Here is a 144179-nt window from a genome sequence, read left to right on the forward strand (position 1 = left end):
GGATGTGCCAAGTCTCTGAAAATAGGTTTAATTGCTGTAATAACAGCAGCAGGAAGAGAATGCTGGTGAGAATAAGATTCTACAGTTGCCTGAGCCCTATTGTATTTGCACCACGAATTTTCTCGTGATGTACACAATCCATGACATGGCCTATCATCAGTAGAGGACTTATGGAAGAATATGGCCCAAACATATCTCTTCATTGCCTGCAGATTTTCTTTATTTCTCCTAATTGCCTGCCCATAGTATATCTGCAAGTTTTCTATAACAACTACTCGCAATCATACTTGAAAAAAACTAACCGTGTTGTTTACAAACAGCAGAAACAAAAGAACACCGACTGTTGCATTCCAAGGATAGCCAACACACTCGGAAGTAAAAAAAAATCCTAACGTTCAATGTAGGGGATATAAAGATCTAAAATATATGCAGAAAAGCGGGTGACAGAGAAGTGGGCGTGGCACATGAACACACGTGGTAGGAAAATGCTCGAAAAAAATTTTTTTCAGCACAATCCTTTTCAGATTACTTAAATAAAACCTTAAGCCGTCGAAATATGATGAAAACCTAAAATCGATTTTTTTCGACCTGAACCACGGTATGGTCCCTTTAAGTGTCGTTAAATAAGGTGGGAATGCTTTATCGCCTTTGTGCTAGTGCAGTTCGCATCCTTAATAACAGTTTAGTGCTGCCACATTTCCTTGGCTTCTCGTCTCCTTTGTAATGAAATGGTAGCGTTCGCTCAAATTCCAGCTGCTGATAGGTGATTCATCTCGCATTCCGGTCGTACTGTGCACCATGTGCCAAACGCCATAGCCGCCATTGCTTGTAAAAAAACGAGAGCTGAAATCTGTTAAACCTTTCTTTAAAGTCAGTAGCGATATTAGACTGTTGTTTATCTGGTGTTACATTTACACTTACAAGATAAATTTCGCTTCAAAGTGACATTATCAAATGTTTTAAGTGTTATACAGTGCCTAAGATGGCATACTCTCGTATTTAAAATACACTATTAGACACATTGTCTAAGGGTCGATATTTCTGGTAAAGCCTACTGCTTTGTTTCATCACTGAGTATACCATTTTGCCAATATACGACTGTCTAATGGCGGTACTGACTTTAAGGAAATATATACTGACTGGTCCCGCATTATGAAAAATAAATCGGTTAAACATGCTTTGGAATGTCTCCGGTTGGAAACCGTAAAATATCAACTATGATGGTATTCAAATTTAAGTTATTTACTCTCCTTTCTCCTGGCCTGTGTCCTATATCTTCACAGGGTCAGTATATTAATCTGTTAGTGGTATAAGGTGGCAGGATTAATTACCTCTGCCAACTTATATGTCTTACAACGAATTTTATGCTGTGCTGCGATGATTGTCATTAGTTAATTTTCCTCAAAACTGCCGGAACGAAGTGCTCACGAGAAATCAAACCTCTTCATGCAAAACACGTGTTTCTGCTAACTCATGCCCCGATCCCCAGAACTCCTGAAGACAGACGTTGACTGTGGATGTTGTATCACAGACACAGTCCTTTTGACTAAACCCGCCCAAAGGTGTAAACAACCATGCCTATTAGACGTCGGGGGGCCGACAGCCGATCAGTTCCAGACATTCCATCAAGAAGGAGGTACACGGCTCGTGTTGTCTGTAGTTCAACCATGCATAGACGGTCAATACCGCGGTTCGATCGCGTCCGCATTGTTACTTTGTGCCAGGAAGCGCTCCCAACAAGAGAAGTGTCCAGGCGTCTCGGAATGAACGAAAGCGATGTTGTTCGGACATGGAGGAGATACAGAGAGACAGGAACTGTCGATGACATGCCTCGCTCAGGCCGCCCGAGGGCTACTACTGTAGTGGGTGACCGCTGCCTACGGATTATGGCTCAGAGGAACCCTGACAGCAACGCCACCATGTTGAACAATGCTTTTCCTGCAGCCATAGACGTCGTGTTACCACTCAAACTGTGCGCAATAGGCTGCTTGATGCGCAACTTGACTCGCGATGTCCATGGCGAGATCCATCTTTGCAACCACGACACCGTGCAGTGCGGTAGGGATGGGCCCAACAACATGCCGAATGGACCGCTCAGGTTTGGTATCACGTTCTCTGCACTGATGAGTGTCGCATATGCCTTCAACCACACTATTGTCGGAGACGTGTTTTGAGGCAACCCGGTCAGGCTGAACGAATTAGACACACTGTTCAGCGAGTGCAGCAAGGTGGAGGTTCCCTGATGTTTTGGGGGGGGGGGGGGGGCATTATATGGGGCCGACGTACGCCACTGGTGGTCACGGAAGGCGCCGTAACGGCTGTACGATACGTGAATGCCATCCTCCGACCGATAGTGGAACCATATCGGCAGCATATTGGCGAGGCATTCGTCTACACGTGCGACAATTCGCGTCCCCGTCGTGCACATCTTGTGAATAACTCCCTTCAGGATGACTACATTTGGCTAGAGTGGCCAGCATGTTCTCCACATACGAACTCTGTCGAACATGCCTGCGGTACATTGAAAAGGGCTGTTTATGGACGCCGAATCACCGTTGAGGAGTGGGACAATCTGGACCGGCAGTGGCTTGATTAACATGTGGATAGTTCGCCACAACGAATACAGGCATGCATCAGTGCAAGAGCATGTGCTATTGGGTACCGGTGCGTACAGCAATCTGGACCACCACCTCTGAAGGTCTCGCTGTATGGTGGTACAACATGCAATGTGTGGTTTTCATGAGCAATAAAACGGGCGGAAATGGTGTTTATGTTGACCTCTATTCCAGTTTTCTATACAGGTTTCGGAACTCTCGGAACCGAGGTGATGCAAAACTTTTTTCCATGTGTATAAATTGCGTCATATCAATGGCTGGAAAAATTTGGAGGATTATTTCTGTAAACATACGGGTTGACAGAGGGCTAGTGCTATTTTAAAAACTATACATTACTTCAGTGAATATATTTTATTTTTAGCTCATGTCAAAATTCTGTACGACTGATGCGCATCTTTCAGTCATATTGGCTGCGAGATTGTTTTTCCCGCCACGTGTTATTTACTCTCTGAGCGTTTTCCCGCGACGAAAAATTGCTCTCTGAATGGCGTATTTATGCGAGCAGCTGTCGGTTTGCGACGCTTGTCTTGTTGCGCTGCCCTTGAGAGTTACATACGACGCGAATTCGAAGCTTGCAGAATTTGAAACGTCCCCTTAGAACAATTTATACAAGACTGTGCTTAACCTGGCACACAATAATTTTAGCGCAACGCAATCTGACTATCAAAAATCCCTGTAAAAGAATGGCCCTGAGTAACATTAAACTATACCTTTCAGAAATCACTTACCTCACAAAAATCTTCGTTGCTCGAACTACTGCAATACAGCGAGTGCCACTACTGCCAGCTAAATAAAAGATACAAACTACGGAAGGCACTAACTACTGATAGTCTTAGCAAATGAAAGATTCTAATAGAGAACAAACAATGTATTTACCTCAAGATTCATAATATATACAGCAGTTTATGACATTTTTCAAAACTCCGCCATCTCTCTCCCCACATCCACCACTGCTGGCGGCTCACCTCCAACTGCGCATCGCTACGCGCTGTTCACATCCAGCTATAGCAGTTCATGACAACAATTTTTACAAATTTCAAACTCCGCCATCTCTCTCCTCACATCCACCACTGCTGGCGGCTCACCTCCAACTGCGCAACACTATGCGCTGTTAACATCCAGCTGCCCCTCTACAATGGCAGACAACAATGCAAACTAGCCACAGACTGCACACAGCACAGCCAGTGATTTTCATATAGAGCGCTACGTAACTTTGCCAATAAGAAAATATAAACAGCCTACTTACATAGCCCCCATGCTCCCCGCAAGAAAAATTTTACAAATTTTTTTGGCCAGTGGCCAATACAGATTTGAAAATTTATTTTCATAATTACAGTAAGAAAGATATCAAATGCACACACTTATTGATACAATGTTGGTCAAAAGCTAAAATTTTCTCACAGTCCATAAAGACAGTCCAGATTGTTCATCATAATAGTAATTACAGTTTTTGTTTTTTCACAAAGTCTCATTAGTAAAAAAATTGCACACAGAAGTAGTGGATTACCATGCAGTCTTGAAGAAGTAGTGTTGTCCTTCCAACGGAAAGACAGTGCTGACTCATGACATGCTGACAGGTAATGGGCCACAACAGAGCAAACCCACAGCAGAGTCAGTCGACGTTTCGAAGAATATTGGTAGGTAGGTCATCACAGAGTAGACCCACTGTAGTCCTGGTAGAGATTGTGGTATTGGTGGGCCACCAGAGGTGCAGACCCACTGCAGTCCTTGTAGAAATAATGGTACTGGTGGGCCATCAAAGATGCAGACCCACTGTAGTCCTTGTGTAGACGGCCAGCAGCCATCTGTTGCGACTGTGCAGGTGCACATTCACCATCGAAGAGTCTTGCGGAGAATATAGCAAGTCCATAAACCACCACTTGTCCTCTCACAAAGTTTTTTTTTTTTTTTTTCTAATTGTCCTTAGAACCAGCAATACTGTCATCCAGTCCCTTGCTGAATTATTAACACACGTGCAAACACTATCAGTCCCTACCTCTCACATATTGTCCATATACTATGACCAACAGAAATGTGTGCAGTGAAATGGAACTTTCAAGTTACTTGATTAGATGAACTGGTGTCAATTACAATTTTATGACGTAAGAATACAATTACAGAGGTACAAAATACATCATTAAAAACATAACAATACAGATAACGTTTGTAGTAATAGGGGCTTTACAAAAGAATACAAATAAACATATACATCAGTGTTACAGGAATTATGACATAAGTACATACATAAAAGATCAGAATAACTTTCGAAACATCAACTTCACACATGAGCAACAAAACAGAATAAATAATGTCTAACATCTTTACAAAGTAAATAACATATTATTAATGCCAATTATATTTGAGGATAACAGTATTCCTCATCATAGTGAATGTAGCTTAGTATTAGAAGAAGAAAAAATTCGACAACATAAATCTTGTCAGATACACATATAAATACAGGAAGAACATAAATACACAAGGGTACACAAGCATATAGCGGAATAATACAAGGAAAGGACAGGGTTTGTTTTACTGCAGTATTTTGCATGGAGATCTCCCTTCGTTCATCATTATTCCCAAAAGTCCTATCTAAGCCTGCTTTCTGTATCCTGTTCACATCCTCTGTCAAAATAATTTTTCTCCACTGTACAGTATCCTTTTTTTTTTTGTTTTGCCCAAACCATTTTCATATAGCTTCTCAATACATTTCTTCCAAGTCATCACAGTTAGTTTCTTATATAGTCTACCCCTCTTAAGCTAACTTAAATCTACTGAGCTCAGAGATATATATACCAAGGGACGAGGCAATGCAGCATCACATAACAAATTATCACAAACAGCAATGACAAAAAATGCAAATTGGCAAAGCTAGCAGCATAAATTAGCAAAAGTCAAATTCAATAACACTATGCCTGGCAAACAGCAGCAACTTATACCTAAACATGACATAGCGCAAGCAGAAAAAATATTACACTAAAGATGATAATGCAGACAAGGGAAATGTATATTCACATCTTAATGTCTATGTAATTAAAGTGGTGCACCATAACAACTTATTGTAAAAAAATATTACCATGTACTTGAAAAGAAAATTATCTGTTACTGTTACTAGTTCCTTCTTATTGTTCTTTCCTTTCCAAGTGCTCCTTTTTTAAAGAATGTGGATCATAAAATAATTATTTAATAGATCTGTTGACAGAAAGTGTTCACATTAGCAAATGCATTTCATTTTATAAAAGCAATGCTGCAACACAGCTGGAAACCAGACATCAAATTAAATAAGCAACTATGAAAAGCAAAGCATAAAAATATCATTCAATAGTCATGTGGCATTTCGTAAGTCAGTAGCACTCAACTCTCGTACAAAGACACTTGTCATAATCAGGTGTGCAGATGTAAAAATATTTCTTGTCATTTTATTAGGCATTTCAGTAAATATCATAAATTACGAGCTCCACAGTATGCTTTCAACAAGGAGATGTCAGTAGCGCGGACAATGGCCTTCCCTTTCTTTTTTTTCTACCTGTGCTTCTGATGAGGCACTCACACTAATGGCTTGTTCTCCAGGCGTCTGACACACCTGGGTGCCCACGACGCATTATGTGCAGGTGGTCACTTAACTTTCTTACGGAAATATCTACGACAGCAGTTTCCGCTACAGTGACAGTCTCATATAAAAATTTCACAGGTCGAGAATTTGCGTTGCAAATGTGTAGAAACAAAATCCTATGAATATAACAGTGTCCAAAAAATTCTTCGCCGGCATTGTGATACGTTCACGCATTTACACACACATTTCATAACTCTTAAAGTACGATTCTTGGTTTCCAACATCCTTTTTCACAAGTTCGCGTCCCTAACCATTATTCATTACTCCTTACCTTATTCGTCGACACTTCTTCAATATTGCATCATAACAGATAAGTAGCATAATCAAATAACTCATATAGCATCAGCCTATTAATCATAAACATACCTCAGCAGCATAATACACATCGTCATCGTAATAATAACATCATAACACCTCAGTCAAATCTCAAAATCGTCGTAGCTTCCTCCAATAATTTCAAAACCTAACAAAATTCTCTGCTCATGTCAAAAGTGTCATCTGCCTCAAACGTACTTTAAAATCATGCTCCCTTACCAAATACATCATTCAAAGGTCTCATTGTATCACAATGGTTCCGAAAAAATATGAAGAGTTCACACAGTACAGACAAAATACAATTTCTTAAGTGTGAAGTAATCCAACTCTGTAATTGCGTAAACATGTGTCACTGATGTAGTAAAAAGATGTTTGTTTCTCTGTTAAATGATCAGATAGCTGTGTTATTTATGTGTTAGAGAAATATGGTACCGATGTGTAAAGTTGTATAAGCAAATACCATATTAGCTAGGGCTCCTTGTGCTTGCCAAACACATGGTACACAAAGCAGGCGTGTACCCCCCTGAGGTTTATTGTAATTATACCCTCAGGTGTTACAGATTACAGCAATGGAATGAAATGTATCACGAAAAACTTTCTTTGTAATTCAAAAATCTTTAAAAATAAATGTTTTAAGTACAAAATTAATCACTCAAATACGTGTCCTGTAGCGCTAAATGTGCGTCTTGCTGTAAGATAATCTCTGGGAAGTGTCATAGTTATTGTCCTTCGAAAGCTAAGTTCTGCAGAAATCAATGTACTTACTTCATGATACACAAAAGTGAAATGCTTTGCGTATAGATAACTTAGTTATTACGCTTATTGCCGTGATGAGGAAAGTACTGTGCTGTAACGTATTGTTGTCCTACGGAAAAGGCTGTCTCCTTGTAGCAATAGCACAAAAGTTACTACTAAAACATGTTTTACTTTACAGAAGAATTCAGAAAAGCTGTGCAGATATCAAACAGATACACCGCAAAAGCAACATTGTAAATTGTCGCTCATTAGTAGCGTCGTGATAAAATCATGTAGCTGTCACATAAACTAACCACTGTCTCATCTGGTATCTCACTGAAAGTTCTTTAAATCCAGAATGTATTTTCAAGTGAACCAAAATGTTGCATTAAAATCTTCTTAGCAGTACCAGATATAATGTTATTTCTCTCGGAGCCAGCCGGCGCACATGTATGCCTGCGGTGCGAGTCATTGTCTGTCTCTTTGTTGCTGTGCGTCGTTACTGGGATTAGGAGGCCTAACTTCCACAAATTCGCCTTGCCGAGAGGGCCCAGCTCTATTTAAAGCACGCCAGTTCTGATAGAATTCAGGTCTGTCGTTTTGTCGGTAGTTTACACAGTTTCTTTCGTGTTGGTCACGTGGTGGAGAATTTCTCCCTGAATCGTAACTGCGCGCTGAACTGTTACGTCTGAAATTATTCTGTCCCCCTTGATAATAATAGTTCTGATTACCATATTGTCTGTTTCTATGGTTATCTCTGTCATATTCATTACTACGAAAATGCGATCTTTCTCTGTAACTATTATTACTCTGCCAGTGGTTGTCATATGGGTGGTGTCTGTTTTGATCACGATTTGCGTTGTAAGAATAGCCTTGTCGTGTCCAGTTATTATTTCTGTCGTCACGGAATTGTGACGGATGTGCCCTGTAGTGATTGTTTTCCCGTTTTCGCATCCCGCGACTGTCTGTGTCAATTTCTAATTCTTGTAAGAGTCCCTGAAAAGCTTCAATGTCGTCTTTGCAACGTCCTGCTAAAATAATATGCCATAAATGTTCAGGTAATTTGATTAAGCAAATGCGGATGAGTTCTGAGGGGCTGTATGGGTTTGACAGGTACTGATTCTTGTGCAACATGTCTTCAAAATATTTCACAAGACTGGAAAATTCAGATTGTTCGAAATGTTTCATCATTATGATGCTATGTTTTACGCGGTCTTGTGTGGCTTGAGACCAATATGCTGAGAGGAAGGCATGATAAAATTCTCCTTCACTGTGACAATCGTGAATGACCGATCGCATTCTTACACCTGGTTCATTCTCTAAGTAGCCACACATAAATTCTAACCTGTGCTCCAATGACCAGTTGGGAGGAAAACAATGAGAGAATTGATGGAGCCACGCTTGTGGATGAATGTCGTTGGCAGAATTCTTAAACGTTTTGAATTTACGTGTAGTAATGAACAGCTTATAGTCAAAATCATCGTGTCGGCGAGTAGCATATCGGTCATTGTTACGTCGTGTCGGCGGTTCCATCTCAGAATTCGGTGTACCTTGCCAATTTCTTTCATAATTACCGAAATGCCCTGTGTTATTATTTTGTGGCTTTTGCGTATTTCTAAGTTCCTCTTCCCATGTTGGAGCGCGAGTGTCCTCTGAAATACGTAATTCTTGTATTACCTGTGTCAACTGATCTTGTACTTCCCGGATTTCTCTTTTGTACTGTGTATTGATTTGATTTTGATTTTGTTTGAATTTTCTAATTTGTTCATACTCTTCTGTGTCAGTGAAGGCTACGGGTCTTGTGTCATTCAGATCATCATCTACCTTTGTAGATAAGTTAGTGACCTGATCCGAAAGTTCGGCTACTTTCTCTGATAATGAACTAATTTCCACCATGTGTCTTTCTACTGTGTCCTTTAAGTTTTCCTGAGTTTTTGCAAGTTGCGTAACCGAATCGGTAGATGCAACTGAGTCCATTTTAGCTTGCAAGGTCTCATGATTTTCATGAACAGTAGTCTGCAGTTCTTTTATGGCTGCTTCGTGATTCTGTAATGCATTTTCATGCCGCGAAAAAATAGGTTGAAAATGTTCACAAATTTGTGTTTTTACGTCATTACAGACCTTTTGACATTTCGATTCGATGTTATGTAACTCAGTAGTTAAATCTTCACGTGTTTGTTCAAGTGTGGTGTCTAACTTTTGAAGATTTTGTTCCATTGTGTCTAACTTCTGAAGCTTTTGCTGTGTTTGTCTCTGATTTTGTTCCATTGTGTCTAACTTTTGCAGCTTTTGCTGTGTTTGTCTCTGATTTTGTTCCATTGTGTCTAACTTTTGAAGATTTTGTCCGATTGTGTCTAACTGTTGCTGTGTTTGTCTCTGATTTTGTTCCATTTGTTGCATTACACAAACAGTCACAGCCCCCTCTTCACGGAGTAACATTAGATGCAACTTCAACGGCATTTAAATGAAAAATTCGTATTCCTCTGTTACAAGTTTCAGGTCACAAATATAACGCGGGTTTCTATCAGTTACGTAGTCTCTAGTCATAATATAATAAATGGTAGATGTCTAACGTTTCGTGATCATTTCTGACAAGGTATTTGTTAATTAATATGTGGCTGCAATTGAGGTTTTTCTGTCGAGTTGTAAATTACATCATGAGAACTATTGGGGAAAAAAATTCTGCTTTATCTCCATCCAGACTGCCTACACTAATCATTCTGATTTAGTGACCGTTTTTTCTCAGCAGTTGTCCGCTGAAGCGTATAACCATTCTGAACGGATATTCAAATACACCCGATCTGTGTTGGTCAGGCGGAATCTTTCAATACAGATACAGCAGAGTTCGTATCTCGGCAAGAAGTGCAGAGCGCGCCTATACTCTCATTGTTAACTGCACAACGCAAAGCGTCCCTCTACAGTAATTGCTGATCGCAGTCGTAGCGAAATCTTCTTTACGTGACCTGACGAACGTAGAAGAGTTTCTTCTTCATAATTCTAAAGTACAGGTTATCAGAAACCTTAGGAGCTCCCGTATTTACAGCAAACGCAGCAGGGGCCTATGGAAACCAGGAAAGAAAATCGAGATCACAGTAAAGAATTAGGCGGCGAAAGAAGCAGCGATCTTTCACGTAGGAGTACGACGTCCTCTTGGAAGTACAGTCAAAGAACTTACGCCATTGTGTAAACATCTAAAATTGTAAAATCCAGTTTGCTGTGCGACGGATAATTGTTTGAAACAGGGTTGTGGCAGCTGTTCCAGATAGGGAGGACCCGATGCTCGATGGCCTCCAACCACATTTGAGGAGGCGGGTGTACGACGCATTCGGTGAGTGAACTTCGTTTGATAATCGAACGTCTGTCTCGTGTAGGTCATCACGGAATACCCGCCCTATTTTGTCTTTGTGCTACAAGTACCCATGGGGCGAAACGTCTCCACACCATTTACACTATGTGATCAAAAGTATCCGGGTACCTGGCTGAAAATGACCTACAAGTACGTGGCACCCTCCATCGGTAATGCTGGAATTCAGTGTGGTGTTGGCCCACCCTTAGCCCTGATGACAGCTTCCACTCTCGCAGGCACACATTCAATCAGGTGCTGGAAGGTTTCTTGGGGAATGGCAGCCCATTCTTCACGGAGTGCTGTACTGAGGAGAGGTATCGATGTCACTTGGAAAGACCTGACACGAAGTCGGCGTTCCAAAACATGCCAAAGGTGTTCTGTAGGATTCAGGTCAGGACTCTACGCAGGCCAGTCCATCACAGGGATGTTATTGTCGTGGAACCACTCCGCCACATGGCGTGCATTATGAACAGATGTTCGATCCTGTTGAAAAATACAGTCACCATCCCCAAATTTCTCTTCAACAGTGGGAAGCAAGAAGGTGCTTAAAACATCAATGTAGGCCTGTGCTGTGATAGTGCCACGCGTAACGACAAAGGGTGCCAACCCCATCCGTGAAAAACACGACACACCACAACACCACTGGCTCCGAATTCTACTGTTGGCACTAAACACGCTGGCAGATGTCATTCACTGGGCATTCTCCATACCCACACCCTGCCATTCAGATCGCCACATTGTGTACCGACACTCCACACAAAGTTTTCCACTGTTTGATCCATCAATGTTTACACTCCTTACACCAAGCGAGGCTTTGTTTAGTATTTACCGGCCTGCTGTGTGGCTTACAAGCAGCTGGTCGACCATGAAATCCAAGTTTTCTCACCTCCCGCCTAACTGTCATAGCGCTTGCAGTGGATCCTGATGGAGTTTGGAATTTCTGTGTGATGGTCTGAATAGATCTCTGCCTATTACACATTATGACACGGTTCGACTGTTGGCAGCGTCTGTCAGTCAACAGACGAGGTCGGCCTGTACGCTTTTATGCTTTTTTCGCATTTCCACCTCACTATCACATCGGAAACAGTGGACCTAGGGATGTTTCGGAGTGTGGTGATCTCGCGTACAGACTTAGGACACAAATGACACCCAATCACCTGACCACGTTCGAAGTCAGTGAGTTCTGCGGAGCACCCCTTTCTGGTCTCTCACGATGTCTATTGACTACTGAGGTCGCTGATATGAAGTACCTGGAAGTAGGTGGCAGTACAATGCACCTAATATGAAAAACGTATGTTTTGGGTATGTCCGTATATTTTTGATGACATAGCGTATGTGCGTGCATTCTAAGTCACAAAATTGCTGAATTCGTGCACAAACATCATATACTTGTTTTCTCCTCGACTAACGCAACCCAGAGGTCTGAGTGCCAGAATTCACGCAGATTTTGGGCAGTCTGTCAGGATCATTTAATACGAGTAACGTCAGCATCACCAACTATGATCATCGTTCTACTGAGAAAGGGAAAATTTATGATAGGGACTGATGAACCTTAAACGACAGCATTTCAGACGAAAGTGAGACGTATTTATCAATTTAATCCACTAATATAATTCAGTAATAATATTGCAACAGAGTTTCTGTGTTGATCAGACCTACATCAGATAAGGTCGTAGACCATCTTTTTCTTTTCTGTGCAGCAACTGCGCTTTACTTAATATCTGCGTAATCAATGAATACGTGATCGAAATTACAGAGTTACGATATCAAAAATTTCAACTCGCTAAATACACTGACGGAAAAAAATCGCACTACATCTGAAAAAAGGTTGTTGTTGTTGTAGTCTACCAACAGATCTCTTGTTCTAGTCAAGTTGTGCCACAAACTCCTCTTCTCCCCAATTCTATTCAATGCCTCGTCATTAGTTATGTGATATCCCACCTAATCTTCAGCATTCTTCTGTACCACCACATCTGTAAAGCTTCTATTCTCTTCTTTTCTAAACTATTTATCGTCCACGTTTCACCTCCATACCTGGCTACACTCCATACAAATACTTTCAGAAACGACTTCCTGACACTTAAATCTATACTCGATGTTAACAAATTTCTCTTCTTCAGAAACGCTTTTCTTGCCATTGCCAGTCTACATTTTATTTCCTCTCTACTTCGACAATACTCAGTTTTTTTGTTCCCCAAATACCAAAACTCCTTTACTTCTTTAAGCGTCTCATTTCCGAGCCTAATACCCTCAGCATCCCCCGATTTAATTCTACTACATTGCATTATTCTCGTTTTGCTTTTGTTGATGTTCATCTTATATCCTCTTTTCAATACACTGTCCATTCTGTTCAACTGCTCATCCAGGTCCTTTGCTGTCTCTGACAGAATTACAATGTCATTGGCGAACCTCAAAGTTTTTATTTCTTGTCCATGGATTTTAATTCCTACTCCAAATTTTTCTTTTGTTTCCTTTATTGCTTGCTCAATATACAGATTAAATAACATTGGGGACAGGCTTCAACCCTGTCTCACTCCCTTCCCAACCACTGCTTCCCTTTCATGTCCCTCCACTCTTATAACTGCCATCTGGTTTCTGTACAAATTGTAAATAACTTCCTGGCAGATTAAAACTGTGTGCCCGACCGAGACTCGAACTCGGGACCTTTGCCTTTCGCGGGCAAGTGCTCTACCAACTGAGCTACCGAAGCACGACTCACGGCCGCTACTCACAGCTTTACTTCTGTCAGTATCTCGTCTCCTACCTTCCAAACTTTACAGAAGCTCTCCTGCGAACCTTGCAGAACTAGCACTCCTGAAAGAAAGGATATAGCGGAGACATGGCTTAGCCACAGCCTGGGGGATGTTTCCAGAATCAGATTTTCACTCTGCAGCGGAGTGTGCGCTGATATGAAACTTCCTGGCAGATTAAAACTGTGTGCCCGACCGAGACTCGAACTCGGGACCTTTGCCTTTCGCGGGCAAGTGCTCTACCATCTGAGCAAGGTTCGCAGGAGAGCTTCTGTAAAGTTTGGAAGGTAGGAGACGAGATACTGGCAGAAGTAAAGCTGTGAGACCGGGCGTGAGTCGTGCTTCGGTAGCTCAGTTGGTAGAGCACTTGCCCGCGAAAGGCAAAGGTCCCGAGTTCGAGTCTCGGTCGGGCACACAGTTTTAATCTGCCAGGAAGTTTCATATCAGCGCACACTCCGCTGCAGAGTGAAAATCTCATTCTGGAAATTGTAAATAGCCTTTCGCCCCCTGTATTTTACCCCTGCCACCTTTAGAATTTGAAAGAGAGTATTCCAGGCAACATTGTCAAAAGCTTTCTCTAAGTCTACAAGTGCTAGGAACGTAGGTTTGCCTTTCCTTAATCTATTCTCTAACATAAGTAGTAGGGTCAGTATTGCCTCACGTGTTCCAACATATCTACGGAATCCAAACTGATCTTCTCCGAGGTCGGCTTCTTGCAGCTTTTCCATTCGTCTGTAAAGAATTCGTGTTAGTATTTTGCAGCCGTGGCTTATTAAACTGATAGTTCGGTAATTTTCACATCTGTCAACACCTGCTCTCTTTGGGATTGGAATTATCATATTCTTCTTGAAGGCTGAGGGTATTTCGCCTGTCTCATGCATCTGAAAAATGATGTATGTTTCAAATTCTTGCCAGTCGCATAGGAGTGGCGACAGCTGCGCCGCTACGAGACAGCAAATCAGGTTTGCTCTAAATACGAGCTGTAACGGTTGTGAGCGTTGGTTACCTTTGAGACTGGACGTGACGAGGTGATGTTAGTCGAGAGTGCCTTTATGGCGAGAACGTCGCCATTATCAGCTGGTGACGGCTATCCAGGAAGCCCTCCATACTCTTGTCCATTGCTGCCACTGTGTGGTCTCAGCGTGGACCCCGGGTCGTGTCGGCATCCCTTGAAACGGACGTGTCGACGCGCTGGACAAACGGGCTGTCGGTGCACCGGCCTCGGAGGTCGGCCTTTCGGAGAGTGACCTCGGGTCAGTTTTGCGGCAGAAGGTACTTCGCAGCTGGGGTGAAGAATGGCGCGCCCTTCCTTCACCCGACAAACTTCAGGCCACCGAGGAGGCTACCGGTGCGTGGCGAGAGACCCGCCAGGAATCTGTCGTGCTCTGCCGGCTGTGCATGGGCCACACCAGGAGGACGCACAGCTGTTTACTGAGCCGCGAGGACCCACCTTTATGCCTCTGCGGGTCTGCTTCGGCGGTGGTCCACATCTTGTCGGACTGCCCGCTTTTAACTCCGCTCGGGCTGACGTTTGCGCTGCCGGGTGCGCTTCCTGCACTTTTATCGGACGATGTTGCAATGGCAGATTTAGTTTTGAGTTTTATTCGTGCAGGGTTTTTTTATCGCTCGATCTAAGCGTTTTCCCCTTTTTTTCTGTGGAGTCTGGCCTTTGGCCTACGGTTTTAGACTGGGTTTTTTAGTGCGTTACTTGGTGGTTGGCTTTTTCTTTCCGTCCAATGTTACACTCGGTGTGATTTTACACTACTGGCTATTAGAATTGCTACACCGAGAAGAAATGCAGATGATAAACGGCTATTCATTGGGCAAATATATTATAGTACAACTGACATGTGATTACATTTTCACGCAATTTGGTTGCATAGATCCTGTGAAACCAGTACCCAGAACAACCACCTCCTCCCGTAATAAGCGGCCCTGGTATGCCTGGGCATTGAGTCAAACAGTGTTTGGATGGCGTGTACAGGTACAGCTGCCCATGCAGCTTCAACACGATACCACAGTTCATCGAGAGTAGTGACTGGAATATTTTGACGAGCCAGTTGCTCGGCCACCATTGACCAGATGTTTTCAATTGGTGAGAGATCAGGAGAATTTACTGGCCAGGGCAGCAGTCGAACATTTTCTGTATCCAGAAAGGCCTGTACAGGACCTGCAACATGCGGTCGTGCATCATCCTGCTGAAAAGTAGGGTTTCGCAGGGATCGAATGGAGGGTAGAGCCACGGGTTGTAACACGTCTGAAATGTAACGTCCACTGTTCAAAGTGCCGTCAATGCGAAAAAGAGGTGACTGAGACGTGTAACCAATGGCACCCCATACCATTACGCCAGGTGATACGCCAGTATGGCGATGACGAATACACGCTTCCAATGTGCGTTCACCGCGATGTCGCCAAACACGATGTGACCATGCTGTAAACAGAACCTGCATTCATCCGAAAAAATGACGTTTTGCCATTCGTGCACCTAAGTTCGTCGTCGAGAACACCAGCACTGTGATGCAGCGTCAAGGGTAACCGCAGCCACGGTCTCCGAGCTGGTAGTCCGGGCTGCTGCAAACGTCGTCGAACTGTTCGTGCAGATGATTGTCGTCTTGCAAACGTCCCCATCTGTTGACTTAGGGATCGAGGCGTGGCTGCACGATCCGTTACAGCCATGCGGATACTGGAATTCCACCAAAATTCCAAAAGAATCGGCAATCTATTTTTGTGTTAATTGTTAACCTTTTCTCATTCGAAGAAGCATTACCGTTTGTGAGTTACGGCCACATTTCTCTTGGTGACCGGTTTAATTGTACGTCCTTTGTCACAGTGTAATTTGCCAAACTCATCTCACAGCAGCTATTGGGACAGAATTCCGAAACGGAATGCCTCATTAAACAAGTAATTGGCAATCACAGAGCAACAATAGCTTACGAAGAACCTCATAGTGTCTGTTTGCAGTAACATACAAGAAGAAATTTCATGTTTATTTTCATACTAGGAAGCTCTTGTTTCGCTAGCTGTCAATGACTCTTAAAAAATTACAGTCGCTGGAGTGAAATAAAAAGAAAGGGAAGTATAAGTACTGATATATCGCCATAGAAGAGAAAGTTCCGTGTGCTTAAGAGTTGGCAAAACACTCTCCTCCTTGTGTGCTATCATTCGCCAAACTTTCGTTTCGATGTCTCGAGCGGTTTAGGAGATACGAGAGATGTTGCGATTATTTCATTCTGGCGGGCGTGAGATCGGAAGTGAGCGAGCTACATGGTATCCGTTTTCTCGAGATCGGAGGCAGATAGAGACCCCCTCCCAAGTCTAAAACAAAAATTCAGCATGTTAGCTAAATTTCATACGCAGCAACATATGGTGTGATACGTACCAAACGGAAAACCACAGCGACCCCTAATTTTCGTTGCAAACTTTTTGAGTTTTGCGCAGTGTCTTACTAAAACGTGTACATCACAAATGGTTCAAATGGCTCTGAGCACTATGGGACTTAACATCTGTGGTCATCAGTCTCCTAGAACTTAGAACTACTTAAACCTAACTAACCTAAGGACATCATACACATCCATGCCCGAGGCGGGATTCGAACCTGCGACCGTAGCGGTCACGCGGTTCCAAACTGAAGCGGCTAGAACCGCACGGCCACACCGGCCGGCCGTGTACATCACAATAAGAATGGTCATTAGCGAGATGATGGGCACTTCGACGCGAAGCTGATACATAACGATACAAGTAAGGCAAAAATCAAATATTTTCAGTCAATAGTTTCTATAAAATCGTTTGAGGAAGATAACAGGTTGCGCGCGCTTCGGTTCTGTCAGCGCAGAGCGTCGCCAGCCGGCGCGTGCGAGGTGTGGTGTACGCGTCGAAGTGTGCGCTGCATCCGCGCGACTCGTGCGTGTCGCGCTGTAGTGTCGGGTCACGTGACACGCGCTGTACGCGTCTCACTTTGCCTAACGCTGCCACTCACGGCGCATTTATTGCTGCGCCGTCACGTATGCGACTTAAGTAGTCGACTCGCATCGGCCATGTATAGCTGTACTACAACAATACATTCTGTGCAACCGCTATCTACATGTCTGAGGAGACTGTGCAACCCTAATCCGTGTGCAAGTAATGATGAATTGACGTAGAGTACAGCACAGAACACGAAAAACAAAAAGATACAGGAAACAGGGCGACAGCCTTCAAAAATTCCTCAACTATGGAATCGGACGTGAATGTGTGTGTTTAGAAGCCACATCTGATTGTAACTACTGTGTTCAAAATGTGTAAGGGAACATGACTGAAAGGGTTAGTGTACTCATGACAAATTACTGTGGCTGTTCTTATAGCGTTCTGCTCATGTTTTCCAACATCACGTTTTTGTTTCTTTCTTTATTTCTTTCTTGGTACTGTCACTACTCTCCAACACAATACTTGGAGTCATTTTACGTTTCACAACACTTCTTCAGAAATAGCAACGGTTCAACTACGGAAAGAGAAACGTCAAGATATACTGCATTAAGTATTCGGTAGATGGCATGCTAATACAATCACCATTGAAAGGGCACTATTCCAGGAGTAAAGCCGTTTCATAAATGATGCCGCTGTAACGAGTCGCAGTAACACATTTGAGGTATCGGCAATAAAGCCATTTTCATACAAAAATGTCTATCTGTGTGTATAGGATCTGTGACCGTGCTTAACTCATTTTGTCAAAATTTGGACTAAGGCCCTTTCAAAAATGATTGTTCAATCAACTGTACCCCATTACAGGAAACAAGACAAATGAAGACGTGACGCAGTTGTCAACAATACACGGCTCTCCTCATCGGCCCACGCCGTATCCCCGCAACGGTTTGAGTCGAAAGGCGAACAAGGCGGCTGTTGCTGTCCCCGTTGCCAGCAGAGTCTGCAGAAACAGAGAAATGCGGCAACAGCGCGGAGCAGCGGCAGCGGTCTGTGAGGAGTCACCGAGCAGAGTGTGGTCTCTGTCTGCCAAAGCACGGCCACCGAAATGACTGCACCTTACTGCGCATGCGTGACAGTAATTCTCGACTCCTCCATGTTTAATAAATATGGAGATCTTAGACACAGCACTTATATTAAGAATAATATAATTTTACAAATCAGTCGAGCGGATTATTCATACGAATCTGTCTAAGGCAGTCTGTGTAGGAGAAAGATTAATTTTATGTATCTTTTAATTACAGGAAGATCGGGCGTCTGCAGATTATAAATATTCCTACAAAGCTACCATGCCAAGTGCTTTCTTCGTTCGATCTTTTGGATAATGTTCGACAACGATAGCACATCGCCATGGTTTCTTGAAACACGCGTCCTCCATGGACCTATCGTAAGGCATAATTTATTTTTACAAGATTTTCCACCGGCCTAGATATGAATTTCGAGCATTAAGTACTATTCCACCAGTCAACTTTGACTAGCGACGTCGTGACAGCAGCGGTCTACGATGCGAAAGATGAAAGTGTCCCGTCATTAAATGTTATCTCCGGTTGTCTCAGTGCCTGAAGTAAGCTGTGCCGTTTATTGTAAATATGTCGCGATTTCCGAGAGTACGGTTAGGCAGCACCGCGACCCCAGTGCGCAGCTTAAACTGATGCCAGTGAATCAAGCAGCAATCGTATTTTTCATACTTGGTTCTCATAAAATATTTAGCTATTTATTTCCCAATAAGATATGATTTCCGAATGTGAGGTCGGGCAGGAATCGAAAGAACACCGATGTGTGGCGCTCCTCCCTGCGGTCTTCTCGCAGGGACTCTGTCATCCTGTGTCGGCTCCGCATCGGCCATACATACCTGACGCACGGCCGTCTTTTGCGTCAGGAGGATCCCCCCCTGTGCCGGTGTGGGTCCCGGCTGACGGTCGCCCACGTTTTATTGGAGTGTCCCCGACTGCGCACCCTTCGGCAGTCTTATAATCTCCCGGGCACCTTGCCTTTGATTTTATGCGACGATGCCTCCATGGCTGACAGTGTTTTACATTTTATCCGTGCTAGACCTTTTTATGGTTCCATTTAGAGTGGTCCTGCACCTTTCCCTTTGTGTGTCTCTTGTCCTCGAGTCTCTCATATTTGGTTGCAGCTTTTAGTGTGTAGTCGGTTGGTTGACTCTTTCCCTTTTTTGTTGTCGTGGTCAGTCAACCAGTCTCCTGCCATCTTCTTTTCTTCTGTTTCTTTCTGTCTGGTGTTCATCTGTCCTCTTCGTGTCTGTCGTATTCGTTACCGCATTTGTGTATCCTTCCCCTTGGGGTTTTATCTGCTCCGCGCCTTAATGTCTCGCCTGTTTTTGGAATGGGGGACTGATGACCTTAGCTGTTTAGTCCCCCTTAAACATCCTAACAACCACCACCACCGAAAGAACAGCATAATTGGTGCGAATGGAACGGTTAGCTCGCATATTTACAATCTTGATTCCCACGAATATTTGGCTGTATTTTTCCGCAAACTGCACGATTTATGAGGGTGAGGTTAGGCAGGAGACTATAAGAGGACAGCCAGGCCTATACAGGTAAACTGTAGGTCTCTGCTGCACGGTTCGTTATTTTCCCTGACATTTCATTAAGTATCTACTGTTATTACATTTTAGAATTTTCTTTATTTTTTTTGTTTTTGTCTTTGTACTTGAGTTGTCTAGATCAAGTTTAGTTATGGATTCCAGAATTTCTTATTTGTCAGAGTACTACAGAATGCGACGGTAGCAACAGAAATACAGTGACACAGAACAGCACTAACCAGTTGCAGAAACGCTGAAAATAATGAAACTTGGACTCGATATGTTGAACTGAAATATGTAGCTCAATTCTCGTGACCGGTTCGAACATTTGTCACTTTTTGTGAATTTTCCTTACCTCTGCAGTGCTTCTTTTTGGAATTCTGTGTTTATTTCTCCTTATTTCCTGCTTATGACCTCTTTTTATAATTGAATTTGAGCAACTATAGATAGCTTAGAACCGAAGACAATGGTACGTCGTTTCTCTTCTTCCCAGAATCTCTTTATGCATTGGCTGGCGGCCTGGCTCTGTTCATTTGACATCAGCCTCCTAGGTTGTGAGTTTTGTTGTCGGACAAGAAATTTTGCACTACTGACCTGCAGCCTGAAATTTTCCCCGTCTTGTCTGGTGTCTTCTGTGACGTTCGGTTTTGTCATATCCTTTCTTGGCTGTTCCAGCCACCTCGTGATGTTTTTTAATTTGGAAATACGAGATTAAAATTTTCATCCAATAGCCAGTAGTCATTCGTACAATGACCGTAAAACTTTCATCTCCTCTTTCTTATTGAGTCTGCGATTGTTCCTATATTTCTCTATAGCTCTTCATTTATCCTCTTCGTCAAGCTATTTATTAGTTTAGTTCTTTTGTGGCCCTGAAGTCTTTCTGCATTTCCAGTTCTTCTCCCTCACCTCTTGTACTCGGTGTTAGGCATTTAGATCTGCATGGTGCATCCGGTGTAGTTACTGTTGCGTGGTGTTAAATTTTTACCTGGAATGATACTGATTTTTTATTAAATTTGTTTTGGGTGAGTTTGTTTGCTAATTCAATTTTCCTCGATCTTTCTTTGCTTGTAGTGTTATCTAACCCATTTGATTGTATCCATTCTCTTCGATACTTAAACTTATCAACTCTTTGGACGTTTCCATCTTGTGTTTGTATATCTTTTTCTCTATTGTGTTTATGTTCAATGCATTCTGTTTTCGTTTTCGGTATTTGTAGTCAGGTTGGAGATGCAATTTTGTCCAGTGTTCCTATCATTATCTTTGCATCTGTTTTATCCTTAGAAATCATAGCAATATAGTCAGAAAAAAAAACAAAAAAAAACAAGACATTCCACGTCAGTTCTTGCCCTTTCTACTAGATGGATTCGGTCGAGCCGGCCGGTGTGGCCGTGCGGTTAAAGGCGCTTCAGTCTGGAACCGCGTGACCGCTACGGTCGCAGGTTCGAATCCTGCCTCGGGCATGGATGTGTGTGATGTCCTTAGGTTAGTTAGGTTTAATTAGTTCTAAGTTCTAGGCGACTGCTCGTGATGACTGGGTGTTGTGTGATGTCCTTAGGTTAGTTAGGTTTAAGTAGTTCTAAGTTCTAGGGGACTGATGACCATAGCTGTTAAGTCCCATAGTGCTCAGAGCCATTTTTTTTTTCTAGGCGACTGGTGACCTCAGAAGTTGAGTCGCATAGTGCTCAGAGCCATTTGAACCATTTGATTCGGTCGATGTTTTTCTCTTGTAGTTATTTATTCCTCTCTCTCGTGACCTTGTCTGAGATCATACTGAAGAGGATCTGTGAGACGCCGTCGCCATGCCGAACTCCTGTGCTAATTCTGAAGGCTTGAGAAATTTCCTTAGGAATTTAACTTATGAAGTTGTGTCTGTAAGTGTCTGTTTGCCTGACTGTCTGCTGATTTTGTCAGCACCTGCTTCTTCCAGTGTTAAGGATACTCTGTCTATTTACAGAACTGTAAGATTTTTTGAAATCAGTGAATGTAACGACTGTGTTGAGGTTCTTCGTTGTTCTGATCCTGATAATTGTTTTCAAGTTAAGAATTTGCGCTGGGGAAAAACTATTTTTCCTCAACCCCGCTTGGTACTCGCCAGTTGTGCGTTCTGCTTGGTCTTCTGTCTTACTCAGTAGGGAGCTCGGTAGATGCGGGTGCCGCGCGGGATTAGCCGAGCGGTCTGAGGCGCTACAGTCATGGACTGTGCGGCTGGTTGCGGCGGAGGTTCGACTCCTCCCGCGGGCACGGGTGTGTGTGTGTGTTTGTCCTTAGGATAATTTAGGTTAAGTAGTATGTAAACTTAGGGACTGATGACCTTAGCAGTTAAGTCCCATAAGATTTCACACACACTTGAACAACATATGTGTGTGCCTGTCCTGTCTCCCTTCTTACGTGGCGGATGGATTGTGGCTTGCTTCCAGTCGTCCGGTACTCCTCCTTTCTCCCAGCAGTATTTCGTAACCTCGTAAAAGGTTTCAACTGCCCGCTCCCTCCTAGTTTTCACATCTCAGCCAATACCCCGTCTTCTCCTGGCGCCCTGTTGTTTTTCGGCTGGCCACTGTATTGTTGAGTCTAATGCAGTTATATGGCTCTCAAGGCGGGATTTCCTTTAGAGGCTCTCTGAAAGATTGTCTTTGTGTTGGTTCCTCGCAGTTTAGAAGGTTGTTGAAGCATTTTGCTAGTAATACAGAGTTGTGTTTGTTGTTGGCAGTCATTTTGCCTTTTGAATCTTTGAAGTACAACTGCTTGTACCCTGTTATTACTGCTTTTAAAACTTTTTAGATTTCCTTGTCTTGTGCTGTCTGGAGTCTGTATGTATACGTTTCCCATATGTTCCTAATTATGTCATTTTGCCATTGTTGTGTTTGATTTTAAATTGGCCCTGCTCGAAACACCCACTTTCGCATAACGAGCACCAAAACATATACTGAGATCAGTGAACACAGGATTGACGTAGCGAAAGTGAGTGTTGAAACTCCGTGACGAAAGATTCGTAACCCAAAGACTGGAAACTGGCACAGGTCACACCAATACTTAAGAAACGCAGTAGGAGTAATGCATCAGTTTACAGGGCCACATTACCAACGTCTATTTGCAGCAGGATTTTGGAACATATATTGTGTTCGAACATTATGAATTATCTCGGAGAGAACGGTCTATTAACACACAGTCAACACAACTAGTTTTTATTCACACGAAGTATTGAGTGGCATTGACAAGGGATTTCCGATTGATTTCGTCTTTCTAGAGTTCCAGAAGACATCTGACACTGTATCTCACAAGCGGCTTGTAGTCAAACTGCGTGGTTATGGAATATCGTCACAGGCTGGCCAGTGACTTGATTCGTGATTTCCTGTCTCAGAGTTCACAATTCGTATTAATTGGCAATTGATCCTAAATAATGAAAAGTGTGAGGTCATCCACATGAGTGCTAAACGGAATCGGTTAGACTTCGGTTAGACGATAAATCAGTCAAATCTAATGGCCGGAAATTGAACTAAATACCTAGGAATCACCGTTACGAACAACATAAATTGGAAAGAACGCATAGGAAATATTGTGGGGGAGGAGAACCAAAGACTGCGTTTTATTGGCTGAAGATGCAACAGATCTACTAGAGAGACTGCCTACACTACGGTTGTCCGTTCTCTTCTAGAATACTGCTGTGCAGTGTGGGATCATTACCAGGTAGAATTAACGGACTTCATCGAGAATGTTCAGGGAAATGCAGCACATTTTGTACTGTCGAGAAATAGGGGAGGGAGTGTCACTGACATGATACAGAATTTGGGGCGGCCATATTTAAAACAAAGGCATGTTTCGTTGCGGCAGAACCTTACCACGAAATTACGATCACCAACTTTCTCCTCCGAATGCGAAAGCATTTTTTTTTTCGCCGACATCCACAGGGAGAAACGATCATCATCATAAAATAAGGAAATCAGGTCTCGCTCGGAAAGATGCATCTGCTCGTTTCTTCCGCATTCTGTTTCAGACTGGAATAATAGAGGATTATTGTGAAAAATGGTTCGATGAACACTTTGCCAAGCACGTAAGTGTGATTTGCAAATTGTCCACGTAGATGTAAATTACGAGTTTACTAAGAGTGATATTGTAGTGGATCTTTCACTTGCACACGTGAACTCTGATAATTTGTTTCATGCATGTATGTTTTTTTATGTTGTTACTTTCTTTTTTGTTAGCTCAATTTATTTGCAATATAGCTTATAGCTATGTAATTAATCGCATGAGCTGCAATCAAATTTTACTGTATGTATGTATATTATCTGTCTTTTTTGTGATACATTCTTTGGTTTAGGATTGAACCTCATTGCCTTTAGATGTCGCCTCTAAGTAGCATCTGTGAGTCAGATATGACGTCGATCAAAGCCATAGAGTAGAAAAATGTCTGGTGTGAGCATTGCGTGGTGTGCATGTTGTCAACATTAAGCTGAAATTGTCGCATGATCTCGGGATGCCGTCAAGTCTCGTCATGTGAAAACATTCCACAATGCATTTGAAATGGCGGCACTCAGACAAGTCGTCAACAGACCGCCACGTCACGTCACCTCACGTCACGGCAGGTCACTGTTTCCAGGGAATGAAGTGTCGACGATATGATCATCTGCTGTCAGCGTAAGTTAACTCGTTGTATAGTAGTGGATATTGTGCTTTTGTAACATTTTAATCTCCATTTTCTTATTGTGCTTTGATTTCGTGGCAAATTGTAAATGTTCGATGCCGACTTGGAGGTTTTTTGCACTGGATGTTCTCACACAAGCAATGTGAGATATCTGAAAGCAAAAAATTGTTTAGGTTTGGCAATAACAGAAGAGACGCCCACTCACCCATAACATAGAAATGTCGATGTTTTGAGGTGTTGCTTCACGCCTCAGCACTTCAGCAAACAAGACTGATCAAGAACACAAGTTATGAGGTTTGCTTTGGCCATTCATAACCCTAGTTCCTCAATTGAAATACTGTACTCTGACACGGACTAAGCGAATTGACGTTACATGACGTGACAGACAGTGTGAATGCACGCTGACGTGACGGTGCTGCGACGTGATGTCTGCTCATTTTGCTCGTCAAGGCTGAGAGAACAATTTATTCCAAGTATAAAATGCAACTTGTTATGGTCTCTACAAAACACCTGTCCCTAATACACAGCACATACGATTGGAATCTATCTGAACTAACGATCTGGCGACATTCGGAATTTATAGGTCGTTTTACGCACAAACCTATGCCACCCCAAGAATACACAACCAATGTGGCAATGTGTGTCGACAACAGAAAATAAATTCTGTGCATGTGAATCCTCACTCTATGGTCAAAGCGGAAGGTGAAATCGAGCACTAGAATATGTTCATTTTTTTCCGTTTATGTATCATTAAATGAGGCGTCCTTGTGCCAATGTAATTGGCATCCTTAACACCAGTGCAGTACTGCCACGTTACCTTGGCTTCTCATCTCCTTAGAACTGAATTAGTAGAGACTGCGCGAATTCGATCTGCTGATATGTTGATCCGTTTTGCTGTTAACTTTGGCATTCAGGCCATAGGCCTGACACTATAGTGGTCTGCAACATACTGGTTACAACGAAAAATATTTTAATTACAAACTTTCGCAATTTTCTGTACCGTGCTTATGTATGACACATGGACATGCTTCTCATTTAAACCAGTATATGATGTGGGTATTTTCTTCGCCATGATGTCATATTTTTGTGCTATAACCATAATGTTTATACCTTGTGGTCACAGATAACACTTTTCTTCCAAAGATGTATTTATTTATAAATGTATTCACAGATAACATAGCTCTTCCAAAGATGTTTGATTTTATGTACCCATGATCTTCCTGTGGACTTGGATTGTCCAACATAGACATGTTATTCATCTTTGGCCATGTCAACCAGTATCTTCCATAGTATAATTTCAGATCAGATTCATTACACATGTAACTACTGTACTGATGTTCATTCTGTGGCTCGATTGCTTAATGACTGGAAACCATATTTGCTACCTGTCTGTCGTTGACTTGGACCAGTAAGCACTTTCTTGATGCTGGAACATCCATTTTAGATCTTGACGATGCCTTCACATACACTATGTGGTCAAAAGTATCGGGACACCTGGCTGAAAATGACTTACAAGTTCGTGGCGCCCCCCATCAGCAATGCTGGAATGCAATGTGGTGTTCGATTTGTTATCATCCACAACTCCAAATGGATTACACGCTTTCTCTTTAAAGTACTTTAATCACCACATGGGGTCGCAGTAACCTTGAAAATTAAATTTCAAATGGTCTTGGGAAATCGTAAATTAAAAAAACAGGAGAAAAGTTGTGCATAATTCGGGCTAAGCTTGGCAGCACTGACTCAGTCGTATTCCACGCTAAACTCCAGCCGTGACAGAGATCTCGTTCAGACGCCGACTTCAGTTCTCCAGTCGCTAGGCTGGAGTGAGAGCGGCACTGTTGCAGGGACGTCGCTGCTGAGGAAAGTGGAAGAGGAAAAGGGGTTTATCTCGGAATCCCAAAGTGAGAGGAGAGAAGATTAAAGAGAAAGGAAACAGAAATAAACGCGGAAACACTAATACAACGTTTCTGGCGATTGGCAACCCAGTTTGGCCCGACCCGATTCTGCCGAAAACCCGCAGAAATTGACAGGTATGTGGTATTAACGTCGGAGAAAAACAGTACATTGCCTCCTGTGCGGTAAACGTTCGTCACAAGTAGTATTGCTGTGTTTGGGACAGAATTGTACATTTCGATTTGCAGCTTCAGATTGAATAATGTAACAGTTTCTGAAACAACCTGCTGGACGCCCAGTACTTGCCGCCTACCAGAGTGAAAACTTTCTGAGCCGAATTACCTCTCTAAGTGTGCGTCATCATGGTTTGGTGCAACTTACAGAATCGCGACCTTCGGTCGTATGAATAAAACGGAGAATGTACTTTATACTAGAAATTGTGGAGAACATTCCCAGGTTCGCGCGGATAAAGCGAGTCGGAAAATATACTTCACCCGAGAAATTTCTCAGCTTGAGTAAATGAGTGGAAGAAGTCGCTAAAAACAAAGAACATGCTCCTATTTCGTATGAATAAAACTAGAGGGGCGAATCACGAACCGAGAACATTCTCCGTTTTTTGAAGTGTGCTCTGTAGCATACATCGAACTGATTAAGTTTTGTTGACGTTAGCTTTTGCACACTTTTTGGTATTAAAGGCAGAGTTTATATTGCCTGGAAGGCAAGAAGGTATACGTACCCGAAGAAATACAGAAGAGAGGAACCATAGAAACTTCTACGAGTTTTACAATAAAAACATTATTTGCATGGCGAATTTCCTTCCAAAAAATCATGAAAGAATAGATGAGCGACCTTTCAAAAGAAGTGAAAATTGAAATGTTTTTTTTTTTTTTTTTTTTTTTTTGCTACTTTAGAGACTCAAGTTTTCACACTGATGTACGAGAAAACTTTGGTATACACAGAACAAGTGCGCAACTGACATTTCCGGATATTCATCATCATCTCTTCACACACCGTAAATCTTTCATTTTGTTACGTTAGAAATATAGGCGGATCAGAAAAATTAACAGCTGGTTGATTACAAACCTAGCGATCTGCTCCTCGCAACGAACCCCACGGGCGATCGCTTGCGACCTTGACACGCGAGCACACCATTCTGCGACGTATTAAAACAAAATTATCTCGTCTTAGGAAACTCTGCGACAGTTCCGGTTTGGAGTAGATGAAAAAAATCATGTAATTTTAAGATTTCATTCACATAATGTGTTCACCTAACTTCAGTAACAGAAAAGGTTCCCACATGTCGTAAATTCAATACGATCGCAGAAAATGCATTTTTATAAATTGTCTTTAATCGTCTTAACTATTTGCTGCCGCACATAAAAGTGAAATCTAGATGTAGTGCAACTGTTTACAGAACACACTGACGCCAGTTCCATCTTTGTACACTGAACGGTTTGCCTGTTTGAGCAAGCTGAATGAAGTCTGGCGTTACGCGTGCGTTTTGTGCGAGACACGGCAGACGACACAGACATGTAACCTTCTCAGGGAGGTGGGGAGGCAGTGGGGAGGAAACTCTCTCGCCACAGAATACGCTTCCGATTTTTCATTCATGGGAAACTGAAACTTTCTGAGAGAATATTCTTTTGCTCTGAGAATCTTCTCCGGAGGAAGATGTCTTTTTATGTATACGACTCCTTATCCCCACGATTTCTCCCCATGAATGCGAAATCGAAGGGAGTACCCACGACATAAACTAGAGCAATTGTGGCGGGAGGGGGCAGGTCATACTATTCGCAAAGAATTGGGAGTAGGCAAACCAGGCATCATTTCTTGATAGAGAAAACAGAAAACTGGCGACAAACTGCTTTCAATAAACATTCTCAACATAAGAATGCACTCCTGAAAGAATACAATAATTTAAGTTCTTGGAGTGGACTCAGATGTTTCTGATACTTTCTTTTTTTAAATCTCGCCGTATTCTTTCACGTAGTTTCGGTGTTCGCTCGCAGGAACAACGCAGCCAGTCTCCCTCGTCTGTCTCGATTCGGTTCTGAGCCAAGTCTTTGCTGGTCGTAGAGTATTGAAGCATCGTTCCATAGTCACCGTTTCCGTGGAATAGTACTCAAAATATTTAGTGCTTCTATAATGCTAGAGAAAAGATTCTTGCCCTAGTGAAACAGAGCAGCGACCTATAAACCACTTAATTTAGAGTCAGAGACACACTTTCTCCTCGATCAGTTGTACTGCGGGTGCAGCTGAATGGCAATGGCCTTAAAACCGTGAAGCTTTCAAAACAACTCGGTGTTTTTATGGAATTTCACTGCGCTACTTTTGCCCATATTCAGGGGATGTAGCTTGTTCAGAGCAAACGCTGGAATACTTTCAGGGGAAACTGAATACTTAACGGAGACGGGAGTGATTCGATATACGGTAATACGACCGAACGTCTTCAGCACTTCCTCTCATTTTACGTCGAACATTTTCTTTCGAATTTTTCCTTACAAGCGGAAGGTCAAAATTTAATTTCTACCTCCGGTCCCCCTGCAGGAGCAGCCTGTGCTTCTACAAGTAATTCCACACTCATCGTGTCTCGTTCACTTAGGTCTGCACTCAGATGGTCGAGAACCCACGGCGTGTGTTCACCCACCGACTTACACTGCTGGACATCCACAACGGGTACCACAACTCTAGAGACCTCACTACTGCAATTCTGCGAAGAGAAGATAAACTACACCTACGTTGTCTTTAACATGTGCATAACTGAAAGCCACTTTCTGTTACTTGGTAAGTAATTATATCTGATTAACTTTTTACAAATTAATTACCGTCATCTCACTCACTCATTACAGATTCATACCCGTCACGTAGTAATACGCTTATTCTCCTGTTCTTCATCAGCAGCATAACGAGTACCACCTGCCTGCCACCATTAACTCTGCAGTCGACTGCCTTTCATCTGCAAACAGAACATGCCCTGCTCGAAAGCTGCCTTTGAGATGTAGGGCTGTGTCTTTATTTCTTTAATTCGATAAAAATGATATCTACAGATTCCTGTACGGCATGTAGTTCATCTACACAGATGGGTTACTGCTGCTACCATGGCAGCTTATCAAGATTTAAGTGAGTCTTAACGCGGTGTTATAGTCGGCGCACCAGCGATGGGACACAGCAACTTCGAAGCAGCGATGAAGTGGGGATTTTCCGGGACGACCATTTCATTGGTGTACCTACGATATCAGGATACAGGAAAATATCAAATCTCCGACATCGCTGCGGCCTAAAAAACATCCTGCAAGAACAGGACCATCGACGACTGAAGAGAATCGTTGAACGTGAGAGAAGTGCAACCCTTCCGCAAATTTCTGCAGATTGCAATGCTGGGCCATCGACAAGTGTCGGCGTGACAACCACTCAACGAAAAATCATCGAAAAGGTGTTTCGGATCCGAAGGCCCACTCGTGTACCCTTGATGACTGCACGACACAAAGCTTTGCGCCCGTCAACACCTTCACTGGACTATTGATGATTGGAAACGTGTTCCCTGGTTGGACGAATCTCCTTCCACATCGTATCGAGTGGATGGACGCGTACGGGTGTGGATACAACCTCATGAATCTATGGGCCCTGAATTTCAGCAGGGGACTGTTCAAGCTGGTGGAGGCGCTGTAATGGTGTAGCTGGAGTGATATGGGACCCGTGACACGTCTAGATACGACCCTGACAGGTGACAAGTACGTAACCATCCTGTCTGATCACCTGCGTCCATTCACGTCCGTTGTGCACAACGACGGACTTGGGCAATTCCAGCAGGACAATACGACATCCTGCTCGTCCAGAGATGCTACAGAGTGGCTCCAGGAACGCTCTTCTGATTCTAACCACTTCCGCCGGCTGTCAAACTTGCAGCATACTGTTCAGAGGAGATCTCCAGCCCCTCTTACTCTTACGGATTTACGTACAGCCCTGCAGGATTCATGGTGTCAGTTCCCTGCAGCACTACTTCAGACATTAGGCGAGTCCATACCTCGTCGTGTTGCGGCACTTGTGCATAAAATATGTCGACTTGAACAGCAAATTATAGGTGTGTGTCTTTAGGGTTACATCTACTCCTTTTCCTGAAACTGCTCCTCTTTCTTTATTCTTTTCTAATGGGACTGTAGGGCAAGAATTATTCAGACTGCATTTATTACATGCTGCATAAGTAATCAATGTAATTGGAAATCCTTAATCAATTCCCGCAGTGAAATTATGTGTCAGTTGGTATCTTTATAATCGCAAGATACACATTCTTTTGTGGCTGTTCTTTTCCCTGCAGTAACGTGTCTCTTATATCTTCCAACGTGATAAACGTTCTGTTGCTGTGTTCATATTGTAAAAATGTGCAAACTGATTAAATCTTGAACTTAACTACTGATCTACTTAACAAAAACAAAGTGGTCCTCATGTGTTAATGCTCTGGAAATAATCCTGTTGATGAAATGATCCCTGTCCGTTGACGATTTTCGTAGCAAACTGATCCTGAAATGAAAATATCTCACTTGTTTTGCAAGTAGTGGCGACTACTCGCTCATAAATTATTTTGCAGAAAGCTTCGTCCATTTCGTGCTCAGGTGAACGCCACATCGAGTTACAAATGTTGTTTACATTGGTGCTCGGGTGTACTCAGAATAAGTTACATTTCGTTTGAAAGAAGTGTGCGCAAGTTGAGAAAATGGTCTACTCCATTTTTGTGCATTAGCTATAAAGTCATCAATTGAGGGAAATAATTACATTCATTGCTTTATTTTTTATCGTTGTTCTGCACAAAATCTCGTGAGACTTATTGTGATTACGTCGAAGCAATGTCTTTTTCTGCTCTTCATACACGATGCTGTTGGTGTACCCAGCACGCTATGTAGCACATGTTGAAGTGTCTTCCAGCACTCATGACGTTGTATCGTGATTGTCTGGGAGGCGGCTGAGAGCAGACTTGGTGCACTCCGTACGTGTCAGTGACAAATCCAGTGACAAGTCAGAGCCAGACCGCTCACAAAAGGTACCTCCATGTTACTTTTAACAAAATATCTGTGAAGTCGCCAAAAATCACGATAATCGATGCGGCATGTCGTGGTAAAGAAAACGTTAATAATACCTCCAACTTTCTCACAGCACAGACAATAACTATACTCGAGTCCATGAATGTGCTGCTTTCACAAAGTACTTATATTCTGTTACAATACAGTGAAAGAAAATAAAGCTAAGACGTTTATCTAAAACTACGTATGGTAGATTCTCGGATTAAATGACAAAGACTAACAAACATTTGTCACGAATATCGACATTACAATTTAGACAGATGTGCCCGTCATAACATGTCAAACAGAAAAATCATAATCGAAATTTGTTTTACTGTGGTAGAAAAGAAACATTAAAATACAGTAATCATTACATGTATAATGCATTATGAAAATATCAATAGGTAAACATTGTGTTGTTATGCAAGAGTACAATAGTGATTTCTGCAGAGTGCGTGTTTCTATGTACTCGAGTAAATGCGCAGAAGCATACAGGCTAAAGGAAAGGAATGGAATGGAATCTGAACAATAGTTTTTCTCAGTTGTCTCTCAGTCACAAAAAAAGATAAAGCAAATGGAAATGTGTCCACAAAACCTTAACCTATGCACGTGCCAGTTACTTATAATCACCCCAAATGCGAAATTTAAGTGTTATCAAGAAGAGTACTTAATACTTATGAACAACTAAAGTCAACGTGCAGAATAAAAATAATTAAGAAATGATCTCTTTCCGATGAAGTCGATTAAATGTTGGTGAAAAGTAATGATAAATGATATTCTGTGAATGAGAAGAAAATCGATTAGTGGGAGCAAAGTCACAAATGTCATCAAAGCAAGTAAATCGTAATAAGCATCTTCAAACCTTCAGCTTGTTATTGCCCAAGAGAAAAGTCATATGTTTGAAAGAAAGTGTTTATCTTTAAGTAAATTCATAGTTTTGTCTTACCGCTTTGTAACACCTTATCGCAAACCATTAGACATTCCAGAATGAGAGTTTCACTCTGCAGCGGAGTGTGCGCTGATATCAAACTTCCTGGCAGAGTAAAACTGTGTGCCGGACCGGGACTCCAACTGGGGACCTTTGCCTTTCGATGGCAAGTGCTCTACCATCTGAGCTGCCCAAGCATGACTCACGCCCCGTCCTCACAGCTTTACTTCTGCCAGTACCTCGTCTTCTACTTTCCAAACTTCACAGAAGCTCTCCTGCGAAAGGCAAAGGTACCGAGTTCGAGTCTCGGTCAGGCACGCAGTTTTTATCTGCTGGGGAGTTTCATTAGAAATTCTATTCATCTGAGAAACACACCAAAACACAATCAACAAAACATGCTCCAAAGGTTAAATCATCTCGCAATACCTAACACTCACAAACATCAGTGTGCCACACTTCATATTATAAATCATAAACATCTGCATAATAATCATGAAAAGTTCGCTATCCTCACTTCCTGTTGTCTCACCATATCTTTGTTGTAAAAATCCATAAGTCATTGCTGCACATGCTCCATCTATAATTAATCCTTAAGTCTTCACATACGACACAGAGTAAAATTCTTACCGTCAATGAAGAAATCCTGGTTATAGCTCAGGATTAGAGTATCCCAGTGGAAGACGAAGAAATTAAATATCTTCTCCGATAGTTGACAGTACGTGTCGAACCTGTGCAAATATTCATACTCTACCTGTTTTATCAGTACTATCTGGAATCCGTTATCGCATACTTCTGCACGTTAGCCTGTAAGAGAAAATGCATTATGACGCGCAAAATTCGATGTTATTGTTTCTCATGTTGCTTTTATCTTTTGTGATGCCTTTGTCTTTGGCGAAAGAATGTTTGTCTTCTTTTATGTAACCTTTGCTTTTAAAATGATGTACTGTAACGATCGGGGTCAGTTATGTTAGAACACGGAATGATATATATACTCTGTAACAATCATGAAACAGAGAAAATAAACATCCGAAATGGCTTGTGCTGTATGAGATAAAAATGTTATTGTCATGCACACATACATGTCAATGAAACTACGTACAAACGGTTGGCGTTATAGGGAAACGAAGTGTTGTGTATCGTTATAGTGTTGTCTTCATGAGGAGTACAAAGTCGAACAATTACACAGTAAACGGTTTTGTATTGGTGATGTGATGAAGACTCTCGAAGCTTCCGTTCTGAGTGTTTCAAGATGTCCTACGTTGGGAAGTGGGATTGGTCGATTCCGAAATGGTCCGTTATAAAGCAATGCAAATTTGTGACACCTGTTCTTTGCTTTACAAGACAGTGGGCGTGTTTGACTAAAACCTTTTGTCCAACTTGAAATTTTTTAGTGTGACTTACCTTCTGTTGTAAGGTTTTCCTCTTCTCAGCTGCCTCTTTTGTATTAACTGTTCCAGTGTCTTGTCAGTTTACGATGACGTAGTCACTGTGACTTGGGGAGAGACACAAGTTGCTTTATTTTGTCTGGCTGATTTTTATCCTTCAAAATTAAATGTGGCGAGAGCAAAGTTGTATCAATAGCAGTTGAATTAGTGGTGATCTGAAAAATCTGCCCAATGGAGTGTTGTTTGCTTCGTCTGTTGCTGCTTCACGACTGTCTTCCTTGGCTTTGATTGTCTGCAAAACGTCGAAATTTAATTCTGCATCTGTATTGTCGGTGGCAAAAGACGTGTCAGTAAACAATGACGTATACCACTGGCTATTTTTTGTGTATGAAAATGTTCCCATCTGTTAATTTCCTATTCGTGTATTGAAATGCTCTGCTGAACGTGTAATCCATCTTCATAGTACCAAATCGCGTCACGTTCTGTCAAGAAATCCATACCCAGCATAACATCAATTGTTAAAAGTGGGACGATCCAAAAATTTGCATAAATTGTGTGGCTGTCAACAATAAATTTTAAGTGCGTGTGTGTGTGTGTGTGTGTGGTTTTTACATCTATTCTTTTTCGTGAAACTGCCCCTCTAACTTTCGTCTTTTGTAATGGGATTGTAGAGCAAGAATTATTCGCATTGTGTTTATTGCCCGCTGCATCACTATACGATGTAACTGGAGATCTGTAGTCAGTCAGTGCGGTGAAATTATGTAAGTCAGTTGGCATGCTTCTAACCGCATGGTGCACATTCTTTTGTGGCTGTTCTTTTCCCTGCAATAACGTGTCTCTTATGTGTTCCAACGTGATGATATGTTGTTTTACTGTATTGATACCGTAAAAACTGTAAACTGATTAAAACCTGAACTTTACTATTAATCTCTTTAATAAAAGCAAAGTGGTCCCCGTGTGTTAATGGTCTGCAAGTAATGCTGTTCGTGAAATGGTGCCTGTCCGTCGATAATTTTCGTAGCAAACAGATCCTGAAATGGAAACATCTCACCTCGTAATGTAATTGCTTGGAAACACAGTGCTTGGCTGCTGTCTGCGCTCCAGTTGCAAATTTCTGACTCCAGTTGCTGAGGGCCTAATGGAATGCTCCAGACAGCGAGCAAACTGTTTTATACACACCACTGAGTGAGACAATGCTCTGAATAAAAGTGACTTGGACCGAGGATGTGCTGAAATATGCCTTTAGCAAAATGTTTTTACATTATCGGATATATTATTACCCGTATGCAGTTCATATTACAACATTTATTAACATTGTCAACGGAAGACACCGATACCAAAATCTTACTCTCACAAACGTCAGTGAAATAATTGACAGACATGAAAAAACCCTCACAGTGAAAATTAAACAATCTTTAACAAAAAATCTCAATTTCCTTGATATGGCTGTCTAATTCAACAATGAAACTAATGTAACTAGCGCGACTGCAGTAGCAGTAAATAAAAAAATGTTACCTTCATTCCTCTTCACACTCTTTTCTGATATCCTTACACCTCATTTCATTCTGAACCGTTAATCGTATCTCTCTCCTCTGTTTCACAGCATTCAAACACAAAGCACTTTACTTAAACGCAGGTGCTCGTAACTTCACGCCTGCACTGCCCAGAGTCCCCTGCTCGGCGTCTCAACTCACAACTACCCCCCTGACGCTGGAACTCCAGCGCCCCTCTCTCTCCCCGGCAGCGACGACAAACACGTGGACACCTTCCAGCGACGCAGCTGCTCCTCCCTTCTTCCGCTTGGCAGGTAAACAGACCTGGTTAGACACTGTTCATATGGGACCCTGCTGCCTCAAATGCTGTCTCCTGTTCCTTACCAGCAGGTTAATGAGCGCCACGTCGCTGCCGCCATTTATTCTGATATCGACTGCATTTTTTTATTTATTTTTTGCCAAGGAAAGATGCCCTGCCCTGCTCGGAAGGAGGCTTTTAAATGAAGAGAAATAAGTACTTCCTTCTAGCACAGGGTAAGTAATTACATGTGGTTAACATTTTTTAATATTACTCTCTGCAACGTCAAAGGCTATTATCTACAGATTCCTATTTGGAATGTGGTAACAGGGGGTATTCTGCTGTTCTTTATCAGCATTTAACGGACGTCTTTTAGTCTACTCTGCCGATGACTGCAAATGGAAGATGCCCTACTCGAACACTCTTTTTGAGAAGTAGGGATCATGAGTACTTCTTACTTTCATTTTATAACAAATAACATCTGGTTAACGTTTTAAACATTACATTCTGCTGCCTCAGATGTTTTCTACAGAGCCCCACATGAACTGTAGTAATAGCACTGTTCTTTTCCATCAGGCTATGAATGTGTTCTGGCTGGCACCATTTCCTCTGTCAACAACTGTGTTTTATTTGCAAAGTGGAGATGTCCTGCCCAAAAGCACGCTATGAAACGTACAGAAATCAGTACCTCGTCCTTTCATTTGGTCAGTGATTACATCTGGTTTAGACTTTCAATACTACGTTCCACATATTGAAAATGTTACAGTTCTCTTGACGATAATGGAAGAGAAAAACGTTGTAATTTTGTGTCGCGTCACCAAGGCCTCAGTGAGTGTCCCTGCAGTTTCTCTGCTTCAGTCTGTCATCAACTGAAGGCCGCGGCAGGCGCCTCTTGCCGACACACTGTGGTGACGTCACTACACCACCGCCCACACACGCTGGCCCCGTAATCGAGTGAGCCTGGCCTTGTTGCCTCTCACCGGAACAACAAGTCAACACTCTGAGGTCTGGAAACAAACAAACTGAAAGGCATTTACTAAAAAATATCTTAATACACAACTAAATTACATTACTATTTTTTTACAAATAATTTGTATACGTAATTGGCTTTTGTGTGAAATGGTTCAAAGCATTCTGGCATGCACAGCGCAACATCACACACTGGACAACAGTATGTTGTTTCTTTCCTTTCCCACACTCCAGTTTATTTTTTAGCTTTGCCACCAGACACTTTACAGCAGGCTGTTCCAACCGAGCTCCAGGGAGCCGAAGCGCTCCGGAGCGCTCACTGCGGCAGGTCGGAGCCCGCGTGAAGGGGGAAAGCGAACCCACTGCCCCCTGGCCGCATGCAGCCGCAACTGACGCAATAATCCGTGTTCAATGACAGCTATGACTAGCCGCGGCAGCCCTGTACCTCTATTGGAGGATACCTTTCTATTCATTGAGAGGGATGGTCGTCCGCAGTGTCTTGTATGTCATAAAGTATTTAATTCTGCGAGGAGGTACAATATACAACGACATTATACACGTCTTCACGCAGCGCACTACGATCAGGTAGAGGGCGTTGCACGCAGAGAACTGGTGGCCAGGCTTAAGAACGACATACCAGGAGACGTTAAGTTTAAAAACGGTTTCGTAATACGCAGGGTATCAAAACATACAACATAGTTCATGTTCTGTAATGCGTTTATGATTTTCAGGTGAATGAGAGCGGAGAAAACACTACTGAATCTGCAATTCGAGCAAGCTACAGGGTCGCTCACATCATTGCGACAAGTGGCAAGCCATTTTCTGTGGGACCACTCGTAAAATCGTGCATGGTAGCCGTTGCAGAATGTTTGTTTCCAATGGAGGTGCAGGCAATTGGAGGGGTTTGCCTGTCGAAGCAACCAATGTCTCGTCGAATCCTGGACATGGCAGCGGATTTAGAGACACAGCTCAGGAAAAAGGCGGAGAGCTTTGTTGCATTTTCGCTAGCGCTGGACGAAAGCACCGACATATCGGACTGTGCTCAGCTTGCAGCCTTTGTGCGTGGTGTCGACATGGAGCTGCAAGTAACTGAAGAGCTCTTGGATGTGGTAGCACTCGATTGCACCGCAACAGGACGTGACATTTTTGAAGCTGTTTGTGAATCAGTGGACAATACGAATTTGCCGTGGGATAAGCTCCACTCTATAGCGACAGACGGTGCACCACAAATAATCGGGCGACACCAAGGTTTTGCTTCTCGTTTGAAAAATAAACTCAGGGACGAATTCGGAAAGACATTTTGACTCTTCATTGTTTTATTCACCATGAGGCACAATGTGCTGAAACAGTAGAGCTAGGTGGCGTAATGAAAGGTGTCGTGAAGTGTGTGAATTTTGTGCGGCGTCACGGTATGAATCATGGCCAATTCAAAGGATTCCTGAAAGATATTGAAGCGGAGTATGAGGATATACCTTACCACAGTACAGTTCGTTGGCTGAGTCGGGGAAAAGTTCTTGATGTTTTCTTTCCCATTCGTGGGAAAATATCCCTTTTTCTCGAAATGAAATGGGAAGAAATGCGTTGTCTGAAAGATATAAAATCGATATCAGACCTGGCGTTCATAGCTGACATAACTATGCATCTGAATAATTTAAATCTGTCACTGCAGGGCAAAGGGCAGCTAATCGTTGACATGCACGACCAGATCAAAGCGTTCATGGAGAAGATACGTTTATTTGAGAGGCAGATGAGTAATGGAAATTTAACGTTCTTCAATCGTCTTGCTTCTTTAAAACTACCTGAAGGTACTACTTTCGGTGATTACCAAGCAAAGTTAAAGCAGCTCATCACGTCGTTTGAAACACGATTCCGAGACCTCACTAAGTTTCGAAATGGAACTTAAGGTGTTCAGCACTCCTTTTTCAGTTTCCCCCGATGACTTGTCACCGTCACTTCAATTGGAGATTATTGATTTGGAAAATTCAACTTTGTTGAAAGAGAGGTACTAGAATACGTTGGATTTGTCACGATGGTATCGTTCATTACAGCAAAAGACGTTTCCCAAGCTTGCTACAGTCTGGAACCACGCGACTGCTACGTTCGCAGGTTCGAATCCTGCCACGGGCATGGATGTGTGTGATGTCCTTAGGTTAGTTAGGTTTAAGTAGTTCTAAGTTCTAGGGGACTGATGACCTCTGAAGTTAAGTCCCATAGTGTTCAGAGCCATTTGAACCATTTCCCAAGCTTCATAACAATGCCGCTCAGATCATGTGCATATTTGGATCTACGTATTGTTGCGAGCAGCTTTTCTCAGCAATGAAAAGAGTAAAAAGTGATGCAACCATCAAGGCCATCTAATGAAAAGAAAATGTCAAGCTACAGAGGCCCAATAAATTCAGTATGCAATTTCTTGTAAAACAGTTGTTTCTTATTTATTTCCTGAACATCGTATTTCCTGATGTAGCATGTCACCACATCTTAGCAGCTAAGAGTATGCGGTTGTGGATCTTCTAAGACGCAGCTGGCACGTCAAAACGCTCGCCTTGCCGCCTGCCTCAGCCAGCCGTGCCGACGAGCTGGAACAGCCTGCTTTACACCATCTCCACGGCCTCGCTTTGCTGTCAGTTGGAGGAAATTTTCTTCCAAAATGTCGCCCAGTTAGTCTGTCGCCTGCAGTCGAAGGCTTCGCCCCTTCTTGTTCCTTTCCAGCCACCGTGGCCAGTGTTTCTCCAGTTAACACACATGAGTTTACGTGCAGGACGTGGTTGCCTGTGCAGCATTTTATACATAATGTAACTGTTTACCATTCCCCAAATGAAAATTCTGTAGATAAGTAAGTCGTATGTAGGACTTGCCAACATGTTTTGTGTTATTTACAGTCTGATACGTCACGTGAACGAATTATTTTTTTGAGTGATGTAGTGGCAATTACTAATTATTCTTACAAGTATCAAATAATTCAAAATGAAATTCACGCTTTACGTCAATCCTGTAGCAGACATTTGTAAATAATTTCCGACCACCGGGTTTTGCAAGGTTCAGCCGCCACTCACTCGCGTTACGGAAGAAACGTCTGCGGTTAACCCACGATTTGTACCGAGCAATGAAATGTATATTCACCGATGTTATGTGGAGGTGGTTACAATTTAGTTTCCATTATCCTCTGCCAATTATTTTGGGACGAGGTAGACCTTTTACTTCCTCACTTACAGTGTCACGGTCAGAGAAGCTGACAGGGGCTGCGTCGTAATCCTGCACAGTTGCTCACACCCCGCTGTGGTGTGGAGTCTGCCAGGCCTCGAGGCCGACACTGGCGAGGCGTGCGTGCAGTGAGTGCGTGTGGCGGCGCGCCGCTCAGCTGCGGCTTCCGTGTCCAGACCTGCAGTCAGATTTTGCAGGGCGCCACAGAAGGGTGTCGCGCCTTTTGAGTCGATGGCTGAAAAATCTTTCGCTTAGAGCTCTCTTGTTTGATGCGGAGGGAGTGCAGAGGTTTAGAGAGGTGACCACATTCGCAACGTCTGTCACAATTCCTTCTACCGGCTCTTCTTCTACATCCTTTAGTTACTGTGTTCGTGAAGAGTTACTCACCGCAAAAGGCGCAAAATCTGCATTACGAAACTCTGCGCTTGGCCGGTGGCCACCCGAGCGAGAAGCAGAAGGCTTACTTCTGCGCATGCGCGGGCGTACCGAATCCCTCTGCTGACTCTTTGATGCTGGCACCATTTCTGCCTCCAGACGGCTGTCGCGTTGGACCTGCACCATACGTTTTTGACAGTTCCGTCACTATCTTAATAATAACTGGTTACAGAACAGAGGAGCGTTCCGTTCGGACAGCAAATTTCATTACAATCAATGTTCATGTCCACTGTAAGGTACAGTGACTGTCACAATGTATCTGTGAAAATATATCATTTTAGATGTTTCAAACAGGTAAATGAAGTCTAAACATAAATATTAACAATATTCAGGACCAACATTTTAATCAGAGTCATTTGTTTTGCAGACAAATGACATATACAAATTACACTGAAATCAGCCTGCTCTCTCGTAGGCGAATTGTTCGATATACTGACTAGCCTCTAATTCGCATCGTGTAACGTGTGCTTCACATATACATATTTACCAAAAGATGTGGGAAATCCTGATCAAAAAAAATAGTCCGATCGTGCATATGTAACTTCAGTCCCGGATGGCGCGTAAATATTTAAGCGGAATGTCTCACCGACAGAACATGCAGTTGCACGTCTGCTGGGATAAAGTTGGACGTTTTCAGGTGTAAACCCATCCCTTAAAAGAACTGCCGTTGCGCTGTTCATTTTTTTGTGGCGGTCTTCGTAGCAACGAGCACCGCCACACTTTTAGTAGCGGGCCGACCGGTCCGCTGGAACAGTGTACAAAGAAATGAAAACACAAACACTCGAATTGAATGAAAGTCGGTACTTATCTTTATTACGTAGATACAGAAACACAGTGGTGAACATTGTCTCTACAGCAATCGGTCTGGTTCGAGTCGGGCAGCTAGGTCAGCGTCGGCTGACGACAAATAACAACTCGGCTGCGATGTACCCACACTGGCTAACAAGTACACACTGCGGCGGCTAGTATACAACTCAGCGGCAGAATCCAGAACTGAACTAGCGCTCGCGACGGCAGTGCTTAAGAAGCCAGTCGTGGCGCGCGCAGACTTGCGGCGATTTCCTTAATCGCTGGCGCTGCTTGTGCGGACGGCGTCCGGACTGATGCTGCCAACCTTTTGGCAGCGGGCTCGGTTGGCCAGACTTGCTAGGATATAACACTCCTCCCCCCCAAATCGCCGCACCGTCGTTGAATAATGACGTGGCGAGCGTCGACGGCGGGGGAGGGGTCTGGCCGCAGGCGTAGCAGAAGAGACCGGGGCGGAGACTGTTGTCGGCGGCAGTCCCCGGTCCGCACCCCAGCATTGGCTGCGTGGGGCCTCGGGAAACACCGACTGAAAACTGAGGTCAGGGTGCACGCCTGGGACCACGGGCGCAGCTTCTGGTACTGGACGCGACGGGGCGTCGGGACCCACGAAGAGAGGCAGCGTCTCCTGACGCTGCGTCGACAGCTGCTTAGTGGGCGCCGGACAAGGCGCTGCGGTGTCATACTCCTTGGGGGTGCCCAAGGAAAGCGGCTGCAGGACAGGCGGCACAGCCACCGCGTGGGATGGCGGCCCGGCTGAGGGGTCGACGTCCATCTGCTCCGAAGGCGGTGGCGACTGAAGAGGGACCGCAGGCGCCAGAGCGACCACCTGGGGCGCTCCCGGATGAAGCTGCGCGGGAGGCATCAACGGGACGGGCTGTCGGCGTAGTAGCGGCGACGGCTGCTGCTGCTGCTGCTGCCCTGGGGGCGGCAGCGAAGTCGGAAGGCGCGGCTGGAACCCGCCACGGTCCAAATCTGTGGACAAAGAACGAGCGGCAGAATCCGGGCGGCCAGCGCGGCGCAACTGGTTCTGATGCCTCCTGTGCACCCCAGTAGTACCTTGAACAGTATAAAAACCGCGACCCTGGACACTTATCACGGTGCCTCGTTCCCAACGACGGCGACCGTGATAAACTCTGAAAAAACGGCGTCGTTGCGCTGAAAACGCGAGCGATGCTCAGAAGCGGCGGGTCGATCCGGGGGGTGCAACAACCGTAGTAGGGTGCGATGACGACGGCCGTGGAGAAGCTCCGCAGGCGAAGGGCCGTCGCGTGGCGTGGTGCGGTACGACGACAGGAACGTGATGAGGGCCTGCTGACGAGAGTGCGTAGCACCAAGGCGGTCCATATGATCCTTGAATGTGTGTACAAAACGTTCCGCTGCACCATTCGATTGAGGGTGGAACGGCGGAGTAAGAACATGGCGAATGCCATTGGCAGAACAAAAACTTTCAAATTCAGCAGAGGTAAATTGTGGACCATTGTCAGACACTAAAACTTCTGGAAGACCCTCAATACAAAAAATTGAAGTCAACGCCTTTATAGTTTGTGCAGACGTTGTAGACTGCATGGGCACAACAAACGGAAAATGACTAAATGCATCTATCACGATGAGCCAACGAGAATTCCAATATGGACCAGCGAAATCAATATGTACTCGCTGCCAGGGACCGGCAGGTCGTGCCCACTCAAAATAGCGTTGAGGCGGAGCAGCTTGGTGTTCGGCACACGTCGAACAATCTGTAGACATCTGCGTAATCTGCTTATCAATGCCGATCCACGTACAATGACGGCGGGCAAGCTGCTTGGTGCGGACCACTCCCCAATGACCTCGATGCAACAAGTCGAGGACCTTGAATTGGAGCACTTGGGGAACCACTACACGAAGCTGGTCATTCTCGGTGCGTAACAGCAAAACTCCATGCGAAACAGACAACAGATGACGTTGCGGATAATAGCGACGAACCACAGGATCCGATATGTCCTTTGCCTTGGACGGCCAACCACGTTGAACAAAACGTAATAGTAAACTCAGATGAGGATCCGTGGCTGTCTCACGTGCCACCTGACGATAATCAATCGGAAAATCCCGGAGGGATTGATGCTCATCGGCATCAATCTGATGGCAAGAGTCTTCAGAGGAATCGAAGACATCATCCGCAGCAATCGGCAATCGAGAAAGCGCGTCAGCGTTTGCATGCTGAGCTGTGGGGCGATACAGTATCTCATACTGGTATTGTGATAACAAAAGAGCCCAACGTTGCAGTCTCTGTGCTGTCCGCTGAGGAACTGGTTTAGACAGATGAAACAGTGACGTCAGGGGCTTGTGATCTGTTACTAAATAGAACGGTCTACCATAGAGGTAGTGATGGAATTTTGTGACACCGAACACAATAGCCAACGCTTCCTTGTCCAATTGGCTATAATTACACTGAGCTTTGTTTAGCAATTTAGATGCGAACGCAATAGGACGTTCGGTGTTACCAACGCGGTGAGACAACACAGCACCGAGGCCGAAGGAAGAGGCATCACAAGCTAACACCAGAGGCTTGTTAGGGTCGTAATGGACCAGACAACGATCATTCAATAAAGCCTCTTTAAGCTTCTGAAAGGCTGATTGGCAATCAGCTGACCACACAAACGGAACATTCTTACGGCAGAGACGATGCAACGGTGCAGCAATCTGGGAAGCATTAGGTATAAACCTAACATAATATGTCAATTTGCCAAGAACTGCTTGCAATTCATGCAGATTGCGAGGGGCGGGCAAATCACGAATAGCTGCTAAATGTGACTGGGAGGGATGAATGCCTTGAGCATTAATAACATGTCCCAGATACTCCATCTCCGTAAGGAAAATGAACATTTATCGATGTTGCAACGTAGGCCTGCCTGAGACAACACTGTAAACAAACACTCCAAATTACGTAAATGTTCAGCAGGCGTCCGACCGGACACAACAATATCGTCTAAATAGTTGCAACACGATGGCACATTAGCCAGAAGTTGTGACAAAAAACGCTGAAAAACAGCTGGAGCTGACGCACAACCAAAAGGCAAACGCAGAAAACGGAACAACCCCAACGACGTGTTGATGACAAAATACTGTTGTGATTGCTCGTCGAGGGGCAATTGCAAATATGCTTCACGGAGATCAATTTTGGAAAAGAAACGAGCTTCCCCTAACTTATCCATCAGCTCGTCTGGTCTAGGCAAAGGAAAAGAATCAATGACAGTCTGAGGATTAACTGTCGACTTAAAATCAGCACACAAACGTAACTTGCCAGACGGTTTCTTTATAATAACTAAGGGAGAAGCCCACTGGCTCGCTGAAACGGGTTGAATAACACCGTTGTTTTGCCAACGACGAAGTTCCTCTTCTACAGGTGCCCGGAGGGCGTGAGGCACTGGACGAGCACGAAAAAATCGAGGCTGAGCATTATCTTTTAACGTAATATGAGCTGCAAAGTTCGCAGCACAACCTAGTTCGTCTTTGAATATGTCACTGTATCGTTTACACAAATCGGTTATGCTGTCTTGAGGAACAACCACAGAATTAATTTGCAACACATTGTCTTGGATAGACAGGCCAAACAAGTCAAAACAGTCTAATCCGAAAATGTTTACACTGTCTGGAGCGCGGAGCACTGTGAATGAAACTGTTTTTGTATTGCCACGGAATGTGGCTGGCACGCTACATACACCTAACACAGGAATTTGTTCTCCACTATACGTAGCCAAAGAATGTTTTGCCGCTGAAAGTTTAGGGCGGCCGATAGCCGCATACGTAGCACTATTTATGAGAGTCACAGACGCACCAGTGTCTAATTGAAAATTGAAGGTCTTATCCTGGATGCGTAGCTTCACAAATAGTTTATTACACTGTCGCTGGATCGGTGCAGTGGAGGCGGAAGACACAAAATCAGCGCGTTTAGCGCGCGTTCGCTGCTTACGACAACTCGTGGGTTGGGCGGGTGGAACAACAACTCCCGCTTCACTTGCAGTCTGTACATTACTTTTTACAGCGTTTGAATTACGCTTGGGTCGCATAGCAGAGGGCTGGGTGGGTGGCTTATTGCGAACAAGTTGATTACCCACACGAACCGTGGAAGAGTCTGTAAACGCGACCTTCTGGGCGGGCTGGCTTTGAATAACATGAATATCCATGGGCTGGGCAGCACTAGAATTGTTCTTGCGTTTACGCAAACAAACAGTCTGGATGTGTCCTTTCCTTTGACAAAAGTGACAAACCGCGTTTCGTAACGGGCAACGTTCTCGAGGATGAGCGAGAACACACTTAGGGCAAGACTTAACCCTATCATTTTGCACACGCGGCTGACGAATGTTTTTAACATGACGCGGCCGGCTAAGGTTTAGAGTCTGACTCTGCCGGTGGGGCCGCGGGCGTGACGTAACTTGCTTAGCACAGGCAATTTGAGAAATACATGGCTGATCTAACTCACACTCAGCATAGTCAAAAGTATCTTGGGCTTCAATGATGTTCATCACAGTCTCTAATGACGGGTCAGGCAACTTTAAGATAGCAGCACGAATACGAGAATCTGCAATGTTTTGAGTAATAGCGTCTCGTAACATGACATCACTGTAGGAAGCTCCACACACACAATTAAATCGGCACTGACGGGTGAGGCCCCGTAAATCTGTTAACCACTGTTTATGAGATTGATGTGGCAGTTTCTTTAATCGGAAGAACTTGAATCTGGCTGCTGCCACATGAACTCGCGACTCGAAATACTCAGCAAGCTTGTTAACAACAACGTCATACTCTAAAGCTTCTGGCTTGGATTCCGGAAACAACGTACAAAGTAGTCTATAGACTTCCACGCCTGCAGTGGAAATTAAATAAAGCTGCCGCTCAGTACCTGTGATTTTGTAGACTGTCATGTGCGCCTGCAACTGCGCGAAATATTCTTGCCATTCTTCGCGCGCTGCGTCAAAAGCACGGAACGGTGGTGCTGCCTGTGCTTGTTCCTTTTGTGATGGTGGATTAGCCGCTTGTTTGGCAATTGCTTCCACCAGACTTTGTATTTGCTGACTCTGTAACAAGATCAACTGTTGTAATTCGGCAGACATAGTGAACACAAATTAAACCAGCCCCCAAAATTTTATCTCTATAAGTAGTATAACAAGAAACAAGTTGAACCAGCCCGGCACACGAGTTCGGAAGTTCTCGTCGCCAGTTTTTGTGGCGGTCTTCATAGCAACGAGCACCGCCACACTTTTAGTAGCGGGCCGACCGGTCCGCTGGAACAGTGTACAAAGAAATGAAAACACAAACACTCGAATTGAATGAAAGTCGGTACTTATCTTTATTACGTAGATACAGAAACACAGTGGTGAACATTGTCTCTACAGCAATCGGTCTGGTTCGAGTCGGGCAGCTAGGTCAGCGTCGGCTGACGACAAATAACTCGGCTGCGATGTACCCACACTGACTAACAAGTACACACTGCGGCGGCTAGTATACAACTCAGCGGCAGAATCCAGAACTGAACTAGCGCTCGCGACGGCAGTGCTTAAGAAGCCAGTCGTGGCGCGCGCAGACTTGCGGCGATTTCCTCAATCGCTGGCGCTGCTTGTGCGGACGGCGTCCGGACTGATGCTGCCAACCTTTTGGCAGCGGGCTCGGTTGGCCAGACTTGCTAGGATATAACACATTTCTGCATCGATAGTAATGGCAGCTTGAAAGCCAGCGGATGTCCCTACAGCTGCCGTTGAGACTTGCTGCAAAAATAATACATCAAACGTGACATCTTGTATTAAATCATCTGGCGCACTAATTGTAACAGAGGTTGTTATCGAAATAATGTTTAGTGTTGGTACATCGTGGGCTGCCATTAGATAGATGTAGCGTGCTCTGACATAAATGCGAAATTGCTGCGAGAGTGGGAGAAAATATCTTTGTAATACCGGGACATTAAATTGCAACCGGACGCTGGTGTCTGTGATCATCACCGACTTTGAAATTGTTGAGTACAACTGTAGCTGTAATCGCTAAACAGTATTACACATTTGATGTGGAAAGTGATCGTCCTGACTTAGTTTGGGCCCCCCTGTCGTGTGGCCGGTCTTTTCTCCGCCTCCGTGGTCGCAACGCCCCTACCGCCTGCTCCCGCCCCGCCGCTGCTTCTGCGCATGCGCGGCCCTCTGCCGGATTCGCTGCCCGCATTCTGCGTCGCGCCCCCACCTGCGAGTTTCCCTCGGCGACTGCGCCGGCCGTCTGACGCCACTTGTTGCTGTTTGCACGTGAATAAAAGTGTTCCAAGCGTTTTTGCCTAAGAGACAAGACAGAATGTTTACACAGGCTTTCGTTACATAGAGAATAATGCAACATGTTACAGATATGTCGCTCTTTCCAGAAACAACTGTTTCTTTGGCTTCATTTTTATCGATGAAATTCGTATCTCGGAAATTCCTTTGTTATCTCGTGATCTGGCGTGCGGAGACGCGCACTGAAATGAAAACCAGCGCCGTAGACTCATGTCTGTCAAACCAGGACTGAGACGCATTTGGTCGGTACGCACCTGTCTGAAGCGTATTTGACAATGCTCTTCAACTGATTCCACTGATACGCACGCTGTTGGTGCTGCAGAGGAAAGGAAAGCTGAAGCCTGTTTCTCGTCGCTCTTGCTAAGCACAATAATATTCCCTACTTATTTTCTATTTCTCTTTACGGTCGTATTCAGTGACACTGTAACGCTCTTGTCATAGCCGATTCCCCGTTCTACCCTAACAGATTCGAAAAGTTCGGGTCTATTTGTCACTTGCAAGCCTAAGATGCTGTCTTCACGACTCGTTTCTCAGATTAATGGCCCGAGGTAGTTTTTGAGTGAAGCACTTGGATCAGTTTCTCACGATTCCCTGGCCCTGCCGTCAGTCTCAGCCACCTATGTTGCCCACTGCAGAGGTGGCAGGTTAAAGGTTCCACCTAAAACTGTAACATGACGAGGAAATGCACGCCAGATGTTCTCCTGGTTTCTTACTTTCCATTCAGAGCTCTTAATAGACGAGTAGTCCAAAGATATTTCTCGCATAGCGACTGCAACGGCAAAAGGTTGGAACAGCTGAGGTACTCAAACTGTCCTCCGCCACACACCACAATGTATCTATGAAATTATCATTTCAGACTTTGCAAATCCCAAAGTTATTTCAGAAAGGCGTTATCTTGTGAATTTTGGAGCAGTTTTGACACACAGCAGGATGCGTTACATTTTATCTTCATTTGCACAATAGACACGACAGCAGATCTGGTGCAGTTATTCTTTACAATTCTGAAGATAAAGATTTACAATATTCAGGACCAATATTTTAAATCGAGTAACCTGTTTTGCAGACAAATGGTATGTATAAATTACATTGAAAACGACCTCCTCTCTCGCAGGCGAATTGTTTGATGTACCGGCTAGCCTGGATTTCGCATCGTGTAGCGTGTGCTTCGCATACTTCCGAACAAAATTTAATTTTTACACATTTCTGTCGCACTGGACTGAGATTTACGTATTTAGATATCAAAATAAATTTTAGCAATTTCTCAGATACCAACCACACACTTAAAACAACGAGTTTAAATAAATAGGAAGACGTTTCAAACAATACGAACACGTTTCAAATATATGCCGCTGTGTTTGATGATGCGAAGAACGCAGATGGAGTTCTCGTCTGTTTTCCCTGTGCTGAAGACTGCCGTACCATTCCAGGGTGTCATAATAGAGTGCAACAGATGAATGGCGTTAGGCGCGTTCCGAATTTAGGGAAGTCGCCGTTTCTCAGCAGGATGTAGCGCCGTCGCCGCTCGTCGTCAGAAAATCACGCCTGATTGCTGCATTTTGTAGAAGAGTTTGTCCAATTTAATTTTGTGTAGGGCTTTCATCTTTGACAAACACGTAGTCTTTGTCAAAGAAAGGAAAATGTGTGAAAAGTCGGAAAATTTTGAGGCTTTTGTTGTAAAGCCGACATACTGCAAGGCAGGAAGCACGAAATTTGGATTTAGGAGCCCAGAACATGTGATTATGGAATCGCTGAGAAAAGATCTGCCGCAGTTTCTTACCAATTGGTATTTTTGGTCATTGCACGCAGGGTGGCTCTGGACAGTTACTTCTAGATATTTTACGGTAGGTGACTTAATGTTTCCAGCAATTTGTGATCAGCAGTGTAGTTGAACAGTAGTGGATTTCTTTTCCTGTGTATGCACAGTAATTACATTTATTTATGTTGAGGATGAACTGGCAGAGCCTGAAGTATTCATCAATGCCGTGGAGGTCACTCACCAAGTCAATACTGTCTCCTGGCGCCGCTGCTTCCTCACAGAGAATGTTGAGGAGCTTCCGTGTGTAACGCCGCCACATGAGGGCCACAGAGGCTCTTGTTCAGAATGCAGTCTGCCACTTTGGTCACACGTGCACGCACGGGGATGCCAAGTCTAATTGTATCACAGCAGACAGGGAATGAATGTTCCAAATGTGGTCTGCTTCCAAAACGCCTATAGAGACGCAAAAGTGTAATTTGGCGAAACTGCCGTATAATTCCAGTGATGGCTGCATGTCTCATGCGATTGAGTATAATTCCTTGATAGATGATAGTTTGTTCTGTAAGAGAAGCAAGGGAGGTGTTTAGGAGTCTAATGATTTTAGGTGGTTTTTCAATTCTCTTTATTTGAAGGTGAGCTGGCAAGAAGCCTGCAGATGGTGTGAGGATGATGTGGTGTGAGCACTGCTACCAATGTGACATTGCAATTAAACATGAAAAGTACTTGCGCAGTGCACACACAGAAGTGAATTCAGTGTGAGGTCGCAAGTGAAGATACATTCTAACTGAACAGCTTATATGGCAGTAATATGAGAATGGTGCAGTTTGCAGTGATGTGATGTAGCAACATAGACACTGCTAGCAATTAGTTTGCAGTAATTAGGTAATGTAGGAGACTGGTGCAAAGAACTAACATTAACGCACAACAACCGCTATTCTCGCATTTGTGTCTTGGAAGAGATTGGGTGTTTACGTTTCGAAATACAGGCGGTTGTGAGAGACGTCGGCTGTATTCTTGTAAGCTGTTTGAATACTGTATATGGGACGAGAAACAGAAGACCGAGAGGGAGAGAGAAGTGGAGTTTATAAATGATGGAGTATTTTGCAATTGTTGCCGAGCTTTTGCAGAAATTGCTTGTGAAATGTTTTACATAGTGAATTCTCAAAAGGAAGGTTTGTCACACTGGTTTACAGATATCTCCTGTTGTTGCAGTAGTTGTGGTGATACTGGAGAAATTGTGTGGACTGCAAAAGGTAGAAATGAATAGAGAAAGCGTTCTTTTTTTCAATTTTTTATTTTAATGTTATGTAGAATGAAGTACATGTTATTTTCTCTAGTGGCGCGTATTAACGCCGTGTTAGCATCTGGACGAGCTGCTGATGGTTGCGCCGCCTGGCGTAGTCCAGGGGGGTCTCCCCATCATCGGTCCTCGCCCTCCTGTCGGCTCCGGCCTGCAGCAACGCAGCCACCACTTTTGCGTGGCCAAAGTATGCCGCCAAGTGCAGCGGCGTCCGCCCCAGCAGATTCCTGGCGTTGGGGTCGGACGCCGCAGAGAGCAGCAGCCGCACCACAGCCGCGTCGCCTCTCCGTGCAGCCCAGTGCAGGGCGGTCCACCCGCCCCAGTGCCTCGCCCCCACGTCCGCCCCAGCCGCGAGCAACGCCCGCACCTCCTCCACCGCCCCCTTCTCAGACGCCTTCATCAGCCTCCTGACTCGCTCCTCCTCAGAAAGGCTCCTGCACAAAACATCGACACACTCTCTACTATCGAGACACACACACCAAATGAAAGAAACTGTCATAGCCGCAAAACTGCCAACAATTCGGAATACACTTCTTCCGAGCGACAAGTCACAAATCTAGAAATCTCGCTTCTGCGATACGGGTTAACCAGCGTATTACAGACAGATCCACAGAACTAGCCCATAATCAAAAACTTCACCCATCTCCCATTAAAAATAGGTGCACTCCATCTCTTAACAAATTCATTTGGCACATTTCCTCATAATTCACTCCACATATCCGCCTCCTTTCACCTCGGCATGCAGTTGCTACACAATCCTTCATCTACATTCAAACACACCCCAAAACTACCTTCTCTGGGTACCAATTCCTTCAGTCACTTAGCAAGAAAAGAGTAGAAACTCAATGCATCTGCAAGTACTGAAATACAATTTCCTCACCAGACAGCTAAGTGATTCAGACCAGTAACACGGAAATTTCCTGACGTACCGACAAAAAATATAAAAGTCACTGCTTCGTACACAATAAGTCGATCGACATATTTCAAATACAACAGGGGCACCAGGTCGGCTCTCCCTGACACACACACACACACACACACACACACACACACACACACACACACACTAACTACCCGCTGCATAATAATCGTCACATGTGCTATATAATCATGCATGCAACAAGAGATACATCCACTGGAACATTCATTTCCATCTGCTTACAAACTTTGCAAGCCACCATATGGTCTGTGGCAGGCGGTATCCTGCACAACTACTATACTCAGTCATGTTAACTTCGTGTAACTTTCTGCATTTTCTGAAAATTCTCGACACAAAATAAGTTACACACCACTACAGAAGGCGTAAAACTTTACATTTATACTTAAAAAGGTCTAAGTAAACTTCAAGTATACACCAGCTATGCTGCTTCCGAGTAAAATTTCTGTTTCCGTAGTAGTAGAAACACTTAAACCGTAACTTTAGATCAGTCTCAAAAAAGTACTGTATTTCCTGTATCTAATGCAATGCATAAATTAGATCATGCCAGAAAGAAATCAGGTGCCTGTAAGAAATACAAACAGTGTTGATTCACTATCGCATGTTCACTTACAAATATCAAAATACTTGTATAGATCTGGCATTGCTGAACTTTAACCAATGTCACGAGAAACTCTCCCCACAGCTGATGCAAGTTAAATGCTAATCCCAAGCGAGAGAGCCAGTAAGAAGCTCCAAAGACAAGTGAAATACCAACTAGAAACTACAGAGGTAATAGAACTGCTGCATCCAGTACAAAATAATCAATGTAGGTGGAGCAGCAACCATATGAAACAAAAGTAGTAACTGGTACACATAAAAAGTTATCCTAACCGACTGCAGTCATTTCCTCTTTCCGTTCTGCTCGCAAATACAGCGAGGGAGAAACGACTGCCTGTGTGCCTCTGTACGAGCGACAATGCCTCTCACCCTACCTTCACACGCCTTGTCTCAACTGTACATTGCCAGAAATAGAATTGTTCTGCAGTCTGCGTCAAAAAACAGTTCTCTAAATTTTCTCAACAATTCCTCGAAAAGAATTTCGCCTCCCCTCCAGTGATTCCGATTCGAGTTCCTGAAGCTTCTGCGCAATACCTCTGCGTCAGTCGAAACTACCGGCAGCAAACCTAGCAGCCCAGCTGTCAGTCCTACAGCTGTCTTCCTTTAATTCTACCTGTTGCCGATACCAAACACTCCAGCAGTACTCGAGAATAGGTCGCACCAGCTGCCTACATGCAGCCTCATCTACAGGCCAACCACACTTTCCTAAAATTCTCCCAACAAACTAAAGTCGACCTCCCGCCTTCCCTACCACAGTCCTCTCAAACTCTTCCCATTTCGTATCACTTTGCGAACTTTCGCTCAGACATTTAAGCGACGCCTCTGTGTCTAGCGGAACACCTCTACTGCTGTACCTCAACATTACATGTCTGTTTTTCCTACTCACCTGCATCAACTTACGTTTCTCTACATTTACAGATGGCTGCCATTCATCACACCAACTAGAAATTTTGTCCAACTCGCCTTGTGTCCTCCTACACTCACTCAACGACGATATTTTACTGTACACTAGGGGACAGTCAGCAAACAGCCGCAAATACCTGTCCACCAGACCATTTATGTATACAGACAGTAACAGCGGTCCCACCACCCTTTTCTGGAGCACTCCTGCCTCTGGCGAACGCTCGCCACTGAGGACAACATACTGGGTTCTGTCACTTAAGAGCTCAGGTCCACTCGCATACATGGGAACCTATTCCACACGTTTCTATCTTCTTCAACAGTCGACAGTAATCCACCGTGTGAAATGCGCTGTGGACATGTACGAATATGTTATTCAGAGATGATCGACAAGCGCACCACATCACAGGAAAAGCTGCCCAATGCAAAGAATTCCGATCTTTGGGGTAAAAATGGCTCAGTCACCACTATTCCAATCACGGATTGTATTAAAGAGTCAGCAGAGAAAGAACTGGGGGCTAATGTTGCCCGTCTCAAAAAGAAAGGATTGTAGTTTACACACAAGTCAGCCTTGCCGCTATTGGACGCATCAGAAAGGCGACCGAAAATAAACCACACAGTTTGCCAGAACCGCCAAGAAAGTGCACTACGAAATTTGGAGTATAAATCCATCATTGCAAGCAGCTTCTCAAAATAGGTAATTAGATCAACCATAGGGACTTTTGTATGGCTAAAAACTAGTGCTGACATTACACAAATTAGTTGTTGCCGTAAAAACAAAAAAATTATTTTCCTTGGAAGAAAGCTGTTTAGCGTAAGACACTGCATGAAATATGATTTAATTGCAACAGACCTCTAAGTAAAGGAAAGGTCCCTCTAGAGAGAAGTCATTACTGACTGGCGATGCAAATACTTGATACAAGTCAGGAAATTAACAGAACTCTTTTCTATCGACGAAACTTGGGTGGTGAACGAACGACATTCCTCTTAGAAAACGGTGACAGGGTCGTGACATTGGCACCAAAATGGACAATATGATAGTGGAAGCAACAGCGGTGAATGTTGTATCCAACACTGGGTTTATTTATTGGTCTATAACAAGGTCGTCTTCACCAAAATATTTCCCATTACATATTATACATTTATTCCAGTGGTTCTTCCAATGCTTAAAACTGTTCTGGAACAATCCTTATGGTAGCGTTTAGTTCTCTCAGAGGTGCAGTTTGAATCTCATCTCTTATGTAAAAGACAGCTCTTTAAGGTTTGTCTTTATTTTTGGGAACAAAATGTCACTCATGGAGCGAACATGGGGCCAAGGACATCACTACAGTATTGTTTCTAGCCAAACATGCACAAGCACCCAACAAACTGTGAGCAGGTGCGTTATCGCAGTGCAGAAACAATTAACTGTTCCGCCACAAAGCTGGACACCTTTCCGCGTTGCTTCAGGCCATCTGGGTTGAGCTGGTGAGAAGTACTGCATACTGGCCGTTTCATCTTGGGACAAGGAGTCGTGGTGCACTGTACTGTCAAAACCGAAGATTACTGTCAGAAACGTAACATTCACATTTCTGTGGTCTTGGCCGTCTGTCACCGAGTCGATCGAGTGTTGCTTTACGCATTGTTTGGTTTAACTCTCAGTTCGTCTTCTATTATGACCTTCTCGTCATCCTCATCTTCTTCTAAAGGTTTATACCAGTCGTAAACACCTATTTCACTCTTAGTATACTCACCAAAAGCAGTATATAATATTTCTAAAACCACGATGCATTTTAATCCGTTCTCATAGCAAATTTTAATACAAATGCGGTAATCCGTTTTTACAGTAATACTCTTAAAATAGCAGTAACCTTTCTGACACCTCACAACACACTAAATAACCGATACGCATAACGTTGTACACACAATGACAAAAAGGAAGTAGGAATCTGAGTAATAAAACGCGTGAAATGGCGAGTTTCCCGTTACTTCCGAGCACTACTCGTATCACAAGAATGGTTGCGCTTCAATCCACCCAATCACGGGGAACTTTTACCTCTTAGAGCAAAAACAATGGAAGAGCAAGTCCTCAGTTGTCCGGTATAATTACACCACATTTCGTTTATAATCGCTTCAGAATATATCCATCCATTTAGGAGGGAATTGTAGACGAAAATGCATTCAGATGAACAGGCATTATGATGTATATTTGTAATAGATGTAGCAACCCTGGTTTTTTATTTCTGTTCCTGTGTGGATGTAATTTACTCCACAATGTTGTGTTTCGGGAGATGGCTATCGTGTGCTGTCTCGCAGTGGTGCCAACTCATTTACCTAAAAATGAACGCTGCCCGGATGGGTCTGCACAGTGAGTCGCCACCGATTTAAGGCGCGCGCCGCGGAATCGCCGGCACGGCATTTCGGAACCGAGGCGTATAGGAAAAGCAGGCAGGCCATTCCGGCCCCAAGCGAGTAAAAAAACTCGCAGACGCCCTCGCGCGCCTTGACGTCACGGAGAGGAGGCTGCAGCGCCGAGCATTCAGTTTTGAGACAGCCACGAGCAAGGCTCGCTGTAAGTGTGCCGTGGCACATTGCATTAACAGTGCTTGGACGACGACGGACGTTACTTATCACGCTTTTCCCAAGGATGAGCACTTGCGACGTCAATGGATGGTTCGATGCAAACGCAAGGACAAAGTGAATGCGGAAACTACACGTGTGTGGTCAGCTCATTATCGGCCAGAAGATTGTGAACTGGATCTGAGAAATGAGCTTCTAGGGTTATCTTCAAGAAAGAAGTTATTACCAGCAGCAATCCCCTGCATAAATATTCCGAACTGGCGTGGACAAGAAATTGTGGAAAGCGGTGATGCAAACGAAAGGGTAAGACGTCTGCACATACATAACACCTTCAATAATTGCAACTGAAAAATTACCGTAATACAAACGAAATCACATAAATGGAATGCTTTTTGACACATTACTATATTGCTTTACGGGAGTGAATGACTCGCTATATTGTACAGGCAATAAATAATGTTGCTCAAGTGTATTTGCTTTTCCTCCTGGATATAATAGGTACATTTGTCTTAGAAATAGCCGTTTTTTTAAGTATTCTCGATATGTTGACTATTTTAAAGCTAGTATATAGTTCAAATGACAAAATCAGCATATTTCGCGTAATTTGTTTACATTTACTTCTGTAACAATAGCTGATGCTGACCAGTTGACTTTGCAGCGTAGTGGTATTGTTTCTGACGTCCATGTTGGAGGTTATGGGTTCGTATACCTGTATTTCCTCTTACATTGTATTTTTACATTTTATCAAACTAGGCTATTGTAGCCGCTTATGCCACTGATATTTAATCGCTTTTATCAATTGATCAGATTTTTAGTGAGAAATTAATGCAGTTGCATAGTACTTGGTCAAAAATTTTAGGAAGAGTAGGCCTACTCGGTAAATAATTTTAGGAATAATAAAATTAAAATTAAATTCATTCCTTAGGGATCCGGAAGTCGTGCACAACGCTGTGGAGCAAGAAGTTTGCAAAAGCGAGCTTTGACGGCTTTAGAAATTGTGTCACCGAAAAAAAAGAAAGTCGACCGAAGCACATGTACAGATTGCGTTCATGCACCCACTGAACTTGTGAATAAGAATTTGGAAATTAAGGAACTGAGGGCCGAGATTGAACGCACAGACAGAAGCGGCACCAAAAAATGTGCCTTACGAAGTAAAACGAAAGATCTCCAACGTGTTCTTTCGCTGAAGCGGGTAGAGTAGTCATCTGACGTGAAAGAAATAGTAAAATTGCAGAAAAGTGTAAATAGTGTATTGTCAAAGTGTTTTACACCGGCACAAATAAGATGCCTATTAAACGAAAATGAAAGGGTAAAGTGGAATTCAGAGGACATAGCCCATGCATTAACTTTAAGAGCTCTGTCACCTAAAGCATACACTTATTTGCGAAAGCGAAAAATTCCTTTGCAGTGCAGGGCAACCCTTCAGAAATGGACAAAGGAATTTAAAAACCAGTTTACTATGATTTCGACACTGTGATGACCAGTAATTTGCTTCAGAGCATCATTAAGGCGGTTGAAGAATCAGGAATCGGTGTTGTTGCTGTGACGTGTGATATGGACGGAAAAAATATGAAAGTTTGGAAGGAACTGTCTGTCGATACAGAGAGAACTTATTTCGTAAATCAAGCAGACGACACCACGAATGTATGGGTTTTCTTCGATGTACCACACCTGTTAAAGTTATTACGGAACCGTTTCTTGGATACAGGCATTACGCTACCTGATGGGTCCAAAATATCCAAGGCAGCTATACAGGAACTTTTAAAGCATCAGAAGAGTGACTTAACGATAACACACCACATTACTGAAGCGCACTGAAACTCAACTCGACGAGCAATGCAGAATGTACAGATGGCAGCGCGACTATTTTCACGACAAACAGCTCAGGCTTTGAAGTATGTTCTTCATAAAGACGTTGAAAGTAATTTTATTGAACTCGTTAACGACGTCTTTGATGTCTTGAACTCTAGAGTTCCAAAATATGAATGCTCATCCCTGCGTAGTGGGTTTGGAATTAATCTCTCAATCTGAGAAAATACTTTGAACAGATTCTTAGATATCTGTCCAGCAATGCGCGTTGGTGACAAAGAAAGAATGTAGCCTTTCCAAAAAGGTTTTATAACTACAATAAAATGTCTCTTCGGTCTTTTCGGAAGTATGAGAAGTGTCTAAGTTAGCTATATATTAACTTTTAGACTGAATCAAGATTGCGTGGAAAGTTTTTTTCCTAGGGTATGAGGATTAGGTATATTTCATAACAATCCTACACCTATTTAAGTAAGGAACAGGCTAAGTCTCCTTATACTGACAGGTAATGCAAGTGATCTCTCTCTCTCTCTCTCTCTCTCTCTCTCTCTCTCTCTCTGGGAACACGCCAGTTACTGAAGAATTAAACACGGAGTCTTCCCAGTGTGACGTCGACCCGGATCCTGCACCCCCACGTTTCATTACCAGTGAGCTCTGTGTGTATGTTGCTGACGAAGCGCCGCTATGAGAAATCCCAGAAACTGTGAATGTGGAAGAAAATTAACTGACAGATGTGGTAGCAATGGGGGATGACTCTGTAGTGTGAGATGTTCTTCCAGATGCGGTACAATACAGTACAGGCTATATTGCATTCAAGTGCCACAACACTAGGCTTTCCAGCAGCAAAAAGTGAAGGAGATCACGCTGCAGACTGGATATCAATTACATCTCGTGGTGGTCTTTACACTCCAACGCCAGCATGGGAAAACAACAGTGTTGCTGTTTGAAGAAGAATTTGCTGCTTTTCATGGAAATGGAGTGTGTAAACAAAAAATGTCGTAAAGTCTCTGTGGTCTATTACAAAACAAAAGTTTCCTGAGGTTCATGAACCAGTTATTACTCTTTATGTAAAAACGAGAACATTTGTAAGGATTATGCATCTCAATCAAGAAGCAAAGTTGGAAGCAATGAAGAAATGTGCCGCAAAGAGGAAGTAGTTATGGATTGCATCGTCGTCTGGTAAACGGCAGTAGAAACAGACTATATTCATATCTGCTTCTTCATCAAACGAGCGAGTTATTTTCCAACTTAATTATCATTTATTTACTGTTAATGTGTACAAAACCTGTCATGCCCCTTGTTTTGACTTTTACAGATGCGTATCAAACGAAAGCGAAAGTAAAATGAACGAGCAACATGGCACCAAATCTGTGCTGCGGCGCATTTGCCGTGTAAGCATACGGCTGCGCCGCGCCAGGGTCCTCGTGGTGACGTCACCGCGCTCCACCCAATAGCAAGCGTTTTCGCCTGAGCGCCCCCCCCCCCCCCCCCCATGTTTCAGAACACCGCGTAGAAGCACCTCGTGACGTGGCCGGGTAGGAAGGGCGGGCACTCGCTAGCTCACTCGCTCACGAGGTTTCAGACACACGGTACTCCGCTGTAAACAAAACACGGCCAGGCTAGGCTACGCCACTGTACCAGACCCCTCCACTGTTTACTTGTCTGCACTGCAGAACTACCAAGCAACTGTGTCGTCTATATGCAGGTCATTTCTGGTACAATTTACGTTGCATGCAGACGTGTACACTAATGAGGTGAATTTACACTGCTACTTTTATATGGCGAATGTCAAAGAAATTCTGTCGAAACAGGAATGTCTGTCCTTTCCGTCGTCGTTCATCCCGCCGGACCCTTGCACGTGTTATTAGGTCAGCAGTGCGAAGAGGCAGCTTCGACGTCTCACAGAGGACGAGGGCGAAGGCTGCAGCCGACAGGGCACTGGAGGAAGCCGCTCTGGCTGCGACGCCTATCCATTGGCACAGTGGCACCAGACGTGCAGCCAAGGAATGAGGGGTCAGCAGACGAGTGTCTCTCGCACCTCGCATTTACATTGATGCCACCCTTGCCATCTGACACTCCAGTGGGAACTCCTGAGGACGTGATTTTGAACGTGGCTTAAAGTTTTGTCTTTCTGCGCTGCAGTGCATGGCAGACGATTCTGAAAATCAGAACCGAAGTAACAGGCTCTTATCATGAATGTATCAATTGGCACGATACGAAATTGCATTGTGGGACCTCACTTCATCCACGGGGTGATTAAATGGAAATACGTATGCACATATTCTTACTAACATCCAGCCTGTTCTTCTAGGGGTAGTTCCGTGGACAAGCGACAGTTCATGTGGATCGAACACGGCCGCTGCCCAGACCCTCCCCTGCTCCAAAGTGACCAATGAATGGAAAGTTTCACGGCCGTTGTATGGGACGGAATGCTGCAGTACAAAGGCCAGCCAGGTACCCTGATCTGACTCAAATGGATTTCCTTCCACGGGGAGCACTGAAAGATAGAGTCTGACATGAACCCCAGGTATGGCAGATGCTGCGCGCCAGACCACACAACGACGTATCATCCAATGTAGCTTGTCCAGTTCACCTCTCTCTCTCAAACAGCCATTCCAAATGTGTCTAGCAGTCAATGGTGTGCAATTTGACTATATTGTTAATTAAAATGTAATAACACACATCACTAAGGAAAGTATTTAGTCTGTGGATGACAAGGCATCAGTTATTTTGAATAAATGTTTAGCTCATTTAAAATCTATTCCGCCTACGTACAATTTCGAGTAGTTTCTAATTTCTAACTGAGAGCAGGTGTTTTGGGCTGTAGAACCACCCGGGTGCTTCAAGGCAGAGACAGGCTGAGCTGACAGAAGGTCATGGGATAGCGATATCTACACATACAGATGGCAGCAGTATTGCGTACGCAAGGTATAAAAGGGCAGCGTGTTAGCGGCGCTGTCACCTGTACTGAGGTGACTCCTGGCAAAGGGTTTCCGACGTCTTGATGGCCGCACAACGGGAATTAACAGACTTCGATTGCGGAATGATGGAACTTGTTTATGACTTGATATTTTTAAAATGTACAGTATCCGATGTATCAATTTTTTATAAAATACCGTTATCTGCTCCCCATGTATCGAGGAGAGTATTGATATATCAGCGCAAAATCATCAATGTGCCTGCCTACAAAAATATGGGCTGCACGTTTTAAGTATGCTGCCGGTTTTAGAGCTGTTCGTTGGAGTACTGATTTATTATTGGATACTCTGTACATCAACAAGCTATCCCCCTCAGAGCAAGAACTGAAAGGGAAACGACGGATGTTCACGCCTCTCGACAACCATCGTGCTAGCTACACTGAAAGGTATCTCGTGGGTTCATCGTTCGGTATCGTCACGTATCCGATTTGTCCGCAACACTTCACGTCGACTTCCCTGCTTTTTCATTTCTGCAAACGCCATCAACCCTGCAGCTGTAGCGCCAGAACTGGGTCGTGAATCTAAACGTTTGCCATTTCTGTTGGTAGCGCTGGGCGCCGATTACGCCAGCAGTTCCCTGAGTCCACTGCAGCGACCAGTTTTGTCGTTTAGATTTTTGTTCATTTTCAAGCACACTAGTTTCGATAAAAATTGTGTAACGCAACTGGTGTCCTGGTTCTTCGCATTTGATATTCCATTCAATCCGCCCCTCCCCCCGGGGCAATGGGTGTCACATATACTTGCCTCAGGTAGTCAAAATTAAACACTGGATCTGATGAAAGTTCAAAAAACGACAAACACTGCTTGACACAGCGAAACTAAAATTATGCCTCAGTACAAATTAAAAAAAGGAACTTCAATATTTTCCGAAAACTATGACAAAATCTAAATTAGAGAGACTGTCTTTAGTAGGCGTGGCGAGAAGACGTATTTCTAGTGATGCAGTATCTTGTCTGAATAATACACTACTGGCCATTAAAATTGCTAAACCACGAAGATGACGTGCTACAGACGCGAAATTTAACCGACAGGAAGAAGATGCTGTGACATGCAAATGATTAACTTTTCAGTGCATTCACACAAGATTGGCGCCGGTGGAGACACCTACAACATGCTGACGTGAGGAAAGTTTCCAACCTATTTCTCATACACAAACAGCAGTTGACTGGCGTTGCCTGGTGAAACGTAGTGATGCCCCGTATAAGGAGGAGCAATGCATATTATCACGTTTTCAACTTTGATCAAGGTCGAATTGCAGCCTATCGCGATTGCGGTTTATCGTATCGCGACATTGCTACTCGCGTTGGTCAAGATCCAATGTGTGTTACCGGAATGTGGAATCGGTGGGTTCAAGAGGGTGATACAGAACGCCGTGCTGGATCCCAACAGCCTCGTATCACTAGCAGTCGAGATCACAGGCATCTTATCCACATGGCCGTAACGGATCGTGCAGCCACGTCTCGATCCCTGCGTCAACAGATGGGGACGTTTGCAAGACAACGACCATCTGCACGAACAGTTCGACGTCGTTTCCAATAGCACGGACTATCAGCTCTGAGACATGGCTGCTGTTATCCTTGACGCTGCATCACAAAATGGCTCTGAGCACTAAGCAACTTCTGAGGTCATCAGTTGCCTAGAACTTACAACAAAGTATACCTAACTAACGTAAGGACATCACACACATCCATGCCCAAGGCACGATTCGAACCTGCGACCATAGCAGTCACGCTGTTCCGGGCTGAAGTGTCTAGAACCGCACGGCCACCAAGGCCGGCGTGTTTGCATCCCAAACATTTCCCCACTTTCTACCTTTCCAAGTCTTGCATCTCATCCTGGTGTTCTATTTTTTTCTCCTTTGTTTCACATTCTCTACGGAGCATACTGATTTTTAATATCACCAAGTGGTGCATAATTAATACTATTATCCTGGATACTAAGTATACAATTCTACACTATCGATGATGTTTTCGGTGTGCATGTAGCACATGTACGTGTGTGTCATCTTATATTGAGCGTTTTTAAAATTTTATTTACTTGTAAGTATGTACTTCCTGCGCCAAATTACGCGCTATTACCCGCATGATTTGCATGCACGAAAATTGAAAAATTTCTGTTTGTTGCCTGCTCCTGATATAATTTGAACACTAATTCTCTCTGTCTTCCATGACCGCCAGTCGAAATGGGTGTGCTTCTGTTGCCTGCCTGAGGTGCAGGAGGGTTTTAAATGTTCAGTGGATTCCAAAGTCGATATCTGCAGCTGATTATATTGGTCAATCAAAGCAGGAAGTACTTTAATCTCTATACAGGAGGGAATCAACATCTACATGGTTACTCTGCAATTCACACTGAAGTGCCTGGCAGAGGGTTCAATGGACCATTTTCATACTACTTCTCAACCATTCCACTGGCGAATGGCGCGTAGGAAAAAGGAACACTTCAATCTTTCCATTGGAGCTCTGATTTCTCTTATTTTATTATGTTGATCATTTTGCCCTACATGGGTGGATGTCAAAAAAATATTTTCCATCGGAAGAGAAAGCTGGCAATTTAAATTTCGTAAACAGATCTCCCTACAAAGAAAACCGCCTCTGTTTCAGTGACTGCCACACCAACTCTCGTATCGTATCAGTGACACTCTCATCCATATTGCGCGATAACACGAAACAAACTGTCCTTCTTTGCACTTTTTCGCTGTCCTCCGCCAATCGTACCTGGTAAGGATCCCACACCGTGCAGCAATATTCCAGCAGAGGACGTACAAGTGTAATGTAGGCTCTCTTGGTAGGTTTGTCGCATCTTCTAAGTTTCTGCCAACAAAGCGCAGTCTTTGTTTCGCCTTTCCCACAATATTATCTATGTGGTCATTCCAATTTAAGTTGCTCGTAATTGTAATTCCTAGGTATTTAGTCGAATTGACAGCCCTTAAATTTGTGCGATTTATCGTATACCCAAAATTTGGCGGATTTCTCTTAGTACCCATGTCGATGACCTCGCACTTTTCTTTGTTTGGTGCCAACTGACACTTCCCGCATCATAAAGAAATTCTCTCTAGATCATTTTGTAATTGGAATTAATCGTCTGATGATTTTACTAGACGGTAAATTACAGCGTCATCTGCAAACAATCTAATGGGGCAGCTCAGATTATCACCTAGATCATTTATGTAAATAAGGAACAGCAGAGGGCCTACGACACTACCTTGCGGAACGCCGTATATGACTTCTATTCTACTTGATGATTTGCCGTCTATCAGAATGAACTGTGACATCTCTGCGAGGAAATCAAGAATCCAGTCACACAACAGAGACGATACTTCATACGTATCAAATTTGATTAATACTGGAGGTATACGTGGACAAGGAAAAAATTCCCGGATTTTTCCCGGATTTCGCGCTTAAAAATACACTTTCTCCCGCGTGAAAACACTTTTTCCGTCTTAAGTGACAGTATATTTTCTGTCGGAAGTGCAAGAAATTATCAATCCTTTGAATGGTTATGGTTTTGGACATGGGCATGGATTTCCCGGAACTTTAGAAAACGAAACTCAGGGAAAAAGACACGTTTGGGAAATATCTTTGGCGTGCAGCAACATGTACATTGCGCATTTTGGTATTACGACAGCACACATTGGATTTCCACCAAACACCGCATGTTACTTTCCGAATCACTGAAATCGAGATAGCGATGCGCTTTTGTAAGCCAGCCACAGCTCATGTCACGTGATCTCGCCAGCTCATGACAGCGAGTATTCAGAGCATAGGACGCGTGATGTAGTCAGCCAATAGCAACATCCCTGTTAAGCAGCAGTAACACACGAGTTAATGGCTTACATTAATATACATAGTGTTGCTACAAGAAAAGCAAAGCTTCCACATATAATATTGGTCACAAAGGTTAATAAGCTGCAAGAGAAGCTAGTCTTTCGATATAATGTTGATTTTTTGCGCGTGTTACACTTTAAGATACATCACACAAATGTGGCAGTAAAATTTTTAATGATGACATAAATGTCTGATCTCCAGGGTTTGAAATTCTTCTAAATGGCTTGTCATCAAAGAGTTGATTTTTAAATGGAGTCAAACACACTGTGATTTAAGAATTCCATGGTACACCCTCACGCATAGTCCAACTTACGTTAAAGGATATTTACTTTGAAAGTAACGCTTTTCGAACCAGCATTTGCAATATTCTTCCACGACCTGCTGGAAACAGGCTCGTTCCAGCAGCTGCCGGAGAGCGCCAGGTAAAAGGCGCCCGCGCTTGAGCAGCTATCTTTACGTAGGAAGTTTAAGGAACAATTTGCACTCGAGCACAGACAATATTTAATTTAGTTAACTTAGATTATATGTATCGATTTTTTAAGACAAGAGAATGCAAAATAAAGCAATTAACACCGCTCTCTTGTCACAGCCAATTGGCATCAACACTCTTGAGTCATTCGTTGTCCTAGAGGGACGTAATATTTTGTGTGGCTCCACAGTTAGCCATTTCATACTTATTTGCAGAAAAGAGGCGCAGAATTTATAAGTCTGCTCTCATTTGTAAATGATCTGCAATTATTTACCTATAATTTTACGTGTCATTCATATCGTAATGTATATGTTAAAATGAATATATGTTTTATGTACTCGTATGCTTTTCTCTGTTTTAGTAATTTTAGTCTCTCCATTTTCATGATTGAAGCTCAGGTCAGATATTAGACTTTGTCTACAGAAAATATATAATGAGCCCTGGCTACGTTCCGTATATCTTCGGACGTGCGAAGTTCGATAAATTCACGGCGTAAATTTTAATCTCTCAATTACTTACTCAACCAAACAAACAAGTATTATTATTATTATCACAAATTATTACTATTACTATTATATTATTACTACTATTATTATTATTTTAATAATTTTTTTTATTTGCTAAACTGGCGACTATGTGCCAGGACTCATTATTGTATCTGTACTACAACTAATTGTTCTTTTTCATGTACATCCTGACCAGCAACAACCCATGTGACGAGAATATGGAAGAAAGCGAATAAAATCTGGAGACAATTTGGACTGGAAATGCAATCTTCGCATCAAGACGACATGTACGGTAAGACGCAGCACTCGCGCATCCACAATTGATTCCAAGCACATTTTTCATTCAAAAAAAATTTTTCATTCCTTTTTCTCAGCATTAAATTCAATATTCAGTTTCCATTTGGTAATTTTTTCCAAATTCCGCGAAATCTCATTATTCAGACGATTACATTCCGATCCAACAATACGCAAGTTACATTGCACAATATGGCCGACATTGTACAAGATTCAAGCAACATGGCTAGTCACCATTAATACGTATGCTACTTTCGATCTTTAAAGTCATCTCTTAATCATTCTCAGTCATTTAAACACACACATAGGCAGTACATTTTCACACTACGCGTTTAAACAATTTTTTTTCTTGCACACAATTTATTGACGATATGGTAAAAACTCGACACCAGTACACAATGGAACAACAATCAAGTAATGCAAATATGGATACACAGACACATTCAGACACAGAAATTAATACAGACACGCAAACACATCAAAATAATCCTCTACACATACACACAAACGCCGAAAGGAGCAATTCAGAACCAAACCTGAGAGACCACGTCACGTCTAATGACGCGGCGGGAGCAAGCTCATTTTGCAATCAAAATTTTGCCGCTATACTGATTTCAATTTTGGAAGGCATATCCAATATTAAGCAAGATAATGACGAAAAATTCACACAATTAATGACAGACAATGCAGCCTTCAGAAATGACATAAAATCAGACTTCGCCACACTGACTCAAAAGGTAGATGAAATTAATACACGTCTTTCGAAACAGGTCGACGATCTTACCGAAAAATTCGAAAATTTAGAGTTACGACAAAGCGACAATGCCAATCACATCCATGACTTGACAAAAACCTGTGAAACTATTAATTGCAAATTAGAATCAAACACGCACGCATGTGACGAAATTAATTTAAAGGTGAATACAATAGAAACAAATGTAGCTGACATTCACAAACAGATTCACACAACAATACAGATAGAGGCTGAACCCCATTTGTCTCGAATTAATTCACAATTTAAAGAATGGACGGCACACAAAGACGAAATTTTTGAAGAATGTATACAAAACAAAATGCCACATATTGTGCACGATTCTGTAGTGGAATACATGAACAACAATAGACAAGTAATCGATGACGATATGCAAACAAAGACAACTCAATGTCAAGCACAACAGAATAGTACACCCACTACACATTTTTACACACAAAAGAAAATCTCGATTCGGAAATGAACACATGTACACACACGAATTTCAACACTCAAATACACAATACACTGACACGCATAGCAACAGATACCCGTCACCTGAAATACAATACAATTATTCTGATGAAGAACCATGTACACACAGGTAAGAATTCAATGATTACACGGAAAGAAACAGACGAACACATAACAAAGAAGAAGAAAGTCTATTCAAGCACCATAAATTCCAACCTTTTATACCAGGCAAAAACACTGTACACCCTGTCATCTTCTTAAAAGCTTTTAGGAACGCATTCCCACATTCGTGGAGCGACCACAAACGCATTGCGTATGTTGTGGATTACATTCAAGGGGACGCTGCTGTCTGGGCTTACCATGAAAGCGACAGATGTGTACCATGCGAGCAGTTTGAACGCGCCTTCTTGAATAAGTTTTGGTCACGCACTGTGCAGGAACGTATCCGCAAACAAGTCACTGAACCCGAACACTTCAATCCTAAAAACGGCAACCTGCGCAGATATTTCGAGAAGTACCTGAACATGATACACTTCCTTAATGAACCAGTGAAACCAAAAGATGTGATCCGATCACTGAAAGCAAGACTTCCTTTTAATATTAAAGAGAAATTACTGTACTTACCGGACGACGATCCTGAATATTTTTTGGAAACGTTAGATACTGTTGATTTACTGTATGAAGAACAAGAACCAACACACAACTCACGCAGTAGGAATCAACATGTCTACATTGCTACATTACCAAACACACAGCAAAATTCACAACACACAGTAAACATGCAAAACAATCACCACAACTCACAGCTGCACACAAACAACGACTACAACTATACACAGGGAGATAACCCATACAAAAAACGAAGAAACGACAATTTTAATTCAAGAAGGAATAATGGAAACAACAACGGACACAAAGCCAAACAGAAACACTGGCAAAGAAACAACAACACAGATTACACAAGAAATGGAACACCTACACAGCACTTTAACCAGAACGACAACCAGTATTATGTGAGACAGTGGCAAACACAGCAACCGCCACCACAAAATCATATTCAGATGCCACAAGGGAATTTTGCGCAAACAAGCAACACAAACCAACAAGTGACTTCAGCCAACCGAAAACAGACAGGCGATTGGCAAAGACAATATCCTAATGTAAATATTATTGAGGTAGCTAATGAAACTACAACTACACTTGCCAATGACCAGACAAACCAGGTAAACTAGAACCAGTCATTACTGAGCCCCAGGTCGTGACTGAGGAACATTTGGGGGGCAACTTCAATTTAGAAACTATGTTTGAATACACACTTGCTAGTGAAACTGTGAAACAAGAAAAATTAACATTTACACAACAAAAGTTGCCTACACTATTCTTAAGATATAATGAAAGTGGAAACTTAGCTGATGATCTGATAAATGACAACACACAATGTCACAACGTAAAGAAAAGATTTGTACTGTCTTCCACCTCAGGCATTGTAGGAGGTATACCTACTAACATAATTATTGATACAGGAGCTTCTGTCAGTGTGATTTCCCACAATTTTTATACTATGATGAAGAAAACTTCTAAGATACCAGAGTTCCCAGTTCAAAACTGTTTAATATTAACTGCATTAGGTAATAAGTCAAGTAGAGTTAATAAGCAGGTATTTGTGACTGTTAATATGGGAAATGGAATCGTACAATGGCCTTTCGTAGTTGTCCAAAGCCTTGCTGCCAATTGTATATTGGGTATGGATTTTCTTTGCGAGAAGGACTGTACTATAGACTTCTCCAAAGGCATTTGTTATTTTAAGTATGAAGGCAGAGACATATTTTTGAACTTGGACACTCGACTAGTAGACCATAACAAGCACTGTTCTGGCTACAAGATACAGATTATACGTGAGACTGACAGATTCCACACAACAACCTGTATCACACAGTGAGATAGTGAATGATGTACTTACACAAGTTAATTCTAAGTTATAAGAATGTGATGCTATTAATGAAGAGGAGAGATCCCAGCTTAAACATATTTTACTTAAGAATAAGGATGTTTTCACAAGTAAGCCAGGTAGGATCAACACATATATGTATACGATTGAAGTAAAGCCTCACCAAATCTATTACCACCAGTCATACAATGTACCTCTAGCTCTGCGACCTGCAGTTTGGGAAGAACTAAAGAAAATGATTACATGGAATATTATAGAACCATCAACATCTCCATATTGTAGCCCTTTGCATGTAGTGAAAAGACACAATGGAAGTATCAGGTTAGTATTAGATGCAAGAGCTATCAACCAAATTATCTTACCTGTGAGGACACAACCAGAAAATCTTGACGAACAACTTCAGAAATTCTTGGATGCAAAATATTTCTCTACAACAGACCTTAAAAATTCGTTTTGGCAGGTGCCAATAAGCACAGAATCTAGAAAATATACAGCCTTTAAGTTTGGTGGCAGAACTTACCAATTTTGTGTATTACCATTTGGCCTAAATGTAAGCTCAGGAGTATTCATTACTGCACTAAACTCTGTACTCAGTGATGATTTACTAGAAACTGTTACACACTATGTAGATGACATACTGATTGCCTCAAAAACCTGGAAGGAACACATTGATACCCCGAACACTTTACTATGCAGATTCACACAAGCTGGTATCACTGCCAATATTTGTAAATCTAGATTTGCTTGTTCTGAGATCAAATACCTAGGACACATCATCAACACACAAGGCATTAAACCTGACCCTTCAAAATTAGATGCCATCAGACATTTCCCTAGTCCCACTAATAAGAAACAGTTAAAATCATTTCTCGGTCTATGCTCATTTTTCAGACGATTCATACCTAAACAGTTACTCAATAGCAGATACTTACTAAACTTATTAAAGAAGAACCAGGTATGGATTTGGAACCAAGACTGTGAAAATGACTTTAATAAAATCAAAGAAGCCTTAGTAAATTCTAACATGCTGGAACATCCAGACTTCAATTTGAACTTTTGTATTGCTTGTGATGCATCAAACATTGGTTTGGGATGTTGTTTATTTCAACTTGTTAAAACAGAAACTTCAGAACATATGAAGATCATTGGTTTTGCCAGTCGGACTTTAACGGAACGTGAAAGATCTTAATCCACCACAGAATTGGAAACATTATCTATTATATGGGCATTTAAAAAGTTTAATTATTATCTGTATGGAAGACACACCATTATATACACTGACCATCAAGCACTTACCTTCCTTTTGTCATGTAAACTCATTCATCCTAGACTTACACGATGGGCACTTGCATTACAGAATTACTCTTTTGAAATCAAGCACATCACGGGAAAAGACAACATAATAGCTGACACACTTTCAAGACTACCGCAAGGATTACACCATAACAATACAGACTTTGAGAACACACACGATTACAGAATACTACTCATGCAAGACAAACAGTTTACACAATACTACATAGACCTATGCAAGAACATGGCAACACTACAAGATTCAGATCCACACTGGTACAAAGTAAAACAAATCATAGTACAACAACACAATGACACTTTACAAGACAGATACATGTTACACAACAACATACTTTTCTATAAAAGACACACAAATGCTACTAACTGGTGCGTTTGCATACCACAAGATTCTGTGCACAAACTCATTGCACACACTCACACAGTTTGGGGACACTATGGAACAAAGAAATGTCTAAACAAGTTACAAATGTATTGCTATTTTCCAAACATGAGAAGAAAAATACATGTTATCAGCAAATGTCTCGTATGTCAAAAATCCAAGCCACAAAATCAATCCACCAAAACAGATTTGCACTCTATCTTACCCACTGGACCTAGAGAGATACTTTGTACAGATGTTAGCGGACCTCATCCAACTAGCATCGGTGGTTGTAAATACATTCTAGCATTTTATGACATATTTTCTAAGCACATCAAACTTTTTGCCATTAAGTCACCCACAGCAAACACCATCATCAGAAGATTCACAAATGATTACATGCCATACTGTGGAAAACCTAAAGCCATTCTATCAGATAATGCCACGTATTGTGCAGGATTCATCTGGAGAAAATTTCTAAAGGACAATAACATTAAGAGTATCTTTATTTCAAAGTTTCATGCATCAGCCAACCCTTGTGAGAGAATTTTTAGAGAATTAAATAGATTCATGAGAACTTATACCTCAACACAGCACACAAACTGGATACATTACTTAGCACTTTTTGAGGAAATACACAACAATTTAAATATATACAACACACCCTATACTCCCAGAGAAATCATGTTTGACACTAAGGAAACTAATGAATGGAGCAACCCACTACCAAAATTTTCTGACACCAAACCTTCACACGAGGAAAAGGTAAGGGAAGTACTCATTGCAATTACTGAACAAGCTGACATTAGAAATAAGAACTATGGTGCTAATCTGAAAAGAAGGCAAAACTTTACAATAGGCATGCAAGTTTTACTTAAGACCCAATACAAATCGTCATCACCTCCAGAACGTAATGTCAAGTGGCGTCCATTATATGAAGGTCCTTACACAATCATTGATATACCACACCCTGGAGCATATCTGCTACAAAACCCCAAGAATAAGAGAATTTTAGGTTTGTACCCTCACAAAGATTTGAAAACTTTTAGCCATTAGCAGAGTATACTGATACAACACCAAGGTAAGTCATATCTGGTATTTCAAGCTGGAAGAAGAAGAAGATATGTAATCTTAAGTATCTACATTTTACAGCACCAGCAATAACAGCAGCAGCAAGAAGATAAGACACAAGAAGAACTAACAATTTTCATGCAAAGCACAGTTACAGATTATATTTATTAATACCCTGCAGACAAGCTGACAGACTAAATGACCAGAGACAATTCCTGCCCTGAACCTGATATATTAAGTGGTATGATAGACACTTGATTTGCTATTCACACTCACACCACAATCCACATGAACACAACACGCACAAAAAACACTCTACAGGAAATGACAAATGAGATTAATTGAGCAAGGCTATATATATATTTTTTTTATTTTAATTGTAAATGATACTTTGTGCATGTGCTAATTTGGAATTGATTGTGGATGTGACGTGTCGTGTCTTATTGTAATCATGACTTTTCAGGACAGATCATCTCCAAGATGTTTTCTAACCTACTATGAAAGTTTATGTTGCAGGAAACATTTAATGAGGAAGAACACTTATTGTGTAGTACTGATGTAAAGGAAAATATACTTAAAAGGAAAACTTTATTAAAAAGGGGAAGAGACCTATAAAAGAAAATGGATTTTCTGAATGTATCACAATACACTGAACCTATAAGATAATTTTTTCTATATCTGGCCCATATGTACTTGTAAATATCTAGTTTAATGCAACTGAAAAATGTAAAATATGTATATTTATTACCAAACAATGTAATGTAAATGTATACGTACACGTTTCACAGAAAATTTTTTATATCTATGTAAACATGTAACAGAAAACTGTACTCAAAGTGAAGTGATATTTGTTATGTTTTGTGCTCTCTGTTGTGAACGAACATTTTGTTTTGCAACGAACAATGTATGAACAAGTTGTGTGCAAATATTTAAAAAAAACGGTTCACTGCGCTCATGATGGTACACTATAGGTGACGTGAGTCGCAAAACCACGGCACACTTTTCGACGAAACGACGACACAATATCCAGGGGACGACATACGCCTTTTGGAAGACGAAATTGGAGGTTATTGAATAGACGTAATACGGACTGGGCAGTACGGAACCACTGACACCATGAATTCCTACCAAGACGAAACCACATTTTAACTACGTCTTCCAAAGCACGCTTCATTGCGAGATTCTTGATCTCCAACTTGTTTCTTAAAGATCTTTCGTCTCAATGTAAACAAAACGTGTGACACGTGACATTTATTTTACAGTGCAAAGACTTTAGCACAGTATAAACCTTTACTAACAAGTGACATTCTAAAGAGAATATGTTCACATATATCTGAAAATGCACAAAACCATTAGTTAATTTTATTTATTGAATGAACATGTGTAATAACATTTTGAAGTGAAAGAGAACAACGGACTACATGCCCAACAAATTATTACAAGGAAACAGCACAAGTGAATACGAACTGTGAAATTTGTTACAGTCTATGTAAAACTATATTAGAGTTAAGAGAGTAGTTATAGCTCTGAGCCAGTGCACTGCATTTTGGTACTGGAGTTCCCAGGTTCAATACCGCTCGGTATCAAATATTTTTCTTTTTCTTTTCACTTTCATTTATCTTGTATGTAAATATTATTTATGTATTTGTATAGATATATGACATGTATGATATTATATGTATGTTGAATCTGTGAAACATGATACGTAACAACTTATGACTCATAACATGATAAATAAAGAAAATACGTCAACAATGCATTTTGGTACTGGAGTTCCCAGGTTCAATACCGCTCGGTATCAAATATTTTTATTTTTCTTTTCACTTTCATTTATCTTGTATGTAAATATTATTTATGTATTTGTATAGATATATGACATGTATGATATTATATGTATGTTGAATCTGTGAAACATGATACGTAACAACTTCTGACTCATAACATGATAAATAAAGAAAATACGTCAACAAATTGCTTAGCTGCAGGTGGTATACCTTTGCTCTCGCAATTTGGGGGGCAGTTTAAGGAACCATTTGCACTCGAGCACAGACAATATTTAATTTAGTTAACTTAGATTATATGTATCGATTTTTTAAGACAAGAGAATGCAAAATAAAGCAATTAACACCGCTCTCTTGTCACAGCCAATTGGCATCAACACTCTTGTGTCATTCGTTGTCCTAGAGGGACGTAATATTTTGTGTGGCTCCACAGTTAGCCATTTCATACTTATTTGCAGAAAAGAGGCGCAGAATTTATAAGTCGCTCTCATTTGTAAATGATCTGCAATTATTTACCTATAATTTTACGTAAGTGTCATTCATATCGTAATGTATATGTTAAAATGAATATATGTTTTATTTACTCGTATGCTTTTCTCTGTTTTAGTAATTTTAGTCTCTCCATTTTCATGATTGAAGCTCAGGTCAGATATTAGACTTTGTCTACAGAAAATATATAATGAGCTCTGGCTACGTTCCGTACATCTTCGGACGTGCGAAGTTCGATAAATTCACGGCGTAAATTTTAATCTCTCAATTACTTACTCAACCAAACAAACAAGTATTATTATTATTATTACAAATAATTACTATTACTATTATATTATTACTACTATTATTATTATTTTAATAATTTTTTTTATTTGCTAAAGAAGCCAGTATGTACGTACACGTATAACATTAAAAGATCTTACACTACGTTGTAAAAGCAGTAAGACGTCCCAGGGTACTCCAAGAGATCAGAATTTCGTGAACCATACTAAAATGTGCACATTTAAACTGCAACTTAAAGCGCATATTCGTGTGTCCAGATTCAGATGTAAATTTTCTTGGAGTACCAGTACTGCGTAATCTCATGTTTGGCTCATTATTATGGCATAATGCCATACGTGCTAGAAGATGAAAACTTGCACTTGAAATGCAGCGAACAGTTGAAACTAGCCAGTACTGTGGAATTAAAAATTTCGTTTCAAATACATTGGATGCCTCTGCGGAAAAGGTTAATAAAACCCAAATTTCTTTAGCAAACAGACAAAAATAACTTCATTGTTCTGCAAGGTGATTGGTGCTTGACTGTCAGAAAGGTGGAAACAAAATAAAATCTGAAACTAATAACGTATATCAGCCTTCGGTGATTATGTGAATGTATTTTAATTCACTTGATACCTCCCGGCCAAAGATATCCGTTTTGCTTTCATTTGACGCGAGAGTAAACGAAGGAGAAACAGCAAAATCACTGAACGTTAACACGGGTCACGTGGAGACTGCCCACTATAGCTCGGACTTCTCTGCGCATCAGCCTCGCATCTACGATATTTGCGAACCGGGTCAATACTAAAAGAAACGAATTTTCAAAATTACCCTATGTGCATCTTGTAAAACACATCATTCTGAAAAATTTGAAACAAAAACATACGTGTTAGAGAAAATATTAGACATGTTATTTGGCCTTAAGTGTGCCAAAGTGCAGTGCCACACCTCTTCGTACAGCGTTCTCCTATCGCACGTCACTGTATTTCACTCTGTGGAATTGAAACTTGTATATTTTGTAAGCGATGACATTAAACTATATTCAGGACAGTGGAAATAGAAATGTCCTGTGCTGCCTCTCCTGCTCCCAGTCAGCCAGTTTGACAGCTTGCCCCTCTATTTTTTAAAAAAACTCGCCATTAATAGCGGATGGGATTATTTGTAATCGGGAGAACAAGATCTCTTCAGAAAATTTGGACTCTTTATTGCCTAATAGCTAATAACTTCCTGTTTTGTGTGACAAAAGTAAAATATAGGATGCATCAAACCAATATAGACAAGAGACAAGCAAGAAAGTACACATTTCAATACTTACCTCCTAGCATTTTTTCTCTCTAATCTTGCTACAGCTTTAAATGGCGTGCTTTTGCTTTCTGCACAAGAATCTATTACCTCACCAAAGTTGGCCAAACTTTTTGCTGCATGAAAATTCGAAATTTCGTTATCTAATACTGAAAAAGCTGTTAATACAAATAATAGCTAAGACTGGTGTGGTTTCTGGATCTGATTACATCTATTTTGTCAATGTATGCTAAATAAAACAAAACAGGCCTTTCTAATATTGTAGCAAATTTTATAACACACACACACACACACACACACACACACACACACACACACACACACACACACACACACACACACCCAAATTAGCGAGACTGTATTGGCACAGATAGTCATTTTTAATACACGATAGAATATAATTCACTAAGTACATATATCAAATGCCTATTAGGCCTACAACAAGCAAAAAGCTTTATGTTAGGAAATAGTTTCACATTTCATTCATACGCACCAGTTTCTCAAGCATGAGATCGGAAAGCAGTATTGCGAAATTCTTATATAAATTTGGAATAGTCTCGTCCTTCCATAATTTGTGTGATGTCCCCGTTTATTCTGCTTCCTCGTTCTAACAATCTTGTCATCACCAATTCTGTTGACATTCCTGCCACTGTCAAAATTTGTTCGATGATTAACTTCAGTAGCCCTGCCAGAATCACCGGTTTAGTTACCCCGCAGTTGTTCTGCCATTAGGCGTTGTTACAAATTCGTACAAAACGTTTTCTGCGTTACTTCCGAATCACAACTTAAGCGGCTGCTAGCCGGGGACGGCCTTACTAGTGTAGCAATCTGGCCAGAAAGTTTCTGTCAAAATTTCAGTTTCTTGGATACAACGAGAAGATAATACGTAATCTTACCTACTTGTTATTCCTGCAGTCGTTTATTTCCATTCTGGTAGGCTGAATCTATGGATTTCGCTACGAATTATAAGAAAGCTGAACATTCGAAAACCCAGACAGACAGCGACTGGCATTTATCCGTTCGGCTTTACTCCGCTCAGCTCGTACGGCCCCATCCCCTTTTGTCTGCAGAAAGATTATTTTCTAGATGCGATTAGGATGCTCCTGACAGAGACATCACGTACACTACGCACGCATTCAAAAATCAACTTACGATTCATTCAGAAATAAACTTAAAATGTGTTCAGAAACCAACAAGGATGCGTTTCAAAATCATATAAATGATCGATAGACCAACGTGCGCTGGATGCTAGGCGCTTTGTTTAATAAGTTTTTCCTTGAGAATATGAATTTGGCGCCCCCTTTTCCCGGTACCATCTAGCTGTTTGCTGCGACTGCTTGCACAGCGGAGAGCCACATTCCTGTAGCCAGAAGCGGGAGAATATGCTTCTCAAACGCGACTCAGCTGCGCATGCGCATGACCTCGCTCGTAACTGCTAACACGAATGTAATGTAAACGGTTGTGACTTCACAGTCATTGGAAGGAATTTGTTGTTATGAAGTATTGCACAGTCTTCCTAAAGCCTTTGACACGTTTTGCTGTTGGCAGACGCTTGCATGAGGACTCTGTGTCGTCGTCATATATGGCGCATTTCGTTTGCATTTTAAGTTATTTTGTTTTTTTTTTCTCGTTAAGTTTCATTGTTGCAGTATTAATCTGCAGTTGCAGGATACAGTAATATCATTTGTTAGAGTAACGGTTCCTGCCAGTCAAAATTACAAAAATTTAACTGAAAACTAAAACAATTAAAAATTCCCAGAATTCTAAAAAATTCCCGGGTTTTTCCTGGTTTTCTCCCGGATGCAAAAGTTCCCGGGTTTTTCCCAGATCTCCCGGTTGTCCCGGGTCGTATACACCCTGTAGAAGATGAAAACGTGCCCTTGAAATGCAGCGAACAGTTGAAACTAGCCAATAGTGTGGATTTGAACGCTTTTTTTCAAACAAACTGGCTGCCTCAGCGGAAAAGATCAATAAAAGCCGAATTACTTCAGCAAAGCGACAAAAGTAACTTCATTGTTCTCCAAGATAATTAATGCTTGACTGTCGGATAGGTGGAAATTGTATTAAAAGCTGGAACTAATGACATATTTTAATCTTCCGTAATTGTGTGAATGTATTTTAATTCACTTGATATCTCCCAGCCACAGAAACCACTCTCTTTCATTTGACATGACAGCAGTGAATAAAGAGGAAACAGCAAAGTCACTAAATGTGAACACAGATCACCCCCCCCCCTCCCCACTACAAGTCAACCTGATCTGCGCATCAACCCTGGATCTATGATATTTCGTACCGGGGCAGTACTAGACGGTTAGATGGTGGCGCCCCGGGTCGTATACACCATGTAATAGTCTCTTGTTAGAAATGGTATCAAACCTTTCTGGAAATCTAAGAATATGGAATCGATCTTAGATCCCTTGTCGACAGCACTCATTACTTCATGGGCATAAATAGCTAGCTGTGTTGCACAAGAACGATATTTTCTGAATCCGTGTTGGTTATGTATCGTTAAGTCATTTTCTTCGAGGTGAGTCATAATGTTCGAGTACAGTGTATTCTCCAAAATCCTACTGCAAATTGAGGTCAGTAATATGTCTCTGTAATTCAATAGGTTACTCCTATTTCCTTTCTTGAGTACTGGTGTGACCTGTGCTACTTTCCAGTCTTTAGGAACAGACCTTTCGCCAAGTGAACAGTTGTATAAGATTGCTAAGAAAGGCACTATTGTGTCTGCATACTCTGAAAGGAACCTGATTCGTATTCCATCTGGACCAGAAGACTTGCCTTTCTTAAGTGATTTGAGTTGCTTCACAACACCTAAAATATATACTTTTATGTCACTCACGCTAACAGCTGTTCTGGTTTCGAATTCTTGAATAGTTACTTTGTCTTTTTTCGTGAAGGAATTAAGGAAAACTGTATTTAGTAACTCCGCTGTAGTGGCACCATCATCATTGTGGAAACTCTGCTGTTGGTTTTTTTTATATATATATATATATATATATATATATATATATATATATATATATATATATATATATATATATATATATATATATATATATATATATATATATATATATATATATATACACACACAGTAGGTCCAACTATCTTTGCCCATGTCGGTTGCTCATTTCTAAAAATAAAAGTTAACTATACCATAGAATTATGCAAAACTTCTCCTCGGTGAATCAAATCCACTACTCATCACACCTGGTGACCATCATCCATCGAATACAGGAGTTTGTTTACGAGTGACGAGCCATACAGTGCTGTACGCATCTCCACTCAGCCACACCCACTGCATTTCTCACTTCTAGAGAGCAGATACCTCAACCATTAGACCAGCTGATGCGTTTGCTGGCGTAGATGGAATTACCATTGTGGATCATGTTTTTTACCCATGGTTTGCAAACACTACCGCCAGAGGTTCTCATGTACATCCTCTGCAGTAGGGTAACATCCACCGATTCGATTTCCCTTTTGCTACTCTTCCCACAAGTCCGCCGGGATAAACTCTAGTGCAAGTGTCGATGAGAAGCTGAGTCAGAAGTGGAGGTGTGCTCAGGCAACCGACTGCTCAAGGAGACTGCCTGCAATAAGCAGCAAATCTGGGTTCCTGTTACAGTGCGGCACAGATTTCCAATAGTCACTACAGATGTAACTGACCAGGGAACCATTTAAGGAATATTCGAATTACATTTTAAGACATACCCAAAACAATCTGTATCCTCATTACTGTACTAAATATTAACTTTTTGTCATTATTACTTGTATTTCTGTTTACCTTATTTTCGCCATTTCTTACTCAGTGTCTTCAACAACTTATATCTACAACCATTCACATAGGTTTTGTTGAGAGGAATTGTGTGAAAAATCCTGTTTCCACACCCATTTAATTCAGAATCAATTTGTAAGACACACAATCGTCACTAAAAACAAAATCAGATTCAACACATCAATATATAAAGAATCTTTGGGAATGGGTATGATTTGAATGGGATACTTCCTACGTAACTACAGTTGAGTGACTGAACTGAACGTAATTCTCACTGCAAATACAGAGAACGAGAAATCTTCTGCATATGTGCTCAATCTTCAAAATATCATAGCCAAAAAAGTGAGAAAGGAGTAATGTTTAATGGCAACTGTAACCTCTATCCAAAAACTGAAGGAATCTGTATTTTATTTTATTTACTATATCGGCTGGATCATGCCAAAATAAGCAGTACTGTGAGGGTAAGACTTGGGCACGTGTGGCAACACAACTCACCGGAAGTAAGAGACGGCTGCGTCATCAGGTGGAGGGGTGTGTCGGGCAGACGTGGGAGGCGCAGCTGCAGCAGGAGTCGGGCTGTGGCCGCTGTGGGGTTGACGGTCAGATTTGGGGGTGGATCCGCCCCCTGTGGCGGTCGGCGAGCTGCACAAAGAAACACTGTGTGGGTGGGCGTGTTCACACAGGGGCTCACTGCAGGCGGTACAGCTGAGGGACTGTCCACCGGGGCAACAGAACACTCAGTGCCAACAACACCAGCCCCTCACTTAACGTGACTGTGCCACCAATTAACTGATCTTTTTCTGCACTACTTCTGCTATATTCCCCATTGGCGTAGCCTAAGATGCAAAACAACAAATTGTTCACAGTGAAGCATAAACCAAATCCCAAACATAAGGGCCAACAATTTTGCTGCCCTGACAGAACAACTATCAGACAGAATTTAGAAGCAGTTAAAGTCAACTGGCTGCTACTTTTGGTTGTGTGGTAATTTGAAAACTGATATATGGATGCTGAATTATATCACAGGAAGGAGAGAGAGAGAGAGAGAGAGAGAGAGAGAGAGAGAGAGAGAGAGAGAAACAAACTGATAAGTTGGGGTATCAACTTACTGTTGAAACTATATGGTCATGGATATGCAGGTGCTGTTTGATGTGAAGCCCAAGGGAATGAAGAAGATGGGCAAGAATTACAAGAGCTATGCTATAAAAGTTATCAAGAGTATATTCAAAATCTGCATTTGGGTAAAGCAAATAGAACTGTATATATGCATGTACTGTCTCCACAATTCGATTCATTGAAAAGACAGCAGTGGTGATGTGTTTCTTAAACAACAATTTTCGTGTTGAGCAGTTTGCAGTAGAGGCCACCATTAAAAGAAAAAATATGGGTTACGCAGTGTATGCAATTTTATCTGATGGACAACGTTTACAACTTGTGAAGTAACCTGTAGTCTATTGAATATGGATTTTTTTTTTTTTAATTGGAAAGGAAACAAAATAGACTTGTATGGAGCATATGTATCCGAGAGACAGAGGCAACAAATGATAGCTGGATGAAAACGTCACATCAATACTGACGTTGTGGGAGATATGTCTTACACCTGTAGGTGGACAGCGAATATAATCTGCTGTATCCCAGTAGCGGAAAACCTCATAGGATTCCGTGGACGACCTCTGGTAACGCCATAGGGAACTTCAAACACGACAGGGGGGCAGAGATTTCCTGTCTGCTTTGTAAAAGGGAATGCACGGAAAATATTCGGGGCGATAGCTGAACAGAGACGAGAAGGAAATGTGATTGTAAGGCGCAGCCTTGAGTGTAACAATGTTATTGTGCTGGCTGGAGTATTCTCTTCTTGTTTGCCCCCAGTGTGCATGAGTAGCCCCAGTGCTCATAGCTCCTGCTTGACTGGATATCTCAGGGAGTCACACCCTGCTCTTTGGGGCCAGTCACCCATGGGTAGCGTCTTTTTTCGTAATCAGGAAAGTCCTCAGTCCCAGGTTTGAACCTCACCATCATTTGAATTTTAAATACGAATAATCAGCATTGGTGTCTGAAGACTTCCAGCATCAGGTGTCACCCTCTTTCAGCCAACAGCCTTTCCAAAGAGGGCGGAGGGGCCGACAGAGGTTCACGGCACTCTCTTTCCATTGAGGCCTGAAACTGGTCCTAAATGAGGAAGAATCGGCAATGATCAACAACGTGAGGATACAGAAGGCAATATAAACCACTGCTTAAAGATACATAACGTCCGTCAATGAGGCATGTGATTCAGTAAGTCTGTGCTGTACAGACTCTCCATTGGCAAGACTAGTCCCCCACTCAAACCTCCAGGCGAGGAGGCCCAAGGGGGAGGTGACCATGAGAAAAAAGTTGAGTAATCAACAAAAGGATAACGTTCTACGAGTTGTCATGTGGAAAGTAAGGAATTTGTATGTGGTTGAGAAGCTAGAAAATAAGAAAAGGGAAATGCTGAGGACGTATCTAGCTGTAGTGGGCGTCAGTGACGCATAAAGGAAAGACAAGTAAAGGGATGGTTGGTTGGTTGGTTGTTTGAGGTGAAAGGGACCAAACAGCAAGGTCATCAGTCCCTTGTTTCAAATAGACTCCATTCTGCTAACGGGACATCTCAGAAAAGGCAGAACAATAAAACGGAAAAAGGGGAAACGTAAAAGGGCAGTCACGTTGTCATTAGTAAAAACAAACGAGGGAAGTTGGCAAGAGAACGAACCCAACACTATGCTGAAGCAGCATAGGCAAGACCACCTGTGACTTAAAAGGGACAACCGCTATAATGCAGAAAGTACGTATGGGAATAGAAAACTAACCAAGCCTTAAAAAGAAGGGGTAAAAACAGAGTAAAAGGGAAAGAAAAGAGGATTCCAGGCAGGGAGGTGAATCGGGAATCTCTGAACACCGCCTACAGTGGGAGACACCCAAACACTCACCGCCCTGCCCCAACACCAGAGGGAGATTAAAAACTTTAAAACTGAGAATAAAAACCACTCTCCCGGAGGAAACCTAGAACCAGAGAGATGGCACAAAGTTTATTAGACAGTGGAGTAGCCTCCCAAGAACTGGCCCATGACTGTGCAAAGTGGGATTTGATGTGAAGCCGTAAATCCGCTGCAGGAGGGGTTACAGAAAACGGGGGGTAAGTAACTGCTCCCCCAGCCAAACGATCAGCGAGCTCATTACCCGGGATACCCACATGGCCCGGGACCCATAGGAAGTCAATGGAACAAGCAGCACGGTGAAGATCAGCGAGATGGTCATGGATGGCAGAGACCAAGGGATGGCGCGAAAAACACCGGTCAATAGCAAGAAGGCCACTCATCGAGTCCGTACATAACAAAAACGCGGTTGTGTTGGGATTGTTTAATAAAGGTAAGGGCCCGGGAAATGGCCATCAATTCCGCAGTAAACACCCCACATAAGGGTGGCAGCAGATGATTTTCCGTTCCAGCAAAGGACGTGAAGGCATACCCAACATGAGCAGCAGATTTAGAGCCATCAGTGTAAAAAACAACAGCATCCCGAAACTCCCATAAAATTTGGTGGAAAAAGGAACGGAACACCACCGGGGAGATGGAATCTTTCGGACCGCGGCGGAGATCCATCCGAATTCGAGGCCGAGGAACTAACCAAGGAGGGGTGGAGGGGAGGGAGCGAGGAAGACAGGACAAAGAAGGAAGCCGAAAATCACGGTTAAGAGACGCAAGGCGCAGCCCAACCGGTAAACCCGCCTGAGGGCGGGAGTCAGGCGGGCGACGTCCATGGTCTGGAAATAGGATAGAATAGGAAGGATGAGCGGGAGAAGAACGGATAGTAAGGGCATAAGACACCAGAAGCTGGGACCGCCGAACAGAAAGGGGGGGGCGGGATCCCAGCTTCAACCAGGAGACTATCAACAGGGCTAGTAGGGAAGGCACCGGCGGCCAAACGGATACCACGATGGTGGACTGGATCCAGCACGTGCAGCGTGGAAGGAGCAGCTGAACCATAAACTTGACAACCATAGTCCAAACGTGACAGAACTAGAGCACGATAAAGACGGAGGAGGAGGGAACGGTCCGCACCCCAATAGGAGTGGGCAAGGAAGCGAAGGACATTGAGGTTACGGAAACATCCTACCTTCAGGAGTCGGATATGGGGCAGCCAAGTGAGCTTGTTGTCGAAAAGAAGACCCAGGAAACGAAAATGTGGAACCACAGGCAATTGTTGTGCAGCAAGATAGAGCTCTGGATCAGGGTGGACCGTAGTACGGCGACAGAAGTGGACCACCCGCGATTTTAAAGGAGAGAATTGAAACCCGTGTGAGTGGGTCCATGCAGAGGCACGCCGTATAGCCACCTGGAGCTGCCGTTCTGCAGATGCCATCGAGGAGGAACTAACCCAAATGCAGAAATCATCCACATACAGGGCAGGAGCGACCAAGGGACCGACAGAGGCCAGAAGTCCATCGATAGCAATGAGGAAAAGAAGGACACTCAAGACAGAACCCTGTGGGATGCCCGTCTCCTGGGTCCGTGGAGAACTAAAAGCAGTACCAACTCTAACTCTGAATGACCGATGGATCAGGAACTGGCGGATAAAAATCGGGAGTGGGCCCCGAAGACCCCACTGATGAAGGGTTAGTAAGATGTGATGGCGCCAGGCCGCGTCATAGGCCTTGCGAAGGTCAAAAAACACTGCAACCAAATGGCGGCGCTGGGAAAAAGCCTGCAGAACTGCGGATTCCAAGCGAAGTAAATGATCGATTGGAGATCGTCCGTCTCTAAAGCCACACTGGTATGGGGACAATAGATCCCGAGATTCGAGGACCCAAGTGAGCCGACGGGCTACCAGCCGTTCAAGTAACTTACAACCAACATTGGTCAAACTAATTGGCCGATAGCTGTCAACAGATAGGGGATTCTGACCAGGCTTAAGGACAGGAACCACAATGCTATCCCTCCACTGAGAAGGGAAGTCACCCTGGAGCCAGATACGGTTAAACACCCGAAGAAGATGGTGCCGTTGTGGAGCACTGAGATGTTGAAGCAGCTGTTTATGAATGGAATCGGGGCCAGGGGCCGTATCATGAGAAGAAGATAGAGCAGAAAGAAATTCCCATTCAGTGAAAGGTTCATTGTAAGATTCTGACTCACAAGTGGTGAAACATAAGGCGACAGCTTCAGCCTGCTGTTTTTGATGAAGGAAAGCAGCTGGATAGGAGGCCGATGCTGATGCCACGGCAAAATGGGTCGCAAGATGTTCTGCGAGAACTAATGGGTCTGTACAAATGCCATCTGCGAGGTGAAGGCCTGGGAGGGTGGACTGCCGATGGCAACCTTGGAGAGAGCGAAGTGTAGCCCATACCCGCGACAGAGGGACAGTGGAACCAAGGGAAGAAACGAATCGTTCCCAACATATCCGCTTGCTCTGTTTGATTAAATAACGGGCTTTAGCGCGAAGGCGCTTAAAGGTAGAAAGGCTGGCTACAGATGGGTGCCTCTTGAAGTGTTGCAAAGCTCGACGGCGATCACGGATGGCAATGGCAATGGCCGTACTCCACCACGGGACTGGCCGACGACGAAATTGGCCAGATGAGCGCGGGACAGCAAGGGTAGCAGCGCGAACAATCGCGTCAGACACGTCACGTAGGACGTCATCAATACAACCCGACAAAGAGGGAGAAAACTCGACCTGTGCAGTGTATAGAGGCCAATCGGCGCGGTGGAAAGACCAACGAGGTAACCTGTCCATCGGGGAGTGGGAAGGGAGCGTGATAATCAACGGGAAATGGTCACTATCACAAAGGTCGTCGTGTGGCGACCAGTGTAATGAAGGGAGGAGAGAGGGAGAAGAAAGAGAAAGATCAATGGCAGAAAAGGTACCATGACCAGCACTGAAATGAGTAGGGGAACCATCATTAAGAAGGCACAGGTCGTGGTCTGCAATAAATTGGTCGATAAGAAGACCTCGTCTAGATGGAAAGGCACTGCCCCACAAAGGATGATGAGCATTAAAATCCCCAAGGAGGAGGAAGGGAGGAGGAAGTTGCTGAAGAAGGGTGGTTAAGGCAGCAGGTGTAAAAGTCCTGTCAGGAGGGAGATAAAGATTGCATACTGTGACTGCAGAGTCTAAGTGGACCCTAACAGCAACCGCTTCCAATGTAGTTTGGAGAGGAATCCACGTGCTAGCAATGTCTGTACGGACCAACGTACAAACGCCACCAGAAGCCCGCAAGGGTCCGACCCGATTTCGACAGAAAACACGGAACCCACGGAGGGTCGGTGAGTGAGCATCAGTAAAATGAGATTCCTGGAGAACCACACAAGCTGCTGAGTAGGACGACAGAAGGGATTTCAATTCCGGAAGGTGACGATAATAGCCATTACAATTCCATTGGAGAACCACAGAACGATGGTTTAAATGAGGGCTGAACACGCTAAATCCAGTCATACCGCCGGGTCCCCACCCGTCACCGACAAGGAGGGCGCAACGTCCATAAGAGACAGGTCAGAATCCGGTTGCGAAGTCGGGGAAGGGACCTCCGGTGATACCAGAGGCTCTTTGTCCCGGGACTTATGTTTCTTCTTCTTTTCAGGCTGAGATCGAGGAGGGCTGTATGGCATAATGGAGCCAGCTGCAGCAAGATCAGGAACAGAAAGAGACAGGGCGACCTGGGGGCCGATAGACCGCGCTGCAGCAGACCTCTGACCTGGAAGGTGCCGGGAAGGGGCATCCCGGGAGAGGCGCCCTTGACCGGCAGACGCCGAAGGAGTGGGACACTTCTCCGGCTGGGGAGGGGGAGCAGCGCCCAGAGGAGAGGGTGTGGGAGCCGCAGGGGAGGGGGGAAGGAGAGGGGTCCGGGACGGGGGTAAGGAAGGGATGAAGATGTAACCAAGGCGTAACTAGGTGTCATGGACACAGGGTGCAATCATGCATATTTCTTACGGGCCTCTGTGTAGCTTAAACGATCAAGGGACTTATACTCCTGTATCTTTTTTTCTTTCTTATAGACTGGGCAATCTGCTGAACGTGGAGAATGACTACCATGACAATTTACACATACAAGAGGGGGAACACAGGGACTCCCCTCATGGAGTGGACGTCCACAGTCACCACAGAGAGGGTCCTGGGAACAGCGAGAAGACATGTGGCCAAAACGCAAGCACTTAAAACACCGCATAGGAGGTGGGATGTACGGCTTCACATCACAGCGATAGACCATAATCTTAACTTTCTCAGGAAGGGTATCCCCTTCAAAGGCCAGGATAAAGCCACCAGTATCAATACGATTATCCTTAGGACCCTTCTGAACACGCCGAACAAAGTGAACACCCCGCCGTCCGAGATTGTCCCGAAGTTCCTCATCAGTTTGAAGGATGAGGTCTCTGTGAAAAATCACACCTTGTACCATATTTAGAGACTGGTGAGGGGTGATGGACACGGGAATTGTGCCAAGATGGGTACAGGCACGAAGGGCCGCAGATTGGGCAGCCGAAGCAGTTTTTATCAGCAACGAACCCGACCGCATCTTGCTCAGGGAGTCCACTTCGCCGAACTTGTCTTCAATGTGTTCCACAAAGAATAAAGGTTTGACACTGGTGAAAGTATCTCCATCAGTCCTAGTGCAAACTAGATAACGGGGGAAAGGTTTTGCCCCTAGACGACGGGCCTGACCCTCCTCCCAGGGGGTAGCCACGGAAGGGAAGGCCGAAGGAGCAAGAGAAGCAGCACTTGAGGAATCAGTACCACGCAGAGAGACGGCCGCAGAAGAGCGGCCAGAGTTTTGGACCCGTATGCGTTTCATCTGCATAGCGTCCGCCCTGATACCACCCACTCCGATCAGGGGCTCTCCTCATGGGCGCCACCCAGCCACAGCAAGGGCCGTCTGGCACGGCGGCCATTGCCGGGAGTTCCGATGCTCCAGGATGACGAGCAACCACTCCAAGGCATGCATGAGGAGGTCACAGCTCAGGTATCAGAAGTGTGATCCCTGTGTGTTCAGGGGGCTCAACCAAAAGGGTACATAGCGGCCCCACCACACGGGCTGGCTACCGTGCTGGCTATGCACCCTAGCATCAGACAACGACGTAAAAGGAAAGGTGGAATGTACTAGGAGGGCTCACGTCAGAGACACTAGGTAAGGTGCTCTTCCCCAAATGGCTCACACTACGGAAGAGAAATTTTGGAATGGAGGTCAAACCCCAGAGGGGGACCAAGGAATGCCAAAAGGAGGAGATGAGTACGCAGCAAAGCCGGAGTGTAAAACCAACAGAACCAGGAGGATAGCGGGGGCCAACATAAGCAAGGACACCAAGAGAGGGAGAGGAGAGGGCGAGGGGAAAGGGGTATGGAGGGGAAAGGAGGGGAAGGGAAAGGAAATGCAGCCCGGGAGAGAAAGAAGGCTGCAATGGCTCGGGGCCCCGTGCTCGCCACGCACGTGTCCACAAAAGAGTTGTGGACCCCCTGGGGGGACAAGTAAAGGGAAAGAAAGGAAAGGATTTCTGGTCGTATGAGAATAGGGTAGTAGCGACAGCAGCAGATAACAGGAGTAGGTTTCAGTATCAATAGAAAGGCAGGGCAGAAAGTGAGATACTGTAAACGGATGAGTATAGATGTTCTCTTGAGAATCGAAAGCAAACCAACAACATCCATAGTTCAGGTATACATGATGACGTCGCAAGTTGAAGGTGAAGAGAGAGAAAGTATGAGGATATTGAACAGGTAATTCGGTACATATGTGATAGTCATGGAGGGATTGAAACGCAACCGTAGGCGAAGGAGTAGAAGAAACGGTTACACGAGAATATGTACTTGATAATAGGAATAGGAGAGAAGTAAGGCTAGTTAAGTTCAATAGTAAATTTATCCTAGTAATAGCTGGTATAGTCTATTCAAGAATCTTGAGACAAGGGGTATACTTGAGAAAGGACCGAAACATGGGAGGTTTAAAGTCAGATTTTGAAATCAGATACTGGACTGTAAAGCATACCCAGGAGTAGATTTAGACTCATAACAATTTAGCAGTGATGAAGAGTAGGCTGAATTTTACGAGACTCGCCAGGAGCAATCGATGTACAAAGAAGTGGAATACAGTAGTACTAAGGAAAGAAGAGATGAGATTTATGTTCTCTGAGGCTACAGATACTGCGATAATTAACAGCTCAATAGTTGGAAAGAAAAATGTAGGTACAAAGAAGCTAACTGCGAAGAAACCATGGGAAACATAAGAAATCCTTCAGTTGATCAATCAAAGACAGAAGTTCAAAAATATTCAGGAAAATCAGTAATTGAGAAGTATGTCACTTAAGGATGAAATGAATAGGAAATGCAGAGAAGCTAACGTGAAATGGCTGCATGAAAAATGTGAAGAAATCAAAGAAGAAATGATTCTTGGGACGACTGACGCAGCATATAGAAAAGTCAAAGCAATCTTCCACAGAATTAAAAGCAAGCGTGGTAACATTAAGAGCACAATGGGAATTCCAGTGTTAAATACAGAAACGAGATCGGATGTTGGAAAGAGTACACTGAAGGCCTCTCTGATTGGAACAACTTGTCTGATGGCGTGACAGAAGAACAAACAGGAGTCGGTATGGAAAATATTGGTGACTAGAATCAGATTTTAAAAGCGCTTTGGAAAATTTAAGATGAAAGAAGGCAAAAGGTATAGACAACATTCAATCAGAAGTTCTAAAATCACTGGAGGAGGTGCAAAAGGTCTATTCTCACTGTTGTGTAGAATGTATGAGTCTGGCAATATACAATCTGACTTTGAGAGAAATATAATCTGCACGATTTGGAAGACTGCAAGAGCAGAGAGGTGTGAGAATTATCGCACAATCAGCTTAACAGCTCAAGCATCCCAGTTGCTAAGAAGGATAATACACAGGAGAACAGAAAAGAAAATTGATGTTCGGTAACGTTTATAGGATTTGTGGTCCTGGCGAAAGCGTTCGGCAATATCAAATGTTGCAAGATGTTTGAAATTCTGAGAAAAATACGGGTAAGGCAGAGGAGAAGAGTAATTTGCAATATGTACAAGAGACAAGAAGGTAAAATAACAGTGGAAGACCAAGAGCGAAGTATTCGGGTTAAAAAGGGTGTCAGACAGGGATGCAATCTTTCGCCTCTACTGTTCAATCTATATACCGAAGAAGCGATGACGGAAATAAAGGAAAGATTGAAAAGTGGAATTAAAATTCAGGGTGAAATGATATAAGATTTGTTGATGACTGATTCCCTCAGTGACTGAAGAAGAATTACAAGGTTTGCTGAATGGAATGAACAGTCTAATGAGTACAGAATAGGCAATCAGAGTAAATCAGAGAAAGGCGAAATTGATAGAAGCAGTAGAAGTGAAAACAGCGAGAGACTTAGCATCGTGACTGATGATCAGTAATTAGATCAAGTTAAGGTGTTACGCAACATGGGCAGCAAAGAAACCCATGACGAACAAAGCAAGGACGACGTCTAATTCACACTAGCACTGCCAAAAAGGGAATCGTGCTTACCTGGCTTCTGCTGGTGGCTCTCCGAGCATACTGCTGACTTCAATGACTTCTTGCGGGTACTCGAGCACAGCGTCCGCCCAGCCCCGCGTGGCCATCACCTGCAGGTGGTCCTTTATGAAGGCGACGGCAGCCCTGGTGGCGTCCGGGCACGAGTGCCTCACTGCCGTGACGGCCGTCGCCGCTGCGGTCTCGACGGCCAACTGCGAGATCAGCTGCCGCTCGCAGGCAGCCTTCAGGGCCGACAAGCCGTATTTGTCGGCCGCCGAGAGCAGCTGGGCGGCCGTGTCGGGCAGCTGGGGGGCCTGCAGGGTATACGTGTAGGCCACCAGGAGCCTCAGCACCGGGCCCTCCACGTCGTCGATGCTCACCTGGCCGCAGCTGGCCTCCAGCATGTCGTGCGCGAGCATCGCTTCGAACACGGGGCTCGCGGCTGCCAACACGGCCCTGTGAGCCGCCACCCTCGTCTCGCCCGCCACCAACGTCAGCAGGGCGTCTTCACCCCCGTCTACCAGGGCGGCCAGGGCCTCGGTTGTGTTGTTCTGAACCTCCGTAACTGCCGACATGGTGGGTGGTCCTGAAACACAGTGCCACTGAGCAGCCCTCGCACTGCAACCTCAACACTTGTACGAGGCGCATGCAGACCTTTATGAAACAACAGCTGTTAAAATGTTGTACACCCTAAATCAATTGCAACGTCACCAGTTTCCTTAAAATGACGAGGGTACGTACTGCTTCGTGATCACCTAAAGTTTGTAACTACCAGTGCGGTGCTACGATAGACTGCTTTCACCTTCTAAAAATGTTATCGTTTTCAGTCAAAAGATGGTTTATTTATGTCATAGCAAAAAAATTGGCAAAGCAACAAACGTCTTTCAGCCCTAAAGATACAGGACTTATATTTAAATCCAAGCACGTGGCACCTCTGAGAAATATTTTCTTCCTCCTTATCTCAAATTCCTCAGATCCGTGACACCTCATCAGAAGCAATGTACATGTAATGCAGAAATCAGTTTCCTCGGTGAATGTCTCAGGGTAGGCACGATTAAACTTTACTGGCCGCCTTGACCGAGCGGTTCTAGGCGCTTCAATTTGGAACCGCGCGCCTGCTACGGTAGCAGGTTCGAATCCTGCCTCGGGTATGGATGTGTGTGACGTCCTTAGGTTAGTTAGGTTTAAGTATTTCTAGGTTCTATTGGACTGATGACCTCCGATGTTAAGTCCCATAGTGCTCAGAGCCATTTGAACCGTTCTGAACCACTGTAAGGGTCTAAATTCATTAGTACGTTTAACTCTCCTTTTAACAGACTGATATCTGTGTCTTCTTTCTTAAGAAAAAGATTCAGCGCCCACCTCCGTGGTAAACAATGCTGCATAATACAATCATAAATCGTGTCGCCATTTTATCCGAATGTTGCAAGCTATGGTGTACCCAGGTATTTCCAGGTTGAGCAGTTTAGGAATTAAACTCGTTGCCTCCATTTCCAGAACGTGTGTTGTGGAACTTTCGCACAAATATATATATTTGTATCTCCTTTTGGCGTGGACGTGTTTGTGTAGCATCTTTGCACCACAGAACGTTCGGATACTTATTAGATGACAGATACGTGATGGCTAAACCAAAGTAAGCCCTATCACAGCTCCGACATCACTCTTGACTCTCCTGGTCGTATGAGGGGGCAAACGACGGAGTCAGTGAAGTAGTTCCACACCCTACAGTGTAAACTGGTTTCGTAAATTCAGACAAGTGGGTTTCGCGAGAACGGCGTCCACTTTTTTCGAATCGTCCCGAATTAGCACCTCCATTCCACCAGCGTAAGACGTCTGCCGGGCCATTACAGTGCCAGCAGAGCGCCTAAGAATTCGTCCCAAGGCTTCTGTCGCGGCCGCTCGACGTGGATGGACACGCCGAGGCAGTGCTGTACAGAGCGCAGCGCCGGAGGTCAGCGCAGGGTCGCAGGCCAACACGTACACTGCAGGCTTCTGGAAGCCACCCGACCAACCCGAGTCTTCCTTTCCCATCCCTCATTAGTTAGTTGTACATTTGCTTCCGTTTTATATCGCTTTGCGGTTTTTTTCGCCTCCCCATTCCAAGTATGCACTCAATGTTATAGGCTCAAAACTTTGGACACTGGCGTTGTAATCGCATAATGAACGACTTTTCACTGTTGTTTACAGGTATTGTTACCGTATTTTCCTACATCCAAGTGCTGCTGCATGTCAATAAACGAAGTGGTAAAAGCTGTAAAGCCGTTCACATTTCCATATAGTCTTCGAGCATCGACATGTTCCTCGTCTAAGAAACAAACGTCATTGTCTTATAAATCTTTAATGTATCCTGAGATCAGTGGTGTAGTATTCTACTTTATTGTGACACTCTCAATGCGACTGTAGTTTACACTGAGCTTTGGCAGATCCTTTCACTCAAACGGTTTTCTAGGTAATCACAAATTTGCCAAGATACTGAGCGGGATCGCGTCTGAATTATTAGTAGGCAGAGAGCCATGGTCCCGATCACCTTCAGCATATTTTTGGGACACAATCTTCGTGCGTGTCTGCGCCGTGTAACCGGCAGAGAAACGTGTGTGAAATGCAAGTAGTGGACTGGGTATGCAGGGCGCGGCGGTGAGACACTCTGGGCTCACATTCGGGAGGACAGTGGTTCGACCACACACCGTGCAGTGGTCTGCAGCAGGTCTGCAGACAGAGGGCGAATGAGTGGATGTGGCTGCTTGTCATTTGTGTCTTCTGCACCGGCTTTCTGTTTGCTGTCCACCCACACAGGTTTTTCTTCATAGTGTCTCTCTCAATAGGAGTGCCGTGATGGTGCCCTAGGAGAGGCATGACCTTTAAGGTAGCCCTACCGTTCTTCATTACCGAATGTTCCACAAATTGCAACAGGTATTTAGCTGTCGGTGTGCCGTTTCCCAGGAAAACCGTGAGGAAGTGGTTTCATTTCGTCCATCATTAAAGTTGTTTACAAGTTTTTCCAATGAGTACGACGAGCATTAAACTACTTTTCAATATTTATATAACTTCCAATGGTGGTGATGTTTCCTTCTACAGTGTAATTTCTGTGTGTTGGTCACAAGTCAGAAACGATTTCACGGTGCCATCAATTTGGAATCTTTACAGTAGCCTCATCAGTATGAATTGCAGACTTCTTTATTCTTTTTCCATATAAAATTCGAAATTAATCAGCGAAAGCACTCGACGCCCTCTCTAAGGCTTTTTATTAATGAGAAAACATTTGACTGAGCTTTTGATATTGATAGATCACTTTCTTCCACCCCTCAGAGGCGTTTTCGATGTGATGGGGCCTTCCACTGTAATTCCACATATCTGATGGCAACTGGTCCAGAAATAGTCCAATAATCGACGAAACTAATTTTTCAGACAGTATTTTCTGAATAGACAGCCAACCATGATCCAATATTTGTAAGACAATATATCGTACTCTGAATAGATTGTTAGATAACAATGTCTTTCTTCGTTTCGTTAAGAGGGGACTTCTTTCCACGTCGTTGATTAAAATGAAAATTGCAACTCGTAATCTCTGGTTCAGGAAATAAATTTCCAGCTGATTGGAATGGACATTAGCAATTTCCAGAGTCATTATGAGAGAAGCAGGGTTCCATCCGAGCACATTTTTATTTGTTAAGTAATAGTAAATATTTGGACTATGTAGGATGTCTCAAATAGTGAGGTGCATTCTGACTCCTACCATGTACACAATTGTCTTTCATGATTCAAACAAACTGTTAGTGGTTAAATTATGCTCTGTGCAAAATTCTGCCAGACAGCTTCCCCTTTCATTCCCTTACTTCGGTTCTTTTCTCCTCCAACTTTTCTTCCGCTTCGTATTCTGCCTATCGATTTCGAGTGCCCCATCACAAGTTTTCATCTCGTTTAACGATCTGACCAATTTCTTTTCTCTCAAAAAGCATTTCCTTAATCTCTTCGTCATTTTCGGAACCAGTTGACGTGCAAGACAGTACTTCTGTAACTGGTTTGGCTGTGTGTCTGTCCTGGCTGTGGTAGCGACTTCACTGTGCAGCTCAGATAGCAATAAGATGTTAGTGTTTTCGGCCGAGAACGATATTAAATTTACAGTGACCTTACGGAGAAATCTAAGGAGGAGCTATTCTCAAACACACGCATTTCTTGCTACCAGATGCCGAGACGAAGACAGGCATTGTGAAGAACCTAGCCACACCAAGATCAAGGACCCTGATTAAAATACATAAGCATAATCATCCAACTGAGCTAGTTATAAAATTACGGGGGCATTCGATCTGCAACGCTACACTTTTTTCTCGGCAAATTTCTGTTGGAAAAATGCGAAATTTGTGAGACATCGTGGAATATTCCCTATTCAGCCCCTACAGCTTCATGGAATTCCATCAGCTGACAGCACCGTATGTAGCCTCCAAAATGGCGTCCGTGAAGGAGGTTCGACCCAAGCAGAGAGCTGTCACTGAGTTTCTTTCGGATGAAAACCAGAGCATCGGAGATGTTCATACCCGCTTGCAGAATGTCTGAGGAGATTTGGCAGTGAACAGAAGCACCGTGAGTCTTAGTGCGAGGTGTCTGTCAGCGTCAGAAGGGCTTACTGGTGATCAACGCCTGGCCTAGCAGCGTCATCGTCGCAGCAGGGTTGTGCATATCTGGCCGACCTCCACGTGTCGGTCAGCTGCAGACGGCTGTGACTCCTGCGATGTGGGAACGTGCTCTCATTCAAGGTGACCGGTGGATCACTCAGAGCTGAACAACCCGCATCTCGCACCTTCTGACTTCCGTCTGTTTGGTCCAACGAAGGATGCTCTCCACGGCAAGCAGTACACGGATGACGGCAGGTCACTGATGCAGCAAGACGTGAGTGGCTGGTCAACTGTTTACTCACTCTGTCAGTTTTATCAGTTGAATGAAACAACCAGATGAAACTGGCCATGTCAGCTATATGAAAATATGAACACTTTTTCAACCACACTCTGGGTTTTCAATGTAGCTAATTATTACGAATTGTCATCTTACATCGAAAGCGTAGCTTACCACGGAGCTGGAAGGAGAGCAGAATTTTGGTTCTCACGCTGGCACAGCTGATTTCAAGTGAATAACTTCAGTACTTTCGGAGATATAAAATTTTACCCAAGGGACGACTGTAATGGATTCATCTATAGCATCAATTGAAACTACAACCAGAAGTACAGGTCCATAAGATCTAACTGTCTGGAATTTTCCTTCGTTTCATTACCACAGATTTCTGACTAAATAAAAAGTACTTTGGAAATCAATTATTTCATCGTGTTTGGGTTATTTAAGTGTTTTGCAGCGTCTGAGGAGATACGTTGAAATTTTATGGAAATTAAGTAAATGTATGTGTGAGAAAGTTTCTTGTACAATAGTAGAATTTTTGGCGTATGTCTGACTTCGGTAGATTTTGTGAAAGGCAGCCAGAAGGGGCGTCGAGTATTAAATTTGTAAGTAATTTATGATGCGGAATGGAATCTAATTTTGTCTTCATTAAATTTTATTTAGTTTCGGAATTACGTGATTTCTCGTCTAAATTACCTGCAGTAATCTGATTGGCTGACATTAAAAATGCCTGAAGTATACAAGTGCTCGAAATGATCTGATTGGCTGTTTAACACATTAGCCAATAGGAATTAAGCATATCCCGTGCGTATCAGTATGGCTTTGTGCCTCCGATCTAGGAGCCGATAAAGTCGTTCGGGCGCCATCTTCCGATAAACGCCTGTGTTAAATCGCGCTGATCAAATTTATTCCAAAATAAAGAAATTTGCGCGTTTTATTGCTTCTCTTGTCGTTGACAAAGAGCGACTACAGTACTGAATATTTTGTGAAAGCTTGAGATTTGAGAGTGATTTATTTTAGGAGATATTCGCATGTGAACATTTTATTTCGTACACAAACACTGCGCGGCGTGTTTCGTGCAGATTACGAGACATTATATGCATTATAGGAATGTTTCTATACCGAGTCTGGGTGAGTGATTTCACTGACTTTTGTTTTCAAGGTTTATTGGAATGCCGCAATTGTTAAATCAGCCCAGAATTTTGTCATTCTGCATGCTTTTCGAGGAGCTAAGGACTGCACTGAGTGCAGGTTATTTCTGGAGGAGACAATATTCCATAAAAGCACATTTAGAAAGTCTGTAGAACCAACGTCAAATCCTGACTCTGCGAATACATCGTAACTCCATTCGTATGGCTCTCGCACAGATCACGAAGACAAGTTTAGACTGATTACTGCACACACAGAGGCACTATAATGATTCTTCACACACCCCTGAACGTGAATGGACCATGAGAAACTCCTAGTAAGTGATACGATGGATGTACCCACTGCCATGCACTTCAGTCGTTTCAAGGGTGTAGATAAATGAGACTCAGTTTGGGAGGAGGAAGAATCACACTACCTTTTAAAAGACTGTAACTGATTGGTTTCTCCAGTAAATATAAGAGCCTTGCTGCTCTCACACGTAAACAACTCGGGTAATACATAACGAGTCCGTAATTATGAGCAATACATCATCCATCTGCGGTAACTATAGACTTTGCATTACTGTACTGAAACTTCCTGCAGAGCTGAAAGGAACATTTAGAACTTAACGATCGTTAAATACTGGAAGAAACCCATAGTGTGGCTTTTCCAGTCCTTATTACGACCATGTGCTCCCTCTGAACGTCATCACGTCACCAGCGCACACAAATGCAACTGTGAGGCTACATAAATGGACGGCTGTGTGTCTACCAAACGTCGGTTTTCGTCATTTGGTTTTTTTTCCCTGTATGCAGACATCGTAAAGTGATCAATGGGCAGAATTACAACAGAGTCGGTGCCCATACTGACACATACGATGAGTTTCATTATGCACTTAGTCGGGGAACTGCGATTGTGCAACACTATTGCATTGTAGGTAACATATGAGACACTACGCCCGGCTAAAAACCAGGACGACCTTCCTGCTGAAAAAGACACTCGCGAGATTCTGCTGTCCTCCGGCAAAGTGGCTCTGCTTCCCCACTCAAACCACCAACCTCCGAAAACCATGCAGTCCTTAAAGGACTGTTTAAAACCGATTCGTGGCTCAAAGTCAGATCCCTTATCAGTGAAGAGCCGTCGAATGACTTATCAGTTGAGTGGAAAAAGCTAGTGAAAAGTCGAGAGGTATCGATTACATTTATCAAATCACCCACCAAATGTCTGAAGTACGGCAAGCTGCAATCATTCTGGAGTGTTCTACATGGGAGAAACAGATTTCCTCTGGAAAAAACCGGTCACCTCTATACAACATGACTGTAGAGGTCTGGTCTCTTGAGTATGGAACTGTAGCGCATCTGCGGAATTATGTGCTTTGCATCGTCCGCCATGTTGTAGTTTGGCAAACATATTTCCATCGGTCTGAAGGTGATAAAGAATTGCGGACCCATTTCTTGTTTTGAACTTGATGTCAACATGTGATGTAATAGCCTGATGTGGGAGCGAACTCCGGAAGTATTTTCTTTTCGTGTTCTAGTGACATTTCCTAGCAGCCATGTTGCAGTTTGGCAAGAAGCGAAATACGAGCACCTACGGCTGGCACGACCTGACAGCTGAAGTTCAACATGGAGGAAGTACAGAGATCACTGTCAGGAACACACGAACAGAGGCAAACGGTGTAAACAACGTGTGAGTGGGTGGCGTTACGTGAAGCGTAAACGACTCACGGCTGCTGGAAAACAATACACTACTGGCCATTAAAATTGCTACACAAAGAAGAAATGCAGATGATAAACGGGTATTCATTGGACAAATATATTATACTAGAACTGACATGTGCTTATGTTTTCACGCAATTTGAGTGCATAGATCCTGAGGAATCAGTACCCGGAACAACAGCCTGTGGCCGTAATAAGGGCCTCTATATGCCTGGGCATTGAATCAAACAGAGCTTGGATGGTGTGTACAGGTACAGCTGCCCATGCAGATTCAACACGATACCACAGTTCATCAAGAGTAGTGACTGGCATATTGTAACAGGCCCGTTGCTCGGCCACCAATGACCAGACGTTTTCAATTGGTGACAGATCTGGAGAATGTGCTGGCCAGAGCAGCAGTCGAACATTTTTTGTATCCATAAAGGCCCGCACAGGACCTGGAACATGGGGTCGTGCATTATCCTGCTGAAATGTAGTGTTTCACATGGATCGAATGAAGGGTAGAGCCACTGGTCATAACACATCTGAAATGTAACGTCCACTATTCAAGGTGCCGTCAATGCGAACAAGAGGTGACAGAGACCTGTAACAAATGCCACCCCATACCATCACGCCGGGTGATACGACAGTACGGCGATGACCAATACACGCTTCCAATGTGCGTTCACCGCGATGTCGCCAAACATGGATGCGACCATCGTGATGCTGAAACAGAACCTGGATTCATCCGACAAATGACGTTTTGCCATTCGTGCACCCAGGTTCGTCGTTGAGTACACCATCGCAGGCGCTCCTGTCTGTGGATGCAGCGTCAAATGTAACCGCAGCCACGGTCTCCGAGCTGATAATCCGTGCTGCTGCAAACGTCGTCGAACTGTTCGTGCAGATGGTTGTTGTCTTGCAAACGTCCCCACCTGCTGACTCAGGGATCGAGACGTGGCTGCACGATCCGGTACAGCCGTGCGGATAAGATGCCTGTCATCTCGACTGCTAGTGATACGAGGCCGTTGAGACCCAGCACGGCGTTCCGTATTACCCTCCTGAACCCACCGATTCCATATTCTGATAAAAGTCATTGGATCTCGACCAACGCGAGCAGCAATGTCGCGATACGATAAACCGCAATCGTGACAGGCTACAATCCGACCTTTATCAAAGTCGGAAACGTGATGGTACGCATTTCTCCTCCTTACACGAGGCATCACAACAACGTTTCACCAGGCAACGCCGGTCAACTGCTGTTTGTGTATGAGAAATCTGTTGGAAACTTTCTTCATGTCAGCCACCGGCGCCAACCTTGTGTGAATGCTCTGGAAAGCTTATAACTTGCATATTACAGCATCTTCTTCCTGTCTGTTAAATTTCGCGTCTGTAGCGCTTCATCTTCGTGGTGTAGCAATTTTAATGGCCAGTAGTGTACAGAAGTATCAAAGAAGGGGTGTTAATAGTGGCAAAGTCACCAGATGAGGTATGTAGAGCAAGATTATTTCTCAAGTACTTGTTTTTTAATCTACATGTGACCCTTACAAGTGCTTGTTAGTCAAATAACGAGGTCAGTACACTTGTTTCATTGTAACTTTGTCTTTCGCGGTATAAACCTGTGTGCAACAGAATGTTTCCTTCTTCCTGAAAAAGGAAATTAGTTTTGTCTGTTACAACCTTGTTCTGGGCGGCTATTTAATTGTAATACTAGTCTCTACTTTGCCGCTCTTTATACTGAATTCAAGATATTACTACCGGCAACAACTGCAAAATAAAGCTTACTCACTTCATAGAACAGTACGTATGTCACTGGATACGCGATGTTCTGTGCCTGCAGGTCCTAGCGCATTTAGACGAGCCTCGAAATAAAACGTGACGCTGTCTTCAGCTTTAGGAATGACTTCGACAGCTCAGGGACATTACACAGCTGAGTGTACCTCGCGTGAACATCACAGCGACTACATTCTTAGACCCAAATCCTACGCATTAGATCGCATGCATTACGACAATTCCAAGCGTAACAACTACGAAAAAACAATTAAAAGGTAATTGTCATCGTCAAACAGGAAAGCGGGACTTTGACATAGGACATATTTCTTTTAACGATAGCTTACTCATGACCATTTAAGCTTCTGCAATATCTCTCTCTCTCTCTCTCTCTCTCTCTCTCTCTCTCTCTCTCTCGGCATTAATAAACTAATTATACAACAGTCTACACAAATGAAGTAGTATTATTTCGAAAGTACGAGTATCGTCAAAGTCTGTGGTGATTTGATGTATCTAACTTGTTGAACTGTATTGCCAATGAAGGCAGATCTAATTACATGGCGATGTCTTTCCAACGACGTGATCTCTTCCTCTCACAAAACACACACGGCCAGCTGCCGTATTCCTGTCGCGCGCATTATTCTCAGCTCACTGAGCAATGTGTTGTGTCGCCTATCAACTGTTTACTTTTCTCAGTAACAACCGTTTTATTCGCGAATCGCATTTTGTCAGTTTGCAAGCCGTAAGTCAGTAACCAGTATACGGCGTGTGCGTCTCGCATTGCCCGACGGCTACGCTCGTCATTTTAATACTCCTCAGATGAAGAAAAGGAATAAAATTCTTTGTGAAGTTTCCATTCCAGTCGCTCAGTGTTAAAAATACGATGGGTTATGGGATTCAATCACAATTCCAACAGCATTGGCGGTTTATTTTTGTGTGAATTGTTAATCTTTTCTCATTCGATGAAGCATCACTATTTGTGAGTAACAGTCACATTTCTCTTGTTGACCGGTTTAATCGTACTTCTTGCCAAAACACACTATAATTTTAACATTCATTTTTGGAACAGCTACTGTGACAGAATTCTGAAAGAGTGTGTCTCATTAAACAAGTAATTGGCGACCAGAGAGCTCAATAGCTTACGAAGAACCTCATTGTGTCTATTTGTGGTGTAGTTCAATTCTTTTATCTCGGCGGCTCGCGCATGCCCGCCCAGACGCGGGAGATTGCTGCGTTGCCAGTTGCACGCGCCAAGAGAAGCAGCGCCATAGTACAGTATAGTTCGCAAACTTACGTTTAGGGGGGAGCGCGCAGTTCACGAAGTAAAGCCACCAAGGCTGCTACAGAGACGTGCTGCCCGCATTCCGTGCTGTGTGCGGTTTTGTCATCACTGCACTGCTCGCCTGTGCAGACACATGGTGTTCCCACTGCTTCGACAAACTTATTCGATTTCACATAAACTATCTGGCCCAAAAATTTGATTTTAACACATCTTCACCGATACTTTCCCCCCCATAAATGACAATTTTGTTTCGATGTTCAACGCAGTTATTGTGCAGCATTAAGTGTAGTAAACCATTGCACGAAATTTTGAAGAGTTTGCAGAGGTAAAAGTCCATAGCGTATACTTTCCATATGGTCGATTTTAGTTGCCACTAGAAATTTCAGAATTACATTCAACGAATGAAATTCATGAAGACACTTCGATATTGTTTTTAAATCAAGAAAACATTAAACACCGCACAAGGTTTGAACTCAGAACCTTTTGCTTAGCAGCCAAGCACCTTCACCATTACGCTAACGCAGCTCGTCATTCAACATAATTCCTGGAGGACTTTAAAGTATCACGCAAAATACCGACAAACACTGTTGGTATGACTTTGAATTATTCACGTTTCGTCCAAGTACAATAGGAAATAGCCGGCCCTGGTTGCCGAGCGGTTATAGGCGCTACAGCCTGGAACTGCGCCACCACTACGGTCGCAGGTTCGAATCCTGCCTCAGGCATGGGTGTGTGTGATGTTCTTAGGTTAGTTAGGTTTAAGTAGTTCTAAGTTCTAGGGGACTGATGACCACAGCAGTTGAGTCCCATAGTGCTCAGAGCCATTTGAACCATTTTTGTAATTACTGAAAAAAAATGTGAAGTCACTTTAAAGCAAAGTCAACAGTTAGCAAGCTACTAAAGCTACCTTAAGATTTAATTGAAAGAAAAATAGCTCTTTTAAGCAATGACAGAGCTATATCTAAATTTCACTATCGTTTATGACGAACATACTTCGTCGATGAACTTTTGATTCTGATACGACATTCTACATCTAGCAGTACAAAACGAGTCCTGAGCTGGAGTGCGATCCAAAAATAAAAAGAACAGCTACTTCCGGCCACTTTACGGTGTGTGGCGGAGGGTACTTGGGGCAGGAAGGCCATTCTGCGCTCCGTCGCCACGTCAGCCTCGCTGCCGCACACTCCTCTCCCACACAGCAACAGGTACTTTTTTTCCGCGGGTGTGGCCGCACTGCGCCAGCTGCCCGGGGAAGTCCCGGCATCTGTGGAGCCTGGGCTGGCCGCTCCCCGGTGGCAGACCGCTCTCTCTCTCTCTCTCTCTCTCTCTCTCTCTCTCTCTCTCTCTCTCTCTCAGTGGCTGTGTGTCCCCTCAGTGTTTCAGCCTCGCAGCCGGAGTATTTGCCTCCGCGCCTATCAGCAAAGCGTCAACCACACCCGCGTATTCTGCCTGTTGCGACGTTTACGCCCCACATGAGGTTGCCAACGTGGAAGCTTCACTATTGCCAACTGAGGTATCCGCCCACGCCTTACGGCACAAATTTCAACATGTCTAGATACGCAAGCTTCATCCATCGTGCTTCACAAAACTAAAGTATCAGCAAGTTTTACAACAGTATAAGCAACCAGGCAGTGGTAACTATTCACTTTAGGTTATCTCCTTTATACAGAACACGTGCAAGCGTAACATCTGACACAGTAATGAAAAACTTACGAAATCGCCATTTATTCTGTTTTATTTTTGCGATATACAAGTTGTTAGGGCTTGACAAACATACCCTATATATAACGGTAGGTTCGTGTAGATGGGAAACAGTTTTACATTTATTGGGTAATGTATTCGAATTTCGCGAAGCCGGACACACGGCCGCTGTTTGCGAAACACGAAAATTTGGGCCGGATCTGAACTCTAACCCGAATGCCGCACAAACTTCTACAGCTCACGTCAATCCGGGTTCGTAAAACGCGAAACCATTTGGTAATGTTTACCACAGCTGTAATCGTGAGAAGAGAGTGTCTGCATCTCTCAACGGCACTGAAGTGTGATCCGGAGATGGGATTAACACGTACATTGCAAACATGGAGTTGAATTTATTTCAGAACTACGTATCACTGTATTTCGATTCAGAATCTCGTTGAGTACACTGGAATATGCAGTTGGAATTATCGTGCATTGACGGAGACTTATCGGTTACGATTTCCCACAACACTGTTGTCACGGCGTAAATACGAGACTGGAGCTGTGGCTTGGCCCACTTTAAAAGTATGCTCTCTTCTTCATCAGCGGTAGGATTAGCTTCCGTTTTGTTTTGCAATGACGCAGTTATATTTCTTGCACGAAAGGACGTTTCTAGGGGAACCTGTAGTTTTCTTTCATTTCTATTGCGAGCTCAGCAGCTAACTGCACATTCCTGTCTTCTGGTATCACGAGATCTCAAAACGACGTGAGCCTTATGTGTAAAACGAAGCCGGTATCGGTGATTTCGAAATTTGTCTGTGCCCGTACCTCTTCAAACTGATGTCCGCATGTAACTACCAAAACCAGGTATCACGTTTTTGTGAAAAAAGCTAACGCACTCCAGAGAACAAGACGGGCTGCATGCCGTGCAGACAAATATGGCCGCCGATATGCGGCAGTCTGTGTCGGCAGCCTTCAGTGCGCACCGCGAATACGGCACGACGCTGCTTTCAGCTGTAGGGACAATCTGTGTGCGCCTCACGCCGCCCTGCACGGCGCGTAGGGCAGCCACCAACGACGCTCCGAAACCCCAACTCCAGAAAATAAGCTGCTTATGTATGAGCAGTAATGAAGAGGAGATGAGGTTATTATAACATTTTCAACATTTCGCGGCCCTGTCAGCAGCTGTATAAATATTAATTTGAAATTAACAACAGCCTCAGTTGCAATGTTTACGTAGATTTACCTAGGTTTCAGTTGGGACAACCCAACCTTCTTCAGAATAAAAGGAACTACGATTTGTCCATACAGGGCAACGTCAGAAACTAAAAACTATAATAGAGAAATACGTCGCCACATTGTAATAACTTACCCGGGAAACAGCCACGGCCCCACTCCGCGACCGCTGTACGGCAGCAACGGACGTTGTACTGGTACTGTCCACAGCCTCGAGAGCGCATGCGCGACACTGTGTGTTGACACTCGTACCAACGTGTACTCCTAAACTTAAAATTTTATGAACAACCAGGTGCGGCTAACGAAATTGACGTACACGTTGTCCAGTAAGGAGCACAGATATAGCGACTGTCTTAACATATGTAATAATTTGTTGGACGTCAAAAATGAAGGGACCAATGCGGTTACTGTTTTAAGCCAACCTAGCATATGTGAGCTGAACATCGAACTTGACCGCATGGGAATAACTACGGGTTTGAAATACCAGATAATCCCAGCTATTCGGCAAAACATGTGTGCTAAAACATGTTGCCAAGGGTATAATGATTACTCCCTACGATTATGGCGGATGGAATAACAGTTGCACACCTTCAAAAAAGTTTTTGATTCGCAGTTGCAGCTGGGCGTTAAGAAGGTTATTTTTGTCATGTAGTACGTGAACTTCGCAATGAAAGAGCTGAGTATTATTTGGAGGGTTGAGTGCGTGAGCCGTTTGCACCAAGTGTTCTGCGAATGTCGAACCACGCTTGCCATCTGCAACTTTAGTAGGGACAGGCTCCTTGTATCTCGTTAGTAAGGCTCTTTCTGTTTGGCCGATGTAAAATTTCGGACAATTGCCACATGCAATCTTGGAAACTCCAGATAACGACAATTTAGGCTTTTTTAAAGTGTGAATCAGGTTCTTCTGCAGCCTACTATTAGTAGGCAAAATTGTCTCTAACTCCGGGTTCTTTAGAAGACGCCCTATTTAATATGAAATTTTATCTATGAAGGGGTTAACTTCTGGCATGATACCTAATGTGCAACTTTTAGTCCCATTATTATTTACTTTCCTGTCTTAGAGCCGTCTCTTCATTTCAAGCTCGTAACCGTTATTTCGCGCTGTTGTTTCAAGGGTTACCGGTTCGTGTTCCAAGGCTTCTGCGGATAGGGGAATGGATATCGCTCTATGTATACTAGAACGAGAAAGTGCCATTTTATGCGCCAGCGGGTGTGCAGAGTCGGCAGGTATGACATTCTCAGAAAACGTATGCTTCCTGGAGATGAAGATGTCACATTGTATGTGATCATGGACTATAGATAACTTAAGATCTACAACGTCATACTGGGTGACTCGTTTTCAAGAGTAAAAATTTTCTCGTGGAGATCGTTGAACAGTACAAGTATCTGATCTATGTCTTCTTGGGATGAGTCAATTACGAAGAGAATATCATCCACGTATCTCGGCATATAACTTTATTTTCTACGCCATCTATATATTACTAACAAAAAATTGAGATTCTATCGTATCCATGAATGTATCGGAAATAATCCCTGCTAGAGGGCTTCCCAATGCTAACCCGTACGGTTGTGAGTGTATTTTGTTATTAAGAGAAAAGTAATTGTATTTCAAAACAAGGCGCGGGAGATTCATGAGCACATCAATTTCAGTATCTGACAATTTCTTATGGAAGTGTAAGTCCGATCTACAGGTACGTTGGTACGGAGGCTGGAAACCTCAAAGGGGGCCAGCTCGGATGTGGCATGGCAGATTACATTATTCAGTTTATTTACCATTCGACAGAGTTTCTGAAAGTAAACTTTCTGGAAAGCGAAGTTGTCCTTAATTTTGTAATGTAAACAGACAGCCAGCTTATGGTACGTACTGTTTGTACTGTCCACGATAGGACGTATCGGATGGAAGTTTTTGTGAACTTTGAATTGACTCGTTAGTATGGGCGGCTTCGGTTTCATTTTCAAGAGCCATTTCTTTAGAAACACTCCTATTAATTTATTAGTGTTCTGCAAACCTGTTCTTATCTCTTTATGTAACGCTTGAGTAGGATCTGATTCGATGGAAGTAATGCCATTTTGATCGAAAAAAAGGCTGTTTTATCTATGTATTCCGCTTTGGAAGCTATAATTAACGAGTTCCCGTTATCGGCTTTCGTAATTAGGGCGCTATTATTCTCCAGTTTACGATTAATACTTTTCACGGTTCTATAACGTAATGCTTTGATTGAGCGACAGATCATTCATTTTCTAAGATTTTACAGGATTAGCCAAACCGCGTTTGAACATTCTTTGGCGTTTTGGTACACTCCAAACCTAATTTAAGGCATACTATGAAATTGTCTACCACGTGTGGTTCTTTAATCGCAGGTGCGATATTGAATTTCAGCGCTTTGGACATTAACTGCGTATTACCTGTTGAAAACATTATAGAAGTTTTATTAATAACACGTTCACAGAACGTGGGTTTAGAACTGTGTTATTGGAACATCCTTGTTGGTTACCTCTGATAACACCCTTGGACAAATTTGACAGTTTTTTCGCATGCCTTGCAGCGATTTCTTCTTTCTGTTTGGCAATGACATCAGTGGCCTGTGCCCGAAAATCATCTATTTGATAATTGGTACACTTCGAATAGTGCATCAATATTTCAAGATACAACAAATAAGCTTTCTTCTTTAATTAACCTTTCTTTGTATGCAATTCCACAACCACAATACTGTTATTGAGGATCTGAACTATGTATTTGTTTTTGAAAGTAGGCGATTTGTAATATAATTTTCCTGCATAATTGCGAGTACTAGCATGGCCGTTTCATTTATTAACAAGTGTAAACAGAATAACGTGACCCCGAAGTTTGTCAGCGGACATTCCATGCCGCAGAACACAATCTTTCTTTCCGTTGAACGGACAGCACGGCTCTTATCAGAGACCCATCTGAGAAGAAATCCGCATGTTCTAGGTCAAAATGCGAGTAGATTTTTGTTTTGTAGAAAATCTTCACATCCCCCCCTTGGCGCCCCGCCCCCCTCCACAGAGATAAAACGGAAGAATTTCGAAACACTGACTACTTCTAACAGGAAAGAGAGGTGGTGAGCCCCACACAGCGTATCCCAGACCCAGTCGTGTTCACGGTCCGTGCAGCAGTGTCCGCAGTCCGTGGTTAGCGTCCCAGGTTCGATTCCCGGCCGAGTCGCTAATTACCTTCTCCCGGTGTTTGCGCCGCCCCCGTAACTTCGGGTCATCTCCACCGCCGAGCAGATCGGCCAAGTTGAAGGGAACGTTCTTCTGCCTGAAAACTTCCTGTGGCGTACACATCTTTTACGCGCCAATGTTTTCCGGCTCAGCGTGAAACATCACTTTCAAACGATATGAAGCACACAAAATGCACCGTCATGAATGTACCTGTATACCGTCATGTGCATAACCGTAATACGTTACAGTGCTCCTTTCCAACACACTTCTCGTGTATCAACCAAATCTAAACCTAAAGCACCACAAAATTAATATCGTGATGGGACATGTAGTGAAACTAAGTAACCACCTACAGATCCAAACCTGAGACGACTTTGCGGAATGTGGTGGTGGGTACTTTGTTCAGCGAAGCCGTTCTTCGTTGCGCCGTGACGTCAGTGTTGCTGCTGCCCCCCTCCTCCTCCCCCCCCCCCCCCCATCTCACACCAGTGTGCTCGCAGCAGCCGGTCTGCACCAGCCTCGCCGCGTGACGTCACCCGCTGACCCTGGACTGGCGACCCGCAGTTATCTGCACTGCGCGGACGCCCGCTTCCTGCCCACAAACCGCTGTTCCGCAGCGCCAGCGCGTCTCCTCGAAGCTTCCAGGCTTGCAGCGAAATGACGAGAAAAATCGAGAAACTGCGGCCAATAAAGACGCCTTACCGAGGATCACCCTGCCCACGCGCCATTCGTGGGCGTAAGAGGAACCTAAATTTTTCCTGTCTGTTCCCTTGTGCTGCGCCGAGTACGATGGCCAGATCTTATTCTGTGGCGGCTGTTTTTCTGCAGTAACCCTTATATATTTGCGCTGGTCACTTTCAGCGGTTCCCAGTAAGTGGCTGTTGTCTGCGCTCTGATTCGTTGATGCAGAAGAGACTGACCGGTCGCCGTATTCGGTTTTACACTACCGGAGCACTGGTGCCACATTTAGTGGCTTTGTATTGAAGAAAGAGCAAGGAAAAAATCCCTCGAAATCTCGTAGCTACAGGTACGAATTCTTACAATATAACCGCGCAGTATATCGCTATATGACGTCATCCCCGCAAGCTGCACTTACTTTAGGTTCAAATACCAAGTTTAATTTCTGACGCTTCAAACTAAGCACAGTAAGAAACTAACTACAGTAAGGTCCGCACTGTGGATCACCACACAAAAACTGTCAAGAGTTGACGCCATCGTTGTTTTGTTTAGTCCTGTCTCAAATATTTCGGTCGAGAAAAGTCAGGCTAATAAATCTTTGCGCGAGTTTATAAAAAACTGCACCGTTCATCATGTAATATATTTTTGAAGCACCTACATAAAAGAGGCTACAAAGATGGTAGTAATTATCTTTTAGCCAAATTAGAGACTAACCGTCCATAGATATAATTTTCATGTTTTATGTCCATCTAGGTGGTAACGATTATTCGCATATTTTTATGTAAATAAGTAAAAAGAGGAAATAATTTGTACATGCAATAAGTGTAAAGAAATACGCAATACTAATTTCTGTAAGAGAAAAAGAGAAACAGCTGTTTGAAACTCATAGATAAGGAGACAAAAATCCCTGACTTGCCGGTCGTCTTGTTTCCTTGGAGTTGGCAAAATTTACACGACGAAAGAAAGAAGGCATGGAAGGTCGGGGGCATATTTTGATAAACAGTAAGGAGAGCGATATTTGCTATCAGCAGATTTGCCCAAGTATTAAGCATTTTAATCGTAAACAAAAAAAAGAGACGGAATTATTCGTGAGTGGTAACGAAAATTCATTGTATCAGCCGTGCAACTCAGAGACAAGCAAAGGTCCTGCAGTGCTTTATAGAGGGCGTTACTTCACACCTACTGTGGCATTTCGTAACTTGTAATCGCAGTTTTACGTACGGAAAGGAACGGCGCTTCAGTGATACTGTAAGTGAACCAAGGGTAGGTATTAAGTGTACGAATATGATTGCATGGCATTACGAATTCAGCGCCTTGCCAAAATGCCGACAAGGCAAGACTTTTCATGTGTTGGAACATGCGAGGTATTTGACCAAATGTGACAGCTGCAAAAAACCGCGTAAGGGGGGGGGGGGGGGCTGAACGAGATTTTTGTACGCAGTCCACACAAGTCAACAGCACGCAGAAGCCACGAACTCTGAACACCGCAGCAAAGTGTGTGGAAGACAGTGCATTGGCGTTTACACTCCAAACCGTACCGTCCGGATCCCTTACAACAATTAAAAGCGGACTGTTACGCGGACTGTTACGGCCGGCGCCTTCAGATTTGCGCCACATTGGAGGCATCAATTGAGGATGGACATTTCGCCCCCACGCTGATATTCAGCGACAAAGCAACTAACACTTTTCTGAAAAAGTTTATCTCCGCAATGTGACAGTGTGCTGTACTGAAAAACCTCACGTAATTTCGGCGCATGAAGGAGATTCGCCGACGGTTAATGTATCCTGTGCAGTGTGACTGGCGAAGCTGAATGGGCCGTTTCAATACTGTGAGACAACTGTGCCGGGTACATCTTACCTCGATATGTTGCAGTTGTGGCTGTTTCGACTACTCATTCCTTCAGGGAGCATCGATGTTTGTTGCTACCTAAACGACGAAATTTCGCATCGCTGGATTGGCCGTAGGCGGTTAACGCAAGTACTGATCAGCTTGCAAAAGCACTTAATGGATGTTTGAAAATCTGGAACTGGTCACGGGTTTGTGTAGTTAAACTGTGTGTGTCGTAATTGCGGTTGTCTCCTATATGTAAGTCATAATCTTTATAATTCTACTACAGCCCTGTTTCTCTTAATGTTTATTTTCGAAAATCTAGCGATTAAAATAGGGTTTCATTGCACTGTGGCTGACTCAAATGAACTTGAAATATTAGCAGAAGGCCACTCGATCACTGACTACACAAAGTAGAGGCCATAGTGGATGTTACCGAGAACTCGCGTCACAGGTATGTATGCACGATGATCTTCAGAGCCATTTTGTTTCTTTTTAGACCACTCGGCCAATGGGCTTGCGAAAATTTGAAAGGGCGCGAAACACAGGAACGTAACAGTGAGACGCAGTACAAAAAACAGACAAAAGAACACAGTGGACGGGAGAGCGCGGTCTGCACTCGTCCGGAGAGTGGGGGCTGCCGCTGCCTGCCGTGCTCACGTGTCGGCTGGCCGGCCGGCTGCACAGGTGTGGACCTGACCTGCCCCCACACCAGGGGGAAGCGGTGCCCAGCGCCGAACCTGCCGATTCCAACTGTGCGTCACCGAAACGGACATACAACGCTCTTCGAAAGCTAACATGCGTGAAGTACGTGCCACACAAAAATTGCTACTGTAGCATTCCATTTCTTTGTCTCCGCTGAGTGACAACCATACTGTAACCTGACAACCTGTACCAGAACTCTGGCTAAGCAACGGATCACTTTTCCACCACAACACTCTTTACAGAAAATAATATAGCAGCCACGCGTTCTGTTGTATCCGTGAGTGTGTGTGACGTCACGCAGCACACCATTACGCCACGGGTCAATGTCGACGGCCGCTATCAGCAGCTGCGAGCTGCTCCAGTTCAGGCAGCCGCCTGTACTGGAAATACGGGTACTTGCAGAATCTTGATGCTTTGAGAAAAGTTAAACACACGACGGAAGTCTGAGAAAACTGCAGATTTTTTCACTGATTGAACTACTGAATGGTTTATGACCACATGAGCCACCAAGGCGACAGCGAAATTTTCGCGAGCCGTTTTTTTTTCTTCATCTGAGACATTCAAGTACCGGGTGTTCATAAGTAAAATGCAGCTACTGACCCAAGTCCACTGTGGTCTGTGACTATGGTAAGGCAGCGAAACACTGTAGACATGCTAATGCGTTACCGCGAAACCACCTGGCGCCGGAGGAAATCAATTCCAATACCAGGTGCGAATCTGTCACTGTGCAACACCTCGCGGAAGTCTCCGGTGCTCATACTGAACAAGTTCTGCAAGTGGCGGTTAATAATATCGACATTCTGCCTTTCTCTCTTGTTTGTCCCTTCCTGTGCACGTTCCGTTCCCAATGCATTACATATGGGAACATTTCTTCCAGTGTAAATCGGTTCCGCAAGGGCGCATTAGCATACCAAGTTTCGCCGCCATACAGCAGTTACAGCCGACGATGGGCCTCTGTGAGTGGCTCAACTTCAGATTACAAGCACACAGTGGTGCAGCGAATGACGGACATTTGCCACGCTGGACATTTGCCACGCTTGCCCCTTCGCCAGGTAGCTTGACTAGCGATCCCTCAGGTTAGGGACGCAATTCCTCGTACTACTTCTGTCCGCTTTCGAACCGCCGTCTTCACGTCTTACTCGATGTAACCAGTACATAAGCGACCTCCTCCATCGACGTCTTGGGGAAATACAGAGCTTCTTCTCCGAAATCGAAACATTTATAACTTTTGGGAAACGAAACCAATACCGACGATTATGTCAGTATGTAATCATTTGTGCCAAGTATAAATACAGATCCCTCTGTGCATTTTCAACTTCTCGCGGCGTAATGAATAATCCATTAAATTTCACAAGACTTGTGACTCGCTCTGAAGATGGCCGGACGATACGCGGCCGAAATATCAGTAGAAGAAATTTTATTTGCGCGGCTGCATGCCCGAAATTTAATGGATTACAGATCCCTCTGTCTGTACGGTAGCTTCCTTTCATGCTTACTTATTGAGATAGAAACAGTCCATCGCCAAGGGAACAACAAGAACGGAAAGATGTAAAAGAGTGCGAATGTACGCTAGTCATTTCTTTTTGATCGCTGCATTTGTGCCTACTTTAATTACTAAAACTGCATGCCCAAAAGACAATAAGGAAAGAAGAAAGGGGTATGTGAACGTTTGAAAAGAAGAACAACATACTCTATATTAATTTACTCTCTAAAATCCGATATCTCTTGCGGCGAAACAGTTAATAAAGTGTAGCGGGACAATGTTGAAAACATGACTGAAAATACGCTACTAAATAGAGATAAGAACTTCTATGATTGACATGTCATCTAAAGTCTACGTACATCTTTAAAATGTTAGAGATAAGGAACTGTGGTAATACAGAATGCTATGCTTGTAACGTACGTTGTTCTACATTGTTTAGCTCTGGTATTTACAGAGTCGCAGAGAAAACACCCTAGGTTTTGGAGGGAAAAACCGTACTTCTAATGATCTACACTAGAACAGAAACAAGAAGCACAACGTAAGGAAAAATAATGTAATGCCTGTTCCAACTGACAAGTGACATTGAAGCAGATAGTTCCTGTCACTTAGGGTGGGCAGCGGTTATATTCGACAACCTGAATAAATTAATAACTGGCTCCTTTTACCGACCCCTGGTCTCATATGAAACAGTTGCTGGACAGTTCAAAGACAACTTGAGCCTCATCACAAATAGGTACGCTACTCATACAATTATAGTTGGTAGCGACTTCAATCTACCTTCCATATGTTGTCAAAAGTTCATTTTCATACTTTATACAAAAGAACTTCTGTAATTGTTCTAAATGGTCTCTTTAAATTATTTTGAACAATTAGTTCACGAGACCATTCATATTGGAAATGGTTACGAAAACACACTTGACCTCTTAGCCACAAATAATCCCGAGCATCACGACGGATACAGGGATTAGTGAACACAGTCGTAGCGAGGCTCAATTCCGTAAAAAAGAAATTCACCAAAACTAAACGCTAAATATATCTATTTATAAAAGCTGCTAAAAATTCGGTAGACTTCTTTCTAAGAGACACTCCCCAATCCTTCCAAACTATGTAAGTGAAGACCATATGAGGCTTAAAGTTCAAAGAAATGTTATCAACAGCACTCGAGAGATTCGTACCAAATAAATTAATAAGAGACGGAACTGATACCCCATAAATGTGGCGGAAACTCCAAAGACATTCTGGTCCTGTGTTAAGTAAACCAGCGGAAAGGCTCAGTGAGTGGCTTTACTACGCGGCGGGTGAGGAGGAGGGGGGAGGGGGGAGGGGGGGGAGACAAGGGACCCAACCCTTCGGAGCAGCTAAAATCGTGGCGAATGTCCGCACACCGGTACAGCACGGTTCCTCCTGCACGCAGGTTACCCTCAGCCGCGTGTCAGGGCGACACCTCGCCACCGTCTCCACGTTGAGTCACGTTTACTGCCAGCCCAAGTATCATGTGAGACACCACAGTGTGAAATTTTATGCAACTATCACATATTTTACTGCTGGACAGAACACCTAATGAATTGAAAGCACCCGGAAACACTGTGCACATTCCCAAGTCACGAGTGACCTTACTCCCTTATTATTGGATATCTGTGTGTGTGCTAAAGAGCCGATTCCACACACTCGCGATTAAATGGCGGCCTTTTTAGGAAACTGTTTTGGCTGCCGCTACTGTTCATCCGTGAACGCCACAATTTTCTACAATTCAGCAAATCTTATCTATACGTTTTGAACAGGTCTTTAATACGGCGTGCATCAATTGCGTTGTATATTTTGTGATAGGCGAGTATAAATACGAAAACCACCACACACAGCTCCATGTCACAGAAGTGAAGGGCATTTACAGCACTGATTCCGGGTTGCTTTTTATACATAAAATTCGTGCAACTTTTATCAAATCATCGTGTCCCTCACGTGTGACGACAGTCACTTTTCCGTGACGTCACGCGTTCTGTGCTGCCATTGGATAAGAGGAGCACACTAAACAGTCGTCGTGTTGATCTGCCTGTTTCCGACGATAAAATTGTCAATTTTATGGTTTTGGTATTCAAATTTGCGTTTTACGACGATGTGCAGTCTAACTGACACATGGCATTTCTGAACTCTTCAAGACGGGTCGTCTTCAGTACTTTGTCACGCCCAAGTGTCTGTAAATGCGACGTCAGTGGCCACCCACGATTCCGAAACTGTGACTTACCATCAATAACGGGTAAGGCTTCTATAACAGTATCTGGCTAAACGAAATAATGTTTACTGTAGGTTTCTGTCGAACATAATTAGCAAATGCCCCCACAAATGTTATAATTTTGACGTGATTCAGCCCTCTGACGGAAACTAACAACAAATCTACCTCGATTCTCGCAACTGTCGCACTGGAAATGGCACAAATTAAATCTAGGTTCTGCCGCCATTAGTTGAACGTGAAATGAAGAAGCTGGTAAGTGACGGCGTCAGAATCACCGACATTCACTCCTCCCTCACATAATACACGACTGAAGCGCAGGCCGCACAGAACACGGCGCGCCTCACAGGTCGCTGACGCGTTGCTTTGTCGACACACCGGGCTCTCTCATCAGCCAAACAAAGCGATGCAGCGTTGTAGAGTGCTAAAAAAAATTCCATCAGCAAATCACAAACGAGGAGACGTGACGTGACAGAGCGATAAAAAATACGAAATGTTTATTTCGTGAAGCACAAACATTACGATAAATTCTCAAGAATTCGCCAACTTCTACGCCTCTGTGTAATGAGGGTGTTGGGGAAAGCTACAGATCGCTCGTTCACCACAACATTAATTCCAGAACATTGTGAAAATATGCAAATGAACGCGAGTGCTGCGTCTCATCGCCACAAGCGTGTCGGCGTGACGCCACGAGTTGTGATTCGCGAGCGGATTTCAGGATCGGCAACGCCCGCGCACGAAACAGCTTCCTACGTCTGATTACTTTGCAGACGAGTTTACGTGTGTAACATCTGACGTTAAGCATGTAAGCGAGATAAAGTTTACAAACAGTTTGAAATTGTTCTTCACGTGTGTTCGAAAGCAAGTGCTCATTCTGAAATACTGGGTGAATACAGTCTGGGTAATTTCTAATTTGCGCTCCTTTTTAAAGGAAAGCCCGTTTATCGCGCGTCTAAATTTTTGACACGTCTTGTATACTGATGTGTGGGCCGTACGACGATGTAATTTTTGCAGATACCCTACGGGGTGTGGGGATACTGTCTGCAAACTGCGTCGCGAATAGCTAGGTACTGATAAACTACAACGATACGTCTGATGCCTAAGTTGACTCCATGAACAGCGACAACGTGGCCGGGTGGGGGGGGGGGGGGGGGAGGGGTAGCGAAAAAATCTCTCCAGTTTTTGTAGTCTCGCGTGCTGTTTCTTGGAAGTCGGTAACTGCCCTCATTCTGAAATACTGTCTGAATAACGTCCGCGTATTTCTGCGCCCTTAGTCACGTTACCTCGCGACGCGCAATGTTTCCAACTGCAGTACTTCTCTTACTGTGTGAAAGCTGTAATTTAAGATTATACTTCTGAATGAGTACATCACGACATTTTAGATGTCTGAATTCGGCCACATTACGCGAAACATTAAAAAATAAATTTCTGCCACGCCTGCAAGCCGCTACACGCCTTGTGGCATTAAAACTCGCTTACTCCAAAGTTCTGCGTTTGATGGTTTTCGTAAAATTGCGTCTTACGAACTTAAGAACGCGAGGTTTTCATTTTAAATACCTGTGCTACGGGAATTCTGGGGAAATCGACAGTGGCAGATCGGAACACTAGCCGACTGAATGTAGCGTTATTTTCCATTCGTTCTAAGTTATTCTCGCTCAAGTTTTCACAGACTGGAGCAAGGCCATAAGTAACGACCAATGAATCACTGAACACTCAAAACGGTAATTTAACACACTGTTAGCCACCCCTTTGTTCGTAGCGGCCGTAATTTTTCAAAATAAGACAAAGTATTAGACAAGAGCAGTAAGTGAGATACGCGACAAAAACCACACAAAAGCGTGCAGAACATCCGCCGCTCCCATAAATTCCTGCCTTACCTTTCTGAGGTATTCCGGTGCAGACACAAGATACACAAACTCTGTCTGGGTAGGCAGGACAACGTGGCACGCTGCTTCCCTCCAGGCTGCTGCGTCACAACTGGACCGCGCACACAGCCGGCTGCCCCCCCCCCCCCCCCAGCGCTGACGTCACGGGGCGGCGTTGCCAGCTCGCGCGGCAGGCGAGGGAACGGCTGCAGCAGGGCGTCTACGTCTGTGTCGGCACTGCACGCAGACTGAATGCACATTTAACAGCACATGACGATTCTTGCTCCACGAATTTCATGAAAGGAATTACGGACCAGTACTCTACGAGGTGTGTCCACACTAGGAATAAGAAAATACCGCACCTGTTGCTACCGCTGCCGATCTTCTTTGACCGACGACGAAAGCGCCGGATAAACCACTCACCAAAATGCAGTATGCGTAAAATACGTGTAGTAACAAGGACTATTTAGTTTGCTTCCATCACAGCACATTCATACACTTCACCAAATCACAAACTGCCCTTTCAGTCTCAGCTGCAGAATAGTGTCCGCACACCCTGCCTTGCAAGCAACAATGTGGGAGGGAAACAAGCGTCAGTGTTGTGTTCTGCCTCTGTACTGGGAGTAGAGAGAGTCCCGTGAAACTACGGCACAGGTCAAAGCCAGTGTGTGCCGTCGCTAGGACACTCGGTGGGGAGTCTTGTTTTACGGCACATGGTTGTGCCCTAGCAGTTTAAGATTTTAATTTGGAAGGCATGATATATACGGCAAAGTGCGTTGAATGTATTGCAAATCTGGACATCGGAATATACTCCGTTCATCACATTAAACTTCATGTAAACATTACACTATGTACTCTTCCGCGTTTGCTGGAACCTCTTTGGATTTAGTTTCAGGTGGAGCAGATGCCAAGCGGTCAGAAGTGCAATCAAGTACGATGATGAGGTTTCGTTTTATGCTGTGCGTATCGACTTGTGCTGTAATACGGGGCAACAGCTTTACCGGCGCGTTTAGCTCTGACAGCGCTGGCCGGGCAAGTGGTCCAGCTAACGTGCACTGCTGTGAGCAGTGGCGGTTCAGGCGTAGAAAGAGACGAGCAGAGGACAACACAGCTCTGGATGTGAATTTTTAAACAGAAGGAAATAATATATGGTAAAACTCGGGTGATTTTCTCCTCAGGTGACCGGACGGAAAATGTAACATGCCATCGATATTAGCGAACATAGTATTTTAATTAAAAGCAGGAGTGATGAAAATTCGTGACTAACGAGGGTAATTTTTCTACATGAGCTGTGTGTGGCGTAAAAGTGCACTGTAGTACCGCAATGTAGTAAAATATGTAAGCCACTGAAGGTATCGGAGTCAGTTGTCTGGTAATCTCTGAACTCCTTCCACATCGGACACCGCTGAACACACTTCAGTAGAGCTAGGTTGATAACGAGTCTATCAGAGACAGAACCCCAAGCCACAAAAATGTCCACATTTCCTCCTCCTCCTCCTCCTCTTTCGTGACGTGCTGTTCTGCAGTTCGCCATCGTTTGGCAGTGGTGTGTCACAAAGCTTCGCGCATTAGTTGCAGTACGTTTGACAGCGTAATGTCTTGTTATTTCTCGCGACAAATCACTTAACTTGCCTCCATATCAATTCTGCCAGGTTCAGACTGCAGTGTTACGATCACAACTCTAAAAATAATCCATTTGTACAGCGTGCTCGACGGCGTCAAAATTGTCTTCCATCTTTCTGCGCCATTTATCACTCTGGCTCATGTTAGATCACATCTGTCCTACAAAACAATGGGCATATGCGAAGAGCGTACTTGACTTTACAATTTCTCTCCAAGAAACTTATATAAATAACGTTTTATCTTCAACCATCTTTTATAAAATATCGGTAATTGAGAATTTATACTTGCAATGAAAACCAGAAATTTTCGTGTGATATGTAATTGTGAACTACAAGATCTGCATTTTTCTTAAAATTGGTGACTCATGAGTTAATTGCCATATATGGCGCAAAACCATATCAACCAAAACCACTAAAAACAAACGCAAAATATAACTATTTACAACAGCAGATAAAAATTCTGCTTGATGCTTTCCTAAGAGTGTCTCCATTCCTTCCAAGCTAAGTATGTAAGTGTGGAGAAGATATGGCTCAAATTCACAGATACAGTATCGACAGCAATAGATTCATACCGCCTAAATTAAGAGACGGGACTGATCCACCATGGTACACAAAACACGTCACATCACTGTTGCATAAGCAAAGAAAAACGCATGCCAAATTCAGAGGAACGCAAAATCTCGAGGGCTGGCTAAGATTCACGGAAGCTCGAAATAGTGCGGACGTCAATGCTAGATGCTTTTAATATTTTCCGCTATGAAACATTGTCTCAAAATATGGTAGAAAACCCAAAGAGATTCTGGTCGTATGTAAAGTACAGCAGTGGCAGAAAACAGTCAACACCGCCACTGGGCGATACCGATGGAGAAGTTACCGACGGTGGCGCCACTGAAGCGGAGTTACTAAATACAGTTTTCCGTAATTCCTTCACGAAAGAAGACGACGTACATATTCCAGAATTCGAAACCAAAACAGTTGTTAGCGTGAGTGACAAAAGTAGATTTGTGTTGCGAAACAACTCAAATCACTTTACTAAGGCAAGTCTTCAGGTCCAGATGATATAGCAATCAGGTTCCTTTCAGAGTATGCAGACAACACCGCCTTTCTTATGAATCATATACAACCGCTCACTTGACGAAGAGACTGTTCCTGAAGACTGGAAAGTAGCACAGGTCACACCAATATTCAAGAAAGGAAATAGGAGTAACCCATTTAATTACAGACCCAAATCAATGACCTCAATTTGCAGTACTAGTTTGGAGCACATACTGTACTTTAACATTATGAATCACTTTGAAGAAAATGACTTATTGATACATAACCAACACGGCTTCAGAAAATATCGTTTTTTATTCCCATCAAGTAATGAGTGCTGTCGACAAGGGATCTCATATCGATTAGATATTCCTAGATTTCCATAAGGTTTTCGATACCGTTCCTCACAAGCGACTATTAATCAAATTGCGTGCATATGGAGTATCGTCTCAGTTGTGTGGTTGGATTCGTGATTTCCTCTCCGAGAGAGATCACAGTTCGTGGCGATAGACGGTAAATCATCGACTAGAACAGAAGTGATATAAGGCGTTCGCAAGGTAGTGTCATAGGCCCTCTGCTGTTCCTGATTTACATACATGATGTAGGAGATATCTGAGCAGCCCCCTTAGATTGTTTGCAGATGACGCTGTAATTTAGAGTCTAGTAAAGTCATCAGACGATCAATTCCAACTACAAAATGACCTAGAGAGAATTTCCGTATGGTAAGAAAAGTGGCAATTGGCACTAAGCAAAGAAAAGTGCGAGGTCACCCACATGGGTACTAAAAGAAATCCGAGTAATTTTGGGTATACGATAAATCGCACAAATCTTAGGGCTGCCAATTCGACTAAATACCTAAGAATTACAATTACGAGCATCTTAAATTGGAATGACCACATAGATAATATTGTGGGGAAGGCGAAACAAAGACTGCGCTTTGTTGGCAGAACACTAAAGAGACAGCCTACATCACACGTGTCCATCCTCTGCTGGAATATTGCTGCGCGGTATGGGATCCTTACCAGGTAGGATTGACGGAGGACATCGAAAAAGTTCAAAGAAGGGCAGCTCATTTCGTGTTATCGCGAAATAGGGGTGAGAGTGTAACTGATAGGATACGCGAGTTGGGCTGAGAGTCACTGAATCAAAGGCAGTCGTGATTGAGGAGAGATCTAGTTACGAAATTTCAATCTCCAACTTTCTCTCCCGAATGTGTAAATATTTTGTCGACACCCAACTACGTAGGAAGAAATGGTCATGATATTAAAATAAGAGAAATCAGAGCTCGAACGGAAAGATATAGGTGTTCCTTTTTCCCACGCGCCATTCGAGAGTGGAATGGTAGAGTAGTAGTATGAAAACGGTTCGATGAACCCTCTGCCAGGCACTTAAGTGTGAATTGCAGAGTAACCATATAGATGTATATGTAGATGTGATGAGTTTCATATTTCAATGCTTTAGGTATTCAAACCAAACAAAGAAAATTACGCACCACGTGGAGCGTAGAACGACCGCCCGCCGGCACACACGATGGACAGTCTACGACCCTGTCCATCACGCCACGCATACAGTTAACACCTCCCTTATTTCTGATACATAGTCCTACTCGAAAAAGTCAAAAGCTGATTTTTGTCTGTAATCTTGTGAAGAACATTAACTACTTGTTTCTCGCCATTAACGGTGTTCCACGCGCGTGTTTCACTACGAAGCAGGAAGCAGTGTCGTGCATTTTCGCGGTACGTATGAACAGCGAGACAATCAGAGCACAAGTACTGGTTACAGAGACACTGACTGTACACAATTTTTAAGATAAAAGTTACGTAGGTAAAGTACGATTAAGATAGACGTTGATGGCTGTTAATACGTCAGAATGTCTGAAAGGTTCTTCCACACTGACATAGTAGTAAGGTATCGAACACATAAGTTGGACCTACTTCCAATAGCGGAGCACCACCAGTTTAGGAGAGCTACGGCTGCAGACCAGTGAGCGCGCTTGCGTTTGTTTACATCTGGTTTGCTCTTATGATGAAGTACATGCTACATACGAACCCCGTAGCCCCACCCTTTATTTCGCATTCACGTTTATGCTCTTATCCGTCTCTCAACCGTATCTTCTTATTCCACACCAACCTACACCTCTTGCTGTGCTACCGAGTACTGAAAGCTTGTTCCCAACAAATAAGTAGGATTCTCAGCCACATATGAATTTTTCCACATAGACTGAAATACGCTGTTGTTCAACAACGGCATAAAAAAGGGGATAGGTCTGATGCGAACAACTACCACCTAGTCTTAGTTCTGACATCTTTATCCAAGATTCTTGAAAAAGTCATGTATTCAGGAGCAGAATCTCTTATCTGTAAAATTGACGTACTAATTAAATGTCAATTTGGTTTTCAGAAAGACTTTTCAACAGAAAATGCTATATATGTGCTTTCACTGATCAAATATTAAATGCACTGAATAACCGAACTTCATCCATTGGAATATTTTGTGACCTCTCAAAGGCTTTTGATGGTGTGAATCATGAATTTCTTCTAGACAAGATTAAGTATTGTGGCATGAGTGGGACAGTGCACAAATGGTTTAATTCATATTTAACTGGAAGAAATCAGAAGGCTGAAATTAACAGTACAAATAGTTTGCGAAAACCAGCAGAGTCCTTTAACTGATGAGGTATCAAGAGCAGTGTCCCACAGAGTTCAGTCTGTTTCCTTATTGGTCTTAATATACATTAATGTCTCGCCACCCTATATTCATGAAGATGCAAAGCTAGTTCTTTTTGCTAATGATACAAGTACAGTAATCACACCCAAGGAAATTGTAAATAATGTCTTTCACAAAATTAGTAAGTGGTTCTCTGCAAGTACACTTATTAAATTTTGAGAAAAAACAGTGAATGTAATTCTGTGCAGTAAATGGCATAACAACACTGATAAATATAGGCTATGAACGCAAGTCTGTTGCTAAGGCAGGGTATTCAAAATTTCTGGGTGTGTACACTGATGAGAAATTGAATTTGAAGAAACATCGATGATCTGCTGAAATAGTTAGGTTGAGCTACTTACGCTACTGCGGTTATTGCAAAATATTGGTGATGAACATCATTAAATTAGCCTACTATGCCTATTTTCATTCACTGCTTACACATGGCATCGTATTTGGGGGCAATTCGTCACTAAGAGGAAAAGTATTCATAGCATCAGGCTAACAGCTGGAGCCCACCGAAGAACACCCTGTGGACATTTATTTAATGAACTTGAGATATTCACAGTACCTTCGATGTACATATATTCATTTATGAAATTTGTCATTAATGACCCACCCCAATTCAAAAGTAACAGCGAAGTGCATAGCTACAACACTAGAAGAAACGATGATCTTCACTACTCTGGATTAAATCTCACTTTGTCACAAAAAGGTGTGAATTATGTTACCACAAAAATATTTCGTCATTTGCCAAATAGCATTAAAAATCCGGCAGATATCTAACCAACATTTAAAAGAAAATAAAATTATGGGAATACGGAAGCGTCCGATCCCGCCCGTCTGCTTTGACTCATGACGTCACAAATATGGCGGAAACGACCATACACCACGATTCCAATATGGCGCATATAAAGTCGCTATGTACACATTGTGAGGACGAAAATACATCGAAAAACAAACACACACACTTCCCACAAGAAGCGTAATGACACTAACGGGGCAAGAGCGGGAAATGGGGTGTTTTGGGTGGGGGGGGGGGGCAAACTAAATATAAACAAATTTAGACGCCCACCCCCATACAAAACCACACGAAAAAACGGACATCACAAAACTCCCCAAATACCACTAAACAATATCTGGAATCGGACACTTCCCTTGACCTTACTGAACAGATGAATCTTTAGACATGAAGTATTAACTATAAAAATATTTACTATTTTGTGTAAAGAAAACTTATGTTCAAGTGACACATCCCACATCATTACGAAATGTATTAACGCTCTATGGAACAAGGATCAGTGTATGTATGTATCTATGGATGCAGACCAATTTGTCAACACAACCCATATTTCAGGGAGGTGGCTACCGTATCAGCCCTTCTTTGTGGAAGTTTGTCTACAACCACCTGCATTGCTATTTTTCATTTACTTACACAAAAGACAATGAAATTACTCCCAACGTATTAATGACAAGAGATCCGCTTGCTGTGATATAAACTGTATTCCTTCCTCTACGCAACAGCAACACACTTTATACTGTAGGCAACTACAGATGTAACAATGCGTTCTTGTTAAAGCTGCAACAGTTGAACAATTCTTTATTTGTCGTAATAAAAAAAAAAGTATTACTCAGGAGCACCCGTTTGGTTTGACAAGAACATGTATGTGAATCTTCAGTTTCTCCTAGCTTATTTTTTGATGGAACAGTCAACAGGTGAACTGCCTGTTCGTAGTGTCCAACGTGCACGCTATGAACCGAAAGTACAGCTATGGACTGTTCCATCAAGAATATGTATAATAGTTGAGTTCTGCAGTGAGATTTGTAGCTGATACTCTGTATCTTGATATCGTTCTGAGCAATGACAAACACTTATCAGAAAAGATTCTGAGGATGGCTGGTTTTACTGCCAAAGTGTTTCAGTACTGGTCCTTTACGTGGGGCACTGCTTCACACATCCAGATACCCCCTTAGCAGAAAACCGACTACTTTTTTGGTAAGTGTACGGCACAGTCACTGCCTGGAGATGCACGATTATTAACAGAAGTGAAGACTAAGCCCCTAACGCCGGGAATTTTGACAACATTTCTAGTAAGAGGATCAATTTTAGGTCAACGTAATAATTCATTAATTTCTGCACTTACACATATACTCTTACTGAGTACGCAACAGACTACCTTGTCACCAAAAACATTACTCTAGAAAAGTGAAGATATCGAAATTAAATGGAACAGCGTTCTGTATTAAAACACATTTGCGTGACTTTAACGTGCTGACGATTGCTAATGCAGGACTGGGGGAAAGACGCTAACAGATTAGTTGTACTAAATTCGGCAGTTTTCGTGGAGCTGACTACTTCGGAAAATACCGGATTCAATTCTCCACTATCGAACTGTCAAAATGCGTCTAGCTTTGTTTGATTTCAAGCCATTAGCAATAGGATCAGACTGTCCCAAGGTCTACGCACTATCCTGACGTAAAGTAATTGTTTAATTCCTCAATAGTCGAAGTTGCCATAGCATCTTATCTACTTGCACAAGCAGTGTTCCGTCATTCTGTTCTGTTACTCCTAACACGCAGAATAATCCTTTTATGGATCACATGTGTACAAATACGAACCTATATTTCGGAAAAAAAATTCAACAAAATGGCGCGAATACGAGTAGAAATCTCGTCCGAGCCTACGCTTTTCTCTCATGCCTAAAGTCCGTAGAACAGTAGAATTAATAGGAATGTCGGCAGGACTTCAAAATAATAAGATTTGTAATACGAAATTCGTTAATATTTTGAGAGCGTAATAACCGAACGCGGTTTGCTTTGTAAGGGATAGTCTCCATAGTGAACGTAAATGAAACCTTACAGCTGCCATGACTTTGCAGAAACAAACCAAAAGAAAACAAAGAAAATAATTCAACACTGCGGGAACGCATGAAAACAGTTGTCCTTACCTTATCAAGGGTGTGGGTGTAGCAGATGAAATTCTGGGCGCACAAACAGCAGCACGAAATCCCTACGCAGAACGTCACACTGGACACGACTCGCTACAAATGCGACAGACGCCTGGGCTGTGGCACGCAGTCAGTGCTGCCAACGGCTGCGAGGCCGGCAGGTACCAACTGCAGTCTGCTACGGGGGCCTCACACAGCGGGCAGCGCTTCCAGGGCCCCGCGCAGAACATGCGAATGTAATACGAAGACTGTCGTCCTAATTTTGTTATTGCGGACAAGCTGAAAAAAATAAAGTAACATGTTTCTGAATGTACTTTTAAGGTAATGTAATCCAATTCTACGCTCATTGTGACACTGCTGTGGCCACTGGAGTACCTCTCAGAAATACCCATGCATATATTCGGTTCATTGCTTCTCAGCCCCTGTCCGCGCCATTTCTACTCATTGCTGTGGATAACAATGAAGCATTACATCCCACTCGCCAACAGGTTGTTTCCCACAGAATGACTGTTTTATTGTCGTCAGTTGAAACATATGCCTGCCGTACTTTCCCACTTCACGTGTTGTGTGTGCACTGTGTGTGAAGATACAGTGTTTTTCCCTGTCCTGTGGAGTTCAAAGTGCCAACAGGGAAACCTTTCCTGAAAGGGACAGATTTAAAAGATACGATTCATGTATTCAAAAGATCAAGAAAAAGCTACGACTGAACAGTTTTTGAACTCACAAAAAGGCGCTTCCGAAAAATTTCTCCTACCAACAACGTCAGACAGTGAGACTTAAGCGTGCTTAAAAGGCCATGACCCTAACAGCAGCCTCTCATCGTGTGGTGCTTCAGATGCAAGTGAACACAAGCACTGGAATACGGACCTCCCGCTGTCCCACACTCGGGTAGGCCTACTGCTAGCAGTTGTGAAGCAATCACGAGTTTGGACCCAGGCACTTGGCCTAACAGGTTAACATCCACAATGATAAATGAAATTTTACATAAAGGCCCTACTAAAATTGTAAGTTTTGAGTATCCTTTAAACGAGAATGGAAGAAAATTTTTAACTCATTTTTAACATAAGAAGTTTACCAAATTGAGAAAAACAATGATCGTAAATGGCTTAAGTATTCGAAACCTACCGACAAAGTTCTTTATTTTTATTGTAAACATAATCGATCTCCTTCAAACAAGCTATCAGATGATGGACTCTGTGACTGGGTTCATTTAGGAAATCGGCTTCAAGAGCGTGAACAATAATTTAACAACATAAACAGTACAAGAAAGTGGGTAGAATGCGAGTTAATTTGAAACAACAAAGTGGTGTTGATCATACTGACCTTGAACTACCGGAAAAAGAGAAAGAACATTAGCGTCAGGTTCTAATATGAATTATACTCACCATCAGGTACCTAGTTCAAAGTAATATTGCCTTAAAGGGAGGCAGCGACAAGCTCTATCAAGGAAATAATGGTAGTTTTCTTGGTTTGATCGAAAGACAGCAGAATTTGAACCCATTTTGCAGGAACGTTAGAGGTGGGTAAAGGCTCAAGTAAGTCATGACCATTTTCTTGGAAAAAAACATTCAAAATGAACTCATAAATTTGCTTGCCAACAAAGTAAAAAACAGCATTGTTAATTCTGTAATCGAAAGTAAATATTTTTCTGACGTGCTTGATTGTACTCCTGATACGTGCCACAAGGAACAAATGACATTGATTGTTAGGTCTCTAAATTTATCAGAAGACGCAGCGACTGTAGAAGAACACTTCCACGACTTCCTGAACGTCACTTCAGCAACAGGAGAAAGTTTGACTGAAACCGTTTTGTCGATACTAGATGAACTAGGACTCGATATTCATGACTGCAGAGGTCAAAGTTATCGAATATGAAAGGTGATGGAAGTGGTGTTCAAGCCAGAATATTAAGGTGCAAACCAAGAGCATTTTATATGCCATGTGCCAGTCACAGTCTTAATCTTGTGTAATCAGATGCGACGTAATCTACTGCAAAAGCAGTCACATTTTCTGGTGTAATTTAAAGAATATACGCTATTTTCAGTGCGTCCACTCAGAGATGGGAAATCTTACTGCGCGGGGCACCAACTTTAACAGTGAAGAATCTTTCAGATAGTCGATGTCAAAGTATGGTGTAGAGTGTCAAAGCTGTTAAAGTGCCAGACGAGAGAAGTCAGAGGCGCCCTTCTTGAGGTGAGCAACAGCGCTGTTGAAACGAAAACAAAGAGCGAAGCTCACTCGCTTGCTGTGGACGATTTGAAAAGCTTCGAGTTTATTGTAGGCGTTGTCGTATAGTATGGCCTTCTCTTTGCCATTAGCGCAGCAAGTAAGGCAGTTCGAGCAGCAAAACGTTGACGTGAAAGTAGCAACTAAATATCTCGAAAGTCTAGTTACGTTTATTGGGAATTTCCGCGAAAGAGGTTTTGTTAATGTGCAGTTAACAGCGAAAGAGATAACTGAAACTTCGCAGACTTGACCAAAATTTGGAGAAAGGAGAACTGGCAAGAAGGCGAAGCAATTTCATTATAAAGGTGACGACATGGTTTGCAGAGCTCAACCGTCAGAGGAGACATATAGGATCGATTTTTTCTACCCTGTCGTTGAGACAGTGTTAAAAAGTTTGAAACAGAGGTTTAGTCAAATGCTAAGTATCCCGGAGTACTCAACTTTTTGTTTTCTCTAGACAGTTTAAAATACATACATGACGAAGAATTGAAAATGCTGTCTACAAACCTTGAGAAAGAGCTAAGTGTAAACATAAACTGTGAATGTTCGAAAGACATTGTTGCTTCAGCTGTCTTGACAGAAATTAATGTGCTCAGAGAAATGGCGCCCGATGACGTGAAAACTCCTGCTTTAATACTGAAATACTCGAATGATTCTGCAAACCCGTTTCCCGGCGTTTATATCGCCCACAGAATTTTGCCAGCCGTGCCAGGAACTGTCGCCTCCGCTGAAACAAGCTTTCCACGTTCAGAGCTCATCAAGAATTATTTCCGAAGCAGCATTTCGGCCATGTTGTCAATAGAACAAGGCGTGGTTCCAAAATCGAGTTCTGAAGATATTATTCATGAATTTGCTCTTCAAACAGCGAGGAAAAGATGTTTTGTGTATACCCTTTGTGTTTATAACCTACAACTCACTCAAATTCTTGTGAGACAAGGAGCAGAGTCGAGTGATGAAACAAAATTTGTGAACCATACCTGATTTTGAATTTCATTGAATTGGAAGGATTCCCGTAGCAGTCTTATTATTAACATTTTTGTAATAACCATAACTCTTAAGATTTCTTCTCCACTTAACTATTTTCCTACAGCGACAGTAGGTCCCCTGCGGTATCAGTCTACTGATGCACTGGTACTGCGTTAATGACGGAAGTTAGAATTCTTTTGAACGTCACGGAGATATGTGAGCTGTGTTGGAGGAGGGGTGGGAGGGTGTGGGAGAGCCCCTCGCAGAACTTGGCCACACGTCCCCACGCCGGCTGAGCCCTGCTCACCCACTGCTGGCTCTGGAATTTCCTGTAAGCAGGCTTTCACGCCAACACTACTTTGTCTATTCGCACTACCCTTCTCTGTACGCGTTCAATATTCCCTGTTAGTTCTCTTTGTAACGGGTCCCACACACCCGAGCGATAGTCTAGGATGGACCACACGAGTGTTCCGTAAGCTGTCTCCCTTGTAGACTCACCGCATTCATCCAGTGTCTCGTCCACTCTGCCATCTAGTTTACCTACAACTGAGACTATGTGATACTTCCATTTTATATCCCCACAGTGTGCCACACACGTGTCTTTGTATGAGTTGACTGATTCCAAAAGTGAGTCATTAATATTACAACAACCTTAGAATACGACGTTTCTGCGTGTTTTTAAGTGCACAATTTTGTAAGTAACTTCTCTGCAAACCAGGCTGAAGTGGATAGCAGGGTGTTCGTCTTGCCACCATCACACGATTTGCCTTACATTTCTTCCCGCTTACAGCAATTTGTCAAAGCCTCCTTTACTTTGAAATCATGTGAAAATATGAATAAATATTTGTACAGCTTCTTTCAGACACTCCTTCATTGTAGATAATGTATCGTCTCCACAAACTGTAACCTTACTGTTAACATTGCCTCCAAGGTCAGTAGCATACGACGTGGACACCTACTTTTTCGTCACGGGTCACGTGTAATTACAAGTTAAACACTTTTCGTTACTTTCCATTCATTGTACTGTGGAGACTAGTATGTTTTTACGTCAGCTGCCTGCTTGTACAGTGCATCATTCTCCTTCACGTTGGTCATGAGGACGTTTTCACTATAAATGTTATAAACATCCCGTACAAGACTTTCAAGCTCATTGAGCAGCCATCTCGCACTATTCCCTTGACATAAGATTTTAATTTTAGTACACAGGACTTGATGGCTAGCCACATATCGTATGCATCATTTTGTGACAGTGATATGGAAGGTAGAGGCACCACGTTCACACTGTACCACAGCAGCTAGGAGGCGCTCTAAATCGACGTAAACGACAAAGGGACAGAGGTGTTGGTGAGAGGCATTCTTAAACTTCGAGAACCGTTTATCCTTGATAAGCATTTCCACACCTATTGTTCCCTGGCTCTAGCAGTCAATCAGGTGTCTTTCAAGATACATGCTCTTGATAAACGACTTGAGACATCTACAGCAAAAATATCTTGCTCCTTTTTTGTTTTCATTTCAGAGGAACGTATGTGGGACATGCATTTTATCCAAACGTTGTGTTGCTTATCGTCTTCAGAGATTAGCAGCAGGTCTACACTTTTTGGATGTTTCTCGGCTAATATGGACAAGAAGAGGGGACCACCTAATTTACGCTCGACTCCTTTGTCGATGTGCCACACAGCGTGTTAATGTTTGTCTTCTTCTTATGGCTTTCCTACATTCGGCCATAAACGAGAAATTAGAACGTCAGTGGACATCTGGTGTTTGTTGTGTACCTGTATGCCCTGTATGTTTTGGTTAATTTCTATTACTAGTGAGAAGCAACCATGGAAATCAATTTAAATTCCTCTCGTCATGATTCTGGGCATTAGGACATGCTTTTTGTTAGCAGTATATACTTTTGAACAGAGATGTAACTGAACCCCACAATAAATTGATCAAAATCTTATGAATATAAATCAAGGTATGGTATACAGCTGAGTGTCTTAAGGACCCCCTTTCCTGCACCTCAGAAAAGTGACTCAGTATGACCACTCTGGTACCGACTCACCCCATGATGTCACGACAGCTCTCCCCCTAACTTGGACAATGCCCTTCCCCTCAACAACACGTCGAACTCCTAATAACTCTGCACACGAGAAGGAGAAAGAGACGCAGTTGATAAGTATCTAAGGAAGGAGAAATAAAAATCCGTATTCGTATAATAATAGTAATAAATTCTGAGTACTTACAAGTAAAACTGTTGTTGTGTTCATTACTGGAATACACTTCCGGCAACTCATCATCAGTGGGCATGTTTGTCATTAAGGGCATATCCAGCATGGGTACTAGAGGAGCTGTATGACGTCTGTAGGTGAATGTGTCTAAGACAATACGGACAAACCCAAACGAAAACACAGGTGCTAAAGAACTAGTAGCTGGTAGTTGTGTCAGAACACCGATATTCGCATTGAGCAGATCTACAAACAAGAGCATCTCAAAAATAACAACAAAAAATTTAATACTTTAGAATACTCACATATCTGCCTCTGAACAATCGAAGTCGTCCCCCAGAGATCATCATCATCGTCATCATCATTATCAGCTTTTGGGTTCAGATCCCACAGCGAGTAACGCCAGCTCGTACCTAGAAAAGAAGAAGTAGAACCCATAAGAATCACTTACACTACTAGCCATTAAAATTGCTACACCAAGAAGAAATGCAGATGATAAACGGGAATCATTGGATAAATATATTGTTCTAGAACTGACAGTGATTACATTTTCACGGAATTTCGATGCATAGATCCTGAGAAATCAGTACCCAGAACAATCACCTCTGTCCCGGCGGGGTCAGGGATTTTCTCTCCCTCGTGATGGCTGGGTGTTGTGTGCTGTCCTTAGGTTAGTTAGGTTTAAGTAGTTCTAAGTTCTAGGGGACTTATGACCACAGCAGTTGAGTCCCATAGTGCTCAGAGCCATTTGAACCAATCACCTCTGGCCGTAATAACGGCCTTGATACGTTTGGGCATTGAGTCAAACAGAGCTTTGGTGGTGTGTACAGGTACAGATGCCCATGCAGCCTCAACACGATACCACAGTTCATCAAGAGTAGTCACTGGCGCATTGTGACGAGCCAGTTGATCGGCCACCATTGACCAGACGTTTTCAATTGCTGAGAGATCTGGAGAATGTGCTGGCCAGGGCAGCAGTCGAACATTTTCTGTATCCAGAAAGGCCCATACAGGACCTGCAACATGCGGTCGTGCATTATCCTGCTGAAATGTAGGATTTCGCAGAGAGAGGGTAGAGTCACGGGTCGTAAGACATCTGCAATGTAACGTCCACTGTTCAAAGTGCCGTCATTGCGAACAAGAGGTGACCGAGACGTGTAACCAATGGCACCCCATACCATCACACCGGGTGATACGCCAGTATGGCGATGACGAATACACGCTTCCAATGTGCGTTCACCGCGATGTCGCCAAACACGGATGCGACCATCATGATGCTGTAAACAGAATCTGGATTCATCCGAAAAAATGACGTTTTGCCATTCGTGCACCCAGGTTCGTCGTTAAGTACACCATAGCAGGCGCTCTTGTCTGTGATGCAGCGTCAAGGGTAACCACAGCCACAGTCTCCAAGCTAATAGTCCATGCTGCTGCAAGCGTCGTCGAACTGTTCGTGCAGATGATTGTTGTCTTGCAAATGTCCCCATCTGTAGACTCAGGGATCGAGATGTGGCTGCACGATCCGTTTCAGCCGTGCGGATAAGATGCTTGTCATCTCGACTGCTAGTCATATTAGGCCGTTCGGATCCAGCACGGTGTTCCATATTACCCTCCTGAACCCACCTTTTCAATAGTCTCCTAACAATCATTGGATCTCGACCAAAGCGAGCAGCAATGTCGCGATACGATAAACCGCAATCGCGATAGGCTACAAGCCGACCTTTATGAAAGTCGGAGACGTGATGGTGCGCATTTCTCCTCCTTACACGAGGCATCATAACAACGTTTCACCAGGCAACGCCGGTCAACTGCAGTTTGTGTGTGAGAAATCGGTTGTAAACTTTCCTCATGTCAGCACGTTGTAGGTGTCGCCACCGGCGCCAACCTCGTGTGAATGCTCTGAAAAGCTAATCATTTGCATATCACAGCATCTTCATCCTGTCGGTTAAATTTCGCATCTGTAGCACCTCATCTTCGTGGTGTAGCAATTTTAATGGCCAGTAGTTTATAAACAAAAACAGTATAGAAAATATGTATACCTGCTTTCATCCTCAGCCAAGGTGACCACGATGAATGACATCACACCGTCGTCGGTAAACAGTGACAACAGCGCGGCGTCATCATTGTTATCCAACGTGCGTGGCCATGACTGCAGTCACCATCGTCGTCACGGATACCGCACGAGCGCTTGACTCCGATATCAGGGCTGGCTGGCAGTCGGAGAGAGAGAAAGACTCGGGTCGCCCTCCGCAGGGCTGTTTACAAACCCCTTCAGCCACGCAGCGTGCGCTGATCAGCAATTCAAGTCGCAATTCATCACGCTTCTTCTCTCACCACTAACATTACTTACACATAGCGCATTGCGACAGTGCCCAGCGTGTTGGTACACATTTGAACATGCCTCTCTCAACTTGCTACTACTCTCATTACTTACCAAGCGTGGACGCAAGGCAGCAGAAACGGGTTTATTTCTCGTAAGAAAAGAACTTCCACATATTGAGTGGGATTGTGCTGTGACAGAAATGAGCGAAATGGAATATGCTGGCTGCAAGTAGCTGCTGATCGGCTACGCGTTGAGAAACACATTGCAGAAACTTGGGAAATCGTCTCGACAGTTCTCCAAAAAGAGTGTAGATGTCACCCGGTAAATAAACATAGCTGACAAAAGAACTGTAAAAAATGAGCTCGGGAGTATCTAAATAAGTACAAAAATTTTATTAAGAAAATAATATTTGCACATATCTGCAACACAAGTAAATCCGTTATTCTCTCCACCACCGTACACTTGCCTAAGGTGTCTGACTGACATACAGTTGAATGATTCCAAATTCAGGATGGCAGTGTTCTTGAAAATATCCCACATTCACACCACCACCTCACGACCTTTGACGTGCGTGACGCTCTCTCTGTGATCACAGTTTCGGAGTGATGTCAGCATATCCTCACAGGTCATTCCTGTATCGTGGCGGCTACTGCGATAGTGGAATCGAGTCAATCACGCTACTGTCTTCCAAGACATGTCACACTTTATTGTTCTGAGCAGCTGGGCAGAAGTGACAACTGTGTAGAAACTTGTCGAAACACAGACTGAGTCGACGCGTGTGACAACAGCTACTCCTTTAATCATCTTTAAACATGAAGCGGCCGCACTCGTCGTGGAGGCCTCGCCCGTGAGCAACAATGTTGTAGCAGGAGACGGGCAGCTTGGACCCTGGCAAGCAGGTCTTCAGCTGTATCTACAGGTGTTTTGTACATCTACATCTTGGCATAACCTCAGAGAATGATGTCGAGGGTTGCAAGATCCAGCGATCGCAATGGCCATCAGAGAGGACCCCCCCCCCCCTTTCCAGTCCTACAATGAGTGTGAGTATTCTTCAGTGTGCTTGCAAATATTAACATCAAAGTGGGATGATCTTGGATAATGCCATAAAATACCTTGACTGAGAATCTTTGCTGTTGGCCTCCGATATGGGTGGCATGGGTGTTGTCCTCATTCTAGATCTTCCTGTTTGGCTTTTGAAAACAACATCACGGATGAATGAGGCCTCATCCACAAACAATACAAACTGTATGAAGTTGGACAGTACAGCGCTATGAACGATACTGGATTGACACAAGCAGACATAGGGCTCAAAATCCGTTCGTTGCAGTGCTTGCACATTTCATCTTTGATTACTCATTGTGCGCTGTACACAGCAACACACCTCACCATGAACACGACACAAGCTATCTGATGCAATGGACAGCTGACAGCAGGGTCAGTGGTGTGCTTGCGGCACAGGTTAATGCGCCACTGCGGTGCTTGAGTGCTACGAGCCTAGTTGTGCACAGTAGGTCCGCTTGGTGGTCAGGTGTCTACACTGTTTATCAGCTGCTACTGTTCGAGTGCACAACGGACACCCGAGATCTTTGCCAGAGTGTGAAGAGCTGCAGGCATCATTGCAATACATGCATTGATTCAGACTGACAGTCGTTGCTTTGAAGAATTACTATGAGCTACATTGTTGTTAGGTGGTGTATGCTGTGTATGTCCTTAACACAATAAATATGCACTTTCGAGTGTTGGTTCCCTATCTCAATATAATCTATTGCGGAACCACTGTCACCTGTTTCAGTGTGACCCAAAAGGATTGGGGACTCCACGTACAGAGAACAAGAGCAGTTCTGTCCCACTTCCCTCAGACACTCCCGACGGCACCCATGTCTGTGGTGAGCACTCACCTTCCAGAACAACATACTGGGTGATGCTAGGGTAGATAGAAAAAAGGAAAACAGAATGGGCAAGTGCGAGAGGGACTCACGCACTAAGGGTTCTGTACAAACTCCCCGTCCTGGGAATCGAGATTCCCAATGACTTTTGCCTATTATCGACACTTTGTAACTTTATTGGCAAGATACTCCTCCCAGGAATACCAAGATCGGTTCAGAAATTCTACGTTATTTCCTCAGCCCAGCCCAAACAAAGAAGAACAAGCAAGCAGAGGACTTTAGTTTATGTATGTAGGGAGAGAAGATTTAATAACGTATTTCCGTTTACGTACTAAATCATGAATACAACATACATTTTGTGTTTGGATGCAGTAATGTTCGTATGTTATACTTTCAAAGGTCATGAATACAATGTATGTCCAAATCGAAAACGACATTTTTATGTGATATAATTAAAAGTTAACAAGTTTCAGACTTTTTGCTTTACTTGTACCGGAAAACTTAGTTGTTGCCAAATCTCACGATTCCAAGTCAATGGAGAGCACCCTATAGGTTTCGATGAGTGAGTTTTCGATTATCAAAACACGAGACATAAACGGCCGTATCTGTTGACTGGAGTCAGTTATAAGCTTACAGTTTTTACGCCGCCAAGGGTCCATATACCTTTGTATGTAATATAATTTGAACATGATAGTCATAACTGATCCAGAGAAAAAGATTCCCAACAGATGGACAGACAAATAGACTGATAAAAAATAATACGAAAAGTATTTTCTAGAGTTATATAGTTACCAATTACGGATTTGAAGATTTTTTCCTTTATTTGCACTGTGAAATCTGGCTTCTTCCAAAATGTCATGATTCTAAATCAACAGGGAGCGCCTTATAGATTTTTGTGAGTGATGTTTCGAGTATCAAAATATATCATTTAAATGGCCATATCTTTACTTCATTGACTTAGAAACCTACAATTTGTACAACGCCAAAGGAGCATAGACCTTAATATGTGACATAAATGCGAACTTCGTACCCGAAAATGGTCCAGAAAAAATGATCTTAACACTCGGACAGTCAATACATTCCTTCAAATCTGCAATATTCGAGACGTGTTCAGATACAGACGACATTGTGTTAGATGACGAGCAACATACGCAAATTTTTGGCAAAAGCGATCAGCCAGGCAACAGACAAACGCTACAAAATTTTGAGTCAAACTGACATTTCGTGTGTGCACAATTAACTCAGATAATGTTTCAGATATGGAGCGGCTGATGTCTATCGTTGCGTTTGTAGAAGGTCATAACATGTGTTCAGGTTTCTCACATCGTTGGTAACGAGTACGATTTTGACCGATTTGTCAACAGTCTGGCCATTCTATTTTCGAAAATTGTCCAAAAGTTTGAATAAAATCTCGTCAGAGCTCCAGCCACGCCATGTGGCTTTACACGTAGGAACTCGACGCTGCTGGCAGCTCCAGAACATTTAAGTTGGATACATCGTCACGGGAGTATACATTCATACATTCAGACGTCTGTAATGTCAGCTACCAAGAAATATCTGCACCTCTCTTATCGGATGTCACAGTTTGAGTAATGTATTTATTTAATAAAACCCCACTAGGCATCTGCTGCGCATTAATGTTTTTATGCCTGCACAAAACTGAATGTACTACACTCATGCGCTGGCAGTAATTTCAGTGTCATGTAATAGTGCTACATGTAACTGTATATTAAGACAGGCTGCTGCTTGTGGATGTTATGAAAGTAATTTGAACTATTTTCTGTGTGTCTCAGGGTATCCACGCAAGTGATCAGCAACTCCACGGTTGGATTAAGGACATGGAACGTGTGAAAGACATGCTGCGCACGAAATTAACCGGATGGGTACATGACATGCAATTAGCCAGCAAACAGGCGGAGCACTACGAGGTGGAAGAAGACAAGGACAGGCCAGGGAACTTGATAATCAGGTATAAACCAGTGTACACTCAAATGTCTGTCGCACTCACTATGGTTTATTGGAGTTTATCTCACTTTTATCCATGGAAGTATGCATTAAAGTTATAGAAAACACAGGGATCATATAATTCAAAATGGAGTAAAGAACTAGCACTAATAGACAGTAGTGAAGGACATGGTTACAGAAACTCGTGATTTACAAAGGTTTTTGACTCCGTTTAGCCTTCGATTTTTTGATTCGCATTGTGTCTTAAAATGTGCCACGTATTACGTAACAGACCAGCGGAGAAAACTCACACAAAAAACGATGTTACTGGAATTACTAGAGAAAGTATTGATGGTTACAGATACTTCCGAAGTTTTCATAATTTGTGGAAACAATGATGTGGAACCTGAAACGAAAAGTGAGCGTGTCCTCGTCTTATTCGGGACAAAAAAAAAAAAAAGAAAAAGAAAAAAAAACACTTGGGGAGAAATTACGGTAATACCATGTAGTAGCGACTCTAGTCCAGATACTGGCATCCAATCGGTCAGGAAAAGAGGCCACAAGGCATGTTCATCTCAATAGATGGAGGAAAAATCCAAGCAGCGATGAGGGCAGGAAGCGGATGGCCATCGTGCTTATATTTTGTCCTGTGGTTGGTGTGTTTAAATCAGTCCGCAGCATAGAGCGTAAATACTGGAGGTTGCAAGCGGGAGGAAAGCGGAATAGTCTCTCGTGTGGTTGACATATGGGGCCGTGGAATGGAGTAGTGTAGGAGATATGTTGGCACTATGGAGTGTGACCAGGTGGCTTCCTGTGTGGGAATGGGCAAGCTCCCAGCAGACACCCCAGGTCTTGTGGCGGTGTTGTTGGATTCTTTTAGGTGGCTTATTGTGGGGTAGCTATGGAGGTGGAGAACATGGATTAGGATGGACAATTAGACTCAGTCGTGATTGCTATCAATTGGATGAAAGACTTCTGCAGTTATATCTGAAGAGGTCGGTAGGGGAGACACTTTGGGATGAGTGTGTCTGGGAAATGGACTAGGTCTTCTGAAACGAAGGTGATCATCCGACATCTACAGTTAAGTTCATCATGGGAACTGATCTGGGTAAACAGCTGTGGAGAGGCAGTGGTCAGTGTGAGGAGCGAAATTATGTGCTATAGGATGATGACAGAGACAGGCAGTAGGACAGATCACGGCCAGGGTGGTAAAATACACACTCAGGATAAAGTATTATGCAGGATGATTGAACATGATTTGCAGCCAACTGGAGCTGTTTTTGAGGAACGGTATTGTTACTCCACAATGTTTATTGTGTGGGGATTTTTGGTTTGCTACTCCACATCTGTCATCAGAATTGTGAGTGGGTTACCGGTTCACTGTGTACGGACACATGCAGATAGTGTGACGGGATAAAACTATCGATATTGTGTCAGGCAGTGGGAATGAAGGTAACAGTGGTTGGGAAGGTGAACTGAAAATCGGAGATGGGTAGATTTCAAAACAGGGGTGCACTACACAAAGGAAGCAGCTGATCGGATAGCAGAGTACTTGTGGAGTGCACATGGGGGGTTTCAGACTGGCCAGTAGTTTGAGGTACTCTCATGAACACTCGCCAGTTGGTACACATTTAGGGAAATCAGATAGCTTTCAGAGTAAAGTCAGTTCGACTCTGAAACTATTATCAGTCAACTGTCGAAGTATTTGTAACGTAGTTCCCAAATATGCTCTCCTCCATGAACGTTCTCAGCCTCAAATTATTCTTGAATTGAGAGCTGGCTAAGACCCAAAGTAAAAAAACTCTGAGATACTTAGCGAGTCCTGGAATGTTTATCGGAAAGACATATTCGACGCCGTAGGAGTGCAAGCGTTCATTGCAGTTGACAAAAAATATTCTCTTTACTGAGGTTGAATTTGAGTGCAATAGTGAAGTTACGTGGTCGCACATAACAGGACTAGGTGAAACCATATCAGTTGTTGGATGTTTTTACCACGCACCCGACTGCGCTGGGACAGATTTTGAGCCATTCAAAGAATCAGCATTGCATAAATATCCAGATCACGCGACACTAGCTGGCGGTGACCTTAACCTACCGAGTATAGACTGGGACGTCTATGGATTCACTGCAGGTTGTCCAGACAGACAGTCTTGTGAAGGACTTTTGAACACGTTTTCCGAAAACTGTGTTGAGCAGCTAGTTCGTCAGCCAGCACAAACAGGCAGGACCTTATCGATGGCGTCAGCATAGAGATGGGGATTAGTGATCACGATGTCATCATAGCGACTATGGTTACGAAAGTCAGTAAATCAGTCGAGAACGCTAGGAGAGTTGATATGCAGTTGTCAGCGTCTCACTTAGACAATAAAATACAATCATTTAATTCCAAAATTATGTCCATAGAGGAATTATGGCTAAAGTTTAAAGAGACTGTAAATCGTGATCCGGAAAAATATGCGCCTACTCAGTGGATCAAGGGCGGAAAAGACTCATCGTGCTTTAATAACAAAATTCGGAAAATGCTGAGGAACGAAATGCTGTTACATTCTCGGTTCAAAAGAGAACGCGCAAATGAGGACAGCAAGATTTGTAGACATTCGTGCGTCTGTGAAAAGATCTGTGCGCGAAGCATACAACAGCTACCACCGGAGAACCGGAAAAAGTTTTGATCCTCTGCAAAATCGTTAAGCGGATATAACGCTTCCATTACAGTCACACGTTGACCAGTCTGCTTTGGCGCTAGAATATTCCAAAAGGAAGGCCGAAGTTAAAAATTCCTCGTTTAAGAAATCGTTCACGCAGGAGAATGGTACAAACGTGCCGTCGTTTGACCATCGCATAGTAATGAGTACCGCAGGCGTAGAGAAACAGCGGAAAATAAATAAGTGACAATGCCTAGGTGGAATGCCAGTTTGGTTTTACAGAGAGTAGTGTGCGGCACTGGCCCCTTACTTAGCTTGCATTTACCGCGAATCTTACGATCAGCGCTAAGAACCAAGCGAATGGAAAAAAGTGCAAGTGAAGAAAGGTAAAAGAACGGACCCAGAAAATTGCAGACTAATATCCCTAACACCTGTTTCCTGCAGAATCCTTGAACATATTCTCAGTTCGAACATAATCAACTTTTTTTAGACTAAGGAGCTTATGTGCACAAATCAACACGGTTTTGGTAAGCATCGCTTCTGTGAAACTCACCATTTCCTTTTCTCGCATGATGCACTGAGAGCTATGGATGAAGGTCAACAGGCATACTCCATATTTCTAGATTTCTCGAAAGCATTTGACACGGTGTCCCATTGTGGGGTGCTAACGCAAGAACGAGCATATGGAATAAGTTCAGGGACTGCAGGTTGACACAAGGTGACGGCGACAAAATTTCTGCTTGGTGTGATGAATGGCAGGTGGCTCTTGCTGTAGAAGACAGTGGATGAGTAGCAAAAACGAACCCGTAATATCCGGATACGGCATTCCAAGTGTCCTGCTTACCACAGTCACTTCGTTGAAATATCTGGGCGTAATGTTGCGAAGCGAGATGAAATGGAATAAGCATGGGAGGATTCTGGTAGGGAAGGGGAACGGTCGACTTCGGTTTATTGGGAGAGTTTTGTGAAAGTGTGGTTCGTGTGTGAGGGAGACCCCGTTTAGGACGCCAGAGCGACTTCTTGTTCAGCATTGCTCGAGTGTTTGGGATCTGCACCAGGTCGGATTGAAAGAAGGCATCGAAACAATTCAGGGGGAGCAGGTAGATTTCTTACCGGAGTTTCGATCAGCATGCAAGTGTTACGTATATGCTTCGGGAGCTCAGGAGGGAATTGCTGCAGTGAAGAAGACACTAAAAAAAATGGCTCTGAGCACTATGGGACTTAACATCTTAGGTCATCAGTCCCCTAGAACTTAGAACTACTTAAAGCTAACTAACATAAGGACATCACACACATTCATGACCGAGGCAGGATTCGAACCTGCGACCGTAGCCGTCCCACGGTTCCGGACTGCAGCGGCTAGAACCGTACGGCCACCGCGGCCAGCGAAGACACTCATTTCGAAGAAAACAACTGAGGAAATGCAGAGAACCGGCACTTGAACCTGGCTGCAGAACGATCCTAATGACGCCAGCATACATTTCTGGTAGCGACCACGAAGACAAGATACGAGGAATTACGGCTCCTAAGGAGGCATATAGACAGGCGTCTGTCCCTCGCTCTGTCAGCGAGCGGAGCAGGAAAGGAAACGACTAGTTGTGGAACAGGGTACCCTCCGCCACGCACCGGACGGTAGCTTGCGGATTATGTATGTAGATGTAGATACAAAGGACGATAGTTGAGAGGAATTATTGGTTTCATGTTCGTAAATTTAGTGAAATCACTTTTGGCTTGGTTTCATTTGGAATCGTGATGTTTTATTCTATTTCATTTGTTTGGTCTTATGACTGCATGCATGGGGCTTGTAGTGTAATAGGTGGCCCCAGTTGTGTGTAGATAAGGACATTGACAGGAGTTTATGACGGCGGTGACGAAGCTACAGTGGTGGTGGATGTGGTTGGAACTTCCTGCACCGGCAGTGTTGGGGGCGATGGGGCGGGCCGCGGATGGGGGCTGGCGACGGTGGTGGCGACAGAGCCAGCGACGCTGCTGGAGAGGGAGTCGACGGTGGCGCAGGTGGCGGCGACGGTGGTGGAGCATTTGACGGAGGCAGTGGCGAAGGGGCTGCCAGACTACGGCTCTCTGTGAGTGGTGAAGCAATGAAGACGACGGCGAAGGGTGGGAGATGATCGACGAAGAACCACTGGCAGAGTCCATGTGAGAGCTGAGGTGCTGGCGAAGTATAGTGGGGCGTGTCAGTAAAACGGAGGATATACGTCGTACTGGAAATTTTGGGAGGACATTTTGATGTTCACATGAGTAAAGCGAGTCAGAGAATATACTGCAGCCGAGAATGCGCTCATCGCGAGTAAAAGGGTGAGGGATGTTGCTCAAAACAAAGAACGTTCTCCGATTTCGTGTGAACAAAACTAGAGGAGCTTCTCACAACCGGAAAATATTGAAGCGAGATCTGTAGCATTCTTCGGGCTGAGTAAGTTCTGTTAAGTTTTACCCACATTTTGGCAATGATGGCAGAATTCATATTGCTTGGGAGGCAAAAAAAAGAAATATATAGCCTAACGAAGTGCTGAATTGAGGAGCTGTAGAAGTTTATATCGCTTTGACAATAAGAACATCATCTGCGGACGACCTCTCAAAAGAAGTGAAAATTGAAACATTTTTAGTGCTATTTAGTAGACCCAAGTTTTCAGACTGACCTACGAGAACATTCAGCTGTAGGCCTACACCAAACAACCGTGTCGCTGACTTTTCCAGACGTTCATCATCATGTCTTCTCACAGCATAAGTCTTATATAGTGTGATGTTAGAAATAAGTAGGGTTACCAGAAAAATTAATAACTGGTTTATCGCAAACCTAGCGACCTGTTACTCGTAACGAACGCATGGTGGGGCGCTTGCGTGCTTGCCAAGCGAGCAGACAGTTGTGGGCCGTATTTAACCAAAATTATCTCGTGTTAGAGAACTCTGACAGAGTTCCGGCTTGGAGTAGATAAAAAGTCATGTAATCTTAAGATTTCGTTCGCATAATGTTCGCCCGACTTCTATAACTGAAAAGTTTTCCGCATGTTGTAAATTCGGTAACATCTCAAGAAAATGCATTTTCGTAAGCTGTACGTAATTGTCTTAATAATTTGTTGCCGCACATAAAATAAACAAAATGAAACGTAGTGCAACTCTGCCTGAACACACTGGTGCCGGTTCCAGACATGTCGCCCGTTTGAGCGAGCTGAATGACAGGTGACACTGCGCGTGCTATCTGTGCCGGACACGGCAGACCACACACACCGAGAACTCAGCAGGGAGCAGAGGTAGTGAGAAAAAGGAATCCTCTCGTCACAGATTATGGCTTCGAATGTTTTGCTCGTAAGAACTTTCCCTGAGAATGTTCTTTGGATGGAGAATCTTCTCCAGAGAACGTCGTCTTGTTTATTCATACGACGCAGCGTGTTTACCTTCTGGTGGATGTCAGTACAAAGGCGATAACCAAACACGCATGAGGGGTCACAGAGCTCCAGCGGCAGTGGTGCAGCTTAGGTACCGCCCCCCTAGTCCAGGCAGCGCACCATTTCGTGTCTCTTCTGTAGTTCACGTATCGCCATTTACAGTCGGCCATTTCTAAATTCCGCCAATCCACTTCATTACTGGACTCGCATGATAGCCTTAGTAATGGCTACAGGCCAAAGCCGCCTATAGCACACTGACCCTGCCTCTGCACCCTAATTGACGACGATTGCCTTCCGTGGCAGCGGTCTGCCCCGCTTGTCGACACTCCAGCTCCATGTGGCGAGTATTTATTGCGTCCTCTGTTGATATGGCACTTTGTGTTGCAACGCACTTGCTCCTAAACTGAATATGGCAGTCAGTTTTGTATCATTATAGCAGTCTAGTACATTCGCAACTGTCCAGAAGTTTCGAGATTTTCTTTAGAGCTTGTTTCAGTGGATATTGTTTGTTCACTTCCTTGCTGCATTTAAATCCGTTCTTTCGTTGCCTTAGGGAATGAACGGCTCTATTACGTTAAAAACAGCCCTTTCCCGAAATTCTTCCCCAACCAAATCTCCGTATAATGTTTACTCAGATCATTGTCAGTATGCACGTACATCCTCCATCTGGGGCGTAGAAATGATGATTTTCATCACGGCACGGGTTCTGAGTCCCAGTTTGTCAGTGGAGTAGGTGTGGTACTGTACCTCCAAGCAGAACAGCGTGCTGGTGTACGTGGCGTGGAAATGGTTTGCGAGCCTTAGCACCATGGCACCACATGTCTACTATGTAGGAATCAACATGGATTCCGGAAACAGCGATCGTGTGAGACCCAACTCGCTTTATTTGTTCATGAGACCCAGAAAATATTAGATACAGGCTCCCAGGTAGATGCTATTTTTCTTGACTTCCGGAAGGCGTTCGATACAGTTCCGCACTGTCGCCTGATAAACAAAGTAAGAGCCTACGGAATATCAGACCAGCTGTGTGGCTGGATTGAAGAGTTTTTAGCAAACAGAACACAGCATGTTGTTATCAATGGAGAGACGTCTACAGACGTTAAAGTAACCTCTGGCGTGCCACAGGGGAGTGTTATGGGACCATTGCTTTTCACAATATATATAAATGACTTAGTAGATAGTGTCGGAAGTTCCATGCGGCTTTTCGCGGATGATGCTGTAGTATACAGAGAAGTTGCTGCATTAGAAAATTGTAGCGAAATACAGGAAGATCTGCAGCGGATAGGCACTTGGTGCAGGGAGTGGCAACTGACCCTTAACATAGACAAATGTAATGTATTGCGAATACATAGAAAGAAGGATCCTTTATTGTATGATTATATGATAGCGGAACAAACACTGGTAGCAGTTACTTCTGTAAAATATCTGGGAGTATACGTACGGAACGATTTGAAGTGGAATGATCATATAAAACTAATTGTTGGTAAGGCGGGTACCAGGTTGAGATTCATTGGGAGAGTGCTTAGAAAATGTAGTCCATCAACAAAGGAGGTGGCTTACAAAACACTCGTTCGACCTATACTTGAGTATTGCTCATCAGTGTGGGATCCGTACCAGGTCGGGTTGACGGAGGAGATAGAGAAGATCCAAAGAAGAGCGGCGCGTTTCGTCACTGGGTTATTTGGTAACCGTGATAGCGTTACGGAGATGTTTAATAAACTCAAGTGGCAGACTCTGCAAGAGAGGCGCTCTGCATCGCGGTGTAGCTTGCTCGCCAGGTTTCGAGAGGGTGCGTTTCTGGATGAGGTATCGAATATATTGCTTCCCCCTACTTATACTTCCCGAGGAGATCACGAATGTAAAATTAGAGAGATTAGAGCGCGCACGGAGGCTTTCAGACAGTCGTTCTTCCCGCGAACCATACGCGACTGGAACAGGAAAGGGAGGTAATGACAGTGGCACGTAAAGTGCCCTCCGCCACACACCGTTGGGTGGCTTGCGGAGTATCAATGTAGATGTAGATTTAGATGTCTTATGGGAGGGACAGCTTTCCAGTCAAACTGGGGACGCAGACATCACACGGAACTCATTATGATGCAGCTTCATGCTGTAATTGGCAACGTCGTTGTCAAGTAACAGTGATAACCAAGAACCATACTACAAGGAGTACAGGGAGTACTGATTGTTCTGCATTGTATCTGGCAGTATGGAAACTTTCCATCGTTGATGGGCTATAGGGAATGCATTCGTAGATTAATCAGGAAAAAATGGTCTCATACCCGATTCTGAGGGCTCCATTCTCATCACAACATGTACCTGACACATATGCATCGAATCGATGTACGGAACACTGACCTTAGGACAAAGTTTTACGGCCAACAATTTCTGTATGATAATTTCCACTGCCAAACGAGACACCCGCACCAACCACTCACGAAACGAGACCGAGCGAATGCTTCAGAGTCAAGTAAACAAACATTAGTATGCAATACTGAAGCGTCATTTTGTCAAGTTTTACGTCAACAGACATGTACTTTTGCACTTCATGCATACAAGTGTGAGATGGTGGGCTGCGCACTGCCGGATGTAAGCGGAAACGTTATAAAAATGCCACAACTGATAAGGGTATAATGAGTAAAGCAAAACACGTATTGAGAAATAAAAACACATGTTTGGCATTTGCAAAGACGAATTTGAAATAGCTTAAGTCATCGTATCGCGCTGTCCTTAGCCGTTGGATTAGCTGAAAGGGACTGAATAAGTGGACCTGCTTGACGGTACACTCACGTTTGTCCACTGAACTCATCTTCCTGTGTCATACAGTCTTTACGGAAAATTATCGCACATGTCACATCACCTAAAGCAGGTAGGAAACTCCCTGGCAGGTCGGATCCGCGACGTTTCAAGTGACTGCACTCTCCACTGCAGAGTGAGGATTCGCCCAGGAAGCAACTCCCGAGGCCTCTGGTCACTGCAGTGCCCATCCTTCCGGGAGCGCTGGCGCCGCCGGCCGTGCAGGGGAGCTTCTGTGACGGCTGGAAGGCAGCGGCTGAGCTACTGGCGGAAGTAAGGCTGTGACGGCGGCTCTCGGTTCCTGCCTGCCCAGCTCGATGTCTATTTTTTTAAGGACGTCATATTCGCCATTGACTATAAAAATTGTTTTACAATTGCAGTTTCGACCTTATGAGCCATTTTCAAGTGGTAATGTGGAAGATATTGCTTCAGCTCATGACAGACGTGTCTACATGTCAGCGTCTAAAATCAAGTCATTCATATCCTTAACATAAATATCACATGTTCACTCTCTTGCAATGCATACGAAATTCTTCTTTAAAGAAAAGAGGTATTCAGCGGCAAGCGCTGCAGTTCTGCTGTTTGATGTGTCTGAAACCAGTTAAAAC

The 144179-nt window shown here is 43.5% G+C and overlaps 1 protein-coding gene across 1 annotated transcript; it reads right to left on the reverse strand.

The window, feature by feature from the left end:
• Positions 1–50315: 50315 nt before the first annotated feature.
• LOC124720475 (ankyrin-1-like) lies at positions 50316–114971 on the reverse strand. The gene is made up of 4 exons (XM_047245832.1): positions 114879–114971; positions 89233–89806; positions 79220–79366; positions 50316–50755 (listed from the first exon to the last, which is right to left on the reverse strand). Exons 2-4 carry the CDS (start codon positions 89793–89795, stop codon positions 50368–50370), a joined length of 1098 nt encoding a protein of 365 aa, XP_047101788.1. The 5' UTR covers positions 89796–89806; positions 114879–114971; the 3' UTR covers positions 50316–50367.
• Between the last annotated feature and the right edge of the window lie 29208 nt (positions 114972–144179).

Source organism: Schistocerca piceifrons, chromosome 11, assembly GCF_021461385.2.
Source record: "Schistocerca piceifrons isolate TAMUIC-IGC-003096 chromosome 11, iqSchPice1.1, whole genome shotgun sequence".
Taxonomy (NCBI): domain Eukaryota; kingdom Metazoa; phylum Arthropoda; class Insecta; order Orthoptera; family Acrididae; genus Schistocerca; species Schistocerca piceifrons.

Excerpts from the sequence above, each read along its gene's own strand:
- LOC124720475 (XM_047245832.1), bottom strand. The coding sequence starts at position 89,795 with ATGTCGGCAGTTACGGAGGTTCAGAACAACACAACCGAGGCCCTGGCC. Across the intron at positions 79,367-89,232 it reads GAGCCACCAGCAGAAGCCAG|CTCGCCGACCGCCACAGGGG; the intron begins GTAAGCACGATT and ends TTCTTTGTGCAG. Across the intron at positions 50,756-79,219 it reads GCAGCCGTCTCTTACTTCCG|GAGCCTTTCTGAGGAGGAGC; the intron begins GTGAGTTGTGTT and ends TGTTTTGTGCAG.